At 44.9% G+C, this 144,179-nt stretch overlaps 1 protein-coding gene across 4 annotated transcripts; it reads right to left on the bottom strand.

Annotated features, from left to right (window-relative positions):
- Positions 1-40,334: 40,334 nt before the first annotated feature.
- On the bottom strand, positions 40,335-138,861 carry SLC24A4 (solute carrier family 24 member 4). 4 transcript variants are annotated; one of them, XM_077268001.1, is made up of 17 exons: positions 138,716-138,861; positions 134,074-134,184; positions 90,272-90,348; positions 54,287-54,361; positions 52,198-52,282; positions 50,900-51,003; positions 50,497-50,571; positions 49,910-49,935; positions 46,966-47,019; positions 45,829-45,914; positions 43,835-44,007; positions 42,837-42,990; positions 42,201-42,367; positions 42,007-42,121; positions 41,752-41,864; positions 41,573-41,638; positions 40,335-41,187 (listed from the first exon to the last, which is right to left on the bottom strand). In XM_077268001.1, the coding sequence occupies exons 2-17, from the start codon at positions 134,117-134,119 to the stop codon at positions 41,035-41,037; spliced, it is 1,569 nt and encodes a 522-aa protein (XP_077124116.1). In that variant the 5' UTR covers positions 134,120-134,184; positions 138,716-138,861; the 3' UTR covers positions 40,335-41,034. The 4 variants fall into 4 exon arrangements, with proteins under 4 accessions (XP_077124116.1, XP_077124107.1, XP_077124100.1 ...); XM_077267992.1 differs by having other exon boundaries at positions 45,772-45,914; positions 138,716-138,827; XM_077267985.1 differs by lacking the exon at positions 138,716-138,861 and adding an exon at positions 138,322-138,640.
- Between the last annotated feature and the right edge of the window lie 5,318 nt (positions 138,862-144,179).

Below are 144,179 nucleotides of genomic sequence, written 5' to 3'. Positions count from 1 at the left end.
CGCAGCTTTTTTTTCCCCAGCATGTCACTTCTTTTGTGCGGAACTGCAGCGTTTCTGCACCCATAGACTTGCATTGAGTCGGGCACATCCGCAGAAAAACTGCAGATATAAAAAAGATCTGCAGTTTTGCTGCGGATGTGGGTCCGAGAAACGCTGCAGTTCGAGAGGAGGGAAGTGTGTGGACGGTGACTGTGTGCATGTATCCGTGTGCGGGGCTGTCAGTGTGTACGCGGGACTGTTCGGGTGTGCGCGGGGCTGTCAGTGTGTGTGCGGGACTGTGTGTGGGTGTGTGTGTGCAGGCATCATCCGATGGGACTACAAGTACGCAGCATCCAATCTGCAGCTAATCCAGATTTAATCCGGACAGTGGACGCGCACCCTACACTATCCATACATCTATTAATAGATATATCTATCCATACAGTAGATCTATCTATCCAGATATATCTATAGATAGATGAATAGATAGATGTATGCATCTATAGATCTATCTATATGTAGATCTATCTATCCATCTCATCCATCTATCCAGGGCCGGACTGGGACTAAAATTCAGCCCTGGTATTTGAAGTTACACAGGCCCACTTGCCACATGGTGACTGTATAATATCTTTGTACACTTGTAGGTTACAAGAAGTGAGGGGAGTGTAACACGACTATATAACATATAATCACAGCTGTATCCAGCATTACAGCTCGGTCCTATTTATTGCTTTTCGTTGCAGTACCAAGAAAAGCCGCTACTTTACCTACATAACTGGATCTCGTAGATAATGAAGGGATTGAGACGACCAAAGTCTATGGAACCTCATTCTGATGCTCCATAAACTTTGCCTACAGCCACTTTTGGTTCCGCTGCGCAGCACGAGACCCGGTGACTCTGAAGAGCGGTGACATCAATAACTCAGTAAAGTCACCACTCTTCAGATATTCCGGGTCTAGCGCTGAGCTCGGCAACTGTGAAGAGCGGTATTGTTACTACCGTCACCGCTCTTCAGAGTCGTTGGGTCTCACCAGGTCTGGGCTAGTAGTGGGGGTGTCTGATAGACACCTCTCCATTACTTACACCAGGGATTGATAGCAGCTGACATTATGCAGCTGACATCAACCCTAAAAATCATTACACATACCAGAATAAAATGCTCTGGCAGCTGGGAAAAGCAGTAGAGTTAGCGCTATTCCCAGGCGCCGGGTGCTAACTACAACTGTCATCATCCTTACCTGGTCTCCCTGCGAAGCATTTCTGCTGTATTTACATGCGCTGATCTCAGGCCACTAAACGAGTGTGATCGACAATAGTGAAGTCGTTCGCTTGTTTCCCGGCCTCTTTACACCAACTGAGAAAGAATGAAGGGAACAGAACAATCACAATTAGATCAATCTGTCCCCATACAGTATCAAGTTATCAGCAGCACATCTACAGTTTACACCGGCGATGTGCTGCTGAGAACAAGGATTTCTGTTCCGACATAAACAATCCAATCACTCCATGAATAGGCAGCATTTTGCTTGTTTAGTATAATACACCCCATAGTCCTCTGTCATGATTCTCAATGGCGAGAGAACATAGCCCAGCATATATGAGAACTAGCTCTTGGAAGATGGAAACTATACTGACCATGAACTAAACCTGCCGCACAACTAGAAGTGGCCGGGTAGCATGCCTACGTTTTTTTATCCCTAGATGCCCAGCGCCAGCCGGAGAACTACCTAATCCTAGCAGAGGAAAAGACAGTCCTGGCTCACCTCTAGAGAAATTTTCCCAAAAGGCAGACAGAGGCCCCCACATATATTGGCGGTGATTTTAGATGAAATGACAAACGTAGTATGAAAATAGGTTTAGCAAAATCGAGGTCCGCTTACTAGATAGCATGAAGACAGAAAGGGCACTTTCATGGTCAGCAGAAAACCCTATCAAAACACCATCCAGAAATTACTTTAAGACTCTAGCATTAACTCATAACACCAGAGTGGCAATTTCCGCTCACAAGAGCTTTCCAGACACAGTAACGAAACAGCAGCTGTGAACAGGAACAAAATGCAAAAACACACAAGGACAAAAGTCCAACTTAGCTGGGAGTTGTCTAGTAGCAGGAACATGCACAGAAAGGCTACTGATTACATTGTTGACCGGCAAGAAACTGACAGAGGAGCAAGGTTATATAGCGACTCCCACATCCTGATAGGAGCAGGTGAACAGAGGGGATGATGCACACAAGTTAAATTCCACAAGTGGCCACCGGGGGAGCCCAGAATCCAATTTCACAACAGTACCCCCCCCTCAAGGAGGGGGCACCGAACCCTCACCAGAACCACCAGGGCGATCAGGATGAGCCCTATGAAAGGCACGGACAAGATCGGAGGCATGAACATCAGAGGCAGTGACCCAAGAATTATCCTCCTGACCGTATCCCTTCCATTTGACCAGATACTGGAGTTTCCGTCTGGAAACACGAGAGTCCAAGATCTTTTCCACAACGTACTCCAACTCACCCTCAACCAACACCGGAGCAGGAGGCTCAACGGAAGGCACAGCTGGTACCTCATACCTGCGCAACAATGACCGATGAAAAACATTATGAATCGAAAAGGATGCAGGGAGGTCCAAACGGAAGGACACAGGGTTAAGAATCTCCAATATCTTGTACGGGCCGATGAACCGAGGCTTAAACTTAGGAGAAGAAACCCTCATAGGGACAAAACGAGAAGACAACCACACCAAGTCCCCAACACAAAGCCGAGGACCAACACGACGACGGCGGTTGGCAAAAAGCTGAGTCTTCTCCTGGGACAACTTCAAATTGTCCACCACCTGCCCCCAAATCTGATGCAACCTCTCCACCACAGCATCCACTCCAGGACAATCCGAAGATTCCACTTGACCGGAGGAAAATCGAGGATGAAACCCCGAATTACAGAAAAACGGGGACACCAAGGTGGCAGAGCTGGCCCGATTATTGAGGGCGAACTCCGCCAAAGGCAAAAAAGCAACCCAATCATCCTGATCCGCAGACACAAAACACCTCAAATATGTCTCCAAGGTCTGATTAGTCCGCTCGGTCTGGCCATTAGTCTGAGGATGGAAAGCAGACGAAAAAGACAAATCTATGCCCATCCTAGCACAGAATGCCCGCCAAAATCTAGACACGAATTGGGTCCCTCTGTCAGAAACGATATTCTCCGGAATACCATGCAAACGAACAACATTTTGAAAAAACAGAGGAACCAACTCGGAAGAAGAAGGCAACTTAGGCAAGGGAACCAGATGGACCATCTTAGAGAAACGGTCACACACCACCCAGATGACAGACATCTTCTGAGAAACAGGCAGATCCGAAATAAAATCCATCGAGATGTGCGTCCAAGGCCTCTTCGGGATAGGCAAGGGTAACAACAATCCACTAGCCCGAGAACAACAAGGCTTGGCCCGAGCACAAACGTCACAAGACTGCACAAAGCCTCGCACATCTCGTGACAGGGAAGGCCACCAGAAGGACCTTGCCACCAAATCCCTGGTACCAAAGATTCCAGGATGACCTGCCAACGCAGAAGAATGAACCTCAGAGATGACTCTACTGGTCCAATCATCAGGAACAAACAGTCTACCAGGTGGGCAACGATCAGGTCTATCCGCCTGAAACTCCTGCAAGGCCCGCCGCAGGTCTGGAGAAACGGCAGACAATATCACTCCATCTTTAAGGATACCTGTGGGCTCAGAATTACCAGGGGAGTCAGGCTCAAAACTCCTAGAAAGGGCATCCGCCTTAACATTCTTAGAACCCGGTAGGTAAGACACCACAAAATTAAACCGAGAGAAAAACAACGACCAGCGCGCTTGTCTAGGATTCAGGCGCCTGGCAGACTCAAGGTAAATTAAATTTTTGTGGTCAGTCAATACCACCACCTGATGTCTGGCCCCCTCAAGCCAGTGACGCCACTCCTCAAAAGCCCACTTCATGGCCAAAAGCTCCCGATTCCCAATATCATAATTCCGCTCGGCGGGCGAAAATTTACGGGAAAAAAAAGCACAAGGTCTCATCACGGAGCAGTCGGAACTTCTCTGCGACAACACCGCCCCAGCTCCGATTTCAGAAGCGTCGACCTCAACCTGAAAAGGAAGAGCAACATCAGGCTGACGCAACACTGGGGTGGAAGAAAAGCGGCGCTTGAGCTCCCGAAAGGCCTCCACAGCATCAGGGGACCAATCAGCAACATCAGCACCCTTCTTAGTCAAATCAGTCAATGGTTTTACAACATCAGAAAAACCAGCAATAAATCGACGATAAAAGTTAGCAAAGCCCAAAAATTTCTGAAGACTCTTAAGAGAAGAGGGTTGCGTCCAATCACCAATAGCCTGAACCTTGACAGGATCCATCTCGATGGAAGAGGGGGAAAAAATGTATCCCAAGAAGGAAATCTTCTGAACCCCAAAAACACACTTAGAACCCTTCACACACAAGGAATTAGACCGCAAAACCTGAAAAACCCTCCTGACCTGCTGGACATGAGAGTCCCAGTCATCCGAAAAAATCAGAATATCATCCAGATACACAATCATAAATTTATCCAAATAATCGCGGAAAATGTCATGCATAAAGGACTGGAAGACTGAAGGGGCATTTGAAAGACCAAAAGGCATCACCAAATACTCAAAATGGCCCTCGGGCGTATTAAATGCGGTTTTCCACTCATCCCCCTGCTTGATTCGCACCAAATTATACGCCCCACGGAGATCAATCTTAGAGAACCACTTGGCCCCCTTTATACGAGCAAACAAATCAGTAAGCAGTGGTAACGGATATTGATATTTAACCGTGATTTTATTCAAAAGTCGATAATCAATACACGGCCTCAAAGAGCCGTCTTTCTTAGACACAAAGAAAAAACCGGCTCCTAAGGGAGATGACGAAGGACGAATATGTCCCTTTTCCAAGGACTCCTTTATATATTCTCGCATAGCAGCGTGTTCAGGCACAGACAGATTAAATAAACGACCCTTAGGGTATTTACTACCCGGGATCAAGTCTATGGCACAATCGCACACCCGGTGCGGAGGTAGTGAACCAACCTTGGGTTCTTCAAAAACGTCACGAAAGTCAGACAAGAACTCAGGAATCTCAGAGGGAATAGATGATGAAATGGAAACCAAAGGTACGTCCCCATGAGTTCCTTTACATCCCCAGCTTAACACAGACATAGCTCTCCAGTCGAGGACTGGGTTATGAGATTGCAGCCATGGCAATCCCAGCACCAAAACATCATGTAGATTATACAGCACCAGAAAGCGAATAACCTCCTGGTGATCCGGATTAACACGCATAGTCACTTGTGTCCAGTATTGTGGTTTATTACTAGCCAATGGGGTGGAGTCAATCCCTTTCAGAGGTATCGGAGCCTCCAATGGCTCCAAATCATACCCACAGCGTTTGGCAAAGGACCAATCCATAAGACTCAAGGCAGCGCCAGAGTCGACATAGGCGTCCGCGGTAATAGATGACAAAGAACAAATCAGGGTCACAGATAGAATAAACTTAGACTGTAAAGTGCTAATTGAAACAGACTTGTCAGGCTTCTTAGTACGCTTAAAGCATGCTGATATAACATGAGTTGAATCACCACAATAGAAGCACAACCCATTTTTTCGTCTAAAATTCTGCCGCTCGCTTTTGGACAGAATTCTATCACATTGCATATTTTCTGGCGTTTTCTCAGTAGACACCGCCAAATGGTGCACAGGTTTGCGCTCCCGCAGACGCCTATCGATCTGAATAGCCATCGTCATGGACTCATTCAGACTCGCAGGCACAGGGAACCCCACCATAACATCCTTAATGGCATCAGAGAGACCTTCTCTGAAAATCGCCGCCAGGGCGCACTCATTCCACTGAGTAAGCACAGACCATTTGCGGAATTTTTGGCAGTATATTTCAGCTTCATCTTGCCCCTGAGACAAGGACATCAAGGCCTTTTCCGCCTGAAGCTCTAAATGAGGTTCCTCATAAAGCAACCCCAAGGCCAGAAAAAACGCATCCACATTGAGCAACGCAGGATCCCCTGGTGCCAATGCAAAAGCCCAGTCTTGAGGGTCGCCCCGGAGCAAGGAAATTACAATCCTGACCTGCTGTGCAGGGTCTCCGGCAGAGCGAGACTTCAGGGACAAAAACAATTTGCAATTATTTTTAAAATTTTGAAAGTGAGATCTATTCCCCGAGAAGAATTCAGGCAAAGGAATTCTAGGCTCAGACATAGGTGCATGAACAACAAAATCTTGCAAATTTTGTACCTTTGTGGCGAGATTATTCAAACCTGTAGCTACACTCTGAAGATCCATTTGAAACAGGTGAACACAGAGCCATTCAAGGATTAGAAGGAGAGGAAGAGAGGAAGGCTGCAGTATAGGCAGACTAGCAAGTGATTCAATTAAGAGCACACTCAGAACTAGAGGGAAAAAAAAAAAAAAAAAAAATTGTAGCAGACTTCTTTTTTCTCTCCTTTCTCAGCCAGTAATTTAACCCTTTTTTGGGCCGGTCAAACTGTCATGATTCTCAATGGCGAGAGAACATAGCCCAGCATATATGAGAACTAGCTCTTGGAAGATGGAAACTATACTGACCATGAACTAAACCTGCCGCACAACTAGAAGTGGCCGGGTAGCATGCCTACGTTTTTTTATCCCTAGATGCCCAGCGCCAGCCGGAGAACTACCTAATCCTAGCAGAGGAAAAGACAGTCCTGGCTCACCTCTAGAGAAATTTTCCCAAAAGGCAGACAGAGGCCCCCACATATATTGGCGGTGATTTTAGATGAAATGACAAACGTAGTATGAAAATAGGTTTAGCAAAATCGAGGTCCGCTTACTAGATAGCATGAAGACAGAAAGGGCACTTTCATGGTCAGCAGAAAACCCTATCAAAACACCATCCAGAAATTACTTTAAGACTCTAGCATTAACTCATAACACCAGAGTGGCAATTTCCGCTCACAAGAGCTTTCCAGACACAGTAACGAAACAGCAGCTGTGAACAGGAACAAAATGCAAAAACACACAAGGACAAAAGTCCAACTTAGCTGGGAGTTGTCTAGTAGCAGGAACATGCACAGAAAGGCTACTGATTACATTGTTGACCGGCAAGAAACTGACAGAGGAGCAAGGTTATATAGCGACTCCCACATCCTGATAGGAGCAGGTGAACAGAGGGGATGATGCACACAAGTTAAATTCCACAAGTGGCCACCGGGGGAGCCCAGAATCCAATTTCACAACAGTCCTCCATATAGTATAATGTGCACCTCAGTCCTCCATATAGTAAAATACACTCCTCAGTCCTCCATATAGTATAATACACTCCTCAGTCCTCCATATAGTATAATACACTCCTCAGTACTCCATATAGTATTATACACTCCACATAGTCCTCCATATAGTATAATACACACCTCATAGACCTCCATATATTAAAATACACTGCAATTCCTCCATATAAAATAGCAGATTATATGGCCAACTAACATGGTAACACTTAGTAACTCAGAAATCTGTACCAATAGTCTAAGAAGGACCTAGAGACCCATCATCAAATACATAGTAGCAACACGAAAACAGATGATATAAGGTCAAACAAATATCATAACAAAGATACTTTATTAGTGATTTTTAAAACAAGTGTGAAAGAGGCGATACAAAAAATGACGACATATAGGAAGACATTGTAAAATTAGCAGGAGGCACGTACACAGGAAGTCCACAATGGGTCAAATATCAACCAATACTAATATCAATAGTTTAATCAAATGCCCATAGAATATACTGGTATAATCCAGAAAAAATAAATAAAATGCAAAAATAACAAGAAAAAATGAAAAAAATGAAAGAAATATATGTATATGAAATAATCCATAAAGGTGGAGAAAATAATCTGCAAGCGGTGGCCAGGGAAAATCCCTATAGACCATAGTCATACAGACACCTTAGGCATAGCCATACACAATGTTAGGATACAGATTCGACATATGCCTAATGGTCTACAACATAATAATTAGGCCATAACACTGAATAAACCGCCGCAAATAATACCCACCGCAAAGTGGACTGTAGGTCCTGGGGACGCACCTCCGCCCCAAGGTGCGTCCCCAGGACCTACAGTCCACTTTGCGGTGGGTATTATTTGCGGCGGTTTATTCAGTGTTATGGCCTAATTATTATGTTGTAGACCATTAGGCTTATGTCGAATCTGTATCCTAACATTGTGTATGGCTATGCCTAAGGTGTCTGTATGACTATGGTCTATAGGGATTTTCCCTGGCCACCGCTTGCAGATTATTTTCTCCACCTTTATGGATTATTTCATATACATATATTTCTTTCATTTTTTTCATTTTTTCTTGTTATTTTTGCATTTTATTTATTTTTTCTGGATTATACCAGTATATTCTATGGGCATTTGATTAAACTACTGATATTAGTATTGGTTGATATTTGACCCATTGTGGACTTACATTCCTGTGTACGTGCCTCCTGCTAATTTTACAATGTCTTCCTATATGTCGTCAATTCCTCCATATAGTATAATACACTCCTCAGTCCTCCAAATAGTATAATACATTCCTCAGTCCTCCAAATAGTATAATACATTCCTCATAGTGCTCCATATAGTATAATGCCCCGCCATTGTTATCCATGTAGTACAATTCACTTCCCATAGTATAATGCACCCCATAGTTCTTCATATAGTATAATGTATTCCCCATAGTCCTTGATACAGTATAATGCAGCCCACATATAGTATAATAATGCCACCCCAGAGTATAATGCAGCCACCCCACAGAATATATTGTAGCCCCGAGTATAATGTAACCCCCCAGAGAATATAATGCAGCCCCTTCATATAGTATAATGCAGCCCCTGCATATATAATATATGGTGGCCCCCTCAAAGAGCATAATGCAGCCCCCCATAAAATATAACGTAGCCCCTCCATAGAATATAATACAGCACCCCATAGAATGTAATACAGCCATCCCCCATAGAATGTAATGCAGCCAGCCCCCATAGAATGTAATGCAGCCAGCCCCCCATAGACTGTAATGCAGCCAGCCACACATAGAATGTAATACAGCACAGCCCCCATAGAATGTAGTGCAGCACAGCCCCTATAGAATGTAATGCAGCCAGCCCCCATAGAATGTAATACAGCACAGCCCCCATAGAATGTAATACAGCACAGCCCCCATAGAATGTAATGCCGCACAGCCCCCATAGAATGTAATGCAGCCAGCCCCCATAGAAAGTAATGCAGCCCCCCAATAGCCCCACAATCCAGTTATCACTCAGTGATATATTTAAAAAAAAAAAAAAAAAGACACTCACCTCTCCTCGTGACCAGTGCTGCTCCTGGCTCCGGTCTCAGCAGCTGCAGTCTGCCCGGTCACACAGTAGGTGCGCAATATGACGTCATCGCGCACCTGCAGTGTCAGCGCCAGGCAGAGCGGGGAATGATGGGAGAGGGAGCGTCAGCAGATGCTCTCTCCTCCATCATTGCATTCAACTGTACCGGCGTCATGGATGCCGGTATAGCTGATTGTGGCGGCGCCGGCAGGGGCAGGAGTCATCATCGGCGGGGGGGGGGGGGGGAGTCGGGGGGGGGGAGTTGGCGCTGGCGAGCGGCCCACGACTGCCACCGGCCCTTCTAGCATTTGCCAGAACTGCCCGATGGCTAGTCTGGCCCTGCATCTATCTATCTGTCTATCTGTGTTTGTGTGTAATGGAGTGTGGGTTGGACAAATGTAAAAGAGGATGTTGGACAATAATGACATCACAAATCTTTTTTTTTTGTTCAATAATACATCTTTATTTAGCTTTCAAAAACGCATACAAAAAAGCATTAAAAACGCACAAAAAACACGCAAAAACTCATCAAAAACGCATCAAAACTGCACCAAGAAATTAATCAAAAACGCACAAAAACTGCACCAAAAACGGAATCAAAACCGCGCAAAAACTGCACCAAAAATGCATAAAAACCGCCAAAAAAATGAATAAAAAATGCATCAAAACTGCACCAAAAGCTGAATCAAAAACGCATAAAAACTGCACCAAAAACTGAATCAAAACCGCACAAAAAACTGCACCAAAAACTGCATAAAAACCGCACCAAAAACTGCAGAAAAAAATGAATCTAAACCACGCAAAAACGCATCAAAACTGCACCAAAAGCTGAATCAAACCCGCACCAAAAACAGAATCAAAACCGCACCAAAAACAGAATCAAAACCGCACCAAAAACGGAATCAAAACTGCGCAAAAAACGCACCAAAAACAAATCAAAACCGCCAAAAAGCTGCATCATAAATGCATCAAAACTGCACCAAAAGCTGAATCAAAACCTCACCAAAAAACGCATGAAAATAGCACAAAAACTGCATCAAAACAGTGCAAAAAACGTGCAAAAATGCAGCTGCGTTTTCTGCCAGGAGATGCAGATTTTGTGCAGAAAATTCAGCACCCAAATCTGCAACGTTTGCACACAGCCTAAAACTGACCTGCCGTTATGATTCTCCAGGTCATTACGAGTTCATAGACACCAAACATGTGTAGGTTATTTTTTATCTAAGTGGTGAAAAAAAATTCCAAACTTTGCTAAAAAATAAATAACATAATTGCGCCATTTTCTGTTACCCGTAGCGTCTATATTTTCTGAGATATCAGGTTGGGTGAGGCTACTTTCACACTAGCGTTAACTGCATTCCGTCACAATGCGTCGTTTTGCCGAAAAAACGCATCCTGCAAAAGTGTTTGCAGGATGCGTTTTTTCACCATTGATTAACATGAAGCGACGCATTGTGACGGATTGCCACACGTCGCACCCGTCATGCGACGGATGCGTCGTGCAGTGGCGGACCGTCGGGAGCAAAAAACGCTACATGTAACGTTTTTTGCTCACGACGGTCCGCTTTTTCCGACCGCGCATGCGTGGCCGGAACTCCGCCCCCACCTCCCCGCACCTCACAATGGGGCAGCGGATGCATTTTTCCAGCACATCCGCTGCCCCCGTTGTGCGGCGGAGACTACGCTAGCGTCGGGAACGTCGGCCCGACGCACAGCGACGGGCCGAGCCCGACGCTAGTGTGAAAGTAGCCTGAGGTCTAATTTTTGCACGACGAGCTGACTTTTTTAATGATACCACTTTTGTGCAGATATGTTCTTTTGATCGCCCGTTATTGCGTTATTGCATTTTAATGCAATGTCGCGGCGACAAAAAAACATAATTTTTGCTTTTGATTTTTTTTGCTCGCTACGCCGTTTACCGATCAGGTTAACCCTTTTTATTGAAAACAGCTGACATGTTGCGGCTTTGAAGTGGGCTCACCGCCGGAGCCCACCTCAAAGAGGGGGATACTGCCAGCTGACGTACTATTCCGTCAGCTGGCAGAAAGGGGTTAATGAACAATATGTTTCAGTTAAAAAAAAAATGGCGTGGGCTCCCGCGCAATTTTCTGTGCCGGAGGGGGAAAGCCGACGGCCAGGCCAATATTTGTAGCCTGGGAAGGGGGTAATACCCATTGCCCCTCTCTAGGCTATGAATATCAGCCCGCAGCTGTCTGCGTAGCCTTTACTGGCTAGTAAACTAGGTGGACCCCCCAAAAAATATTTTATAGCCAGAACGGCTACGCAGACAGCTGTGGGCTGATATTCATAGCCTAGAGAGGGGCCATGGATATTAGCCCCCCTCGGCTACAAATACCAGCCCACAGCTGCCCCAGAAATGGCGCATCAGTAAGATGCGCCAATTCCGGCACTTATCCCCTCTCTTCCTACTCCCGAGTAGTGGTGGGATATGGGGTAATAAGGGGTTAATGTCACCTTGCTATTATAAGGTGACATTAAGCCAGGTTAATAATGGAGAGGCGTAAATAAAACGCCTATCCAAACCTATAGTAGTGAAAGGGTTAAAAAAAAAATAGACACAGCCAGAAAAAAGTATTTTAATATTCTTAATTTAACCATACTTACCATACTCGATCGCCTGCAAAAAATTAAAAATAATAAATTGTATACTCCCTGTCCGACACAGTCCAATTAATAAAGTGTCCCACGACGATCTCCCCTATAGAACAGTGACATTGGGTGATGTCACTACTCTACAGGACCTCAAGTGACACACTGACCAGAGACAATGGCTCCTGCAGTGCATCACTGAAGAGGTTACCTGAGTTCACTGGTCTCACTTTATGGAATTGCTGCGTGGGAAATTTCTCACACAGCAGTGCCAGAAGTGAGACTAGGGACTATTTCTCATAGGGGCGTAGGAATACATTGTGGGGAATACATTGTGGAAGGGTCCTGGAGCCCCTGCTGCTCTCCATGGGAGATCATCATGGGACACTCGTTTTAATTGGATATCTGCGGATCAGGGAGTATAGTGTTTGTTTGTTATTTTATTATTTTTAACAGGTGACACTGGCTTCGGGGATCAAAGTGACAAGTGATGGTGAGTATGTACTCTATGCTATATGTACTGTATGTCTATATGTATGTTGTATGTATGTACTTTATGTATGTACTGTGTTATGGACCTGGTGGTTAGGAGCACCCGGAATGACCTGATGAGTAAAGTAGTAATCGGAACAAGCTCTGGGAAAGTGGGAACTCTGCTGACCGCAAACCCTACTCCTATCACACAAACTAGAAATAGCCGTGGAGCGTACCTAACTCTCCTTAGATGCCTCTTCACAGCCTAAGAGCTAACTACCCCTAAAGATAGAAATAGAAGCCTAACCTTGCCTCAGAGAAATTCCCCAAAGGTAAAGGCAGCCCCCCACATATATTGACTGTGAGTTAAGAGGAAAGTCACAAACACAGGAATTAAACAGGTTTTAGCAAAGGAGGCCAGACTTCACTAAAATAGTCAGAGGATAGCAAAGGGAACTTATGCGGTCAGCACAAAAGACTATAAAAAAACACGCAGAGTAAGCAAAAAGACTCCCCACACCGACTCACGGTGTGGAGGTGCCACTCTGCACCCCAGAGCTTCCAGCTAGCAAGGGAATATCATGATAGCAAGCTGGACTGGAAATTAGCAGTACTAAGAAATATATTCAGGAAGCAGTAACAACAAATGAACTAGCAAAGACTTAGCTTCTGCTGGAGTAGACAGGTCCTCAGAGAAGTCCAAGAGAGATCTGAACCAATACTGAAACATTGACAGCTGGCATCAAGTAATGATCTGAGTGGAGTTAAATAGAGAAGCCAGCAAGCAATAAACGAGAGCAGCTGACAAAGCCAACCTCAGTGACCAGCAGTTCCGCTCAAAGCCACCAGAGGGAGCCCAAGAGCAGAACTAACCAAAGTACCATTCATGACCACAGGAGGGAGTCCGAGAACGGAATTCACAACAGTACCCCCCCTTGAGGAGGGGTCACCGAACCCTCACCAGGGCCCCCAGGCCGATCAGGACGAGCCAAATGAAAGGCACGAACTAAATCGGCAGCGTGGACATCGGAGGCAACAACCCAGGAATTATCCTCCTGACCATAGCCCTTCCACTTAACCAGGTACTGAAGCTTCCGTCTCGAAATACGAGAATCCAAAATTTTTTCCACCACATACTCCAACTCCCCCTCAACCAACACCGGAGCAGGAGGATCAACAGAGGGAACCATAGGCGCCACGTACCTCCGCAACAACGACCTATGGAACACATTATGGATGGCAAAAGAAGCTGGAAGGACCAAACGAAATGACACAGGGTTGAGAATTTCAGAAATCTTATAAGGACCAATGAAACGAGGCTTAAACTTAGGAGAAGAAACCTTCATAGGAACATAACGAGAAGACAACCAAACCAAATCCCCAACACGAAGTCGAGGACCAACACAACGACGGCGGTTAGCGAAACGTTGAGCCTTCTCCTGGGACAACGTCAGATTGTCCACTACGTGAGTCCAAATTTGCTGCAACCTGTCCACCACAGAATCCACACCAGGACAGTCAGAAGGCTCAACCTGCCCCGAAGAAAAACGAGGATGAAAACCAGAATTGCAGAAAAAAGGCGAAACCAAAGTAGCCGAACTAGCCCGATTATTAAGGGCGAACTCAGCCAATGGCAAGAAGGTCACCCAATCATCCTGATCAGCAGAAACAAAGCATCTCAGATAGGTTTCCAAAGTCTGGTTGGTTCGTTCGGTTTGGCCATTTGTTTGAGGATGGAAAGCCGAAGAAAAAGACAAATCAATGCCCATCTTAACACAAAAGGACCGCCAAAACCTAGAGACAAACTGGGAACCTCTGTCCGACACAATGTTCTCCGGAATGCCATGCAAACGAACCACATGTTGAAAAAACAATGGCACCAAATCAGAGGAGGAAGGTAATTTAGGCAAGGGTACCAAATGGACCATCTTAGAAAAGCGATCAAAAACCACCCAGATGACAGACATCCTTTGAGAGACAGGAAGATCTGAAATAAAATCCATGGAAACATGCGTCCAAGGCCTCTTCGGGACTGGCAAGGGCAAAAGCAACCCACTGGCACGAGAACAGCAGGGCTTAGCCCGAGCACAAGTCCCACAGGACTGCACAAAAGAACGCACATCCCGTGACAAGGAAGGCCACCAAAAGGACCTAGCCACCAAATCTCTGGTCACAAAAATCCCAGGATGACCAGCCAACACTGAGCAATGAACCTCAGAAATAACTCTGCTAGTCCATCTATCAGGGACAAACAGTTTCTCTGCTGGACAACGGTCAGGTCTATCAGCCTGAAACTCCTGCAGCACCCGCCGCAAATCAGGGGAGATGGCAGACAGAATTACCCCCTCTTTGAGGATACCAGCCGGCTCAGGGACTCCCGGAGAATCAGGCACAAAACTCCTAGAAAGGGCATCCGCCTTCACATTCTTAGAACCTGGAAGGTATGAGACCACAAAATTGAAACGGGAGAAAAACAGCGACCATCGAGCCTGTCTAGGATTCATCCGCTTGGCAGACTCGAGATAAGTCAGATTTTTGTGATCCGTCAAGACCACCACGCGGTGCTTGGCTCCCTCAAGCCAATGTCGCCACTCCTCGAATGCCCACTTCATAGCCAGCAGCTCCCGATTGCCAACATCATAATTACGCTCAGCAGGCGAAAACTTTCTAGAAAAGAAGGCACATGGCTTCATCACAGAGCCATCAGAACTTCTTTGAGACAAAACAGCCCCTGCTCCAATCTCAGAAGCATGAACCTCGACCTGAAAAGGGAGCGAAACATCTGGCTGACGCAACACAGGGGCCGAAGAAAAACGGCGTTTCAGCTCCTGAAAAGCCTCAACGGCCGCAGAGGACCAATTCACCACATCAGCACCTTTCTTTGTCAAATCAGTCAAAGGTTTAACCACACTAGAAAAATTAGCGATGAAGCGACGGTAAAAATTAGCAAAGCCCAGGAATTTCTGGAGGCTCTTCACAGATGTAGGTTGAGTCCAATCATAAATGGCCTGAACTTTAACAGGGTCCATCTCGATAGTGGAAGGGGAAAAATGAAGCCCAAAAAGGAAACCTTCTGAACTCCAAAGAGACATTTAGACCCCTTCACAAACAAGGAATTAGCACGAAGGACCTGGAATACCATTCTGACCTGTTTCACATGAGACTCCCAATCATCCGAAAAGACCAAAATATCATCCAAATATACAATCATGAATCTATCCAGAAAGTTCGGGAGATGTCATGCATAAAGGACTGAAACACAGATGGAGCATTTGAAAGCCCGAATGGCATTACCAGGTACTCAAAATGGCCCTCGGGCATATTAAATGCTGTTTTCCATTCATCGCCCTGTTTAATACGCACAAGGTTATACGCCCCTCGAAGATCTATCTTGGTGAACCAACTAGCCCCCTTAATCCGAGCAAACAAATCAGACAGCAGAGGCAAAGGGTACTGAAATTTGACCGTGATTTTATTGAGAAGGCGGTAATCTATACAGGGTCTCAGAGAACCATCCTTCTTGGCCACAAAAAAGAACCCTGCTCCCAACGGTGATGAAGACGGGCGAATATGCCCTTTCTCCAAGGACTCCTTTATATAACTCCGCATAGCAGCGTGCTCTGGCACAGATAAATTGAAAAGTCGGCCCTTAGGAAACTTACTACCAGGAATCAAATTTACAGCACAATCACAATCCCTATGAGGGGGTAGGACACTGGATTTGGGCTCATCAAATACATCCTGGTAATCCGACAGAAACTCAGGGACTTCAGAAGGAGTGGAAGCAGAAATTGACACCAATGGCACATCGCCATGTACCCCTTGACAACCCCAACTAGACACAGACATTGATTTCCAATCCAATACTGGATTATGAACCTGTAGCCATGGCAAACCCAACACGACCACATCATGCAAATTATGCAACACCAAAAAGCAAATATCTTCCTGATGTGCAGGAGCCATGCACATGGTCAACTGAGTCCAGTACTGAGGTTTATTCTTGGCCAAAGGCGTGGAATCAATTCCCCTTAATGGAATAGGATACTGCAAAGGCTCCAAGAAAAAACCACAGCGCCTGGCAAACTCCAAGTCCATCAAATTCAGGGCAGCGCCTGAATCCACAAATGCCATAACCGAGTAGGATGACAAAGAGCAAATCAGAGTAACAGACAAAAGAAATTTAGGCTGTACAGTACCAATGGTGACAGACCTAGCGAACCGCTTAGTGCGCTTAGGACAATCAGAGATAGCATGAGTGGGGTCACCACAGTAAAAACACAGCCTATTCTGACGTCTGTGTTCTTGCCGTTCAGTTCTGGTCAAAGTTCTATCACATTGCATAAGCTCAGGCCTCTGCTCAGAGGACACCGCCAAATGGTGCACAATTTTGCGCTCACGCAAACGCCGATCAATTTGGATGGCCAAGGACATTGATTCATTCAGACCAGCAGGCATGGGGAATCCCACCATAACATCCTTAAGGGCTTCAGAAAGACCCTTTCTAAAAATTGCTGCCAGGGCACACTCATTCCATTGAGTAAGCACAGACCATTTTCTAAACTTCTGACAATATATCTCCGCTTCATCCTGACCCTGACACAAAGCTAGCAAGATTTTCTCTGCCTGATCCACTGAATTCGGTTCGTCATAAAGCAATCCAAGCGCCAGAAAAAACGCATCTACATTAAGCAATGCAGGATCTCCTGGCGCAAGGGAGAATGCCCAGTCTTGAGGGTCGCCACGCAACAAAGAAATAATAATTTTTACTTGCTGAATGGGGTCACCAGAGGAGCGGGGTCTCAAAGCAAGAAACAGTTTACAATTATTTTTGAAATTCAGAAACTTAGATCTATCCCCAGAAAACAAATCAGGAATTGGAATTCTAGGCTCTAACATCGGATTCTGAACCACATAATCTTGAATGCTTTGTACTCCTGCAGTGAGATGATCCACACAAGAGGACAGACCTTGAATATCCATATCCACACCTGAGTCCTGAACCACCCAGAGATTAAGGGGAAAAGAGAGACAAAACACACTGCAAAGAAAAAAAAATGGGTTCAGAACTTCTCTTATCCCTCTTTTGAGATGCATTAACACTTTGTGGCCAGCTGTACTGTTATGGACCTGGTGGTTAGGAGCACCCGGAATGACCTGATGAGTAAAGTAGTAATCGGAACAAGCTCTGGGAAAGTGGGAACTCTGCTGACCGCAAACCCTACTCCTATCACACAAACTAGAAATAGCCGTGGAGCGTACCTAACTCTCCCTAGCTGCCTCTTCACAGCCTAAGAGCTAACTACCCCTAAAGATAGAAATAGAAGCCTAACCTTGCCTCAGAGAAATTCCCCAAAGGTAAAGGCAGCTCCCCACATATATTGACTGTGAGTTAAGAGGAAAGTCACAAACACAGGAATTAAACAGGTTTTAGCAAAGGAGGCCAGACTTCACTAAAATAGTCAGAGGATAGCAAAGGGAACTTATGCGGTCAGCACAAAAGACTACAAAAAAACACGCAGAGTAAGCAAAAAGACTCCCCACACTGACTCACGGTGTGGAGGTGCCACTCTGCACCCCAGAGCTTCCAGCTAGCAAGGGAATATCATGATAGCAAGCTGGACTGGAAATTAGCAGTACTAAGAAATATATTCAGGAAGCAGTAACAACAAATGAACTAGCAAAGACTTAGCTTCTGCTGGAGTAGACAGGTCCTCAGAGAAGTCCAAGAGAGATCTGAACCAATACTGAAACATTGACAGCTGGCATCAAGTAACGATCTGAGTGGAGTTAAATAGAGAAGCCAGCAAGCAATAAACGAGAGCAGCTGACAAAGCCAACCTCAGTGACCAGCAGTTCCGCTCAAAGCCACCAGAGGGAGCCCAAGAGCAGAACTAACCAAAGTACCATTCATGACCACAGGAGGGAGTCCGAGAACGGAATTCACAACAGTACTGTATGTGGCATGCTGCATGTCGTATCTTGCACGTCGCATGTAACAAGTTGCATGCTGCATGGTGCATGTCGCATATCGCATGTTGTATGTCGTATATCGCATGTTGCACATCGCATGTTGCATGTCACATGTTGCGTGTCGCATATTGCACGTTGCATGTCACATATCACATGTTGCATGTCATATGTTGCATGTCACATGCCGCATGCTGCATGTCGCATTCTGCATGTCACATGTTGCATGTCACATGTCGCATTTCTCATGTTGCATGTCACATATCTCATGTTGCACGTCGCATGTCACATGTTGCATGTCGCATTCTGCATGTTGCACGTCACATGTTGCACGTCGCATGTTGCATGTCGCATGGTGTATGTTGTATGTCTGTATGTATGTTGTATGTACTGTATGTGTGTAATGTATGTATGTTGTATGCACTGTTTATGTGTGTACTTTTTTTTTTACATTCAACACATTAGCCGGATGATGGGACTACTACTGTCCCATCATTGGCTAATGTGTCACTCACTTTCACTGTAGTAGGCATAGCCTGATGGGACTTGTAGTCCCATCGGACGATGCCTGCACACAGAGACACACACACCAATGACCCCCGCCCGCCCAAAGCAGACCCCAGCACGGCCAGCGGACCCACCACACACACCCGCAGACCCCAGGACCGCCCGGCACCCGCAAATCCCAGCACAGCCGCACCGCCCAGCACCCGCACATCTCAACGCCCGCACATCCCGGTGCAGCCGCACCGCCCGGCGCCCGCACATCCCGGCGCAGCCACGCAGACCCCCCGCGCCCGCACATCCCAGCACAGCGTGCACATCCCTGCCTAGCCCCGCCCGCCCCCAGCACAGCCCTGCAGCCCCCAGCGCCACCCACAGCCCAGTCACTCTTGATTAGTGACCGCTGTCTGTGGAGGCTGGGTCACGCCTGCTGCTGACGTCACGTCAATTTCCAGAGTCTGGAAATTTATGTGACGTCGGTGGAAATTAGCGGCGGCTGCAGCCTGGGGATCACGTGACCCGGTCTCAGCCGCCGGCATAGCGCCGCTCACAGGCGAAAACGGCAACAGAAGGTATTTACAAAATTCATTAGGGGCCCGGAGGGATACATTGGGGGGTTAATTGAGAGTAGTGGACAACCCCTTTAATGTTGATGATTATGGCTTACAGCCAATGAAAACCGAAAAGTCATTATCTCCGTAAATTAGAATACTTTATAACATCAGCTTGAAAAATGATTTTAAAATCCGGAATGTTGGCCTACTGAAATGTATGTTCAGTAAATGCCCTCAATACTTGGCCGGGGCTCCTTTTGCATCAATTACTGCATCAATGCGGCATGGCGTGGAGGCGATCAGCCTGTGGCACTGCTGAGGTGTTATGGAAGCCCAGGTTGCTTTGATAGCAGCCTTCAGCTCGTCTGCATTGTTGGGTCTGGTGTCTCTCATCTTCCTCTTTGACAATACCCCATAGATTCTCTAGGGGGTTAAGGTCAGGCGGTTTGCTGGCCAATCAAGCCCAGTGACACTGTTGTTTGTAAACCAGGTATTGGTACTTTTGGCAGTGTGGACAGGTGCCAAGTCCCGCTGGGGAATTACATAATATATGAGTTTAACTTTTTGTATTGAAGAACTGAAATAAATTGACTTTTTGATGATATTCTAATTTTGTGAGAAGCACCTGTACATACATGTACTTAAATGTGTGGTTAAAAGTGAAGAAAAGTTTCAGAGCAGAGGCAGCAGTTTTGTGCTGATACTTTTTGTACAACCGTGGAGATCCTTTGCTTACCCTATTGTATCAGGGTACAGAGCAGAGATTCCCACATTCAGTCCTTGCGGTCCCCAGCAGACTCTGTTTGCAGAATTCCTTAGTATTATAATAATTACTGAGGCATCAGAAGCAGCCCCGGTCACTACTGACATGGACATAAAGTGCAGCACAGATTCACCTCCACTAAAGGCCGAGATCCTGAGATGAGGAACAGAACAGACATTTATAGGACATTTCATACCTTTCCTACATTCTTCAGCACATCCTGCATTGTGCTACTGCACCCAATGTATATATATGATAGGAGTCGGAGTCGCTCCATTTTATACCAACTATACCAAAATGGACACCGACTCTGTCTCCACAGCCTGGATCAGAAATAGCCGTAGGTTCTCTCCCTAGTGCTATACTGAGGAAATCCTGAAAACGTGATCTGCCGCTGCAAGAGGATACGGGACACACTGGTGTAGAGGAATGGGGGCGCTGAAGAATTAACCTCCCATCTACACGGTGTCTATGGGCTTAATCTGCTCATGATAATGTCTCCGGTCTCTCCGATTGCACAATCTATCACATTTACCATCTTGTATCATTCAGGAAATGTAACGAGAACAGGATAAAGAATTGTGAAATAATGAAACTGATTAGATGGCGCTGAACATTCTGCTGCTCCACATTGGGGACTCTAGTGTAAGGTGAGCAGGTATTTTGGGTACATATACACTGCGCTCTCCCATCCACAGGCTTATAGTCTACGGCCACCTAGTATCCATATCACAGTATTATACGGTGTGTAAATAATCCAGCCATCTAGTATCCATATAATAGTACTATACAGTGTGTAAATTATCTCAACACGTTGTATCCATATAACAGTGCTATAGTGTGTAAATATTACCACCACCTAGTATCCATATCACAGTACTATACAGTGTGTCAATAATACCACCACCCAGTATCCATACAGTACTATACAGTATGTAAATAATACCGCCACCTAGTATCCATATCACAGTGCTGTAGTGTGTAAAAAAGCTCACCACCTTGTATCCATACAACAGTGCTATAGTGTGTAAATAATACCGCCACCTAGTATCCATATAACAGTGCTATTCAATAAATACCATCACCCAGTACCCATATAACAATGCTATACAGTGTGTCAATAATACCACCACCCAGTATCCATACAACACAATGATATACCGTAGTGTGTCAATAATACCACCACCCAGTATCCATACAACACAATGATATACCGTAGTATGTAAATAATACCGCCACCTAGTACCCATATCACAGTGCTATACAGTGTGTCAATAATACCACCACCCAGTATCCATACAGTACTATACAGTATTTAAATAATACTGCCACCTATTATCCATATCACAGTGCTGTAGTGTGTAAAAAAGCTCACCACCTTGTATCCATACAACAGTGCTATAGTGTGTAAATAATACCGCCACCTAGTATCCATATAACAGTGCTATTCAATAAATACTGCCACCTAGTACCCATATAACAATGCTATACAGTGTGTCAATAATACCACCACCCAGTATCCATACAACACTGTTATACCGTAGAATGTAAATAATACCGCCACCTAGTATCCATATAAAAGTGCTTTACAGTAAGTAAATACTGTCACCTAGTACCCATATAACAATGCTATACAGTGTGTCAATAATACCACCACCCAGTATCCATACAACACTACTATATAGTATGTAAATAATACTGCCACCTAGTATTCATATAACCATGCTATACATGACGAAGGCAGAAGCCGGAACAAGCATCAGGGTGGGCGCACCCTAGGGACCTGCTGCACGCATCCCAGGTATTTATGTGAGAATTCATTCTATATACCTTTTGCACCTGCAGCGCCCCAGAGTCATGGTCGTTGCAGTACTGATGCTCCGCCGCTAAGGGGGGCTATGGTACGTCCGATGGCACTGAAGGAGTTCACCTGACCAGGTATCACAGACACCAATACACTTCACAGTCTGGCCTCCAGGGGGAGCTAAGGGTGCTATGTATTAGGCCACTCCTCACAATCTGGTAAAACTGGGGGTTAGATAGGAAGTTAGTGAGAAGCTGACTGGGTTGGAACCAGGCAACATCCTGTGGCAGAGGGTGTTGCAAGGGAAGATTCATGGGGTCCCTGTCAGGGGTGGGATCCTGACAGAGGCCTAGCGAACAGAGAGAACGTTACGGGACCGCGCCTGCACTTCATCGCGGTGGTACCCCAAGAAAGGACAAGAAGCGAGGTTTATTGTGCTGAGTGAGAAACGAGATCAACGCAACAAGGAGAAACACCAGTAGGAGTCGTGCTGTAAGACGAGGCAACATCCTACTGAGGCGCGCAGCCGGTGGCCGGAAACGCTGAGGAAGTATTGAGCTCCAGGCCTTACTTCAAACCTACGGCAGGACAGTCAGTTATAGGCGGGCTGTCTCACTCAAATCACCTAAGAAGACATAGGGGGCAACCTTTGGAGAGGGGCGACTCTAGGGTCTCGGAAGAACTTCGAGCCTACCCGTCATACGGGTGCGTCCTAGCCATATCATCTGGGGGACGAAGCAGAACATCATAATCGAGTTGTGAGGGAACTTCAGAAACAGACACAACAGTTGTGGGGACTATCCCGTAAGCACAGCAGGGGAGGACCACAACACACAAGTGCTAGAAGGTAGGCACAGATTTCCACCTGCAAAGGGAACTCTGGAGGTGCCATCGGACTGGCCGGACTCAGGTAGCCTGGTTAACCGTATTCCGGACTGAGGATCCTGAAGCCTTCAGTAAAGAGGTAAAGAGACTGCAACCTGGTGTCCTCGTTATTTACTGCGACCTGCACCGCACCATAACATCCTCACCATACCTCCACCTTCATTGGGCGCCCCTCAGCAGGGTCACGGACCGGGTCTAGCCACCGTGACAACCCCAGAACAGAGACTCAGAGGCCCGGTACCGGGTACCCCTCGGCCCTGCGGCAGTGGGGGCGCTCCACACCTACTAATAAATATTTATTGAATTCAATTGCACCCATTATATGAGTGACCGTGCATAAACTGTTAATCACGTCACTTCCAGCACAGGCACTTTACCTTTTTATTTCCCAGCCTTTTCCCCCCATCTCCTTTGTCCCATATTTTCCTCCATATAACTGCAGATATTTACTATTTAATCTGCTTATATTTACCATATGTATCTTTTCGTGCAGCACTTTACATTTACATTTGATCTACATATGCAGCTTCTTATTAGCAATTTTATGTATACAGTGGGGCAAAAAAGTATTTAGTCAGTCAGCAATAGTGCAAGTTCCACCACTTAAAAAGATGAGAGGCGTCTGTAATTTACATCATAGGTAGACCTCAACTATGGGAGACAAACTGAGAAAAAAAAATCCAGAAAATCACATTGTCTGTTTTTTTATCATTTTATTTGCATTTTATGGTGGAAAATAAGTATTTGGTCAGAAACACAATTTCATCTCAATACTTTGTAATATATCCTTTGTTGGCAATGACAGAGGTCAAACGTTTTCTGTAAGTCTTCACAAGGTTGCCACACACTGTTGTTGGTATTTTGGCCCATTCCTCCATGCAGATCTCCTCTAGAGCAGTGATGTTTTTGGCTTTTCGCTTGGCAACACGGACTTTCAACTCCCTCCTAAGGTTTTCTATAGGGTTGAGATCTGGAGACTGGCTAGGCCACTCCAGGACCTTGAAATGCTTCTTATGAAGCCACTCCTTCGTTGCCCTGGCGGTGTGCTTTGGATCATTGTCATGTTGAAAGACCCAGCCACGTTTCAACTTCAATGCCCTTGCTGATGGAAGGAGGTTTGCACTCAAAATCTCACGATACATGGCCCCATTCATTCTTTCATGTACCCGGATCAGTCGTCCTGGCCCCATTGCAGAGAAACAGCCCCAAAGCATGATGTTTCCACCACCATGCTTTACAGTAGGTATGGTGTTTGATGGATGCAACTCAGTATTCTTTTTCCTCCAAACACGACAAGTTGTGTTTCTACCAAACAGTTCCAGTTTGGTTTCATCAGACCATAGGACATTCTCCCAAAACTCCTCTGGATCATCGAAATGCTCTCTAGCAAACTTCAGACGGGCCCGGACATGTACTGGCTTAAGCAGTGGAACACGTCTGGCACTGCAGGATCTGAGTCCATGGTGGCATAGTGTGTTACTTATGGTAGGCCTTGTTACATTAGTCCCAGCTCTCTGCAGTTCATTCACTAGGTTCCCCCGCGTGGTTCTGGGATTTTTGCTCACCGTTCTTGTGATCATTCGGACCCCACGGGGTGGGATTTTGCGTGGAGCCCCAGATCGAGGGAGATTATCAGTGGTCTTGCATGTCTTCCATTTTCTAATTATTGCTCCCACTGTTGATTTCTTCACTCCAAGCTGGTTGGCTATTGCAGATTCAGTCTTCCCAGCCTGGTGCAGGGCTACAATTTTGTTTCTGGTGTCCTTTGACAGCTCTTTGGTCTTCACCATAGTGGAGTTTGGAGTCAGACTGTTTGAGGGTATGCACAGGTGTCTTTTTATACTGATAACAAGTTTACACAGGTGCCATTACTACAGGTAATGAGTGGAGGAAAGAGGAGACTCTTAAAGAAGAAGTTACTGGTCTGTGAGAGCCAGAAATCTTGATTGTTTGTTTCTGACCAAATACTTATTTTCCACCATAAAATGCAAATAAAATGATAAAAAAACAGACAATGTGATTTTCTGGATTTTTTTTTCTCAGTTTGTCTCCCATAGTTGAGGTCTACCTATGATGTAAATTACAGACTCCTCTCATCTTTTTAAGTGGTGGAACTTGCACTATTGCTGACTGACTAAATACTTTTTTGCCCCACTGTATATGCTGATATCATCAGGCCATATGTTGGCAACTTTGCACATAGGCATTTCACACTTTATATTGTTGCTGCTAGTTATCCTCCCTGCATTGTTTTCTTGTCCTTTGTGGTGTGTCCGTCTTTTGCCTCTGGTGTTTTTCCCCACCTTCACCTCACTTGTGTTGTTGCCTATATAAGACATAAATAAAATATTTTTTAAACGTTATATTTTGGACTTTTGCATTCGGTGTTTTCCTTTGTTTTTCTTTCATATCCTCCAATATGTCCAAATATTTTAGTCCATTGGTTACACATGTGGCATTGATATAATACCTTTTATTCACAATATTTATGACCAGACATTTGATGTGTACGGTACCTTTGTGTGTGAACCATGCTATACATAATCCTGCCACCTAGTAGTGGCACCACTATCACTTAGGGTACCGTCACACATTGAAATTTCCATCGCTACGACGTTACGATTCGTGACGTTCTAGCGATATCCATACGATATCGCAGTGTCTGACACGCTACTGCGATCAGACACCCTGCTGAGAATCGTACGTCGTAGCAGATCGTTTGGAACTTTCTTTCGTCGCTTGATCACCCGCTGACATCGCTGGATCGTTGTGTGTGACAGCGATCCAGCGATGTCTTCGCTTGTAACCAGGGTAAACATCGGGTAACTAAGTGCAGGGCCGCGCTTAGTAACCCGATGTTTACCCTGGTTACAAGCGTAAACGTAAAAAAACAAACCGTACATACTCACCCGTCGGTGTCCTTCAGGTCCCTTGCCGTCTGCTTCCTGCTCTGAGTGCCGGCCGGAAAGTGAGAGCAGAGCGCAGCGCTGCGCTCTGCTCTCACTGTACGGCTGCACTCAGAGCAGGAAGCAGACGGCAAGGGACCTGAAGGACACCGACGGGTGAGTATGTACTGTTTGTTTTTTTACGTTTACGCTGGTAACCAGGGTAAACATCGGGTTACTAAGCGCGGCCCTGCGCTTAGTTACCCGATGTTTACCCTGGTTACCCGGGGACTTCGGCATCGCTCCAGCGCCGTGATTGCAACGTGTGACCGCAGTCTACGACGCTGGAGCGATGATTATACGACGCTGCGACGTCACGAATCGTGCCGTCGCAGCGATGAAAATTTCAATGTGTGACGGTACCCTTAGTTTAATAGTGTCTATATAGTAGTGTAATACTGTGACCAAATGAAATAACTATATAGTGCATAAATAATACCATCACATGAGCCCATATAACAGTAATATTCAGTGACCAAATAGCACTACTATCATATACAGGGAATATACTATACACAGAATACATATAATACCACCATCCAGCGGTCCAATGGCGCTTCTATAAGCCAGTCTCCATCTACTACTATACTGATCCTAAATTCTAGCGCTGTCCACAGACTAAGGGCTCATACTCATTTGTGCGAGAAACGGACGAGTGCAATCCGATAAAAAATCGGATTGCACTCGGACCAATGTTATTCAATGAGTTACATCTCATCTGCGATTTTTTTCTCAGCTGAAAACGGACTGAGAAAAAAATCGCAGAATGCTGCAATTTGCTGCGTGTCTCGGACGAGACTCACCAATGCATGTCAATGGGTGCGAGAAAAAAAATCGCACAGCACTTGGACCATGCGAGTTCTGTCCGATTTTTACGCATCGGTGTTCTTTGAAAAGCCGGTAATTCAGTGCGGTGTACAGTAAAATCCAACTGACAGGTTAGAATAGAATAGATATATACACATAGAATAGGTATATATCTATATACAGGGTGGTCCAAAAGTAGGTGGACAGTATGTGTAATAGGGTTGTGAAGGGGGAGATTTATCAAACATGGTGTAAAGTGAAACTGACTCAGTTGCCCTTAGCAACCAATCAGAACCAAACAGCCTGTTCAGAGTCCAAAGAAGTCCACCAGAAGAGTCTCTTTAGAATTGGGAATTTCACGAGCTTCCATCATGCGAATCCGGAAAGCTTATCGTCCACGTCTAATTATTATTATTATTATTATACATTTTTATAGCGCTATTTATTCCATGGTGCTTCACAAGTGAAAAAGGGGCAAATATAGACAAGTACAATAAACATGAGCAAAAAACAAGGCACAGAGGTACTTAAGAAGGGAGGACCCTGCCCGCAATGGCTCACAGTCTGCAGGGGATGGGTGAGGACACACTAGGAGAGGGTAGAGCTGGTTGTGCCGCGGTTCAGCAGACTAAGGATCACTGCAGGTTGTAGGCTTGTCGGAAGAGGTAGGTCTTCAGGCTCTTTTTGAAGGTTTCGATGGTAGGCGAGAGTCTGATGTTTTTGGGTAGAGAGTTCCAGACTATGGGGGAAGAACGGGAGAAGTCTTAGATGCGGTTGTGGGAAGAAGAGAAGGAGATCTTGAGAGGATCGGAGGTTGCGTGTAGGTAAGTACCGGGAGACCATGTCACAGAAGTATGGAGGAGACAGGTTTTGGATGGCTTTGTATGTCATTGTAAGGGTTTTGAACTGGAGTCTCTGGGCGATAGGAAGCCAGTGAAGGGCTTGGCATAGGGGAGAGGCTGGGGAATAGCGGGGAGACAGGTAGATTAGTCAGGCAGCAGAGTGTAGGATGGATTGGAGTGGTGCTAGAAGGGAAAAGGGCCAACAAGTGCTAAGCATCTCTGGGAACTCCTTCAAGATTGTTGGAAGACCATTCCCGGTAACTACCTCTTGAAGCTCATCAAGAGAATGCCAAGAGCGTGCAAAGCAGTCATCAAAGCAAAAGGTGGCTACTTTGAAGAACCTAGCATATAAGACATATTTTCAGTTGTTTCACACTTTTTTGTTAGGTATATAATTCCACATGTGTTAATTCATAGTTTTGATGCCTTCAGTGTGAATATACAATTTTCATAGTCATGAAAATACAGAAAAATCTTTAAATGAGAAGGTGTGTCCAAACTTTTGCTCTGTACTGTATGTCAGTGAGACACACATTTATATATATATATATATATATATATATATATATATATATATATATATATATATAATCTTTAGATTCCATAGAGAGATAGCAGAATAGCCGATAATTCAATTGATGGCTTTTGCTAAATCCTTACAAATCCGAACCTGACATGACACATGGTTTACACACAGTAAACCATTGCATATCCATTTGATTTTTATATGTCCCTCACTAATAATGTTAGTAGTGTGTGTGTGTGTGTGTGTGTGTGTGTGTGTGTGTGTGTGTGTGTGTGAAATCTTGGAGCTGTAGGGGTTAAATTAAAGGATTAATTCATGGAAAAAACTGGCGTGGGCTCCCACGTAGTTTTCTCTGCCAGAGAGGGAAAGCCAGTGATCGAATGCAGATATTAATAGCCTAGAGAGGGACCATGGTTATTGCCCCCCCCCGACTAAAAACATCTTCCCCCAGCCACACCAGAAAAGGAGCATCTGTAAGATGCGCCTTTTCCTGCACTTAGCCTCTCTCTTTCCACTGCCCTGTAACATTAGCATATGGGGTAAGTCTGAAAGGGTTAAAAATACACACACACACGTTAAGAATAAAGTATTTTAATGAAAGAATGAAACACACAGGTTTTAACATCTTTATTCTACGCTCATTCTAAGGGAAGCCCTCGTTCTCCTGTAAAAAAATCCAAAATAAAAAAGCAACAATATCCCATACCTGTCCGCCGTACAGTCAAGTCCTACGCAATAATCCATCTCAAGGGGTTAAATACATTTACAACCTGGAGCGGTGCTAATGCGACCACTCTCGGCTGTAAACGACTGGGGAATGAATTAAATGCAGGGAGCGGAGCTTCGGTGACTAGTGGTGACGTCACCGAAGCTGCGCCCCCTGGCGGCATGAACTCATATGAACTCTGTAGCGTGGGAAAATATTCAGAAACATTCCCACGCTACAGTTCATATGAGTTCATGCCGCCAGGGGGCGCAGCTTCAGTGACGGCACCACTAGCCACCGAAGCTCCACTCCCTACATTTCTTTCATTCCCCAGTTGTTTACAGCCGGGAGCGGTCGCATTAGCACTACTTGGATTCGCTTGGATTGAGAATACAATAAAGATATTAAAAACTGTGTGTTTCATTATTTCATTAAAATACTTTATTCTTATTGTTTGTGTGTATTTTTAACCCTTTCATACCAGTGGATTAATAATGGATAGGAAATTCCCTTTTGATAAAGCCTACGCAAAACGCGCGTCAGGGGGTGGATCCGGTCCTTCGGCATCATACCACATCACCATGGGTAAGCTATTTGGCTACTAGATACACTGCAAATTTCCCTTCCTTGTATGGGGAAAACTGGTCATTATGATATTCTGAGGGTACTATGCTGGGGATATCCAATGCTTATATTAACATTGTATATGTAGGATTACTGCATTGGATATCAGAGTGAGTTAGTATAATTTGCGGTGGTTTTTACTAGTGCCATTGTGATGTTTCATGTTTATGTTTCTGCCTGGGACTAACCTGTCTCTTACTAGGGTCTCTTGTTTGTTCTATTGCGATAAATTGTGCAATAATATTTGTAATAAAATTTACATTTTTAAAGTATATTTACGTGTATGGAACTCTATTTTATGTTTTTTGATGTGTATTGGGAGTATACACTGACTGTCCGGTTATTGGTTTGGGTTAATATATGAAGCCACTTGGAGGTTATTTGTTATCATATGGGACCCATGTTTTTTTTCTGTGAGTTTGAACATACTACTTTAAGAAATGAAGGTCAGTCAGTCCGAAAAATTGGGAAAACTTTGAAAGTGTCCCCAAATGCAGTGGCAAAAACCATCAAGCGCAACAAAGAAACTGGCTCACATGAGGACCGCCCCAGGAAAGGAAGACCAAGAGTCACCTCTGCTTCTGAGGATAAGTTTATCCGAGTCACCAGCTTAGAAATCGCAGGTTAACAGCAGCTCAGATTAGAGACCAGGTCAATGCCACACAGAGTTCTAGCAGCAGACACATCTCTTCAACAACTGTTAAGAGGAGACTTTGTGCAGCAGGCCTTCATGGTAAAATAGCTGCTAGGAAACCACTGCTAAGGACAGGTAACAAGCAGAATAGACTTGTTTGGGCTAAAGAACACAAGGAATGGACATTAGACCAGTGGAAATCTGTGCTTTGGTCTGATGAGTCCAAATTTGAGATCTTTGGTTCCAACCACCGTGTCTTTGTGCGACGCAGAAAAGGTGAACGGATGGACTCTACATGCCTGGTTCTCACCATGAAGTATGGAGGAGGAGGTGTGATAGTGTGGGCGTGCTTTGTTGGTGACACTGTTGGGGATTTATTCAAAGTTGAAGGCATACTGAACCAGCATGGCTACCACAGCATCTTGCAGTGGCTTGCTATTCCATCCGGTTTGCGTTTAGTTGGACCATCATTTATTTTTCAACAGGACAATGACCCCAAACACACCTCCAGGCTGTGTAAGGGTTATTTGACCAAGAAGGAGAGTGATAGGGTGCTACGCCAGATGACCTGGCCTCCACAGTCACCAGACCTGAACCCAATCGAGATGGTTTGGGGGGAGCTGGACCGCAGAGTGAAGGCAAAAGGGCCAACAAGTGCTAAGCATCTCTGGGAACTCCTTCAAGATTGTTGGAAGACCATTCCCGGTGACTACCTCTTGAAGCTCATCAAGAGAATGCCAAGAGTGTGCAAAGCAGTCATCAAAGCAAAAGGTGGCTACTTTGAAGAACCTAGAATATAAGACATAATTTCAGTTGTTTCACACTTTTTTGTTAAAGGGAACCTGTCACCCCCAAAATTGAAGATGAGCTAAGCTCACCAGCATCAGGGGCTTATCTACAGCATTCTATAATTCTGTAGATAAGCCCCCAATGTATCCTGAAAGATGAGAAAAAGAGGTTAGCTTATACTCACCTGGGGGGGGGGGGGGGGGGCGGTCCGATCTGATGGATGTTGCTGTCCAGTCCGGGGCCTCCTATCTTCATAGGATGACGTCCTCTCCTTGTCTCTCTGGGCCTCTCTGACCTTTCCCGGCGCTTGCGCACTGCAGTACTTTGCTCTGCCCTCAACAGGGCAAGGTACGCCTGCGCCGCAGCGTGAAAACAAGAAGAGGACGTCATCGTAAGAAGAAGGGAGGACCAGAACCGGACCGGGACGCCCATCGGACCGGACCGCAGCACGACCGCCCCTGGATGAGTATAATCTAACCTTTTTTTTCTCATCTTTCAGGATACATTGGGGCTTATCTACAGCATTACAGAATGCTGTAGATAAGCCCCTGATGCCGGTGGGCTTAGCTCATCTTCGATTTTGGGGGTCACAGGTTCCCTTTAAGTATATAATTCCACATGTGTTAATTCATAGTTTTGATGCCTTCAGTGTGAATGTACAATTTTCAGTCATCAAAATACAGAAAAATCTTTAAATGAGAAGGTGTGTCCAAATTTTTGGTCTGTACTGTATGTATATATATATATATATATATATATATATATATATACACCTATACTGTGTGTATATTTCTATTCTATCTATTCTATTGTAACCTGTCAGTGTGATTTTACTGTATGCGCACAGGAATTGCTGGCTTTTCTACCTATCTGTCGGTCTATCTATCTAGCTATCATATAATTTAGTTTTAAAACGATGTGTAAATGTCAGAGAACTGCTGCATGTAAAAGCTTATGCTAAAATCGCATTGCACACGGATTGCATACGGATGTCATACAGATGTTGCGATAAAAAAATCGCATTGACCTCGCATGACACTCGTATAACATTCGCATGACAATCGCATATTTTACCTCCGTTTTTTGTCCATTTTTTTTCTCGCAAATGGGTATGAGCCCTAAATAGCACTATTGTACCGTGTCGATATAATACCTCCATCTGGTATCCATATAACAGTACTATACCATGTATAAGTAACTGCGCCATGCAGTGGCCCAATATCAGTTCTTGAAAATGCTACTTTCCCATTAGTGCTTTTCAATTCTTGAATAATAGTCCTAAATAGTGCCCAAGAAATACTGCTATACACAGCGCTAAATAAAACCTGCATATAGTGTGTGACATGTATAGAGCTCTGATGTGATATTTCTAGGATGGAACATTGTCTGCTGTGTGTCACGATGACCGATGAGCAGTAACTCGACATATTTTGGCCACTGACTGGTATATGGTAAGGCACATGGGTGCGACAACGGGGCGGGTGGAGGACGCTAATTAGGGCAGAACCTCTCATTACATCGTTAGTTAGGGATTTCTTTTTCATCTTATTGACTTTCCTTTTGAAAGAAATAGATCAGACATTTCACATCCACAGTAAAGGCGACTAAAAACCTGAGTGCAGAGTATCCTGTGATTTGGGCACTGTGATAGCGATTATAAGGTGCCAGGAAGGGACTGTAATTGGGCATTATGTGGCAGTATTACTATTATTCGGATGATGGTGCTGCTATAAGGGCACATGTCTGTGGAGTATTGGAGTACTGTATGATATGTGTACACTGTATGGCAGTATTATATAGGCAATGAGCAGAGCACAGTATAGCAGAACTATATAGATGTTATATGCTGTTACCATTATAACACTGCACAGTAGTGTAATTTGTACACTATATGGCGGCATTACATTGGTAATAATTATCTATTTTTACAATGTACTGAGCACAGTATAGCATTGTTATGTGAGCACTATAGGGTAACACTACTTAGGGGTTAATGGCAGTGTCTGTTTGGTCAGAATTAATTGTTAGCAGTAGCAATCGCACTGGGGCGCTGCTACCAGAGGGGATACAAAGACCCCTGTGCCCCCTAACACAACCCTAGTGTTGAGAGGTGGAGACCGAAGCCCTAATATTCATTATTCACTTGCCGTCGTACAGTGGAAAAGCTGCATGTGACATGACCATCCCCAACACGTCAGGTGGAGGCAGCGAGGCCTTTAGGTTTAATAGTCACTGAGGTTTGTTGTGGGTCACAGGTAAAATCTCCAGGAACGCGGCAGCTCCTCGAATTATCTACAGCAAATATGTACAGAAAGTGCTAAACATTCCAGCAAAACGCCGACCGACCGAGGAGACAGCAGGGAAAGCAAGAAACACTCCCCACCCAGAAAGACTGTGCAATCTATTACTCCATGTTATCAGCCATCACTGGGGGGGGCGCAACTGTAGGACAGGTGACTGCAATCTATTACTCCGTTATCATCCATTACTTGGGGAGGAGACTGTAGGACAGGTGCCCCCAATCAGTCACACGCTGCTAGGAGCAGCACCTGTCTTGTGAGCTCCAGCACTTCCAGGAGGAGGCCCAGAGTCTGCCTCTCTTCTCCCCAGGGAGAGGCAGGCTTCCTGGGAGGCCGACATGGCTTCCCAGGCTTCTGTTCCCCGGTCTGTGCCGGCGGGGGACAGAGAACAGCAGCAACCGGCCCAAGAGGGAGTGAGAAGGTCAGGACGGGTGAGGAAAACCATACCCACCTACACGAACCCTGAGACGGCTCATCATCCGCCCAGAGAGGGAGACAGGGGTGCCCCAGGAAGAAGAGCCCAGAAATATCCTGGGGGAAAATGAGCTCCGACGAGTCCACGAGTTCCTTCTCCTCCAGAGTGGTCACCATGCTACGAGAGTATGAGGACGACGGCAAAGCACTGACCGGCCTGAAGGAGGAGCTGCGGGTGGCCCGGATCCTGAACACGGGTGGTGCCTCTAACAAGGAGAGACCCGCTACCTCCCTGAGGTTCAGAGCCCTCAGAGATGAGGTGGTCCGGTTAGTGCTCCTCCGGGAGGGGATTGAGAAAAGTGCAGGTCCCTTCCTGGAGAGGTTTAAGAAATGAAGGGGTTAAATACCTCAGGAGATCCGCCAGTCGGAGTCCTAAGCGAGGAGGAGGACAACAACGTGGCTGTGACTGGAGTCCCACAAGCTGGAACAAGCCGGGAGAGTAAGTCGCAGAGCCGACAACAGGGGAGCGGCCTCCCGGCACGGCAGAGGACTCCGAAAGCACAGGCTGGAGTGTCAGCGGAGGAAGAGGAGGAGAGTGGTCTGCTAAAGGAGATCCGAGAGCTGGAGTCTCCAGTGAACCTGGACCGCTTTTCCTTTGGCGAGGACGAGCCAGCAGAGGAAACCAAGAAGAGGAAGAAGAAGACGAAGGAGACTGCACGGGAGGTGGTGAGTTACAAATATGTATCTATGGCTGATGTTACACCTACCACCTCCTGTGTAAACCCCCCCAAACCTAAAGGCACAGGCTCTGCAGTGGGTCCGGGGCATAGACAAGGTGGGGAGAGGGGGACGTCCGGTGATGCTGCCATCTGTGCGGGGAACAGTGCAGGGGGTAAAGCTGTGGAGGTACTCATGGCGCTGGACATAGGGGACCCCGAGGAGTTTCCCTCCCTGCCCTCTGTGACTAAGCTGGTTATGACCGGGGCCAAGGAGGGCGAGGGGGGATGTCCACGTCATTGCGAAAGGGGGACGGTGTGGGCAGACTCCATCCTTGCTCTCTACGGCTGAGCCGGCCGACGCCGGGGCTGTAGGGAGCAGGTACGAGGAACATGGTGCGGCGAAAGGGGGGCCAGGGCGAGGGGGATGTCCACGCCATTGCGAAAGGGGGACGGTGTGGGCAGACTCCATCCTTGTTCACTACGGCTGAGCCGGCCAACGCCGGGGCTGTGGGGGGCAGGTCCGAGGAACATGGTGCGGCGAAAGGGGGGCGCACTTTTGTGATAGGGGCGCAGTGCGCCTCAACGGAGAAAAGGTACGCGGCTGCAACAGGGGAGCAGCGTGTCCAAAAAGAACAGAAAAAGCAGGAAAAATCATCTGCGGGGAACACTGGGCGCCCTGCTGCGACAGGAGGACAGTGTGCTCCAGCATCCAAGCTTGACAGCGGGATCCCGAGGTCTGTGGGTACAGGGCAGGCGGTGGTGCCCAACAGGCAGCGGGCCCAGAATAATAAAGAGCAAACTGCTGCAGTAGGTGGGCAGGGCGCTCCAGAGACACAACAGAGCACCAATCAAGGGAAAACGGGTGTGGTGCTGCACCCCTCCCCCGGTCCAGCAGGTGTGAGTGTAGAGAAGCCAGACACAAGTGAGGAAGGATTGGATGTGACTGTGGAAGGTGCAGAGAACAGTGGAACAAACGGTGGTGAGAATACTGATAATAAAGTGACAGGAAGTGCGAGTGTGGGACAGGTGAAAGCCGGGACTAATCTCGCAGGTGAAGGGACAAGTAGGGGCAGAGGAGGCAGGGAACCGGTGAGGAGCAGGCTGCCGCCATCCAATATCAGGTGGCAGGAGCAGCGCCATGGGAACAGGGGGCAGGGAGTAATGACCCTAAACTCTGACCCGGGTGCTTCACTTGCAGCTGAGGATCCTAAAGACAGCGAATTGAGCGAGGAAGTCAAGAGACTTGAAAGGGAGGAGCAAAAGGATGCCATGTCTTCCCAGGAACCTTTAACCAGTAACAGTCTGGATGAGGGAGAGGGGGAGTGGTCAGAGCAAAAGAAAAAGGGTTACAGGAAAACAACCAAGGTTAAGAGGGGGTCCGGGCCTCGAGCTTCCTCCTTGGAATGCAACCCCTCTGACTCAATAGCCCTGACCCAGGTGCCATTGGAAGGTTCAGCCGCCCCCCTCTGGTGGATCTCTCTCACCTGTTCCGGGCCCTCCAGGACTCCCCTCCAGAGGGTGGTGACGGGGAGCCGGAGGTTGAGGACAAGGTTGTTGGGGTTCAGGAGGTCGCTAGGTCTTCTTCCCAGGGGGCACATAAAAAGACTAATGGGGGGGACTACCTCAGGACTGCCAGACAAGGGCCAGAGTGTATGTAAAGAGAGAATGGATGAGTCTGTTTATCTTAAGCGTAATGAACACTCATCATTGTTAGAGGAAGAGGGTGAAACTGTTGGGGGAGGGAAGAAAAAGGCTATCTAATTCAATCAATCATGATGGCGGCACCGACCCCGTTGATGCTGGCAACCATTAATGTTGCCAGCATAAAGTCAGAAGCGGCAAGGTACACGGCCTTTCATTTTCTTGGCCAACTTGACGTCGACATTTTGTTTTTGCAGGAGACCAGGTTGACTGACCTATCAACCATGCATAAAGCAAGACGGGAGTGGAAGCATTGGCCCACGTGAACGACATCACCCTCTTTGTTTCTTCACCAGAGGAGGTGATGGTGGTGATGTCAGAAGTAAAGAGCTACTTGGAGGCATCCGGGTTCAAGGTCAACCAGGACAAGTGTGAGAGTCTCTGGCTGTGAGGCGGGGATCCCGCGTTTGATCTCCCGGACACCCTCCCCGAACCCCCAAGAACATGCCAATGTCATAGGCATCGAATTTGGCCAGGATGATTACCCCACGAAAAACTGGGAAGGCAGAATCAAAGGTGTCGCCCAAAGAGTGGACCAATGGAAGGGTTGGTCTTTGACCCTGAGGAAAGGGTTGACCTGTGCAAAGCTTTCCTGCTCCCCTTGGTAATCTACCTGGGCAGCGTCTGTGTCTTGCCAGAGCCTCTCTGGACACGGGTCTACAGTCTGTTCTTCCAGATGCTATGGGAGAATAGACTGAACCTAGTCAAGTGGGAGGTCACTTACCGCACGAGGAGACTAGGGGGGGTTGAATATGGTGAACTCCGTGGTGTTCCTAGTGAACACCTTTTTGAAAGTTAACGTGGAAAACCTCTGGAAAGAGAGGGCTCCTCCGTGTGTATTCACCTGCAAAGGATGGTTTCAGCCTTTCTTCCAGGAATGGGAGACAGGGGGAAGACTGAAGGATCTTCGCACACCGTACGGGCATCTTCCGGCTTATGTTACCCCGGTTCTGAAAATGATGCATCGGTGGGGTCTGGGAATGTGAGAGGTGAGGTCCCTCCCGAGGAAACTCTTCAACATGCGGGTCTTGCTTTCGCATTTACAGAGACTATTGGTCCTCAGGGACTGCCCAAGTCGGGATCTAGAGGTTGGGTTGAGTTTGTTAAATTCTAGCAGGATCCCCAAGAAGTATTTGGGACTTGACTTGGTGTTGCTTACAAGGTAAGCTGTATGTGAGGGACAATTTGCAGTCCAGGAGCTCCGAGGACAGGAACTGTCCCCGTGAGGCTTGTGCTACCATGCTGGAAAGCATAGAGCACTTCCTGCTTCATTGTCCCTTTAATACAGAGGTGTACAACAGGGTGGGCACTTCCATTGGTTGGCCGCGGCTGGCCACTCTGTCCTATGCCGAGTGGGCCTATGGAACGTTCAGAGACCTCGGGAGAAGAGACCGAGCCACTTTATTCTTAGTCAGTGCAGTGATCAGGCTCTTCACGTGGAACGCACGAGTTTTACTTTTGACACAGAGTAAAATCCTCTGTGTAGATGAAGTTTGTAGCAGCATCCTAGGTGCCCTGGTGAAGGTGCGTTCTCTGGAGTGCGAAAGACTGGGTGCCCGGAGGGCGGCCCATCTCTGGAGGGGTTTCTCCTTCGGGGTGCCTTAGTCCGTTAGTACTCCTATATCCTGGTGGTGGGCTGATGTCTTTACACCCTAGGTTTTTGTTTTGTATTTCTGTTCCCTGATATAGAAGGTTTGCAGGCATCGAACTTGAGCCTTGGGTGGTGAGTATGTAGGTTGTGTTCTGTAATGTTGGTTTATGTATATATTGTATATAGTGTATTGTATATATTGTGTATAATAGAGGGTCTTAGTTAGGTTTAGTGGGGGGGATGGGGGGGTTCAACAGCGGTGATAAGAGACTGATCTGGGGCCTGGGGAAAAACTTTGGGGCCTGATCCTAGCTCGGATAATTCCTGAACCTTGTGGCCAAAGCTGGATCAGGGGTGGCGGGATAGTTAGTGTAGGTGTGTGTTTATATATAGTTTAAAAATATATATATCTATAATTTTTTTAAAAATATGGTTAATTGTGTACACTGTATTTTGTTTAGGGCTGTTGTGGGGTGAATGTGGTGGTGTAAGGTGGTGGCTGTAAGGTAAGGCAGTGGGTCCAGTAGGTATTTGTTGTGTTTCGGTGTCTTGTATAATATTCGGTTTACTGTAATGTGTTTATAGTGTATATATTGTATATAGGACGGTGTGAATGTAGTTGGGGTTTTATATAGTAGTGTGAATGAAGCTGGGCTGGGGGTCATTATTATTTTACGGGGGTATTCATGTAGTTATTATTATTTTGTTTTTCGCCTTTTAGTTTGTTTTTTTCTTTTCTTTTATTTGAATTTTTCTTTCCAGTCTATGATTTGTAGGTCATGAACTTTCTCCCTTTTATTTCCGTTTCTGGTTTATTTCTTTGTGAGTTGTGTCTGATTGGAGTTTTGTTCTTATGTTTTGTTCTTTTTTTTTATTTTGTATTGTATCGTATTTGTGTCACATGAAGTATTTTTATATAATAAAAGACCTACAATCTATTACTCCCTGGTATCAGCCATCACTGGTGAGCGGCAACTGGAGGACATAAGAATATAATCTATTACTCTCTGTTATCAGCTATTGCAGGCTGGGAAGAGGCGACGACTGTAGCGTTCACCGATGAGAGGAGTCACCTCTATAGATATATATAGAACTAGTTAAGTCTGGGCCATAAACAAGTTATGAACTACTCACATCGAGGAGGAGTTTACCAGGCAAGTTTAACAAGCGCCTCAGGTCCGGGCAGAACACGACTGTCACAGCTTCGGATTCTCATAACTAGATAGGAGTTTTGAGGCGCAGAGGCGGTGATCAGGGCCTTACACCACAAACAGACACCAGCCAAACATTGACTGCACGAGAGATGGAGGCTCAGAATTAATTTTGGATGGTGACTCCTGAACCTCTGCTCTTCTCTAAGCCTCTACTCATCTTATCTCCAAGCTCCATCTCTGCTTATATTTGGCTCTGCCTTTCCCAATCTACAAGATCTGACTATTTTCATCTCCAAACCCCATTTTTGTTTATCTTCCCATTTCCACTTTGCTCATCTCAGGTTCTGCCTTTTCTCACAGGTTCCACCCATGCTCATTTGAGGCTCTACCTATGTTCATCTCAGCTTCCACCCCTGCTTATCTCGGGCCACCACCTCTGCTCATCTACAAGCCCTCCTCTTCTTATCTCTATGCTCCACCTCTGCTCACAATCAAATTCTGACTCTCTTCATCTACAAACTTTGTCTCTGTTTATCTCTAAGCTTCCCCATTGTGCATCTCAAGCTCCACCTATGCCCATTTTTATCTCATGCCCCACCTCTGTTCATCTCATGCTTCTCCTTAACTCATTTTATACCCCTCCTCAACTCTTCTGAAGTTCCGCTTTAGTCATTTCAAGCTTCATCTCTGCTCATCACATGACACACCTCTGCTCAGTCCAACCCTCATTCATGCTCATAACTATGTCCAGCTATTGCTCATTACAAACTCATCTTATTTTCATGAGGAAGCTCCCTGCCTAATCATCTTCAAGCATCACCTCTACACATCTCCATTCTCCACCTCTAATCAACTCAAGCCCCACCCCTGCTAAACGCAAAGTCTGCCCTGCTCATCTCTAAGCCCCTAATCTTCTTATCTCCAAGCTCCATATTGGCTTCTCTCAACCTCTGTATTTGCTAATCTACCAAGCTCTGACTACTTTTGCCTCAAAACTCTATTTTTGTTTATCTTCACCTACGTTCACTTTCATCTCATGCGCTACCTCTTCTCATTTCAAGCCCCACACATTAACAAATCATGCCACACTTCTCCTCATTTCAAGCCCCACCCATGAATAAATCATGCCACACCTTCTCATATCATGCCCCACCTCTCATTTCAAGCCCCACCCATGAACATTTCAGGCCACACCTCTTCTCATCTCATGCCCCATGTCTGCTTATCTAATTCCTTGCCTCAGGTTATGTTATGCTCCCCCTCAACTCATCTGAAGTTCAACCTTAATCATTTCAAACCCTATCTCTGCTCATCACATATCACGACTCTGCTAATTTGAAGCCCTGCCTCCGTTAATTGCAACCCTCACCCATGCTCATACTGTGACCCACGTCTGCTCATCTCAAGCTCCATCTTATTTTTTTATATAGAAGCTCCCCAACTAACCATTTAAGCATCACCTCAACACATCTCCAATCTCCGCCTCTTATCAACTCTAACCCCACCCCGGCTCACCTGAAGTTCTGCCTCTGCTCAGGTCTAAGTTTGGTCTATCAGAACCTTTCCTTATCTTCATGCTCATCTCCACTTATAACACATTACTGCTGCTGCAGATATGCAGAACATTCTGGAATAACCACAGATAATATATTTGGTATTTGTGCATATAAATAAACATTCCATTTTATAGATATATTTCCTTATCAAATATCGAGCACAATTACAAAGAAGTTCTCAGAAACATTCCTTAAAGTATCCAAATGTGCATTTCTGAAGTTTCCATTAACTTCCTGTCCAATTATAAAATAAAAAAAGATAAAGAAAAAATAAATGTGCTTTCTCCTTGTGGACGGTGGGACATTTCCCGTGAAGTCTTGTATTACCGGATAACTGTGATTTTGCGTGAGCTCTCAGAAGTCATGGAGGTCCATTGGGTTTGCAAATATGTAGAAAGTATCACATAAGAAAAAGATAATTCTGCATGCAATCCACCATGGCGCCGCCAGATACTTATCGGTAATAATACAGCATGGGCAAACAGCGCGCCGATCATTGGAAGGAGAATCCAATCTCGTTGTCTTCAAGCTGACCTGAAGGAAATGTCCTATTTACTTTTATGACATAGAAATCAGCAGCAATATACACTTCTTCGGAAGACGCAACCTCAGCTGGACATGTCGCAGCCGCTTATCTCAGCGCCGGGAAACTTCATCTTTCGGAACTTTCTAGGAATCGCCTTTTCCTGGCTTCCGTGGCCTGGAGAGGAATTTAGGTTTTTCCATAGATGAATCTCGGTCGTAAGGTCAGAAAGGAAGTCTTGTGGTTTTTGGCCATCAGAAGTCATCCTGGCACATTGGCAAGTTGACAAACGTGAAGACGTTGAATTCTATGAGTACAGAGAAACACAGAAAGATGGCGTACAGGCAGAGGACGTAGTACCCAAGCTTCTTGTCCAGCTTCCAGTTATTCACGTGTACTCCAATGACCTGCAACGGGACAAGGTCAGATCATCACTCATCACTGGTGGAGCCTTACTGACCCCTCCAATGCTAAGAGTACATTAAATAATGCCAAAAGGTGGCCCCTGAGACTGACAGAGAGGTCTCGTGATGTTATCAATAGGATTCCACCAATGACATATTTCGAAAGAGGACAGCATTCCCCAAATTCAGATCTCCCCTCTCACATACTTGCACTTGTACAATCACCAGTTATAATTATTGACCAGGTTGGATCAGGTATAAATACTGCAATTTTTCACATTGACCACTAGAGTTCAGCATAGAGCTCTTCAATCAACTAGAAGATCTCATTTTACAGCCTACAGCAAAACTTTCTAATGATGGCCCCAATAATGGTAATTACACTCACAGTGAGGGCCACAGACGCCAGAAGCAGGATGACGGAGTAGACCAATCCTTTGCTGCTAATTTTCACCTATAATAGAAAAGACGAATGACTGGCCTTCAGTTTATCCTGCCAGTGTCAGACCCACCCAGAGCTGCTGGACCCCAGTACTGGTGAAGAGGGGCCACTATCTGACTACTTACAGTAGATCCGTAGTGAATAACCATTGTTTGTAGCCCCCAGGGTACCCCGAGTCCAACCAGGATGTCAAAGACGTTGCTTCCTATGGTATTGGATACGGCCATATCTCCAAGACCTGCGAAAGAGACAAGTCAGACCCCTAATAAATGCCAAGCACTCAGGATCATCAGTATTCCTGATGCCCACAGTAGCTGAACACCTCCCCTCCCCCCTCGTAATGAAGGACAGGTACTAGGAGATAGAGGGGGGCTGCTTACCTTGTCTGGCTACGATCAGGCTGGCCATACAGTCCGGTACGCTGGTGCCGGCTGCCAGGAAGGTTATGCCCATGATGACGTCGGGTATCCCCAGGGTGTATCCGATAACAGTCACCTGAACAGATCAGGAGAGACGTAAACATTTTGTAATCCCCCTCCCATTGTATTCCTGCATGTGGTGACGCGGTACTCACCATCCAGACCATGAGGTAGGAGAAAATGGCGATCCAGACGGTGGAGAGGATGAAGGTCAGCATGAAGAAGTTCTCCCAGCGTGGCTTGCTGCAGTTCGGGACAGTGAAGTACAGCACAAGGATTAACGGCCAGGAAAATGCCCATTTAAACTGGTTGGTGCAGCCACCTGACAAGGAGAGTGCAAGCTCTTCAGTATATGCACGTCCAATCACAGTATTTCACCTATTAGTACAGCACTTTATGCTCCAGAGCTGCGCTTCCTACTAGAATTGTAACCATTCAGCCATTCTAGAGGTTAGGGAGAGCCATCTTTATCATTATTCTAGGCTGTCCTGCCTCCTACTCTCCACATGCTAACCCCATAGCCATAGCTTACTCTTATTGGGGTCTTTTCTTAAAGGGGTACTCCCAAAATTGAAAGTTATTCCTTAAAGGATAGAGCACAACTTCCTGATTGCTGGGACCACAAGAAAGGCTTAAATATTACAGAAGACACTAGTCTACGGAGGTAGGAACGTCCACATGACAGTCCACATAAGCATCTTACAGACCCCTCGCATTTTAATTAGAAGGTGCAATTATAGTAATGATGTGGGACATGATGAGAAGTGATGGGTAAACGTGGCAGTGCTCACTGGGTATGGAAAAGGGCACCAGATAAGTGGTGGCATCGTTGTCTTCCTGGTAATCGTCCTTGTCGCCATGTATAAGACCGTTCTCCAGCAGCTGCTGCTTCCCGTCCAGCGTCAGCGAGCTCATCCCGTTAGTGGACTGCAGGAGTCGCTGCCTCTGAGGGAATATAAGGGGGTCACAAACTTACCAGCGGGAGTTGCCACAAGTTACTATACCACCTATAAGTGTGAAAGGGTTTCCTTCACGAAGCTTTCTGTCCTCTACTGAGCATCATGAGAAGACATATGTATAGCAATTCAGGACAGAAGAGGCTAATATGGGGGTTTCCTTAAAGGGGATGTCCACTTTTACAACCCCCACCAGTCTGGAGGAGCTGCTCCCCAGCCTTGATGATCATGATCACCACCTACAGGCCAGACACGGTATGACATTATTTCAGGTTGTTACAATGTTTGATACAATGTTTCCATCTCAAGGTTTTGTAGAAAAGTTACACAGTTGTATAACATTAAGCAGAAATGATCCCTTTGGTGCAGAAACACATTCCTCCTTCTCCACCCTATCCTGTATCACCTACTGAGAAGAGAAGGGGCAGAGGAAGGAACCAATATTATCAATGGCATTTGGGAAATGGGGCCCAGGAACGTCTCATGGGTGGGGAGTGGGGGCGGCCGGAAATAAATCTGTGATATAATCTCATTGTGCAGAGATTATTGGCGGGGATCATTTTTTCCCTTTATTTGTAACAATGATTAAGGTCGTCTAGATGACAACGAGTATGTTTATTCCATTTTTATTCATGTTTTATATGACGCCATCATGGGTACAATAACTTTTAAACTTTTACGTAAACATGACTGGTGAATAAGTTTTGGGATGCTGGACGTGAATCGTCTTCTTCATTATTACAGCTCTGCTACAACGTGGCAAGGAAAACAATGGCAGGACACTAAGAGTTAATACCACGTCTACACTACTACCCCATCATCCGCACAGATACCTCATTAATTATGAGCCTGCTTGCCATCCGTAGCCTGGTCCTTGGCGGGAACTTGTTGGTGATCATGATGCGTAATCCGGCCTCAGGGAAGCGATACTTGGGGGGGCTGGAGCAGATGATCTCATCCACCATCACCACCGAATTCCTGCTATGATACGGCTGCTCCGCTCTCACTGTAAATACCAATGGAAGGGTTAAAGGGGGATCCCTTCCAACAAGTCGTAGTTATTCCTTATCCGCTGGATAGGGAATAACTTACTGATCGGACGCTGGCGATCCTAGGAACTGTCTAACTGATGCAGTGCCCCTCCACTCCAGTCAGTCGGGGCTCTGCGGGTGGACCCTCAGTGATCAGTAAATCACTCCTACCTTACGGATAGAAAATCATTTTGAGCTACAGGAATACCCCTTTTAAAAAACTATCCCAGTTGGCAGAAGAGCTTGCAATCCATGGTTCCAAATTTCAGGCACCTTTCATTTATTCTGGGTTATCTGTACCTGATGGCCACTTTTACACAACTGAGTATTGGCCATAAGTGACCGGAGGAGGACATCACCTCTTGGGATCTATCCAGTAAAATAATACAACATGTCAATCTTCAGCTGCGGCAGCAGAGAACAGCAACAGACAGCAGCCGCAGCTTCACACGGAGGATGAATTTAATTATCACGTTGTCAGATGACAGAAGAAAACTAAGTTGTCAGATAGTTTTGTGATTCTATGTTATCTTACAAAAAGTGCACATAGAAGCCGCCTTAAAGGGGAAAATCAATGAAGTGATGCAGTTAGTGTGCCGGACATACCTGTGGCACTGAGTAAAGGGATAAGCAGACAGGAGACACAGAGCGACAGAGAGGATGGTGTTAGAGAAGATTTAAAGGGAAACACAAGTGCAAGATAATTCCCACTTCGTTAGTTGTAGTATTAATGAAATAAGAAAGTCCACATATAACGTCAAGGGTTAAATAGAAGACTCACGTTAATAAGACAAATCAGTGTGGACAGAGGGCAATATTCGAATTGAAGGGGGCCGTCCAATAAGTATCATCCATCACCTGTGTATATATATATATATATATATATATATATATATATATATATATATATATATATATATATATATACACACTGAATGAATTTTCTGGGGTCCGGCTGCTGAAACGATCCGTACAAAGTCCTCTGGGCGAGTGGAATGATAGTGAGCATGCTCGAATGCCGCTTCAATCCATCATCCCCATAGAAGGGAATGGAGTGCTGGACAAGCATGCTCACTACCATTCCAATATTTACAGTGTCCCCCAGTCATGTGATCAGCGAGGGTCTCAGCAGTCAGACCCCCTCTGATTATATCCTGTGAATAGATGATAAAGAATCCTTTAAAGTGTCCCTTTAAATAGTAGCACACTAGCACCTGTATATGGCAGTCTAACGCCCCCTGGTGTACGTCTCAAACTGCGCAGACGTTTCCCTAATTGGCGCTCGCAGCGGATCCGCTCGCACAGACCACCAGTGGAGATGCTGTACAGCAGGGGCTGCTGACGCCCACGCTCTACAGAAGTCGACATCAATGCGGACATCTCCTCAAAGCCAGAGGTTCTAACTTTGTCCTCATTACTCACCAACTTGTGAGAGATCCACGCAAGATCAGTTCCTTTTATTTCTATTTTTACGCCCGTTTCTGGGTGTTGGGAAATCAGACAATGTTACTGGGAATGAGAGGGACATAGTGTTAACCCCGTCAGTTCCAGACCATCACAGTGACGTGTGGCGGGGGGTTTTCACAGGTAGGGATTGCCTCTCTTCCGCCCCATTTTCTCTTGTACATGGACAACCTCTTTAATCAGACGTTTCTATCTGCTTTTAGCAATCACTAGGGGGCAATTGTGTCATTATTGGGGTCCGCATGTCTGCGTTTCTCCGGTCTGCTTACCCTTACCTTTCCACAACAGGGGGACTGTGGGGTCATCACACAGCGGATCACAATACACATTACCGTCTTGCAGTTCGCTCCCAATCGTGCAGCCGTTCCCTACGTTCTTGCGTTTCATGGTGAATAAGCGCTGCATTTTCATATTGTATCTGTCGTAAAACAAAAAGGAAGTTACCATCCCCCACTGGAAGGGCCCCAGAAGGACACAGTGATTGGGAGGACTGATGGCCACTGTCCATGGTGTGGTGTCCAGTATCAGATGTCAGAGCTGCCCTCAGTATTCTGCTGATTGGCAATGGAACAGTGGAGACAGTCAGCAAGCTGGTGGACAGAGAGCAGCTGAGCTCCTGCAGGGGCAACATGAGACAACTGTACAGACCCGGGGGCAAATAGAAACCATAGATGGATAATTCTGCAGAACGGAGACATTAGATTATATTACCCGAAGATCTTAATCTGTTACTCATTGAATACAAAGTGTCTAATCTTCAGTAATAACCATGTGATCCCAAACGCAGGCTTCTGATTGGCCAGCACGGATTATCAGTGATTATCCCCTCACACTTTCAGCATCCTCTCCTAATCAGCCGCTGTTAACTCCTTCCTTTCCACTATAGTGGGCCTGGGAGGCAGGAGTCTAGGATCCATGGAAAGTAGGGGCCACAGACCCTTAGTCAAATGTGCATAATATGATACCCCAACTCAACTGTATTGTAGCCATGATAAGGAGTAAGGGGCCCGGACCGCTTTACAGCCACCCTTGTGCAGGACTGATACACTGCAACCATCCGGCATCTGAGCGACCCTTTCACTCTGGGTCACACTGGACAGCTGCTAGTTACTGGTTATACTGGGATCACAATAACTTCACCATGTGTATCCATTGTATGCAAAATTACAGTCCATGCTCTGGTAGAGGATAAAGAAGACCCCAGAAAAAATGAAGCTGCCACTCGAAGGCGCCATATTGGATACATTAAAGAGATAGACCCCAAAAAATCAGGGCATATGATAATAGTGCTGACCAATGGGGTCACGTATCTCCATATAGAAAGGTACCCAGCCCTAAGGTAGTGACCATGGGGGCAGCGACGTTTCTAGACTTTAAGCATCGTTGCCCTGCTGCAAAACTACAACTCCCAACATGCTTAGATACCAAAGACATAAAATATAGTGAAATGAGAAATATGATGCACTTACTTCATAATAAGAATGTAAATCATATACATGATGATGAGAATCAGACTCTCCCACCTGAAAAAGCACAAAAGACAATTTACTTCAAAATGTAATCAACCTATAGGGATTCAACAAGACTGCTGGGACTTGTAGTGATACTCATTAGAAAGCGTTGCTTCTCGATAGCAGTGATGTGCAATCAGTACGTCTTAAGCTGTTGAGAATCTACAACTTCCAGCCCCCAACGCCCCCACAAAAAACAACCTGCGATCCCAAGTTTCCAAAGCTGCAGCACAATGATAGTGTTGTTTTATATTTAGCCACTGGGTGGCGATATTTCATTGCAAATACACGAGCACAAGGTGAAGCGAGGCTTAGATTAAGGCTACTTTCACACTTCCGTTTATTTGGATCCGTCACAATGCGTCGTTTTGGTAAAAAACGCATCCTGCAAATTTGCTCGCAGGATGCGTTTTTTTCCCATAGACTTGTATTGCCGACGGATAGCGACGAATGGCCACATGTTGCATCCGTCATGCACTGGATGCGTCGGGTTTTTGCGGCCCGTCGTCACAGAAAAACGTTCAAGGGAACGTACGTTTCCGTACGTCGCATCCAGTGTTTCACACTGTGCATGCCCAGCAGGAAATATCGCTCTCACGATCTTTCCTGCTCGGCAACGCAGACGGAAATGTGAAAGAAAACACTTCCGTCGGTACGTCGCGCCAATGCTTCGTAATGGCCCCGTACCGACGGAAGTGTGAAAGAAGCCTAAGGGGCAAATGTGTAAAATCTGGAACCTGTAAAATCTATGGTATTATCCATTTTGCAATTTATTAGTTTATTCAATGTGTCTCTATTTAGAGCATAACACTGCAAAGATGACTGACATCTACTGTATGAGCAAAATATCCCCTCTAATTTACATTTACAATGTATCAATTTATTCCTGCTGCTTATATTCTGCTTGCGCAGTCACTATGTACATACAGTACAGACCAAAGGTTTGGATACACCTTCTCATTTAAATATTTTTCTGTATTCTCATGACTATGAAAATTGTAAATTCACACTGAAGGCATCAAAACTATGAATTAACACATGTAGAATTATATACTTAACAAAAAAGTGTGAAACAACTGAAATTATGTCTTATATTCTAGGTTCTTCAAAGTAGCCACCTTTTGCTTTGATGACTGCTTTGCACACTCTTGGCATTCTCTTGGTGAGCTTCAAGAGGTAGTCACCGGGAATGGTTTTCACTTCACAGGTGTGCCCTGTCAGGTTTAATAAGTGGGATTTCTTGCCTTATAAATGGGGTTGGGACCATCAGTTGTGTTGAGCAGAAGTTTGGTGGATACACAGCTGATAGTCCTACTGAATAGACTGTTAGAATTTGTATTATGGCAAGAAGAAACCAGCTAAGTAAAGAAAAGCGAGTGGCCATCGTTACTTTAAGAAATGAAGGTCAGTCAGACTGAAAAATTGGGAAAACTTTGAAAGTGTCCCCAAGTGCAGTGGCAAAAACCATCAAGCGTTACAAAGAAACTGGCTCACATGAGGACCGCCCCAGGAAAGGAAGACCAAGAGTCACCTCTGCTTCTGAGGATAAGTTTACCAGAGTCACCAGCCTCAGAAATCGCAGGTTAACAGCAGCTCAGATTAGAGACCAGGTCAATGCCACACAGAGTTCTAGCAGCAGACACATCTCTACAACATCTGTTAAGAGGAGACTTTGTGCAGCAGGCCTTTATGGTAAAATAGCTGCTAGGAAACCACTGCTAAGGACAGGCAACAAGCAGAAGAGACTTGTTTTGGCTAAAGAACACAAGGAATGGACATTAGACCAGTGGAAATCTGTGCTTTGGTCTGATGAGTCCAAATTTGAGATCTTTGGCTCCAACCACCGTGTCTTTGTGCGACGTAGAAAAGGTGAACGGATGGACTCTACATGCCTGGTTCCCACTGTGAAGCATGGAGGAGGAGGTGTGATGGTGTGGGGGTGCTTTGCTGGTGACACTGTTGGGGATTTATTCAAAGTTGAAGGCTTACTGAACCAGCATGGCTACCACAGCATCGTGCAGCGGCATGCTATTCCAGCCGGTTTAGTTGGACCATCATTTATTTTTCAACAGGACAATGACCCCAAACACACCTCCAGGCTGTGTAAGGGCTATGTGACCAAGAAGGAGAGTGATGGGGTGCTACGCCAGATGACCTGTCCTCAACAGTCACCCGACCTGAACCCAATCGAGACGGTTTGGGGTGAGCTGGACCGCAGAGTGAAGGCAAAAGGGCCAACAAGTGCTAAGCAACTCTGGGAACTCCTTCAAGATTGTTGGAAGACCATTTCCGGTGACTACCTCTTGAAGCTCATCAAGAGAATGCCAAGAGTGTGCAAAGCAGTCATCAAAGCAAAAGGTGGCTACTTTTAAGAACCTAGAATATAAGACATATTTTCAGTTGTTTCACACTTTTTTGTTAAGTATATAATTCCACATGTGTTAATTCATAGTTCTGATGCCTTCAGTGTGAATGTACAATTTTCATAGTCATGAAAATACAGAAACATCTTTAAATGAGAAGGTATGTCCAAACTTTTGGTCTGTACTGTACATTACATGACTTAAGCTGTATTTATTCTGTGTTACATCCTGTATTATATTCCAGAGCTGCGCTCACTATTCTGCTGGTGCAGTCAGTGTACATACATTACATTACTGATCCTGCGTTACCTCCTGTATTATACTCCAGAGCTGCACTCACTATTCTGCTGGTGCAATCACTTTGTACATACATTACATCTACCCTGCTTGTTAATGGTTTACATACAGCAAATGCTGCCATAAAAAAATAACTGACAACATCCAAATCAGTGTTAGAGGTTACAGTAGGCTTTGGGTGGGGGTGTAGGGGGCTGATACACGTTTCTCTTGCAATCAGATACGTTTCGCTCTTTACTCACCAGACAATAACTTCATCGTATATAAACTGGAAGAGATAAAACAAGAACAAATTATAACAAGACTCAATGGAAACCACGGGCAGCCGGACCTTGGAGACGGCATCCTGGGCACAAGGTGCAGCCGTGAGGTTGGGTGCATACAGTACATTACTGGGGATATCACTACAAGCTCATATTGAGGAGGAGGAGGATGGCTGCGGAGTGTGCTCTGTCCTCTCTCACTTCAATAGCAATGAGGGGATTGCACACATACCAATTCCTCAGCATTAAACTTATCTGACCTACTCCCTTTTGGTTGGACCCAGTGTTGCTTTGTATTTTTCTCTGCTGACATAATATGCTGGTGGATTGAGTGGGGGGGGGATGACTGAACCCAATTTTTCTGTTACAGGGGAGCAATTAATCTTGGACAAGTTCCTCCACTGTGGTTGTTAGCAAGGAATGGTGACTGCATACTTCGAGAGGTTTAGACATGAATTATTCATGAGAATGTGTCCTGGATAATATCAAATTCAGCACAATGTGTGCGACAAGCTGCAGAAATATCCCTGAGAATATGAAAAAAAAAGAGAAGAGACGTCACTTACGATTATTAACACTATTATTGCCAAGATGTAATACATGGAGTCCCGGAACAAGGACCACCAGGTCAGGCGCACAACCTGCAGACAGAGGAGGGTTAATAAAAAATTGACCAATAGATAGATAGATAGATAGATGATAAATAATAGATAGATGATAGATAGATAGATAGATAATAGATAGATGATAGATAATAGATAGATGATAGATAGATAGATAGATAGATAGATAGATAGATAGATAGATATGGGATAGATAGATAGATAGATAGATAGATAGATAGATGATAGATTATAGATAGATAGATAGATAGATAGATAGATGATAGATAGATAGATAGATAGATAGATAGATAGATAGATAGATAGATAGATAGATTGATAGATAGATGAGATAGATATTTCTTACCTGTCCAGCAAAAACGCCACAGACTCCAATTATACATAAAATATTAAATACAGCTGAACCTACAATGGTCCCAACGCCGACATCACCGTGGGTGATAAAAACACCTAAGAGAGCAGAGAAATGAATAAAGTTATTTAAAGGCAATATTCTCATCATGTGAACATGTATAGATAATACCCCATGTCCTGTATCAGATGTGACCTCTGCCACCCTCTCTGGGTTATTCCACCATCACTTCACTGTCCTGACCAGCAGGGGGCGCTCTGTTCCCTCCAGTTATGACTTTGTGGCACAGAACGTTCTCTGTGGATTATCTAGAATGTATCAGTGTCGGCTCAGAGATGATTTTAATCAGTTTTCTCGCTTTCTCTGCAGAACTTTCTTGCTATTTTCTCACCCCTGTGGTCATACTGGAAAGTGACGCTCCCAAAAATAACACAAGGAAAGAATATTTTGGAAGGATTCCTTAGGGTGTTCAACCCTGTCCTGTATATCTCAAGTACAGGAGAAATCCTTTAATCTGGCATTTGATGGATTTTCAAATATTCTGAATTACTGGTGTTCATGGAATAATCTAATAAATACCGGATATTTTATCCTGGATTAATGGAATTTTACAAAACCAGTAGAAAATATCATACAATTTGCATAATTTTATGTGATTTCAAATTTGCCAGATTAAAGGAATTTCACAACGCTTAATGTAGAGAGCCTTCAGGACTTGCCGGATTATTAGATTTTCAGTATTATTGGATGATGGATTAAAGGAATTTTATAGTGTAGATTTAGAAAATATTAAATTATTTTTACATAATAAATTGTCAGATTATGAGGAATACAATGCACAGAGGCAAACGACCTCAGGAATGTGCCGGATTATTAGAATTAAACTATACTAAAGAATTTTATAGTGTAGGGTAAGAGACTACTCACTGTTCTGGCTTTTAGAAAATGCCAGATTGTGTGAATACTTCTGTGTGGATGAGAACTCCCATAGATTATCAGAAATTAAAGGATGCTGGATTAATGGAATGTTATAGCGCTGGTTCAGGGGCTAGTCTGGCTTCCTAAAATGTCAGATTATGGGAATTTCACTGCACAGAGATAAAAAACCTTCAGAGTGTGCCGGAATATGAGAAAGTATTAACTACAAAGTGCCGGAATAAAGGAATTTCACTATATATACTGTACATAGAATAAAAACATAGGTGACTACTACCACCATCATCATCATCCTATTTAGTCAATAAGGAAACAATCATGTCCGTGCCTGCGGCATCTGGTAGCTGTGACCTTACCAATGACGGAGGCGAAGAGCTCCGGAGTGGAGCTGCCCGCCGCCATGAAGGTCGCCCCGGCCACATCTTCGCTCAGGTGCAGCTTCTGTAAGAAAGATCTGATTAATCAGACACAATCCGAGCAGATCAGTCTCCTGACACTGAGGCCTCGCCAGGTGCCAGCTGCTAGGAAGACGCTGCCAGTCACAGGTGGCAGAGGCCGTATGTTCCTGGATGAGGCAGCAGTGATTCTGAGATTTCTGCCGAATTCCAAGATCGAATCTTTTACAATTGTAAGCGACATCCAAGGGCAAAAGCGATCTGCCATCTAGTGATCCCCAAAGGTACCCACAGCCACAGTGCCAGGGATTAAAGGGACCCCGCTCCTTATTTCCCTCTCTAGTCAAGGCTAAAAATAAGAAAAATCTGGTATCTGGTTTCCCTTGGTTTCTTCCTTTTTAAAATGAGTGGTATTATCTCTTTACAATACAATAAAAAGCCCTACAACTTTGAATCAGACTTAGGGTATGTGCACACGATGCGGATCCACTGCGGTTTTCACTGCGGATTTTCCTGCGGTTTCTTCTGCGGATTCCTCTGCGGGTTTTCAACTGCACTTTCCTATTGGTGCAGGTTGAAAACCGCTGCGGAATCCGCACAAAGAAGTGACATGGTCCTTCTTTTTTTCCGCAGCGAATCCGCGCGGATTTTTCCGCATCGTGGGCACAGCGGTTTTTGTTTTCCATAGGGTAACATTGTACTGTACACCGCATGGAAAACTGCTGCGGATCCGCAGCAAAAACCGCATCGTGTGCACGAAGCCTTGTTGTCTCACTATTTGCAAGATCTCTGCTGCTTGTCAGTGAATGCCAACATTCCGGCCTAAATTCAGAGTCTAAGCCCTGTTCACACCTGACATTTCTCACAGCTGAGGTTTTTTTAAGTATCCAATCTGAACAATACTCTGTCGGCTAAAAAAAAAAAACATAAAAAAAAAAAAAACAAGTCAGCAGCCGATATCCATCGCCAATGCTTATGGTTTGTTACATTGTATCAGTGCATATAAAACTCAGACTGTATATCTCACAGAGGAATGGATGCAAATGTAACAAATTCTGTAAGTCTGTACAGGGATAATCCCATTCACTGACAGCAAACAGAGGTCTCGACAGCGGTCCCAAATTGAGACAAAAAGGGGAAATTCATCAGATCTTGATCACAAAAAGTCAACACAACTAATTGCGCAACACTTAAGCTACTTTTGGCCTCACTGTGCAGGCGCCCATCATCGGGGTTGGTGCAGTCAAGAGCATCCTGACGGGTCCAGAAAAAGGCAAATTATAGCAGAACTCTACCCCGGCTCCTAGCAGAAGTGGATTTCTGATTCTGGGGCTCGGACCGTCCCACACTGGGGTCGTTATTGACTTTGGCGCACCTTACTCTGTGGGCTTTTCTTCAAGACTGGTGTAAGAAACGCCAAATCTTAAAACAAGCGCAGAACCCACTCTCCAGCATTCTCATCTTCTTGTACATTCCATTGGGATTTTTTTCAGGTGCAGAAGGGTTAATGCTCATTAAACTTTAATACCGTTTCTACGACAACGTTTTCCCGCCTCCGGTTTGTTGCTCCGCTCAGCGCCTTGGTTAGCGCTCGCCATTGTGCCCGTACACTTTTGTTCCTACTTTTCACCGTCACCTCTCATTATCATGTGACGGCGCAGCAACTTCCCGCTGAGATTCTGAGCGGCGGCTAAATCTGTGCGACTTCAAACGTAGGATCTCATCACACAGAGAAATAATGAATGGGAAGCAGCGATGAAATCTGCCACTATCCAGGAATGTTCACACCAGGTGCTGCCTCCTGTGGGATCAGGGGGTGAACTACAAGGACCAGACACTAGATTGATTCATTGCAGCAATGCCCTATGGAAGCTGAATCTACATTGCTCATCTATGTGTCAGTCATCACTGCAGAGGTGGCATTCTATTCATGCATCAGGGAGCTCTGGATGAAGTGCTGGCGATCTGAATTGAAGGGATTTTGGGGGAAGATGCAATTAAGGATGGAGATGATAAAATATGGAGGATGGGGGTCTTAATGTCCACTCACCTCACAGATCTTCTCCAAGGATGGGACAAAGAAGTCATCGCAGACGATCGCCAGGGCATAAAACATGTACAGGGCCTGCGATTAGAGAGAACACACATCAGATGCTTCGTATTGAGGGGATGAATCATACTGGGGCTCACAGCGGAGACATCCATAACACGATCATCACGGCCACACTCGGCTATATACACACAGAAGAGACATCGGATCAAACGCTATTTTCCTGTAGAGAAGACAATATCTGATCCAGAAAATTTACCATCGATCTCCTGAAAAGATCAGTAATGGTGGCCGGAGAGAGAATGGCATTGATTACACCACCAAAGTAATAGTGTAATCCACCAGGAGCCCAGAGACCTGCGACCCCTGCGCCACAGACCGTGGTCCCATCATGGACAAGGGGTGGCAGACACAGCCAGGTGCAAAATCATGTGTATAGGTACACGGCTCAGAGGAGAGTATCACACAGGAGAGGGTTAGATACATGGCCCAGGGGAGAGTATTACAGGAGAGGGTTAGATACACGGCTCAGGAGAGAGTATTACAGGAGAGGGTTAGATACACGGCTCAGGAGAGAGCATTACAGGAGAGGGTTAGATACACGGCTCAGGGAAGAGTATTACAGGAGAGGGTTAGATACACGGCTCAGGGAAGAGTATTACAGGAGAGGGTTAGATACACGGCTCAGGGAAGAGTATTACAGGAGAGGGTTAGATACACGGCTCAGGGAAGAGTATTACAGGAGAGGGTTAGATACACGGCTCAGGGAAGAGTATTACAGGAGAGGGTTAGATACACGGCCCAGGAGAGAGCATTACAGGAGAGGGTTAGATACACGGCTCAGGAGAGAGCATTACAGGAGAGGGTTAGATACACGGCTCAGGGAAGAGTATTACAGGAGAGGGTTAGATATATGCCTCAGTCGAGAGTCACAGGAGAGGTTTAGATACATGGCTCAGTCGAGAGTATCACAGAGGAGGGGGTTAGATACACAGCTCAGAGGAAAGTATCACAAGAGAGAGTTAGATACACGGCTCAATGGAGAATATCACACAGAAGAGAGTTAGATACACAGCTCAGAGGAAAGTATCACGCAGGAGAGGACTAGATATACAACTCAGCAGAGAGTATCACACAGGATAGGATTAGATACACAGCTCAGCAGACTGTATCACACAGGAAATGATTAGATACACAGCTCAGAGGAAAGTATCCTGCAGGACAGGGTTAAATGCACAGCTCAGCTGAAAGTATGACAAAGGACAGGAATAGATACACGGCTCAGCAGAAAGTATCACACAGGATAGGATTAGATACACAGCTCAGCAGACTGTATCACACAGGAAAGGATTAGATACACAGCTCAGAGGAAAGTATCCTGCAGGACAGGGTTAAATGCACAGCTCAGCTGAAAGTATGACAAAGGACAGGAATAGATACATGGCTCAGCAGAAAGTATCACACAGGATAGGATTAGATACACGGCTCAGCAGACGGTATCACACAGGAGAGGATTAGATGCACAGCTCAGCAGACGGTATCACACAGGAGAGGTTTAGATACACAGCTCAGCAGAGAGTATCACATAGGCTAGGATTAGATACACGGCAGAGCAGACAGTATCACATAGGATCAGATTAAATACAGATGCTCAGTAGACAGGCTTAGATACACTGAATTTGCCTACAGTATGGCACATGAAAGTATTAGAAAGGACATAACACGAGGCCCCTATATCAGCTGACCATTATATCTCTGTATCAGTGTAGCTGGAGCACATTATTACTTAAGGATTTAGCTCATTGTCTCTACAGGAGAAATAATCCTGTGAATTTCTTTGCCTGATTGTCGTGAGAATTAACGTGCAATCACCGATGACATCCCACATCTATACATGACACCAGTGTCATCACACATCTATAGAGGACACCAGTAACTTCCCTCATCTATAGAGGACATCGGTGGCATCGCACATCTATAGAGGATGCTTGTGACATCAAACATCTACAGTGAAGGAAATAATTATTTGATACCCTTGCTGATTTTGTAAGTTTGACCACTGACAAAGACATGAACAATCTATAATTTTAAGGGTAGGTTAATTTTAACATTGACATTTTAACAAAAATACAATCCAGAAAATCATATTGTGTAAATTTTATAAATTTATTTGCATTTGGCAGTGAGTAATAAGTATTTGATCCCTCTGGCAAACAAGACTTAATACTTGGTGGCAAAACCCTTGTTGGCAAGCACAGCAGTCAGATGTTTTTTGTAGTTGATGATGATGTTGGCACACATGTCAGGAGGAATTTTGTTCCACTCCTCTTTGTAGATCGTATCTAAATCATTAAGATTTTGATGCTGTTGCTTGGCAACTCGGAGCTTCAACTCCCTCCATAAGTTTTCTATGGGATTAAGGTCTGGAGACTGGCTAGGCCACTCCATGACCTTAATGTGCTTCTTTTTGAGCCACTCCTTTGTTGCCTTGCCTGTATGTTCTGGGTCATTGTTTTGCTGGAAGACCCAGCCACGACCCATTTCTAATGTCCTGGCAGAGGGCAGGAGGTTGTCACTTAGGATTTTACGGTACATGGCTCCATCCATTCTCCCATTGATGCAGTGAAGTAGTCCTGTGCCCTTAGAAGAGAAACACCCTCAAAACATAATGTTTCCACCTCCATGCTTGACAGTGGGGACGGTGTTCCTTGGGTCATAGGTAGAGATGAGCGAATATTTCAATGTTCGGTTCGGATTACGATCGCCAAATTTGCAATATTCGCTGATCAATTAATTGACATCATAGTCAATCATAGTCACCGAACATTACCAAATGCCATTCAGCTCATGAGAGGCAAAAACAAACGCATGCAAAACACCTTATAACAGCCCCAAATGCTGTCAAAACACATCAAACTAGGTAGGAGCAGACACCAGAAAAGTTGCCTCATTTCACCCACAGCACTAATTGTAGCATGGCACTGCAGCAATCAGCCAGGCATGAGATATCGGGGTCTGGGACAGCATTTACAGCTTTCAATTGAACGTTACAGTAAGTCGAGGTGGGTGAGAGATTAGTGTAGGCCTGCTGTGCTGGGAGTCCTGATACCACATGCAACAGCTCAACCTGCTTTCATGCTCAGCCACATTCAGGTGGCACAAATATCATATACATTTCGTAGACTACTATTGTCAGAAAAATCTAAGGATAGTAACACGGAGTCAAGGAAATGGAGGCCTGATGGTCTTGGAGGCCTACTGCTACAGGCAACACACATGAAGGAGACCCAAACAGGACTCTACACATTTACAAAAATTAGTGGCAGACACCACCAAAGTAGCATCAATTGCAATAGAGTAGAACTAGTATAGTGGGGACTGACACCTCTTCCACTACTGCCAACGCAGCAGATGGAGACTGTAATGGGAAAGGTGGTGGAATCACTGTTCCGTATCCCTCTGAAAGCCTGGAAGGGGCGTAACTAAGTGGCCTACCAAATCCCTACTCGGACAAGTGGCAGCAGGTGAAAAATGCGACCCAAGGAGGTACAAAGAGGTGGCACCAGGTGCTACTCCATGGCTGACCTACAGAAGGTGGCAGATGACCCCCTACAGCGCATAAGCTGCTATAGCCCAAAGAAGGAATGAAAAATGCAGGCAGGCACTGTAGAGACTCTGGAACCGCAGGTGCGTGCTGGACCGGGTGTTAGACAGATGGGCACTGGCAGGTGTGATCTGGACCGGCTGATGGACAGAAGAGCACAAACAAGTACAAGCAGACAGGCACAGACAGGTAAGAGCAGACGGGTACAGGGTAGACAAGCAGACAGGTGAACCTGAGGAACCTGACAACTAGCAAGCATGCAAGGCAAACTAACATCGTAGCTCAGGCACCTCCAAATTGGAGAAGCCTTAAATCAAAGGTGTCACCCAGCTATAGGTTGGGAATACCTTAGGTTGATGTGGGCGGGAGCACGCGCGTATGCCCTCTAAGCATAGTTCCCGGTCCTACAACTGAATCTTGTGGGTCAGCGACACATAGCGGGCGAGATGAGGAGGTGGGGTGTGAGTGGGACACACTGAATGTTCTGTCTTAGGTACGAGGAGATCCAACAAAGGGCAAAGTCTGTAATGTCAACAGATAAGACTGTAGTAAAGGTACCGTCATACTTAGAGACGCTGCAGCGATATAGACAACGAGCCGATCGCTGCAGCGTCGCTGTTTAGGTCGCTGTAGAGACGTCAAACACAGCAGCTCCACAACGATGCAGGAGCGATCCTGTGACGTAACGGTGACTCACTTATCGTTCTCACAGGTCGTTAGCTCCATGTAAAACATTGCTGGCATCGTTGCTTTTGCTATCAAACACGACGATACACGCCGACCTGACGACCAAATAAAGTTCTGGACTTCTAGCTCCGACCACCGATATCACAGCGGGATCCAGATCGCTGCTGCGTGTCAAACACAACGAGATCGATAACCAGGACGCTGCAACGTCACGGATCGTTGTCGTTCTCGTTGTAAAGTTGCTGAGTGTGAAGGTACCTTAAGAGGGAATGGTCCTTTATGTCAAAGGCAGATGCCAGGTCCAGGAGAAGGAGGAGGACAAACTCGCATCGCTTTCATTTGGTGGTTAGTAGGTCGTTGGTGACTTTAGTGAGGGCAGTTTCAGTGGAATGGTGCGGTCTGAAGTCAGATTGTAAGAGGTCAAAGAGGGAGCAAGAGGAGAGGTGGGAGGACAGGTCAAAATGGACGTGTTGTTCCAGTAGTTTGGAGGCATAGGGGAGAAAGAGTGGGCTTTTTGAGGATGGGTGTGATTGAGGTATGTTTCAATCAGGATCTAAAGATTCACAGAGTCATCTGCACCTATATCCAAATTTTTTCTCACTTTGATCAATGGCGGGACGAAGTTTTGTCCAAGAATAAACCAAACCCTCGTCAACAGATGTTAACCCTGTTGGGTGAAGATGATCCATTTATGACAAAACTCAGATATTTGAGGCACCTGCGGAGGAGGAGGGTGACTTTTAGGAAAAGGAGTGTGAGAACAGAGAGGATGACGATGAGGTAGTAGATCACTCTTGGTGTAAACCCAGAGGCATGCAGCTGAGTAGCTCAGCAGAGGAAGACGAGGAGGTTACACAGACACAGAGTTATGCAACCACGACAACCAATGCATCATGAGGCCCAACTCTGGCAGTGGACAGAAGCGTTCGCGGTTCTGCAGTTGGCTATCTTGGGTCTTTTTTTTCAGACCAACAAAAATCTAAAAAATCATGTTATCTGTAAACTTTTTTTAAAAACAACCTAGTAGAGTAAAAAAAATGAAATAATTTCGGTAGTACATGCATGACCTGGCACATGCGCGATCAACATGCGTTAATCTGGGACTGTCACCACGCTAAAATGCAGACTAGCGAGTCTCATCAACCACCGTCCACCCCATTGACCGCACCTTCTGATTCTTCCTCCTCCCTCACTGTGGCAAATGTTGTCACACAGGTCTCCGGCCGAAGAACCTCCACTTGTTTACCTCCTACAGTTGGGGTGACTGACAGCCTGTCAGCTGATACAGAATTGGACATGCCTGCTGTTTTCGACTGATCTTGCATAACAAGAACAACCCATCTTTCTCAATCTACTGTAACATCTCCGCCTGCACCTCTCTCACAGTGCAGCAGCTTGTCGTGTTCACCCTACTCCACCCTGTGTCAGCACAGCAGCAAAAGCTTGTTTGTGCAGTTGTGCTCATGTAATAGAGTGCAGGGTTGCGTATGTCACCACGGAACAGACAGACCAACTGTTGAAGGGTATTTATTAACAGGGGTAAAATTCTCCTCGCAGGGAGTAAACAGGGGGTTAATGGAGTCAAACAGTAAACGGTAAACAATTAAGCGGAATTAAAAGGGTTAACGAGTGTTCTGGTAACTTATCAGCCCAGGGAGGTCCTGACTGGAGGGTCCTTATTTCCCAATATGGATACAGTCACCAGCAGGGCTTGAGATCCTGAAGTCTCTTCTGTGTCTCCTGGAAAGTCCGGGGTTAAGCCTCTGCAGCCTGTTCTTCTCAAAGTGAAACTGAAACCAGGAAATAGCACAGCCTCCGTCGCTGCTGCAGGAGCCTCTGTGTACCAGGCTGACAGTCTGTCTGTAATAACGCTGTCACACACACACTGGGCAGTTACTTATCACACTCAGGGATCTCTGCTTGTCACTGCGGTCATCAGGGCAGCACGGTCACAGTCTCTGATTCAGGAGGCTTCCAAATCTACACCCCCACATCCAGCCTTCACTCTGGTGGGTACCTCAGCCTCAGTGCCCTCACGGGGAGCACTACTTTTAGGGGAGCACGGCGCTGCAGCCTGCCCTCTCTTTGGCGCGCTGCCTTCTCTCTGCTCTCCCGCTCTTTTCTGACCACTCCCCTCTCTTTTCCCAGCAGTCACCACGTCCCCTCTGTCCAGGGCAGAAAGTCTTCCCCCCAGCAACCCAGCTGTCTGGCTAAGTGGTTCCAGGCAAGGAGCAGGGAAAGCAACCTCCTTACACTCACGTAAAAGATTCTTTACTCTTACACATGGCAAAGTTAACAGCTTGAAATTCACCATCTTCAATCTACTAATAATAACCTTTATTTATACATTGCAAACACATTCCGCATAGCTTTACAAGTCAGCAGTTCATAAAAAAACAGTAAAAAGATACTAAGTTTAAGATTATCAAATAGGGGGTGGTCGGATGTGCGCTGCTGCGGGTGTTCAGTGGTTCGGGGTGTCTGCTGACATATTGTGAAAGTCCAGAGTGCCCGTACTTACATGGTTTACTATGCGGGAAAATCGCTGCCGGGAGCGGCGTATGCGCAGATGGAGTTCTCGGCACCAAGATCTCGGGAGATGACATCTCAGAAAATAGTGAGCGTACGGCTTATCCACGTCCAGATTACAACACATGGAATATGCGTTTATTGCGCTGTAGGATCACTGCTAACTCCACGATAACCCTACACTCCTCGCTGCCAACAACAATCCTGTTTTTAACCCAATAAATAAATGCAGGCCGATTGGACGCCATTCTTCTCTTGAGGTTCACACCATCAAGATGTTCCATCCCCTCTCCCTCAGAGTAGCAGTCATATACCGGCCCCCAGGCTCACCCACCCACTTCATTGACCACTTTTATGCGTTGCGGCCACACTTCATGTCCTCAGAATTGACAACCCTTATCCTGGGAGACTTCAAAAGCTCCACCTCCCCAACTGCATCCCAGCTTCTATCTCTAGCCAATTATTGTGGCCTCTCACAACTTTCAAACTCTGAGACACACAAAGACTGTAACACCCATGATCTGGACTTTATCTAGGTAGAAGATTGAACTGATCCAGACACTCACCTCTTACCCTTTGTCCCTTATGAAATTAGGAGTATAACCACAACATAGACATTATTGTGAACAGCCTGCGGCCTCCTCAAATGATTTGTCGCCCAATCGTGTCATTGTCTGGACGATAGGGGCCAGCTGAGAAATATTCACTACAAAGATCACAGCGCTTGTTTCTGTATGCCTCTTGGCATGTGATCTCTGTGATTATTGCATGGCCACTCCAATCTGTTGGCCACGGAAATGCAGCCTTTCTGCCTTAAGGATACGGACGGTTTCTGAAAGCTGATGGCCATCGCAGTCCCCCCAGTACCAGTTGCCCAGTCACCATTGTAACAGCGTGTCCGTCCCCCGACCTGTGTCCCTGGACTGCCATATAATCAGGCATGAGTCAACAACCAGTGGGGGAGCGCTCCCCCATGGAAGGGTGGATCCCAGGACACCGAACAATAGACTCATGTGTTGGCTGATTCAGTTGTGAGGTGACTTTTTGAAGGGCTGGGATCTTATGCTGAGGCGAGATCCTGGTGCCAGAGTGTGGAGGGTAAAAAGCTGCCACGTTGGACTGTGTTGTGTTCCTCATCTGCTGGAGCCATTGAATTCACTAAAGGACTATTTCTATTTCCCTGGCGTCGGATTGCTGGGTGGCGCCCCAGGATCTGCTCCCTTTGCGTGGATTCATTGTGGACTACTTACGGACGCTGCAGAACTACTTTCATTTGCGTTATCCCAGTTCCATGTTCCAATAAATCTTGTTGGATTGTCTATCGGCCTGGTGTCTCTTTCTGCTCTGTCGCAAACCCCGTCACAACCATTACTTCTCTAAGAAAGATGTGCCTGCGATACAGCAACAAGTCGCAGACAACATCACCCTTTCCCTGAAAAATTCTATGTCTGCCAGGGTGCATTTCAACAATGACACCTGGACAAGCAAGCATGGACAGGGGAGTTACATGACTGGGTAATGGGTGACTTGGTGGCTGTAGGGGCAGTCAGGGAAGGGGCTGCTCCACAAGTCTTGCAAACTACTAGACAACAGGGGTTGGAGAATTAAACTACTAAACAGCTAGGGTTGTGGAAATAAACTACTCCACACCATAAAATGGATAACTAAACTATAAAGTATATACTTACTCATCGCTGGTCAGAAGGTGCGCATGTCTTTTCAGCAGCCGCTCTGACTTCCGGTCCTGCACAGTAAGGTCCGCTTGCTTTCCACGCGGCGTTCCAGCGCGGTTTGATCGGAAGTTACTTACAGTGGGGCGTGCAGGATGTAACTGACATGCGCCGAATAAACACTGACTACCAATGAGCGCTCGGCACCTTCCTATAAAATAAAGGCATTTCCGTCTAAAACTATCGCCCCCCTTTTTGAAGAAGCATTTGGCGAAACGGTGTCGTCGGGGTGGTGGCACCTACATCTAGATACCTCAATTTCCTGGGCTCTCAGGCACTCTATGTGAGTACAAATATTATACTGATCACTTTTGTTCCATCTGTCGAGGGTAAAATCTCGCCGGCTTTATGCAAGGTAAGGAATAGGAAAGCCCTACTATTTGTTTGCACGTGCATTTAATATGGTAATGGTGGGCGGAATCCTGGCAGCTATTAAAGAGGACGGTTTTAAGTGACATATTTCATGAAACCTTATGAGCCAGAGTCTATTTGGGATTGATTATATACAATATTTGAATTAATATCTCCTTTATTGGTGTGTGCCACTATATGTTAGTTCTGCTTGAATTTTTAAACTGTTTTAATAATTTGAATAAATATTGATTATTTTAGTTCTTTTTGAATGGACCCTCTTTTTTTCCCTATATTACATTCCTTTGGGGGAGGTGTTATTTTCTATGCAATTTGAGGATATATTCTCATATAATTTTTGAAGACCGTGTTTATAAATCCCCAAAGCTTGCAGGGCGTTTGGGGGTGGAGAAATAAACCACTACACACCATCAGATGGATAACTAAAACTACTAGACAACAGGGGTTGGAGAATTAAACTACTAAACAGCTAGGGTTGTGGAAATAAACTACTCCACACCATAAAATGGATAACTAAACTAATAGACAACAGGGGATGGAGAACTAAACAGCTATGATTGCAGAACTAAACAAATTAACACCAGAACATGGAGAACTAAACTAATAGACAACAGGGATTGGAGAACTAAACTACAAAACAGCTTGGGTTAGAGAACTAAACTAGTACACACCAGGGGATGGAGAACTAAAGCATTAGACACCAAAGTGTCACTAGACACCAAGTCTTGGAATTCCCAGGGCTTGTGGAACAAACCTTTGTATGTAACAGTTCCTACAGTGCTTCTGCCTCCTCCACCTCCTCTAGGGCCTCCACCTGCACCCTCAACCTCTACCTTAATTAAACACACGTTCCAACCATGCAGAGAGAACCCATCCCCCACCTCCGTACTGCACAGCCATGGCTCACCATAATCAGGCAGTGTTTACAATAATATGCCTTGGAGATTGCAGTCATACAGATTAAAAGTTGTGGACAGCTATGCATGCGGAGTTTGAGCAATGGCTGTCTACACTCAATCTGGAGCCAGAGAAGGTAGTGTGCAATAACGGTGCAAACCTGGTGGTGGCCCTAATTCAGGCAAACCTTACACACGTACCTTGCATGGCTTGCATCCTGAACCTGATGGTACAGCAATTCCTCTGTCACAGTCCCAGCCTGGATGCGCTGCTGCAGAAAACACTGTCAAGCTGACTTCTACTATTCCACTTCAGTTGGTATAGAGATCTTTCGGACTACCAGTTAACTGGTTGATATGCGATATGACCACACCGTGGAATTAAACTCTGCACATGTTGCAGCAACTGTGGCAGCAGCACTGAGACCTGAATCAGGATGATATTTTTCATAGCCTAGCACAACGAACGTGGTGCAATTCACACTTGTGTACTGGAAACAGATGAAGCATGTTTGCACCCTTCTGTATGTTTTCTTAATGGCTACTAAGATGGTTAGCGGTGAGGATGCCATCATCAGCATCCCTATTACTGTCATCTACATGCTGGAGCTCACTTTAAATAGTAGGTGGTGGTGGTGGCCCTGGGGGAAGAGGAGGAAGCAGAAGAGGATACCTTTAGGTTTAACAATATCTATAAGATCAGGTCTGTCATCTCACAGACGTTTGTCATGAGAGGATCAGAAGGACCATGAAAAGGACGACAAGGTGATGGACGCGCAACAGTTAGGAGATGAAGATAATGATTCCCTCTATGTTGTCCGTGGTTGTCAGTATGGGATGGAGGAATAAAGCTTGAGTGTTATACCACCACCAACACACTGTGGAGTTGGACCTCATGAAAGAGACCAACCCATGTGCGCCTTCTTGCACTACTATCTGCAACATGATTGTTACCCGTATAGTTATGATTCCAAATAGTGCTGACTACTGGGTTGCCAGTGTGCTCTATCCACAATACAAAAGTAAATTTTGCCTGTTGCTTCCCCCCTGGAAAGGGACGCACCCATGCTGCAGTATCAAAACATGCTGGAAGACAATCTTGACAGTGATTTTCCCCAACACAGCAGTGAGGCACACAGTTTGCATCACAGTAATAGCCGTCCAACCACAGAAACGTTCAGTTGTCAATGCAAAAACATTAGCAGTCTTGCAGCGCTGTAGTCCTGTGTTACAACCCCAACAAGGACAGCATCTGCAAAGAGTTTGAATATCCTACCTGTGTTTGCGAGGGTTTACTCCTAGTAATAATTTTTCTACCCACACTACAACGAAATACAGATAGTAAATTTAGATTGTTAGTTCCAATGATGACAGTGCCAGTAATGTCTGTAAAGCGAATGTTGAATTATTGGCGCTATGTAAGTGATTAAACCCCCCAAAATTTTAAGTGATGCTCAACCACATTCAGGTGGCACACATATCAGTTTCATAGATTACTAATGTCAGAGAAATGTAAGGATAGTAACACGGGTAGTTGACTCAAAGACACTGGAGGACTGCCAGTATCGGAGGCCTACTGCTACAGGCAACACACATGAAGGAGACCCAACGCGCAATCTACACATTTACAAAAAATTGTTTGCACACGCCAACAAAGTGACATGAATTTCACCACAGTAGAAATAGTCTAATAGGGACATACAGGTAATAATAATTTTATCTATATAGCGCCAACATATTCCGCAGTGCTTTACAGATTACAGGTCTTCCACTACACCCAACCCAGCAGATGGACACCCAACCAAGAGCGTTCACATTTCCAAAAATTAGCGTCAGACAATAACAAAGTGGCATCAATTTTACCACAGTAGAAATAGCATAATAGGGACCGACAGATCTTTCACTACACCCAACCCAGCTGATGCACACCGAACCGTGAATGTTCACATTTCAAAGTATCAGTGGCCGACACCAACAAGTGGCATCAATTTTACCACAGTAAAAATAGTATAATAGGGACCGACTGGTCTTCCACTACACCTAACCCAGCAGATGGACACCCAAGCAGGACCCCCTTCCTCCACGGCCTCGCTTTTTCCCAGTGATGTTGCTCAGATAGTGTGCTAGGAACACAGTATTCACACTGTGGAGTTGGACCTCATGAAAGAGACCGAACCATGTGCGCCTTCTTGCACTACTATCGGCAACATGATTGTTATCCGTATAGTTACGATTCCAAATAGTGCTGACTACTGGGTTGCCAGTGTGCTCTATCCACAATACAAAAGTAAATTTTGCCTGTTGCTTCCCCCCTGGAAAGGGACGCACCCATGCTGCAGTATCAAAACATGCTGGAAGACAATCTTGACAGTCCTCTCCCCTCTGTATCAGTCTGTCAGTGTAAATTTGTTTACTGTTAACGATATCTATAACCCTGTACGTAACCCCCTTTCTCATGTACAGCACCATGGAATTAATGGTTATTAATGCTATATAAATAAATAAATAATAATAATAATAATAATAATAATAATAATAATATTATAATAAAGGTGACTAAGACAACTAAAGATGTAAGACAGCTGTCTTTAATGCAGGTAATGAGTTGATTAGGAGCGTGTAACTGGTCTGTAGGAGCCAGAACTCTTAATGATTGGTAGGGGATCAAATACTTATTTCTCATTGCAAAATACAAATAAATTTATATAATTTATACAATGTGATTTTCTGGATTTTATTTTTGATATTCTATCTCTCAATGTTAAAATAAACCTACCCTTAAAAATATAGACTGTTCATGTCTTTGTCAGTGGACAAACTTAAAAAATCAGCAAGGGATCAAATAATTATTTCCTACACTGTATAGAAGACACCAGTGACATCCCACATCTATACATGACACTGGTGACATCACACATCAATAGAGGACACCAGTGACATCACGCAGCTAAACATTGCACCGGTGATGTCCCACAGCTATACATGACACTGGTGACCAGGGGTGGATTAAGGGTAGCCAGGGCCCCGGGCTGTTAAGACACTGTGGGCCCCGGGGTCATGTGACGAGGTCATGTAATGGGGTCATGCGACGGGGTCATCATATACCTGAACAAGATTATTCCAGAAAAATAGTTGCTGTGTGAAACTATAACCTGTCAAACATCCATTGATATAGTCAATTTACCCTTCAGTTCAGTATATAGTATACAGTGTATAGTGCCCTCATGAGTATCCATCCTGCCCCATATGATCTCCCCATCAGTCTCCATCGTATTCATCCTGCCCCATGATCCTGCACGATCTGTCTCCAATCCTGCCCCATGTCTTTCATTCTGCCCCATGTCTCCAATCATGCCCCGTATCTACATTCTGCCCATGTCTCCAGTCCTGCCCCCAGTGTCCAGCATCTCTGCCCCCAATGTGTCCAGCATCTCTGCCCCCAATGTGTCCAGCATCTCTGCCCCCAATGTGTCCAGCATCTCTGCCCCCAATGTGTCCAGCATCTCTGCCCCCAATGTGTCCAGCTTATTGCCACCAGTGTGTCCAGCATTCTGCCCCAGTGTGTCCAGCATATTGCCCCCAGTGTGTCCAGCAATCTGCCCCAGTGTGTCCAGCATATTGCCCCCAAAATGCGAAGCGAAGGCTCACAGTCTATAGAGGATGGGTGAGGGTAGAGCTGGTCATGCGGCGGTTCAGCAGACTAAGGATCACTGCAGGGTACATGACAACAATGTACATCCCACATCTATACATGACACCAGTGAAATCCCACATATATACATGACACCAGTGACATCACACATCTATACATGACAACGTTGATCTCACACATCTATACATGCCACCGGCGACATCCCATATCTATACATGACATCAGTGACATCCCACATCTATAGAGGACACCAATGACATCACACATGACACCGGTGACATCACACATCTATACATGACACCAGTGACATCCCACATGTATAGAGAAATATTTAGAATTGAGAGTCCTCAGTGGTTGATACCTTTTAATGGCTAACTGAAAAGATGGTAACAAATTGCAAGCTTTCGAGACTACGCAGGTCTCTTCATCAGGCATAGACTAATACAAATTCTGAAGAATCACATATTTATACACAACACGGCAGAAAGATAATGCAATGGATAAGACAAGTGAGGTGAAGCAGAGCTATCATTATGGGAGAGGGGGATAAACAGTTGTGTCCATAAATATTGGAACAGTTGATAGATAAGAAGTGTGAATGTTTTATTGTCTTCTGATTGGGGTCTGGTTCTGTGTTGTGATGCCCCCACAAGGTCTGAGGAGCAAATTCCTTAATTGATGTAGAAAGACATAAATCCATGTGACACTTTCATTCCTGCAGTGAGAGTGTCAAAGGTCATCATCAGCTTATACTCCCAGACCCTTCTGTGTTTGAAACTACCCTTTAATACAAGTAATCTCATGTCCATGGTGCTGTGATCAGGGAGACAAAAATGTTTTGACACAGGTAGATCTATTCTTTTTTTCTCTTATTGTGTGGCGATGAGAGCGTTCCATGAACAGTTTTAATTAATTTCATCCCACCATCAACTTAACACTCAACTACTCCAGCACTGAAATTAACTTTTTGGACACCATCATTAAGCTGCAGAACAATTAAATAGAAACATCCCTATAGAAGAAGCCAATCGACCGTCCAACATACCTTAAATGGGACGGTTTCCATCCAAAACACATAAAAACTCTATTGTCCACAGCCAAGCCATCAGATACAATCGTATATGTTCCAACCCTATGGATGGGGATGAACGCCTTGGTCACCCTAGAAAGACCTTTTTGAATCAGGGCTACCATCCAAGAACAATTCAAAACCAAATTACAAGAGCAACTAGAATATCAAGGAATCACCTGCTACATTACAAAGCTAAAGAAGAAAATAACCGAGTGCCTCTAGTAGTCACCTACAATCCAAATGTGGAGGTGCTTAAGGGGAGCTGCACGGAAATTACAAGCTTTACTACAAAAAGATGCCCACTTACAATCCATTTTTCCAGATGCCCCACTACTGTGTTTTAGGCAGCCCCCAAATCTAAGAAGTATCATTATCAGAAGCTCCCTGTCCTCTCAAACAGCTGCAGGATCCTTTCCTTGCACCCAGAAAAAATGTAAAACCTGTCAATTTATAATGACCACGGACAAGATAAAGATCCCCAATTCACATCAGGATTTCAAGATCCCAGGTACTTTCAGCTGCATCATATCGAATGTGGTGTACCTAATTATTTGTATTAAATGTCCAACTGGGGGTCTGTATGTAGGGGAGACAGGGCAGAAACTGAGAACAAGGATTAACTCTCATCGCCACACAATAAGAGAAAAAAGAATAGTTGTCTCCCGGATCACAGCACCATGGACATGAGATTACTTGTATTAAAGGGTAATTTCAAATCTCAGAGAGACAGAAGAGTCTGAGAATATAAGCTGATGACGACCTTTGACACTCTCAGTGCAGGAATGAATGTGTCACATGGATTTATGTCTTTCTACATTAATTAAGGAATTTGCTCCTCAGACCTTGTGGGGGCATCACAACACAGAACCAGACCCCAATCAGAGGACAATAAAACATTCACACTCCTTATCTATGAACTGTTCCAATATTTATGGACACAACTGTTTATCCCCCTCTCCCATAATGATAGCTCTGCTTCACCTCACTTGTCTTATCCATTGCATTATCTTTCTGCTCTGTTGTGTATAAATAATAATCTTAATAATAATCTTTATATAACGCTAACATATTCGCTTTATATGCGCATATGCGCTTTACAGTTTGCACACATTATAATCGCTGTCCCCGATAGGGCTCACAATCTAAATTCCAGGAGGAAACCCACGCAAACACGGGGAGAACATACAAACTCCTTGCAGATGTTGTCCTTGCTGGTATTTGAACCCAGGACTCCAGCACTGCAAGGCTGCAGTGCTAACCACTGAGCCACCATGCTGCCCCTATAAATATGTGATTCTTCAGAATTTGTATTAGTCTATTTCTGATGAAGAGGCCTGAGTAGTATTGAAAGCTTGGATTTGCTACCATCTTTTCAGTTAGCCATTAAAAGGAATCAACCACTGAGGATGCTCAATAAATATTTTTCTATCTACTGGCTAACAAGGTACCAAGATATATACCTTTCCTGTATCACATCTATAGAGGACACCAGTGACGTCCCACATCTATACATGACACTGGTGACATCCCACAGCTACAGTGCCTTGTGAAGGTATTCGGCCCCCTGGAACTTTTCAACCATTTCCCACATATCATGCTTCAAACATAAAGATACCAAATGTAAATTTTTGGTGAAGAATCAACAACAAGTGGAACACAATTGTGAAGTTGAATGAAATTTATTGGTTATTTTAAATTTTTGTGGAAATTCAAAAACTGAAAAGTGGGGTGTGCAATATTATTCAGACCCTTTACTTTCAGTTAAGCAAACTCACACCAGAAGTTCATTGTGATCTCTGAATGGTCCAATGTTGTCCTAAATGCCTAATGATGATAAATTTAATCACCTGTGTGTAATCAAGTCACCGTATAAATGCACCTGCTCTGTGATAGTCTCAGGGTTCTGTTTGAAGCACAGAGAGCATCATGAAGACCAAGGAAAACAACAGGCAGGTCAGTGATACTGTTGTGGAGAAGTTTAAAGCCGGATTTAGATACAAAATGATTTCCAAAACTTTAAACTTCCAAGGAGCACTGTGCAAGCGATCATATTGAAATGGAAGGAGTATCATACCACCAGGGCCGGACCGGCCATCGGGCCCTTCTGGCAAATGCCAGAAGGGCCGGTGCCAGTAGTGGGCCGCTGCACGCTGACTCCCCCCCCCCCCAGCGCCACCGCCGCATTCAACTATACCGGCGTCATAGACGCCGGTACAGTTGAATGCAATGATGGAGGAGAGAGCATCTACTGACGCCCCCTCTCCCATCATTCCCCGCTCTGCGGGTGCGCGAGCACTCACTGTGTGCCAGGCAGTACAGCGGCAGCCGCCGAGACAAGAGCAGGGAGCAACGCGGGCACGATGAGAGGTGAGGTGTGTTTTTGTTTTTTTTACTGGACTGTGGGACCATTCTCGGGGGGGGGGGGGGGAGAGGAGAGATGCGGGCTGTGCTATATACTACTATGTGGGCTGTGCTGTATACTGCTACGTGGGCTGTGCTGTATACAGCTATGTGGGCTGTGCTGTATACTGCTGCGTGGGCTGTGCTGTATACTGCTACGTGGGCTGTGCTGTATACTGCTACTTGGGCTGTGCTGTATACTGCTACTTGGGCTGTGCTGTATACTGCTACGTGGACTGTGCTGTATACTGCTACATGGGCTGTGCTGTATACTGCTACGTGGGCTGTGCTGTATACTGCTACGTGGGGTGTGCTGTATACTGCTACGTGGGGTGTGCTGTATACTGCTACGTGGGCTGTGCTGTATACTGCTACGTGGGCTGTGCTGATTTGCCTTCCAACAAGACAATGATCCCAAACATAAAGCAAAATCTACAATGGAATGGTTCACAAATAAATGTATCCAGGTGTTAGAATGGCCAAGTCAAAGTCCAGACCTCAATCCAATCGAGAATCTGTGGAAAGAGCTGAAACCTGCTGTTCACAAACGATCTCCATCAAACCTCACTGAGCTCGAGCTGCTTGCCAAGGAAGAATGGGCAAGAATTTCAGTCTCTCGATGTACAAAACTGATAGAGACATACCCCAAGCGACTTGCTGCTGTAATCGCAGCAAAAGGTGGTGCATCAAAGTATTAAGTTAAAGGGGCCGAATAATATTGCATGCCCCACTTTTCAGTTTTTGAATTTCCACAAAAATTTAAAATAACCAATAAATTTCATTCAACTTCACAATTGTGTTTCACTTGTTGTTGATTCTTCACCAAAAATTTAAATTTGGTATCTTTATGTTTGAAGCATGATATGTGGGAAAAGGTTGAAAAGTTCCAAGGGGCCGAATACTTTCGCAAGGCACTGTATACATGACACCAGTGACATCCCACATTTATACATGATATCGGTGACATCCCACATCTACAGATGACAACAGTGACATCAAACATCTATAGAGGACACTGGTGACATCAAACATCTATAGAGGACACCGGTAACATCCCACATCTAAACATGACACCGGTGATGTCCCACAGCTATACGTGACACTGGTGACATCCCACATCTATAGAGGACATCAGTGACATCCCACATCTATACATCACACCGGTGACATCACACATCTATACATGACAATGTTGATATCACACATCTATACATGACACCGGTGACCTCAAACATCTATAGAAGACACCGTGTCATCCCACATCTATACATGACACCGGTGATATTCCACATCTACAGAGGACACCAGTGACATCACACATCTATAGAGGACACCAGTGACATCCCACATCTATAGAGGAAACTGTTGACGTCACACATCGATAAATGACACCGGTGACATCCCACATCTATAGAGGACATCGGTGACAACACACATTTATACACGACACCAGTGACATTCCACATCTATACATGACACCACTGACATCCCACATCTATACATGATACCGGTGACATTACACATCTATAGAGGATACCAGTGACATCCCACATCTGTAGAGGACACTGTTCACGTCACACATCTATACATGACAGCTATAACATCAACATCAAACATCTATAGAGGACACCAGTGACATCACACATTTATACACGACACTGGTGACATCACACATCTATACATGACACCACTAACATCACACATCTATGCATGACACAGGTGACATCACACATCTTTACATGACACCAGTGACATCCCACATCTATAGAGGATACCAGTGACATCCCACAACTATACATGACACCGGTGACATCCCACAGCTATACACGACACCGGTGACATCCCACATCTATACATGACACACAGGGCCGTATTTAGAGTTTCTGCTGCCCTAGGCACTTTTAGTGCTGCCTCCCCCTTTGGTGAGTATGACACTATCGGCAGTGACTTTGGCAAGAATCGCTGATGTGAAAGTAGCCTTTTGCAGCAGATCCGGCAGTTTTTCTGCATCTGCCGCGTAACGGATCACTTACGGCAACACTGCGTTTGACCTCATTCATTCCCTATAGGATTTGTGGCACTTGCTGTGGTCTGGGAGATGTGGTATCATACCTCTCAACTTTTGAAGGAGGGAAAGAGGTATAAAGTTTGCGGCGCGCGTAGTGCGTCGCGGCAAATTTTAGGCCATGCCTCTGACCACACCCATTTCACAACTAGTCACACCCATATCTACATCCCAACCACACCCATTTAGCACTGCTGATCACACTGTTTCATATACAATAATTATAACACAAAAAAATATGGCCACACAATGCTCCATACTGTATAATGGCCACACATGATGCTCAATACTGTATAATGGCCACACATGATGCTCAATACTGTATAATGGCCACACATTATGCTCAATACTGTATAACGGCCACACATGATGCTCCATACTGTATAATGGCCACACACAGTTCTCCATACTGTATAATGATCCCACATGATGCTCAATACTGTATAATGGCCACACATGATGCTCCATAGTGTATAATGGCCACACATGATGCTCAATACTGTATACTGGTCACACATGATGCTCCATACTGTATAATGGCCACACATGATGCTCCATACTGTATAATGGCCACACATGATGCTCAATAGTGTATAATGGCCATTGGCCACACACGATGCTCCATACTGTATAATGGCCACACATGATGCTCCATACTGTATAATGGCCACACATGATGCTCCATACTGTATAATGGCCACACATGATGCTCAATTTCTGTATAATGGCCATTGGCCACACATGATGTTCAATACTGTATAATGGCCCCACATGATGCTCAATACTGTATAATGGCCACACATGATGCTCCATACTGTATAATGGCCACACATCATGCTCCATACTGTATAATGGCCACACACAGTTCTCCATACTGTATAATGATCCCACATGATGCTCAATACTGTATAATGGCCACACATGATGCTCCATAGTGTATAATGGCCACACATGATGCTCAATACTGTATACTGGTCACACATGATGCTCCATACTGTATAATGGCCACACACGATGCTCCATACTGTATAATGGCCACACATGATGCTCCATACTGTATAATGGCCACACATGATGCTCCATACTGTATAATGGCCACACATGATGCTCAATTTCTGTATAATGGCCATTGGCCACACATGATGTTCAATACTGTATAATGGCCCCACATGATGCTCAATACTGTATAATGGCCACACATGATGCTCCATACTGTATAATGGCCACACATCATGCTCCATACTGTATAATGGCCACACATGATGCTCCATACTGTATAATGGCCACACATGATGCTCAATAGTGTATAATGGCCATTGGCCACACACGATGCTCCATACTGTATAATGGCCACACATGATGCTCTATACTATATAATGGCCACACATGATGCTCCATACTGTATAATGGCCACACATGATGCTCAATTTCTGTATAATGGCCATTGGCCACACATGATGTTCAATACTGTATAATGGCCCCACATGATGCTCAATACTGTATAATGGCCACACATGATGCTCCATACTGTATAATGGCCACACATCATGCTCCATACTGTATAATGGCCACACACAGTTCTCCATACTGTATAATGATCCCACATGATGCTCAATACTGTATAATGGCCACACATGATGCTCCATAGTGTATAATGGCCACACATGATGCTCAATACTGTATACTGGTCACACATGATGCTCCATACTGTATAATGGCCACACACGATGCTCCATACTGTATAATGGCCACACATGATGCTCCATACTGTATAATGGCCACACATGATGCTCCATACTGTATAATGGCCACACATGATGCTCAATTTCTGTATAATGGCCATTGGCCACACATGATGTTCAATACTGTATAATGGCCCCACATGATGCTCAATACTGTATAATGGCCACACATGATGCTCCATACTGTATAATGGCCACACATCATGCTCCATACTGTATAATGGCCACACATGATGCTCCATACTGTATAATGACCCCACATGATGCTCAATACTGTATAATTCCCCCCTTCCATCTTGTGTGCATGGCTCATCTCCTCCCCCATCCTGTGTGCATGGATCATATCCCCTCTCCTGTATGCATGGCTCATATTCACCCCCCTCCTGTATGCATGACTCATATTCCCCCCCTCCTGTATGCATGGCTCATATTCACCCCCCCTCCTGTATGCATGGCTCATATTCCCCCCCTCCTGTATGCATGGCTCATATTCACCCCCCCTCCTGTATACATGGCTCATATTCCCCCCCTTTCTGTATGCATGGCTCATATTCCCCCCTCCTGTATGCATGGCTCATATTCCCCCCCTCCTGTATGCATGGCTCATATTCCCCCCCTCCTCCTCTGTATGAATGGCTCATATTCCCCCCCTCCTGTATGCATGGCTCATATTCACCCCCCCCCTCCTGTATGCATGGCTCATATTCCCCCCCTCCTGTATGCATGGCTCATATTCACCCCCCCTCCTGTATACATGGCTCATATTCCCCCCCTTTCTGTATGCATGGCTCATATTCCCCCCTCCTGTATGCATGGCTCATATTCCCCCCCTCCTGTATGCATGGCTCATATTCCCCCCCTCCTCCTCTGTATGAATGGCTCATATTCCCCCCTCCTGTATACATGGCTCATATTCCCCCCTCCTGTATGCATGGCTCATATTTCCCCCCCCCTGTATGAATGGCTCATATTCCCCCCCCCCCTCCTGTATGCATGGCTCATATTCCCCCCTCCTGTATGCATGGCTCATATTCCCCCCCTCCTGTATGCATGGCTCATATTCCCCCCCTCCTGTATGCATGGCTCATATTCCTCCCCTGTATACATGGCTCATAGTTCCCCCCCACCTGTATGCATGGCTCATATTCCCCCCCTCCTGTATGCATGGCTCATACTCCCCCCCCCTTCTGTATGCATGGCTCATATTCCCCCCCTCCTGTATGCATGGCTCATATTCCCCCCCTCCTGTATGCATGGCTCATCTCTCAAACCCCCCCCCCCCCCCGCTCCCATCTTGCATGGCTCGGCTCCCCGTCGTCCTTCATCCCCCCGTCCCTCATTCTCACCTTTCCCACACCACGCGGCCGCGCCGAACATCCCTCTGGCTCTGTCCCGACTCCAGGAGCAGCAACTTCTTCCTGAGTGAGCGGTCATGTGGTACCGCTCATTAAGGTCATGAATATGCCCATATTCATGACCTTAATGAGCCTTACCACATGACCGCTCACTCAGGACGAGCTGCAGATGCTGAGACCAGGCATCGCTGGAGCAGGGTGAGTATGACGTCTTCAAGGAGGGTGGGTGGGGTCGGTTGGTCGGTCGGTGACCCAGGACTTAAATAAATTAAAAAAAAACCTTGCTCAGGTGCCGCCCCCGCATTGTCCCGCCTTAGGCACGTGCCCTCAAGTGCCTAGTGGCAAATACGGCCCTGATGACACCAGTGACATCCCACATCTAAGCATGATACCGCTGACATCAAACATCTATAGAAGACACCGGTGACATCCCACATCTATACACGACACCGGTGACATCCCACATCTATACATGACACTGGTGACATCCCACATCTATACATGACACCGGTGACATCACACATCTTTACATGACATCGGTGACATCCCACATCTATACATGACACCGGTGACATCCCATATCTATACATGACACCGGTGACATTACACATCTATACATGACATCGGTGACATCCCACATCTATACACGACACCGGTGACATCCCACATCTATACATGACACCGGTGACATCACACATCTTTACATGACATCGGTGACATCCCACATCTATACATGACACCGGTGACATCCCATATCTATACATGACACCGGTGACATCACACATCTATACATGACACCGGTGACATCCCACATCTGTACATGACACCGGTGACATCCCACATCTACAGAGGACACCAGTGACATCACACATCTATACATTGCAATTGGTGACATCACACATCTATAGAAGACACCGGTGACATCCAACATCTATAGATAACACTGTTGAACATCACACATGTATAGATAATATTGATAACATCAAAAATCTATAGATAACACTGATGACATCACATATCTATAGATAACACTGATGACATCATACATCTATAAATAACACTGATGACATCATACATCTATAGATAACACTGATGACATCATACATCAATAGATAATACTGATGACATCAAATATCTGTAGATAAAACTGATGACATTACATATCTGCAGACGATGATGATTCTCATGACTGCAGATTCCTGCAAACAGCGCAGATTATAATTTGTCTGTAATGATATAAGAGCAATTCATCTCACTCCAGTCATTATTCTCACACAGTTTCTCCTTTCAGACTCGGCCGCATTCATCTAAAACATCGAGACGACTCATGAGAATACCAATCGCTCATGATCAACTTTTCAGAGCTGAGCCGTCACCGGGGGATCACGTCTGCATAACAAGTGCAAGTAGTACAATCTCACTCAGCTCTTAAAGTGACAGAACATTAAACTCTTAGACTTTTCCTCTCCTATTCAGTCGGTAAGCACCGGAAAAGCAGGGTGACAAGACACACAGCTTCTAATTCCTAAAAGATACATCTTCCTGCTGCTGTTATACACCTGCCATCTTCTACGGTTGAACGACAAGGCAGAATTACCAGCAGGAGTCTGGAGAGAATGCTTGTTTATAGTCTGTTACCAGAATAATACATTTGTCCTGAACTGTTAGATTGTGAAAGGGTTTTCTAGAGTAAAAACAATTGGAACAAATACTCAGAATCTTTATTAGGTCAGGACAAGAAACTTTTCATCCACTGATTGCAAGCAGAGAGACAGTGGTTGCATGACTGGACACAGATCCATGTTATACAGCATCACCGTTCACCATATTTAACCCTTTTTTTAATAACTGTAATTTTTATTACATTTTATAAAATTTTACAATCAGAAATGAGACAAAACAATCACAAATTGGCTTACAAATTAGAGGGTCAGAAAGAATGGAGTACAATTAGAATGAACTCTCGGAAGACGCTTTTCCCAGTGGCATCAAAACATATTGTGCAATAGAACAGGAAAAGACAGAAAGTCCAACATCAGTTCTAAATGATGCCAAGTTAAGATGACTCCATCCCCATACTCGTATTACAATTTTTATAAAACTACAATATTAAATATGACGAGGCATATAAATAGGTAAGGGAAGGGAAGAAGAAACCTGTTCACAAACCAACATGCTCCTAACTGTTTTTTTGGGGCCCTAAAATAGTCCCAGGGAGCCGAGATGGTCTCAAATCTGTCCAAACTCGCATTCAATAAGACTGTCATGTGCTCCATCCTGCGGATGTTGGCTATTCTATCCAAAACCTTCTGATAAGAGGGGGGAGTAGTCTGTCTCCAATGAAGGACAATCAAACATCTAGCTGCCGTCAAGATCCTGTAAATATCTGATATTAACCCTTAGTTGACGTGCCTTTCTTACAAAGCATCTCCAATTTCGTTGGTTGAGAAACCTTCGATGAGCCATATAGTGAAGATGCCAGGTACTTAAACTGCATGAACTGGAAGAACTCTCTATTAGTTATAGCAAATTTAGATTTTATACCATCAAACGAGAGAACTTCCAATGTGCTTCCATCCACCAAATCTGCAAATCTAAATACCGTATATACTCCAGTATAAGCCGACCTGGGTATAAGCCGACCCCCCTAATTTTGCCACAAAAAAACTAGGAAAACTTAATGACTCAAGTATAAGCCTAGGGTGGAAAATGCAGCAGCTACAGGTAAATTTCAAAAGTAAAAATAGATACCAATAAAAGTAAAATGAATTGAGATATCAGTAGGTTAAGTGTTTTTGAATATCCATATTGAATCAGGAGCCCCATATAAAGCTCCAAATAGTTCATGATGGGTCCCATAAGATGCTCCATACAAAATACGCCCCATATAATGCTCCATAAAGTTAATGATGGGCCCCATAAGATGCTCCATATTAAAATATGCCCCATATAATGCTGCACAAAGGTTAATAAAAGCCCCATAAGATGCTCCATAAAGATATTTGCCCCATATAATGCGGCATAAAAGTAGATTATGGCCCCATAAAATGCAGTTTATGCTGATATTATTAACTGTACAGTATATCTGCTGCTGCAATTAAAAAAAATGACATACCCACCTCTCGTCGCTGCCCGCTGCTCCTCAGCGTCCTCCGCAGTGACTATTCAGACAGAGGGCGGCGTGCACACTAACACGTCATCGCACCCTCTGACCTGAACGTCACAGACATAGAACGTGGAAGACGGAGCCCGGCGGTGGAAAGAGGAGAGGTGAATATCGCGCAATGCCCCGTTATAGTCACCTGCTCCTGGCGCGGTCCCTGCACATCCCTGGTTCTCTGGGCGCTGACAGCTTCTTCCAGCGTTGAGCGGTCACCTGAATGGTCACCCATATGGGAGTGGAGTCGCGTCCATATTCGTTACTGTAATGAGCGGTACCATGTGACCGCTCAACATAGGAAGAAGCTGTCAGCGCCCGGAGAAGCGGGGATGTGCAGGGACCGCGCCAGGAGCAGGTGAGTATGATTAGACAGCTGCCGCTCCCCCTCCGCCTCCGACCCCTGGGAATGACTCGAGTATAAGCCAAGAGGGGTAATTTCAGCCTAAAAAAATGGGCTGAAATTCTCGGCTTATACTCGAGTATATACGGTAATCCTGCCGAAATCCACGGGTGGACCATTGTTGGTTCCAAACTGTTTGATATCTTTTATATACCAGCCTTTGATACCATTGGGGAATTGTGAGAGACTAAACCAAAACGCCTTGCACATGAGAGCCACAGATCTCTCATAAACTGCATAGTGCTCAACAAAGTAAATGGTATCTTAATAGGCTTAGACTACCATAAAAGGGAGTTCGGGTGGATCGGAGCTAACCATATCTTTTCTACCTTTCTATTTCAGTCCAAAAATTGTAAGCCCATAATGAAGCCCATGAGGGAATCCTCCTCAGGTGTGCGGAACAACAATATTTAATTATATATTCGGAACAGACAAGCCCCCTTGTGATCTAGGAGATGTGAGAACTAGGGTTGAGCGACTTTTCCTTTTTTGAGGTCGAGTCGGGTTTCATGAAACCCGACTTTCTCAAAAGTCGAGTCGAGTGAAATCGGCCGATCATCTTGAAAAGTCAGGGTCGGGGATCGGCCGAAACACGAAACCCAATGCAAGTTACTGGAAAATCTCTATATTTTTACTTCAGCGCGATATATGTGAAAAGCCGGTAATTCAATTGCCGGCTTTTAATTTCTCCTGCCTAAACCCGACATGATATGAGACATGGTTTACATACAGTAAACCATGTCATATCCCCCTTTTTTTTGCATATTCCACACTACTAATGTTAGTATTGTGTATGTGCAAAATTTCGGCACTGTAGCTATTAAATTTAAGGGTTAAATCGCGGGAAAAATTGGCGTGGGCTCCCGCGCAATTTTCTCCGCCAGAGTGGTAAAGCCAGTGACTGAGGGCAGATATTAATAGCCTAGAGAGGGGTCCACGGTTATTGGCCCCCCCTGGCTACAAACATCTGCCCCCAGCCACCCCAGAAAAGGCACATTACCTTCATTCCTGGGGTTTTACAGGCACGAGCACAGCTGCATTATAGCAGAGGTCCTGCCTGTAAAATATTTTAACCCCTTGAGATGGATTTACATCGTGGGACGTTACAGATCTACGGATGGTATGTATATTGTTGGTTTATATTTTTCCTTTGTTACAGAACGATGGTCTTCAGGTGGATTACCAGTATAATAAAATATTACAACAACCTGTGTCTTTATTTCATTAAAATACTTTGCAATATTGTGTGTGTGTTTTTTTTAACCCTTTCATACAATTGGATTAATAATGGATAGGTGTCATAATTGACGCCTCTCCATTATTAATCTGGCTTAATGTCACCTTACAATAGCAAGGTGGCATTAACCCTTCATTACCCCATATCCCACCGCTACACGGGAGTGGGAAGAGAGTGGCCAAGTGCCAGAATAGGCGCATCTTCCAGATGTGCCTTTTCTGGGGTGGCTGGGGGCAGATGTTTGTAGCCAGGGAGGGCCAATAACCGTGGACCCCCTCTAGGCTATTAATATCTGCCCTCAGTCACTGGCTTTACCACTCTGGTGGAGAAAATTGCGCGGGAGCCCACGCCAATTTTTTCAGCGATTTAACCCTTAAATTTAATAGCTACAGCGCCGAAATTTTGCACATACACACTATTAACATTAGTAGTGTGGAATATGCAAAAAAAAGGGGGATATGAGATGGTTTACTGTATGTAAACCATGTCTCATATCATGTCGGGTTTAGGCAGGAGAAATGAAAAGCCGGCAATTGAATTACCGGCTTTTCACATATATCGCGCTGAAGTAAATATATATATGTGTCTCAATGACATATATATATATATATATATATATATAAAAAACGAAACCCGACTTTGGAGTGAAGATCGCCGACGGCCGACCCGATCCCACAGTGAGATCGGGTCGGGTTTCACGAAACCTGACTTTCCCAAAAGTCGGCGACTTTTGAAATTGGCCGATCTGTTTCGCTCGACCCTAGTGAGAACACTTTTGGATATTCTATGGTGTCTTTCGTTCCATACGAACTTCATTATAGCAGCTTGAAGAGACCTAAGTTCCCCAAGGGGAACCTTAATGGGGAGAGTCTCAAAATAATAAAGTAGCACAGGCAGCAGGGTCATCTTAACTGAAGTTATCCAGCCAATCCGCGAGAGCGAAAGTGGCATCCACTTAGTCAAAAGCCTCCTCAACTCTCCAAAAAGAGACGGATAGTTACAATTATAGAAATTGTTATAGGAAGAGAACAGATTAACCCCCAAGTATTTAATAGCCTTGGTTTTCCATCTAAATTTAAAGGTTGTCTTTAAATAGTCAAGGATATTAGGGGGAATGTTCAAGGGGTAAGGCCTCTGTTTTAGAGGTACTTAACTTATATCCTGACAGCTGTCCATACTCCTTCAGAGAGACTATGAGGTTGGGGAGTGTTATATGAAGTTTAGTGAGGGTCGGTAAAACGTCATCAGCAAATAATAAAATCTTAAACACCTTATTCTTGACTTCCACCCCTGAGAACTTATGATTTTGACATATAATTGCCGCTAGAGGCTCTATACACATTACGTATAGAAGGGGGGAAAGAGGGCATCTCTGCCTCGTGCCATTAGAGATGAGAAAAGAGGGGGAGACACAAAAGGGCAATTTAATCGAGGCTGATGTGGATCTATACAATCCCTTTAATGCTGTGAAAAAAAGCTCCCGAAATACCAAATGTTTTCACGGTTTCAAACAAGACCAATTAAGTCGGTCAAATGCCTTTTCTGCGTCTAAACTTAAAATAAGAGTTAGCATTTTATTTTTGTTGGACACATCAATCAAATCTATTGCCCTTTTGGTGTTGTACCCTCCATGGAAAAAGAAAAAGCCTACCGGACCCTTACTAATAAGCCGGAGTAGCCACTGATTAAGTCTATTAGCCAACATACGGGTAAAGTTTAATAGGCTATTGGACAATAATTAGAGCTATACAGAGGGTCTTTTCTCGCCTTAGGAATAAGTATCAAGTATGAATGTGACAGGGTATCTGGTATGGGAGAGCCCAGGCTCCATGAATGAATTAAACATTTTAGTCACGTGCGGGATCAGCTCCTCTGCAAAGTTTTATAATAAAGATATGTCAGCCCATCTGGGCCAGGAGACTTTCCCAAAGGCAAGTCTTTCAAGATTTCAGCTTTTTCCTCTTGGGTAACCGGAATATTAAGAGAGTTTATCGCTTCAGGGGCCAGGACTGGTAAATTTAAATTCGATAAATAATTTTTCAATAGGGAGTCTCTTATTTTCATCCGAAGGAAGCATATCCTGGAAATTATTGAATTTACTATAGAAATTATAAAATAAATTAGAAATCTCAAATGTATTGTAGTGTATAGTTCCATCTTCACTTCTTGCTTCGGGATTTGGGGACAAAGCCCTTTCCTTCAATTGCCTTGCCAATAGTGTATGCTCTTTATTGCCCTTTTCATAATATTTTTGCTTTGTGTATAAAAGTAGTTTCTCTACTTTTTGCATAGATAGGTCTTTCAACTTATTTCTAATCTGTACCACCCTCCTCAAAACCTACAGAGACGGAGATGCAGTTAGTTTACGTTCTTCTCTTTTGAGTTGTAAAGAGATTATTATATTCAAGTTTGGCATTTTTTTCAACTTGGAACCCTCTTTAATACAATGACCCCTCATTACTGCTTTATGAGCCTCCCACAGCATTGAAGGAGAAGAAACTGAGCCCTCATTTAGGTGGAAAAAGTCAGACAGAAGCTCAAGCAGAGTTTTTCTAATGTTGAGGTCCTTGACAAGAAATTCATTCAGGCGCCAGTGGCAGGCCCGATTTAATGGTTGAGAAGACTTCTCATTTGAATTGTTGCGTGAGAAAATATTCAGAAAAGTTCCCACGCTACAATTCAAATGAGTTTATGCCACCAGGGGGCGCAGCTTCGGTGATGGCACCACTAGTCACCGAAGCTACGTTACCTTCATTTAATTCATTCCCCAGTGTTTTACAGCCGGGAGCGGCTGCATTAGCAGGCTCCTGGTTGTAACTGTATTTAACCCCTTCAGATGGATTTATGCAGCACCCGCTGCCGCAGGGCCGAGGGGTACCCGGCACCGGGCCTCTGAGTCTCTGCTCTGGGGGTTGTCACGGTGGCTAGGCCCGGTCCGTGACCCTGCTGAGGGGCGCCCAAATAATAGGGTGTGGATGGTGGTGGTAGTGCGGTGCTGTGCCGGTCGCAGTAAATAACGAGGACACCAGGTTGCAGTCTCTTTACCTCTTTACTGAAGGCTTCTGGATCCTCAGTCCGGAATACGGTTAGCCAGGCTGCGCAAGTCCGGCCGGTCCGATGGCACCTCCAGAGTTCCCTTTACAGGTGGAAATCTGTGCCTACCTTCTAGCGCTGGTGTGTTGCGGTCCTCCCCTGCTGTGCTTACGGGATAGTCCCCACAACTGTTGTGTCTGTTTCTCGTGTTCCCTCACAACTGGATTCTGATGTTCTTCTTCGTCCCCCAGATGATATGGCTAGGACGCACCCGTATGACGGGTAGGCTCGGAGCTCTTCCTGGACCCTAGTGTCGCCCTTCTCCTAGTGTGCCCCCCATGTCTTCATAGGTGATTGGTGTGAGACAGCCCGCCTATAGCTGACTGTCCTGCCGTAGGTTTGAAGTATTGCTTGGAGCCTGATACTTCCTCGGCGTTCCGGCCACCGGCTACGTGCCTCAGTAGGATGTTGCCTCGATCTTACAGCACGACTCCCACTGGTATTACTCCTTGTTGCGTTGATCTCGTTTCTCACTCAGCACAATATACCTCGCTTCTTGTCCTTTCTTAGGGTACCGCCGCTATATCGTGCAGGCGCGGTCCCGTAACGTTCTCTCTGTTCGCTAGGCCTCTGTCAGGATCCCACCCCTGACAGGGACCCCTCTGAATCTTCCCCTACAACACCCTCTGCCACAAGGTGTTGCCTGGTTCCAACCCAGTCAGCTTTCTGATCTCACTTCCTATCCAACCCCCAGTTTTACCAGACTGTGAGGAGTGGCCTAATGCATAGTGCCCTTAGCTCCCCCTGGAGGCCAGACTGTGAAATGTATTGGTGTCTGTGATACCTGGTCAGATGAACTCCTTCAGTGCCATCAGACGTACCATAGCCCCCCTTAGTGGCGGAGCAACAGTACTGCAACGACCAGGACTCTGGGGCGCTGCATTTACAGCGTGGTACATGACTGAAAGGCAGACAGGTATGGGATATTGTTGCTTTTTTATTTTCCTTTTTTTACAGGAGAACGAGGGTCTTCAGTTGGATTGAGCGTACAATAAAGATAATAAAACCCTATGTGTTTATTTATTTCATTAAAATACTTTATTCTTAGTGTGTGTGTGTGTGTGTGTGTGTGTGTGTGTGTGTGTGTGTGTGTGTGTGTGTGTGTGTGTGTATTTTTAACCCTTTACTTATATTGGATCAATAATGGATAGGTGTCTTATTGACATCTCTCCATTATTAACCAGGCTTAAAGTCACCTTACAATAGCAAGGTGACATTAACCCCTTATTACCCCATATCCCACCACTACAGGGGAGTGGGGAGAGAGTGGCTAAGTGCCAGAATAGGCGAGTCTTATAGATGTGCCTTCTCTGGGTTGGCTGGGGGCAGATGTTTTTAGCCAGGGGGGCAATAACCATGGTCCCTCTCTAGGCTATTAATATCTGCCCTCACTCACTGGCTTTCCCACTCTGGCGGAGAAAAATACGCGGGAGCCCACGCCAGTTTTTTCCGTGATTTAACCCTTTATTTTAACACATAGAGCTCCAAAATTTTGCACACACAAACTACTAACATTATTAGTGAGGAATATGTAAAAATATAACGGATATGAAATGGCTTACTGTATGTAAACCATGTCTCATATCCTGTCGGGTTCGGTAATGATTTTGCAAAAGCTGACAATTGAACTATCAGCTTTCATGCTATCTAGCTCTGTATTAAATATAAATATATATATATATAGACTGTATATATATGTTTTCACGAATATTTGAGCCCATGGATCCATTATATGTCCATTTTGCAAGCCGGCGAGAAAATCTCGCTGTACGGATGCCATATGGATGACACACGGATACTTTTTGGAGAAAAAAATCGCATCCTCACATTGAATACGGATCACTGATCGGGAACTTTTCTGCGTATCTAGGCCGTAAAAACGGACCGTATTTTTGTACGTTGGATCTGACCCCGGCTTAAGATAAAATATTTCCCCCCCAAAAAAAATCTTTTCTTGTATGTGTACGGTGAGGCGGGGGAAAAAAAAGAGAGTAGGCCCTCTCCTTAGGATTATCTATTCTCCATAAATCAAACACTGAGTTGGCCCTAATCAATTTCCTAAATTCCAACGCTAACCTGACTAGGTTTTGTGGAGGCAGACTGGCCCCCAATGAGTGTCTATCAAAAACCTCTGAAAAAGGGACGTTAAAGTCTCCACCCACTATTAGGGCTGCCGGACGCAATTTCTGAAGTAAGGAGAAAACCTTTTGTAGATAACGGATCCGACCCCTGTTTGGTGCCTAGATATTACATAATATGGTGGGCTTGCCCTTCAGAAGTGCTTCCAAGACAACAAGTCTGCCACCTGGATCGCTATGAGTTTTAGTCACCTGTAGTAGACAATTTGAAAATAACAAAATCGCTACTCTACCCTTTTACTGTCATTGCAAGCAGAGTAGGCCTGGGAAAAAAAGAATTTAGTGCAAACTTGAGGCTATGTGCCCACGTTGCGTTTTTTATGCATTTCTGCCACGTTTTTTGCTGCAGCGGAAACGCTAAAAAACGCTTAAAAAACAAATTCCCATGCAATCTTATGGGATTCCGCAGTTGCTGTGCCCATGCTGCAGATTTTCCCGCTGTGGAATCGCATAGCGGTAAAATCCGCATCATGTTCATTATTTCTGCGGAATCATGGCAATTCAGCCTCCATAGAATTGCATTGAAATCCTCACTTTACACCTGTGGCTATGCCCACCATGCGTAAAGTGAGTGCTTCATGTGCGGATGGTACCCAGGTCTGGAGGAGAGGAGACTCTCCTCCAGGTCCTGGGTACACTATCCCTGTAAAAAAAAGAATTAAAATAAAAAATAGGGATATACTTACCTTCTGATGGCCCCCGGAGTCCTCCCGCCTCTCAGCGGTGCACACGTCGGCTTCCGTTCCCAGGGATGCATTGCGCGAATCACCTGGGATGACGTCGCGGTCACGAGACCGTGACGTCACCAAAGTCCTTCGTGCAAAGCAACCCTGGGAACGGAACGTACCAGGAGCGCTGCTGAGGAGATCGGGGGGGCCATCTGAAGGTGAGAATAACCATATTTTTTATTATTTTTTATTATTTTTAACATTCTATCTTTTACTATTGATGCTGCATAAGCAGCATCAATAGTAAAAAAAAAGTTGGTCACACTTGTCAAGCACTATGCTTGACAAGTGTGACCAACCTGTCAATCACTTTTCCAAGCGATGCTTCAAATCGCTTGTAAAGCGCAAGCATTCTGCAAGCTAAAAATGCTTGCAAAATGCTTAGGTTTTGCAGGAAAAAGGCATTACCCGTGGCAGGGAGTTGCGGAAATGCTGCAGACATTTCTGCAGCATTTCTGCAACGTGGGCACACAGCCTAAATGTGCCTGTATGGTCACACTACCTACGCTTTCTGAGACTTCATCTCCTGCAAGGCAAGACTTCTCTTCCTGGGGGAATTAAGACCCCTTACACTAAAGGTACCGTCACACTAAACGATATCGCTAGCGATCCGTGACGTTGCAGCGCCCTGGATAGCGATATCGTTGTGTTTGACACGCAGCAGCGATCAGGATCCTGCTGTGATATCGCTGGTCGTTGATTAAAGTTCAGAACTTTATTTGGTCGTCAGATCGCCGTGTATCGTTGTGTTTGACAGCAAAAGCAACGATACCAGCGATGTTTTACAATGGTAACCAGGGTAAATATCGGGTTACTAAGCGCAGGGCCGCGCTTAGTAACCCGATGTTTACCCTGGTTACCAGTGTAAAATGTAAAAAAAACAAACAGTACATACTCACCTTCTGATGTCTGTCACACGTCCCTTGCCGTCCGCTTCCCGCACTGACTGACTGCCGGCCGTAAGTGAAAGCACAGCGGTGACGTCACCGCTCTGCTGTTAGGGCCGGCACTCACAGTCAGTGCAGGAAGCGGACGCCGGGGGACGTGAATGTAAGTATGTAGTGTTTGTTTTTTTACATTTTACACTGGTAACCAGGGTAAACATCGGGTTACTAAGTGCGGCCCTGCGCTTAGCAACCCGATGTTTACCCTGGTTACCCAGGGACCTCGGCATCGTTGGTCGCTGGAGAGCGGTCTGTGTGACAGCTCTCCAGCGACCAAACAGCGACGCTGCAGCGATCGGCATCGTTGTCTGTATCGCTGCAGCGTCGCTTAGTGTGACGGTACCTTAAGTGAAATTATAAGACTCATAGTGTAAGCCTAAGGACCAGTGTGTGCAAGTGTCGAGTGCACTACTCACATATGTGAAAGACCCTGGGCCTATTTCCCGTCCAGGACCTCCTAATACATTGAGGAAAAAAGTATTTAGTCAGCCACCAATTGTGCAAGTTCACCCACTTAAAAAGATGAGAGAGTCCTGTAATTGACATCATAGGTAGACCTCAACTATGAGAGTCAATATGAGAAAACGAATCCAGAAAATCACCTTGTCTGATTTGGCAAGATTTATTTTGCAAATTGTGATGGAAAATAAGTATTTGGTCACCTAAAAACATGCAATATTTCTGGCTCTCACAGACCTGTAACTTCTTCCTTAAGAAGCTCCTCTGTCCTCCACTCATTACCTGTAGTAATGGCACCTGTTTGAACTTGTTGTCAGTATAAAAGACACCTGTCCACAACCTCAAACAGTCTGACTCCAAACTCCACTATGGTGAAGACCAAAAAGCTGTCGAAGGACACCAGAAACAAAACTGTAACCCTGCACCAGGCTGGGAAGACTGAATCTGCAATAGGCAAGCAGCTTGATGTGATGAAATCAACTGTGGGAACAATAATATGAAAATGGAAGACATACAAGACCACTGATAATCTCCCTCAATCTGGGGCTCCACGCAAGATCTCACCCCGTGGGGTCAAAATGATCACAAGAACAGTGAGCAAAAATCCCAGAACCACACGGGAGAACCTAGTGAATGACCTGCATAGAGCTGGGACCACCGTAACAAAAGCTACCATCAGTAACACACTACGAGGCCAGGGACTCAGATCCTGCAGTGCCAGACGTGTCCCCCTGCCTAAGCCAGTACATGTCCGGGCCCATCTGAAGTTTGCTAGAGAGCATTTGGATTATCCAGAAGAGTACTGAGAGAATGCCATATTATCTGATGAAACCAAAGTAAAACTGTTTGGTAGACACAAAATTAGTCGTGTTTGGAGGAGACAGAACGCTGAGTTGCATCCAAAGAACACCATGCCTACTGTGAAGCATGGGTGTGGCAACATCATGATTTGGGGCTGTTTCTCTGCAAAGGGACCAGGACGACTGATCCGTGTACATGAAAGAATGAATGGGGTCATGTATCGTGAGATTTTGAGTGCAAACCTCCTTCCATCAGCAAGAGCATTGAAGATGAAACGTGGACAGGTCTTTCAGCATGATAATGATCCCAAGCACACCACCAGGGCAATGAAGGAGTGGCTTCGTAAGAGGCATATGAAGATCTTGAAGTGGCCTAGCGAGTCTCCAGATCTCAACCCCATAGAATACCTTTGGAGGGAGTTGAAAGTCCGTGTTGCCCAGCGACAGGCCCAAAACATCACTGCTCTAGAGGAGATCTGCATGGAGGAATGGGCCAACATACCACCAACAGTGTGTGCCAACCTTGTGAAGAGTTACAGAAAACGTTTGACCTCTGTCATTGCCAACAAAGGATATATAACAAAATATTAAACTTTGTTAATGACCAAATACTTATTTTCCAACATAATTTGCAAAATAAATCTTGCCAAATCAGACAAGGTGATTTTCTGGATTTGTTTTCTCATTTTGACTCTCATAGTTGTGGTCTACCTATGATGTCAATTACAGGCCTCTCTCATCTTTTTAAGTGGGAGAACTTGCACAATTGGTGGCTGACTAAATACTATTTTTCCCCACTGTATATGCCACATTACCTTACTTTCACAGGAGTTCTTCCGCTCCATCTGAACAATCTGAGCTACAACGAAAGGGGATGCTAAACACATTTATCCCTTTTATATGTCTAAGAAGACAAACTTACGCAGAAGATGTGCAGCAGGACGGCTCCTTTCTGACGTTCTTTAATGGTGAAAAGATCATCTGGAAACTCGTTAATTGCTGCAAAGCAAAAAAAAAATTAAATAAAATTACTGATCTGCTGGATAATAACAATAAAGTAAAATAAGTAAAAGAGGATGAAAGTTAAAAAACAACCACAAAAAAACAACAACTTTTTACAGAAGATACAATGTGCAACAAGAAAAAGAAAGTTTAACTATTTTCAGCCTTCAGAGCTGAAATCGTCCAGCATTCCCTTGCTTTTGCCTCTGGTAAGTGTCAATTTTACACCAGAAGTCTTCTACTAGAAAGAGAATGAACTGCCCCTTGCATTACAGGAGTTCATATAAACTGGGAGGTCGACAAACTATCCAATAACAGACAGTAGTGAAGTTCTGAAGAATAATACATCATGTATGATACAGTTTACTGAGCTGATGATAACTAAGCGTTGCTTGCATGATTCTGCCTGCCAAACTATGTATCTAAGCAAATCATATGTGATACAGTCACAGAACAATGCAGCACTACAATCCCCATCAGGTATTGATTGATAATTGGAATAAATACTTTTCATTCCACATTCCCGCAGGTGCAGCGAACATAGTGCAGGAGTCATCTCTGCAGGAGGCAGAGACAAGCCAAGAATTGCCATATTATACGTGTCAGATCTAAAAGGCTGCTGATAGGTAACAAGCTGGAGGGACAGAGCCTCATTACTACAGGAGGCAGCTGCAGAATGACAGATCACAGCAGGAACAACAGAGATTGCAGCTCCTGAGGGACAAGAAATATCCCAACATTACCCGAATCCACACAACCTGCAGACTTTATATATTATGTATAGCCTCAAATATACTGTACCCCAAGTGTCAAGGTCATTATCCTGTACCCCAAGTGTCAGTGTCATTATCCTGTACCCCAAATGTCAGTGTCATTATCCTGTACCCCAAGTGTCAGGGTCATTATCCTGTACCCCAAGTGTCAGTGTCATTATCCTGTACCCCAAATGTCAGTGTCATTATCCTGTACCCCAAGTGTCAGGGTCATTATCCTGTACCCCAAGTGTCAGTGTCATTATCCTGTACCCCAAGTGTCAGTGTCATTATCCTGTACCCCAAGTGTCAGTGTCATTATCCTGTACCCCAAATGTCAGTGTCATTATCCTGTACCCCAAGTGTCAGGGTCATTATCCTGTACCCCAAGTGTCAGTGTCATTATCCTGTACCCCAAGTGTCAGTGTCATTATCCTGTACCCCAAATGTCAGTGTCATTATCCTGTACCCCAAGTGTCAGTGTCATTATCCTGTACCCCAACTGTCAGCGTCATTATCCTGTACCCCAACTGTCAGCGTCATGATCCTAAACCCCAAGTGTCAGTGTCATTATCCTGTACCCCAACTGTCAGCCTCATGATCCTGTACCACAAGTGTCAGCATCCTTATCCTGTACCCCAAGTGTCAGTGACATTATCCTGTACCCCAAGTGTCAGCAGCATTATCCTGTACCCCAACTGTCAGCGACATTATCCTGTACCCCAACTGTCAGCGACATTATCCTGTACCCAAAGTGTCAGCAGCATTATCCTGTACCCCCAGTGTCAGTGTCATTATCCTGTACCCCAAGTGTCAGCGTCATTATCCTGTACCCCAAGTGTCAGCGTCATTATCCTGTACCCCAAGTGTCAGCGTCATTATCCTGTACCCCAAGTGTCAGCGTCATTATCCTGTACCCCAAATGTCAGCGTCATTATCCTGTACCCCAAATGTCAGCGTCATTATCCTGTACCCCAAGTGTCAGCGTCATTATCCTGTACCCCAAATGTCAGCGTCATTATCCTGTACCCCAACTGTCAGCGTCATTATCCTGTACCCCAAGTGTCAGCGTCATTATTCTGTACCCCAAATGTCAGCGTCATTATCCTGTACCCCAAATGTCAGCGTCATTATCCTGTACCCCCAGTGTCAGTATCATTCTCCTATACTTCAACTGTCAGTTTAATTGACGATTATATATTGAAACAAATATTCAGTTTCTGTTATTTTCCCTCTGGATTTGTTCCCAGGTATTGGGGGAGCTGCATCTTACGTAATACTCGTCTTTATGTCTGCCCATTAATGTGTCAATTTCTACAAGTAACAACCCATTTGTGTCAGCAGACACGGCACTATGGCATAATGGAATTTCTTCTCTTTAGTGATGTGACAGTGGCACAGATCCCCCTATGCAGCTCTCTACATCTAAGTCATTTGTCAGCACAGCGTGGACGCCACACAAGACATGGCCGCTGCTCACACTCTCTGATTTCCTGCACCTGCCCTAGATTTTATCTGACAATGTTAGAGTATAAAAGTTTCCTAATAAGCAGCAGATCTAACAGGAAGCCTCATCTCCTGAGCCAAAATATAGAAGACTAAAGTGAAACAGCAGTACAGTGCTCACAGAGAAAGATTCTCATAAGGCAAATATAGCACAGAATTGCAATTTATAAAATTCCCTAACGTTATAATTAAAGGTTACAACCAACTATTACTTCATTATTTTGCACTGATCTTGAGTTACCGCCTATATTATATTCCAGAGCTGCACTCACTATTCTGCTGGTGCAGTCACTGTGTACATACATTACATTACTTATCCTGTACTGATCAGGAGTTACATCCTGTATTATATACTGCAGAGCTGCTCTCACTGGGCACCAGGGCCGGACTGGCCATCGGGCACTTCTGGCAAATGCCAGAAGGGCCGGTGCCAGTAGTGGGCCGCTCGATCCGCCTCCCCCCGCCCCCGCCGTCGCATTCAACTATACCGGCGTATAGACGCCGGTACAGTTGAATGCAATGATGGAGGAGAGAGCATCTACAGACGCTCCCTCTCCCATCATTCCCCGCTCTGCCTCTGACACTGCGGGTGCGCGATGACGTCATATCATCGCGCACCTGCTGTGTCCCGGGCAGACTGCAGCTGCTGAGACAGAAGCAGGAACCAGGAAGCAACATGTTAGGGCATGCTAGGCTATGAGTTGAACTAGATGGACTTAAAGTCTTCCTTCAACTTTAATAACTATGTAACGCGGGGCACGAGGAGAGGTGAGGAGAGTGTATTATACTATATGGAGGACTGTGGGGCACATTATAATATATGGAGGACTATGGGGTGTATTTTAAAATGCTGCATATTCAGATTGTTCTTGCTGGAACAAAAATCATTGTTCTCAGCAGCACATCGCGGGTGTAAACTGTAGATGTGCTGCTGATAACATGATACTGTATGGTGATCTGTTAGTGATCGTTCTGTCCCATCATTCTGTCTTAGACGGTGGAAAGAGGCCGGGAAACAAGCGTTGAACAACTTCCGTATTGTCGATCAAACTCATTTAGCGGCCTGCACTCAGCGCACGTAAATCAACAGAAATGCTTTTGTGTGATGTGCAATATGTTAGCATTTGGGGCCCCATTTTAAACTTTACCTAGGGCCCCACTTTGCCTAAAACCGGCCCTGCCTACAAGTGTACAAAGATATTATACAGTCACCATGTGACAAGTAGGCCTGCGTAACTTCAAATGCCAGGGCTGAATTTTATTCCCAGTCCGGCCCTGCTGGGCACATACATTACTAATCCTGTACTGATCCCGAGTTACCTCCTAAATTATACCCCAGAGCTGCACTCACTATTCTGCTGGTGCAGTCACTGTGTACATATATTACATTACTGATCCTGAGTTACATCCTGTACTATACTCCAGAGCTGCACTCACTATTCTGCTGGTGCAGTCACTCTGTACATATATTACATTACTGATCCTGTACTGATCCTGAGTTACATCCTGTATTATATACTGCAGAGCTGCTCTCACTGGGCACATACATTACATTACTAATCCTGTACTGATCCCGAGTTACCTCCTATATTATATCCCAGAGCTGCACTCACTATTCTGCTGGTGCAGTCACTGTGTACATACATTACTGATCCTGAGTTATCTCCTGTATTATACTCCAGAGCTGCACTCACTATTCTGCTGGTGCAGTCACTGTGTACATACATTACATTACTGACCCTGAGTTACATCCTGTATTATACTCCAGAGCTGCACTCACTATTCTGCTGGTGCAGTCACTGTGTACATACATTACTGATCCTGTACTGATCCTGAGTAACATCATGTATTATATACTGCAGAGCTGCACTCACTATCACTATTCAGCTGCTGCAGTCATACATAATATTACTTATCCTGAACTGATCCCACGTTGATACTGAAGATACAAATCATTCATGCAGATTTACAAGTTTCTCATTTTCCCCCCAGTTTATGATCTAATAACTTTCTCAGAAATCTCTTTCATATTTCATAGAGGTCTCAGGAATTAAAGTCTTCAAGTAATTTCAGACTTTTTGTGTTTAGTTCCACTTCACAAACATTTACTATACATGCAATATATAAAATAGTATGCAAAACTATTACGTAGGTGTAGAAAATTGCTGCAGAGAAAGCTTTCAAACATAGAAAAATTCATTGTTTATTTTTATCATGTTATCCACGTAATTCACTTATACACGGGTAATGGGAATAATAAATCCTAGAACAGAAGCGTGCTAATGGTCCCTGTACAGACTAGACAATCTCTAGCCACATTACTAACAAACACCTTCTTGGACCTGGCTCCCTAAAAGGCCATTGAAGGGTTTCTCGTACCTCCTGAGGAACCAGAGGGCAGGCCGCTTTGCACAGCTAACCAGGATAGGGAAAGTGTCCAGAGGGATACAAGGACCGAGGGTGAGAAAATGTAAAGCACGTGAACAAAGGGGAACAAGAATACTCTCCCATCAACCTAACTGAGGAGAAAGGAAAGGTGCAGAGACGGAAGACAACAAAAACAAAGCAGAAACACAAACAATTTTTGCCTAGCAGGGAAAATCCCTTCACTGAAGGGTTGGAACTGCTTAGGACAATATAATCCCCTTAGAAGTATAGCCAGCAAGGAAATGTAGTGAAGGGAGAATAAAGGTCCAACCCTTTGACACGACAACCAAAACAGGACAATGGGAAACCCCTGAAGAGGAGCAAACCCAGAAAGGAAAAATAAAGGCAATAGAAACCATCAGCAGAAGGACGGGGAAGAAAGGGCAGTAGCTCAGCAGACAGGAGAGCAGACCATAAAGCAAGAGGTCACCGGATCAAATACCCAAACTGAGGCATGGCGTATCAATTAACAAAATACAAGTTGAATGAAAAAAAGAGAAATCTAAATCCTATCAGTATCTGTTGACTGCCCATTGCCTTCAAAACAGCATCAGTTCTTTTAGGTACACTTGTGTGCAATTTTTGAAGGAACTCGGCCAAGGAAACTTAGTGCAGCAGATGTGACACTTCTCATGTTACTTCTCATCGAAATCAAAAGATGTCCAGCAGTGCCATCAACTCAGAGGTGGCAGTGATCAGTGGGACCAGCTACACTGATCTACTGCTTAGAGAAGTCTGGCTAAAAGTCATCTTCATGGAAGAATTGTGGGGAAAAACAAGACCTTCCACATGGAAGCAAGAGCTGGCAGCTCAACTATGCATGTAAATCTAGCAAAATGGGGTTCAGAAAATGGCTTCAGGAGCTCTATGCTGATGAGTCATAATGTAGAATATTTGGATGTAACAGAAGCAGTTTGTTCCCCAGAGGCTGGAGAGCCGCACAATAATGAGGGTCTGCAGGAGTAGTGAGGCACGGTGGATGGTCCTGCAGGTTTGAGGTGACCTTTGAGCAAACGAAGTTGGGAGATTTAGTCCTGATTAATGATCTCCCCAATGCTGAGAAATCCAGGCAGATACTTCCTACTCCTCAGGAGGCGTCTGGCTCCAAATTTATTCAGCAGCCAAACAATGACCCTTAATATGCAGCCAATGTAGGAGTACTGAGGGTGATGATCCGGCCCCACAGAGCCCTCATCTCACATCATCCCGTCTGTCTGGGATCACATGAAGAGACAGAAGGACCCGCACAAGCCTCATACACAGAAGATCTGGGGTCAGGTCTCCACGATATTTGCAGGAAATTCCCTGCAGAGTTTGTTCAAAATCAGCAAAGGATGTGTGCGCATAACGTCATTTTCAGGTGCATTTTACCTGCAACCGGCCTCTAAAAGCACTGAAAAAAAAACCTCTTTCAAGCCACCACTTTCTTTCACAAGAAATAAAGAGACAAAGCTTTGCCACAAAAATAACCCAAGAGACGTCAAAGAGGGACACTTCAAGAATAACACTGCTGACATTTTCCTGAAGTGTCTTCTGCTTCAAAAATGATGACAGGATGCCTGTGTCTAGAAGAAGTGTAAGTGTTTCTAGAAGAAGTGATGGAGGCGACGGGCGGTCACCAGATACTGATGATGGAGGTGAAGGGTGGTCACCAGATACTGATGATGGAGGTGAAGGGCGGTCACCAGATACTGATGATGGAGGTGACGGGCGGTCACCAGATACTGATGATGGAGGTGTCGGGCAGTCACCAGATACTGATGATGGAGGCGACGGGAGGTCACCAGATACGGATGATGGGGACAACTGGCAGTCACCAGATACGGATGATGGAGACGACTGGCGGTCACCAGATACAGATGATGGAGGCAACTGGCGGTCACCAGATATCGATGATGGAGACGACTGGCGGTCACCAGATACGGATGATGGAGACTACTGGCGGTCACCAGATATGGATGATGGAGACGACTGGCGGTCACCAGATATGGATGACGGAGACGACTGGCGGTCACCAGATACGGATGATGGAGGCGACTGGCAGTCACCAGATATGGATGATGGAGGCGACTGGCAGTCACCAGATACGGATGATGGAGACTACTGGAGGTCACCAGATATGGATGATGGAGGCGACTAGCAGTCACCAGATATGGATGATGGAGATGACTGGAGGTCACCAGATACGGATGATGGAGGCGACTGGCGGTCACCAGATATGGATGATGGAGGCGACTGGCGGTCACCAGATATGGATGACGGAGAGGACTGGCGGTCACCAGATATGGATGATGGAGATGACTGGAGGTCACCAGATACGGATGATGGAGGCGACTGGCAGTCACCAGATATGGATGTTGGAGGCGACTGGCAGTCACCAGATATGGATGATGGAGCTGACTGGAGGTCACCAGATACGGATGATGGAGGCAACTGGCGGTCACCAGATACTGATGGGATTTCTTTTTTGTTAATTAACAAAATGCAAAGTGAATTGCTTAAAAAAAAATTAACACTTCTTTGTATGACAGCATCATGCTCTGCAGCATTTTTCCACTCCTGCCTGTATATAACTTGGTGTATATAATACATCAAACTCAATCATCAGAAAATGAAAAGTTCTGCAACTTTCTAATACAAATTGCATTTCAATTCTTCTTTTAATATCTCTTGGAGTCAGTGAATAGACAGAGTCTGCAAACCTGCTGATACCTCATACTTCACAAAGCTGAGGAGTTATTACAATAGCAGACAATACTCTATGAACTAAGGGTATGTGCAGACGTTGCAGATTTTGCTGCGAATCCGTAGCGGATTTGACGCTGCGGATCTGCAGCAGTTCCCTGAATTTACAGTACCATGTAAACCTATGGAAAACAAAATACGCAGTGCACATGCTGCAGAAAAAAATGCGTGGAAACACAGCGTTGTTTATTCCGCAGCATGTCAATTCTTTGTGCGGATTCCGCTGCGGTTTATACCTGCTCCATAATAGGAATCCGCAGGTGTAAAACCGCAGGTGAAATCCGCACAAAATCCGCAAAAAAATTGCGGTAAATCTGTGGTAATTCACCAAAATCAGTCCGGAAAAATCCGCAGAGTAAACCGCAGCGTGTGCACGTGGACTAAGTCTACCATCATCAGGAATCAGTTTCCGGAGATTGGTACAATGTATCAGTGTGGAGTCCAGGGTCTTGTTGTTTGTACAGATGTCAACGAGAATGTTTCCATTCAATAACAGCAAGGAGAGATCTGGAAAGTAGTGGAAAATACAAAATCTATTAGAAAGTTGCAGTTTCTTTGTTCTAAAGAAATCAACAAGGAACTTTTTTTTAAGGAAAAGAAAACAATAGATTTTGTGGTGATATTTTATTTACTTTTCACCGACTGCCTTATAATCAAGAATGTCTAAATCTTCTGCCTATGAAGTCCCATTGATGCTGGATTAAAGACGTTTTGCTGTAATTGTACAGGATTATTGGATGTTTCTCCGGGGTTACGTTCACCACAGGTTGCTTTGATGTTTCAGATAAAATCTAAGATGTCCCACCTAAGATTCTGTCATTGCTCTGTTCCCTGCACCTGCCTCATTCATTTGGATGACATTTATTATTAGTTCCGCAGGGTGCTACACTGTATCAATATTTAAAAAATACTACAATGAAATGTAAACACAAAAAAGTAATTAAAGGGGCAGCCTAGCAGCAGCAAGTCTCCAAGGAAGAGCGGTGCTGAGGGAGAGCAGTAATTAGGGGGATGGATGTGGTTCATGATCAAAGCTCCTCATTCTGGAACATACGAGACATCACAGACCGGCAGCTGCAGCAAGTACAGGAGGAACCTGCCCCCCTTCATCCTCCCAATATCCATCCACCTATTTTTTTCCTTGGATATTTGGGCCGTTCGGATTTATTATTAGACATCATTTTCATCGTCTACTGTAGAAAGCGACATCAAATAGAGAATGATGGCAAACTCCAATGCAGACTCTTCACAAACACAATGGCTCTCATCATTCCCAGAATTCAGTCGCCGTCGCTTCATGGTGAGGGGGCCAGACAATCCTGCCTGTAATCCTTAAGGAGGAATTCTGGACTATCACTCCTATGATTTATCAGCCTCAGCTGCTCCTTTTTCTATATTCTGTGTATATCTCACAAATGTATCACTCCCATCATCCTTGTCCCCAGGCCTCAAAGTCTAATCTCCATATCTAACACACTTTTTTGGAAGTGCATTGAACAGCAAGGTGGATTGCTGCTGAGGGGAAAGAGAAAAAAAAAATTCTTTAAATCTTCAGCTTAGGGTACTGTCACACAGTGGCACTTTGGTCGCTACGACGGTACGATCCGTGACGTTCCAGCGATATCCATACGATATCGCTGTGTCTGACACACAGCAGCGATCAGGGACCCTGCGGAGAATCGTACGTCGTAGCAGATCGTTTGAAACTTTCTTTCGTCGCTGGATCTCCCGCTGTCATCGCTGGATCGTTGTGTGTGACAGCGATCCAGCGATGCGTTCGCTTGTAACCAGGGTAAACATCGGGTTACTAAGCGCAGGGCCACGCTTAGTAACCCGATGTTTACCGTGGTTACCAGCGTAAAAGTAAAAAAAAAAAACCGTACATACTTACATTCCGGTGTCCTTCAGGTCCCTTGCCGTCTGCTTCCCGCTCTGACTGACTGCCGGCCGGAGCAGAGCACAGCGGTGACGTCACCGCTGTGATCTGCTTTCACTTTACGGCGGCACTCAGTCAGAGCGGGAAGCAGACGGCAAGGGACCTGAAGGACACCGGAATGTGAGTATGTACGTTTTTTTTTTACTTTTACGCTGGTAACCACGGTAAACATCGGGTTACTATGCGCGGCCCTGCGCTTAGTAACCCGATGTTTACCCTGGTTACTCGGGACCTCGGCATCGTTGGTCGCTGGAGAGCGGTCTGTGTGACAGCTCTCCAGCGACCACACAACGACTTTCCAACGGTCACGGCCAGGTCGTATCGCTGGTCGTGATCGTTGGAAAGTTGCAGAGTGTGACAGTACCCTTAGCGAGTGTGACCTGAGCGTAAGTGTGACCTGAGCGTAAGTGTGAACGGCGGTAAGTGTGACTTGTGATTCAGGGAGTTTCCAAGGGAGGAATTACTGTCTGTTTTTTATTAATACTTTGTATTTATTTTTATTTAACGCTTCTGTGTGGTGCAATCCCCATTAGGAAATGTGCTCCACTATTGTTAATGCCATCCAGTGCACATCTTGCCACATGTATGCAATCCTTGATCAGCCGGTCGAGGGTGCATACTGCTGTGCGAGATGTGAGCACGTTGAGCATTTGGAAGCCCAGATTCTGGATCTAAATGTGCAGCTGGCAACACTGAGATCCATTGACAATATGGAGAGGAGTCTTCTGCTCACTGAGCAGACGTTCAATGGGATAGATGAGGGGGGGATGGTAGGATGGAGCTGCAGGACAGTGAAGCAGCAAGCTGGGTGACATTCAGAAAGAGGGGTAGAGGGAAGAGTGCCAGGGAGGCTAGTCCTGATCTGGCACACCCCAATAAGTTTGCTAAGTTGGCAGATGAGGGGGGTGCCAGTACAGGGGTAGCACTGCTGCAGCCAGGCATGTCCTCTGAAAGCCAGAGGAGTGACTGCTCCAGTAAGGAGGGAAATAGGAGAGCAGGGCAGGCCAGACAGGTGCTGGTAGTGGGGGACTCAATTATTAGGGGAACAGATAGGGCAATCTGTCACAAAGACAGGGATCGTCGAATGGTGTGCTGCCTACCTGGCGCTCGAGTCTGACACATCGCTGATCGGGTGGACAGATTACTGGGAGGGGCTGGTGAGGACCCAGCGGTCATGGTGCACATTGGCATAAATGACAAAGTGTTTAAACTAGGGTTTGGGGGGGAGGGTATTCAATTTATAAGAGGGGAAGATAGTGCAGATATAGACCTGGGCACAAATAAGGAAGTTGGGGGTGGCGGTGGCATGGGGGGTGGGGTTAGATCAATTAATAATTTAAGAAAGAATAGAGGTGCAGAGAGATACATAAAATGTATGTATACTAATGCCAGAAGCCTCGCCAACAAAATGGACAAATTAGAATTAATGTTGTTGGAGCATAATTATGACATGGTGGGGATATCTGAAACATGGCTGGATGAGAGCCATGACTGGGCTGTTAACTCGCAGGGCTATAGCCTTTTCAGAAATGACCGAACAGATAAGCGAGGGGGTGGGGTGTGTCTGTATGTAAAATCGTCCTTAAAACCCATCCTGCGTGATAATATAGGTGAATCTAATGAAAATGTAGAGTCCCTGTGGGGGGAGATAAGGGGAGGGGGAAAAAATAATAAATTACTGATAGGGGTTTGTTATAAGTCTCCAAAAATAATGGATGCAATGGAAAATATCCTCATCAAGCAAATAGATGAAGCTGCGACTCAAGGAGAAGTCATTATTATGTGGGACTTCAACTACCCTGAAATAGATTGGGGAACAGAAACCTGCAGTTCCAGCAAAGGTAATCGGTTTTTGACAACTATGAGAGACAATTACCTTTTACAACTGGTTCAGGACCCAACAAGAAGGGGGGCACTGCTAGACCTAATATTAACCAACAGGCCAGACCGCATATCAAATATAAGGGTTGGGGGTCACTTGGGGAATAGTGATCACAAAATAATAAGTTTTCATGTATCCTTTAATAAGATGTGTAGTAGAGGGGTGACAAGGACACTAAACTTCAGGAGGGCAAATTTCCAACAGATGAGAGATGATCTTAGTGCAATTAACTGGGACGATATCCTGAGACATAAAAGTACACAAAGAAAATGGGAGATGTTTATTAGCATCCTGGATAGGACCTGTGCACAGTATATACCGTATGGGAATAAACATACTAGAAATAGGAGGAAACCAATATGGCTAAATAGAGCTGTAAGGGGCGCAATAAGTGACAAAAAGAAAGCATTTAGAGAATTAAAGGAAGCAGATAGTGATGAGGCATTAAATAAATACAGAAAGTTAAATAAATTCTGTAAAAAAGCAAATCAAGGCAGCAAAGATTGAGACAGAGAGACTCATTGCCAGAGAGAGTAAAAATAATCCCAAAATATTCTTTAACTATGTAAATAGTAAGAAACTAAATAATGATAGTGTTGGCCCCCTTAAAAATAGTCTGGGGAAAATGGTGGATGAGGATGAGGAAAAAGCCAATATGCTAAATGACTTTTTTTCATCAGTATTTACACAAGAAAATCCCATGGCAGACAATATGATAAGTGATAACAAAAATTCCCCATTAAGTGTCACCCGCTTAGCCCAGCAGGAAGTACATCCGCTTCTAAAAATCACTAATATTGACAAATCTCCGGGCCCGGATGGGATACACCCCCGAGTACTGCAGGAATTAAGTACAGTCATTGATAGACCATTATTTTTAATCTTTAAAGAGTCCATAATAACAGGGTCTGTACCACAGGACTGGCGTATAGCAAATGTGGTGCCAGTATTCAAAAAGGGGACAAAAACTGAACTCGGAAATTATAGGCCAGTAAGCTTAACCTCTACTGTGGGTAAAATCCTGGAGGGTTTTCTAAGGGATGCTATACTGGAGTATCTGAAGAGGAATAACCTCATGACCCAATATCAGCACGGGTTTACTAGGGACCGTTCCTGTCAGAATAATCTCATCAATTTCTATAAAGAGGTAAGTTATGGACTGGACCAAGGGAACCCAGTGGACGTAGTGTATATGGACTTTTCAAAAGCTTTTTATACGGTGCCACACAAAAGGTTGATACATAAAATGAGAATAATGAGGATAGGGGAAAATATGTGTAAGTGGGTTGAGAGCTGGCTCAGGGATAGGAAACAAAGGTTGGCTATTAATGGAGCACACTCGGACTGGGTCGCAGTTAACAGTGGGGTACTACAGGGGTCAGTATTGGGCCCTCTTCTTTTTAACATATTTATTAATGACCTTGTAGGGGGCATACAGAGTGGAATTTCAATATTTGCAGATGACACTAAACTCTGCAGGGTAATCAATACAGAGGAGGACAATTTTATATTACAGGATGATTTATGTAAACTAGAAGCTTTGGCTGAAAAATGGCAAATGAGCTTTAATGGGGATAAATGTAAGGTCATGCACTTAGGTAGAAGTAATAAGATGTATAACTATGTGCTTAATTCTAAAACTCTGGGCAAAACCGTCAATGAAAAAGACCTGGGTGTATGGGTGGATGACAAACTTATATTTAGTGGCCAGTGTCAGGCAGCTGCTACAAAAGCAAATAAAATAATGGGCTGCATTAAAAGAGGCATAGATGCTCATGAGGAGAACATAATTTTACCTCTATACAAGTCACTAGTTCGACCACACTTAGAATACTGTGTACAGTTCTGGTCTCCGGTGTATAAGAAAGACATAGCTGAACTAGAGCGGGTGCAGAGAAGAGCGACCAAGGTTATTAGAGGACTGGGGGGTCTGCAATACCAAGAGAGATTATTACACTTGGGGCTATTTAGTTTTGAAAAACAAAGGCTAAGGGGTGATCTTATTTTAATGTATAAATATATGAGGGGACAGTACAAAGACCTTTCTGATGATCTTTTTAATCATAGACCTGAGACAGGGACAAGGGGGCATCCTCTATGTCTGGAGGAAAGAAGGTTTAAGCATAATAACAGACGCGGATTCTTTACTGTAAGAGCAGTGAGACTATGGAACTCTCTGCCGCATGATGTTGTAATGAGTGATTCATTACTAAAATTTAAGAGGGGACTGGATACCTTTCTGGAAAAGTATAATGTTACAGGGTATATATACTAGATTCCTTGTTAGGGTGTTGATCCAGGGAACTAGTCTGATTGCCGTCTGTGGAGTCGTGAAGGAATTTTTTTCCCCAATGTGGAGCTTACTCTTTGCCACATGTTTTTTTTTTGCCTTTCTCTGGATCAACATGTTAGGGCATGTTAGGTTAGGCTATGGGTTGAACTAGATGGACTTAAAGTCTTCCTTCAACCTTAATAACTACCGTATATACTCGAGTATAAGCCGAGATTTTCAGCCCCTTTTTTGGGCTGAAAGTGACCCTCTCGGCTTATACTCGAGTCAGTGTCGGCGGGGGGTCAGCAGGTGAGGGGGAGCGGTGGCTGTGATATACTTACCTGCTCCTGGCGCTGTCCCTGCATGTCCCATGGTCTCCGGGCAGCGCTTCCTGTGTTCAGCGGTCATGTGGTACCGCTCATTAAAGTAATGAATATGCACGCATATTCATTATTATAATGAGCGGTTCGTGACTGCTGAACACAGGAAGATGCCGCCGGCTCCCGGAGACCATCTGACAGTGAGACGCTGCCAGGGGACCGCGCCTGGAGCAGGTGAGTATATCAGGGGAGGGGGAGCATTGCGCGATAGTCACCTTCCTCGTTCCATCGCTGCGTGCTGCTCTGTCTTCCGTCCTCTGGCTGTGACTGTACAGGTCAGAGGGCGCGATGACGCGATTAGTGTGCGCTCTGCCCTCTGCCTGAACAGTCAGTGCAGAGGATGGAAGACAGAGCAGCGCACAGCGATGGAACGTGGAAGGTAACTATTGCAAGTGCCGGGGGCCTGAGCGAAGAGAGGTGAGTATGTGACTTTTTTTATTTTAATCGCAGCAACAGCAAATGGGGCAAATGTATGGAGCATCTTATGGGGCATATATGAGGAGCATCTTATGGGGCATATATGAGGAGCATCTTATGGGGCATATATGAGGAGCATCTTATGGGGCATAATATGTGGAGCATCTTATGGGGCATATATGAGGAGCATCTTATGGGGCATAAAGTGTGGAGCATCTCATAGGGCCCCTAATGTGTGGAGCATCTTATGGGGCCACAATGTATGGAGCATCGTATGGGGCATAATGTGTGGAGCATCTCATGGGGCCCCTAATGTGTGGAGCATCTCATGGGGCCACAATGTATGGAGCATCGTATGGGGCATAATGTGTGGAGCATCTCATGGGGCCCCTAATGTGTGGAGCAACTCATGGGGCCACAATGTATGGGGCCATAATGTGTGGAGCATCGTATGGGGCCATAATATATGGAGCATCTCATGGGGCCATAATGTGTGGAGCATCTTATGGGGCCATAATGTGTGGAGCATCTTATGGGGCCATCAACCTTTATGCAGCATTGTATGGGGCAAATGTTTCTATGGAGCATCTTATGGGGCCATTATTAACCTTTGTGCAGCATTATATGGGGTATATTTTAATATGGAGCATCTTATGGGGCCATCATGAACTGTATGGAGCATTATATGGGGCTCCTGATTCAACATGGATATTCAAAAACACTTAACCTACTGATGTCTCAATTAATTTTACTTTTATTGGTATCTATTTTTATTTTTGACATTAACCGGTAGCTGCTGCATTTCCCACCCTAGGCTTATACTCGAGTCAATAAGTTTTCCCAGTTTTTTGTGGCAAAATTAGGGGGGTCGGCTTATACTCGGGTCGGCTTATACTCGAGTATATACGGTATGTTACTATGTAATGTAGCACTCCCAGAAGCTAACATTCTTATTTCTATTTCTCTGTGGAATATGATCTACTACTTACGGTACTTCCATTGTTCTTAGGTGCTCTATGAATCACTCCCATCATCCCTGACCCCAGAGGTTCATAATGCAAACTCTATATTTCATCCAATATATCACCCCCAGGATCCTTGTAGCCAAGACAATTCTTATTTCCCTATCACATGCAAACTATTCCCATCATTCTTGTTACTAGGTTCTTACAATGTAATCTCCATATCTTTCACACAATGTATCACTCCTATCATCCCTTTCATCAAGAACCCAGGGCTATTGGGTTATGATGCCCTTGCGCTTGGCTGTTAGAGTCACGGGGGGGGGGGGGGGTCACCCTACTGCGGTACAGTGGGGTGGTGTTCACCCTACTGCGGTACAGTGGGGTGGTGTTCACCCTACTGCGGTACAGTGGGGTGGTGTTCACCCTACTGCGGTACAGTGGGGTGGTGTACACTTTCCAGCCGTTGGTCGTGCCTATGCTTGGTGCATATTCTGGAAACCGCTCTTCGTGTGCACAAAATGTGTGCGGCTGCATTCGCCTGATGGAGGCCCTATAGTCCTCCACCGGGCCGTGACCAAATAAGACATCTGTTCTTCTGATTAGTATGACTATTTGGGGCTTTTGGTTGCAGTTTACCCACCCACATCATGCAGAGCAGGATCTCAGGAGTATTGTGGCAGAGACTCTACCAGTGAATCTAACATCGCCTCAGTACGAGCCACTGAACCGAGGGAGAATGATCATGCTCTCCATTCAACGGCCTCGGGTCCCAGCACATGTAAAATTCATGAAGGTCTCACCAGGGGAAAGTCTTAACTAAGGATTCAAGGTTGCAAACGTAGCACGGCAGACAGTGCCAAGGCGGCAGAGAAAGGTGAACTGCTCTGCACATGCCAGCAGCTCATTAAAGAAAGAAACCCTCCACCAAGCAGGAACATTCTCATCCTTCCCCCAGCCCCAAACACAAAACCCAATGGTGCTGGATACTGTGAGAAGGTTACAGTGTGACATGTAAAAGTTTGGGCACCCCTGGTCAAAATTAAGCAAGTTAAAGATGAAATGATCACTAAAAGGGCTGAACTTGAAGAACACATTTACTCTGTATTTTAGGCAAAAAAAAAAAAAAAAATATATATATATATATTACATGTTAAAAATTACAAATAGAAGAATGGGCAGATGCAAAAGTTTGAGCACCCTGCATGGTTGGTGTCTAGTAGCACCCCCTTTTGAAAGTGTCACAGCTTGTGGTAAACACTTTTTGTAGTCAGACAAGAGTCTTTAAATTCTTGTGTGAGGGATTTTCATCCATTCTTCCTTGGATAATTCCTCCAGTTCCGTGAGATTCCTGGGTCATGTTGCTTCCTCTGCTATTTGAGGTCTAGCCACAGATTTTCAATGATATCCAGATCAGGGGACTGTGAGGGCCATTGTAAAACCTTCAGCTTGCGCCTTTTGAGGTTGTCTATTGTGGATTCTGACGTGTGTTTAGGATCATTATCCAATTGTAGAAGCCATCCTCTTTTCACCTTCAGCTTTTTTACAGATGGTGTTTTTTTCAAGAAAAATGTCAATGAGTCCATTCTTCCCTCTACCAATGAAATGTTCCCACTGTCTGCAGCACAACCCCAATGCATGATTGATCCACCCCCAATGTTTAATGGTTGGCGAGATGTTCTTTTCTTGAAATTCTGTGCCCTTTTTTCTCAACACATACCTTTGATCATTGTGGCCACAGAGTTCTATTCTAACTTAATTGGTCCACAGGACTTGTTTCCAAAAGGCATCAGGCTTGTTTAGATGTTCTTTTGCATATGTCTGACCCTGAATTTTATGGCGAGGATGCAGGAGAGGTTTTCTTCTAATGACTCTTCCACGATGGCCATATTTGTGCAGGTGTCTCTGAAGAGTATAACAATGTACCACAACTCCGGAGTCTGCTAAATCTTTCTGAAGGTCTTTTGCTGTCATGCAGAGGTTCTGATTTGCTTCTCTAGCAATCCTAGGAGAAGCTCTAACCAAAATTTTGTTTGGTCTTCCAGACCTTATCTTGATTTCCACTATTCCTGCTAGCTGCCATTTCTTAATTACATTTCGAACAGAGGAAAGGGCAACTTGAAAACACTTTGATATCTTCTTATAGCATTCTGCTTTGTGGCCTCCACCATTTTTCATTTTCAGAGTGCTAGATAGCTGCTTAGAAGAACCCATGGATGCTGTTTTTTTGGCACAAGGTTAGAGGAGGCTGGGTTTTTATTAGCTGGGAAACCTGTCCTTTCCTAATGATGATCGTGAAGAAGCCATAACCCTAACAGGCGAATGAAGGTCTGAAACCTTGGTCAAAGTTATCTGAGCACGAATCTCCAAGGGTACCCAAATTTCTGCATTTTCCTTTTTGTAATTTTTAAAAAGAAAAAAAAATCAATATTTATATTCTTATTTTGCCTACAATACAAAGGAAATGTGTCACCTGTAACTTTAGGCATTTTAAAGATTATTTAATCTTCAAATTATTTAACTGTTCACAATAACAGTAATTTTTACCATTGATGCCGAAACTTTCTCTTGCCACTGTTGATACGAGATTGTACTGGAACACTGATTCTCATGCACCCCATTGTGTCTGGTGTATAAAGCTTCATTCAGATGTCACTTTTTCTCATACGGTTAGAACTCCTACCTATTGTAAGTCTATGGAGCCGTTCACATGTCCGTGTGTTTTCACAGTCCGAGTTCTTCACAGATTATAGATATGTCCGATTTTGATAAGGGTCATGGACTAAACTCACTAATGCAAGTTTATGGGTCTGTGAAAAAATTGGACACCCATTTATCTTGGGCTGTTTGATAGGAGAAGCTTGAGAAACTGCCTTCAGATATAGAAAATCAAACCCAAACCTTGATAAAACTTGGTTCATTTTTTGCATATGGAAAAAGTCACTGACGTCTTAATGAGCCCTAACATTCAACCCCCTTTTCCTACGTATATAACTTCTGGCTTCATTGTTCCCTGGTGTATAAACAAATCTGACCCTTCACGACCTGGTGTATAATGTTCAGCTCCATTGCCCCCTGTTTATATCATCCAGCCCCTCGCTCCATACGGCCCCTAGCCCCCTACTCCCCTGGTGTATAACCACCCCCCTTTCCCCATGCCATGTGCCCATAGTACCATGAGTCTGAATGGGCGGTGTTGCATTGCTCACTGATACCAGCGCAGTCCTGGTATCAGCACAAACACTGCGTCCCTGCTGGGAGTTTCATGGCCAAGCAGCTGAATGCAGCCATACATCACCAAGCCCAATGCCGAGTGTCGGATGGAGTGGTGTAAAGTCGCCACCACTGGACTCTGGAGGAGACCTGTTCTGTGCAGTGATGGCTCACAATTCTCTATCTGTGTCTGATGGAGGAGTCAGGGTATCAAAGTGCACAAAGCAAAATCCAAAAAGATATGGAAGGGGGAGTTTGGTGGAAGAACATGACCAGCCGCACAGAGCCTAAACCCCATCTTATAATGGAGATATTGAGCCTGGCTTCGCCATCATCAGCGTCTGACCCCACAAATGCTCTTCTGGGTGAAGGGGAAAAAATTTCCACAGACGCCTCTGAAATCTTGGAGAAACCCTTCCCAGATGAGCGGAGCTGCTATATCTGTTAAGGGGGCAACTCAATATTAATGTCTATGGATGTATAATAGGAGGACAGGAAAGATATTCAAACGTAAATATGGATAGATAAATAGAAGCTAGATAGTAGATACATAATAAGAAGATAGATAGAAGCTAGATAATACGATAGATAGATAGATAGATAGATAGATAATAAATTGATAGATAGATAATAGATAAGATAGATGATAGATACATAAGAAGATAGATAGAAGCTAGATGATAGACAGATAATAGATAAGAAGCTAAATAGATAGATAATAGATAGATACTGTGGATAATAGATAGATAATAGATAGATAAAAAGATAGATAATATATAGCTAGATATATATACAGTGCCTACAAGTAGTATTCAACCCCCTGCAGATTTAGCAGGTTTAATAAGATGCAAATAAGTTAGAGCCTTCAAACTTCAAAGAGCAGGATTTATTAACAGATGCATAAATCTTACAAACCAAAAAGTTTTGTTGCTCAGTTAAATTTTTATAAATTTTAAACATAAAAGTGTGGGTCAATTATTATTCAACCCCTAGGTTTAATATTTTGTGGAATAACCTTTGTTTGCAATTACAGCTAATAATCGTCTTTTATAAGACCTGATCAGGCCGGCACAGGTCTCTGGAGTTATCTTGGCCCACTCCTCCATGCAGATCTTCTCCAAGTTATCTAGGTTATTTGGGTGTCTCATGTGGACTTTAATCTTGAGCTCCTTCCACAAGTTTTCAATTGGGTTAAGGTCAGGAGACTGACTAGGCCACTGCAACACCTTGATTTTTTGCCTCTTGAACCAGGCTTTGGTTTTCTTGGCTGTGTGCTTTGGGTCGTTGTCTTGTTGGAAGATGAAATGACGACCCATCTTAAGATCCTTGATGGAGGAGCGGAGGTTCTTGGCCAAAATCTCCAGGTAGGCCGTGCTATCCATCTTCCCATGGATGCGGACCAGATGGCCAGGCCCCTTGGCTGAGAAACAGCCCCACAGCATGATGCTGCCACCACCATGCTTGACTGTAGGGATGGTATTCTTGGGGTCGTATGCAGTGCCATCCAGTCTCCAAACGTCATGTGTGTGGTTGGCACCAAAGATCTCGATCTTGGTCTCATCCGACCAGAGAACCTTGAACCAGTCAGTCTCAGAGTCCTCCAAGTGATCATGAGCAAACTGTAGACGAGCCTTGACATGACGCTTTGAAAGTAAAGGTACCTTACGGGCTCGTCTGGAACGGAGACCATTGCGGTGGAGTACGTTACTTATGGTATTGACTGAAACCAATGTCCCCACTGCCATGAGATCTTCCCGGAGCTCCTTCCTTGTTGTCCTTGGGTTAGCCTTGACTCTTCGGACAAGCCTGGCCTCGGCACGGGAGGAAACTTTCAAAGGCTGTCCAGGCCGTGGAAGGCTAACAGTAGTTCCATAAGCCTTCCACTTCCGGATGATGCTCCCAACAGTGGAGACAGGTAGGCCCAACTCCTTGGAAAGGGTTTTGTACCCCTTGCCAGCCTTGTGACCCTCCACGATCTTGTCTCTGATGGCCTTGGAATGCTCCTTTGTCTTTCCCATGTTGACCATGTATGAGTGCTGTTCACAAGTTTGGGGAGGGTCTTAAATAGTCAGAAAAGGCTGGAAAAAGAGATAATTAATCCAAACATGTGAAGCTCATTGTTCTTTGTGCCTGAACTACTTCTTAATACTTTAGGGGAACCAAACAGAATTCTGGTGGGTTGAGGGGTTGAATAATAAATGACCCTCTGAAAAGACTTTTCACAATTTAAAAAAAAAATAAACAAAGAAATAACATTCTTTTTTGCTGCAGTGCATTTCACACTTCCAGGCTGATCTACAGTCCAAATGTCACAATGCCAAGATAAGAAGATAAATAGATAGAAGCTAGATACTGTATATAATAGATAGATGATAGATAGATAATAGATAATGGATGGACAGATAGATGATAGATAGATAGATAGATAGATAGATAGATAGATAGATAGATAGATAGATAGATAGATAGATAGATAGACCTGCATCTTTATGGTCCAGACATGAGGAGATGGATGATGGAGATGGATGATGGATGGATCTATCAGTAGATCAGATTTCCATCATTGAGGCCACAGGCAGCTGTATACCGGTGCCATGCTCTCTATGGCAGCATCTTGTACGATTCAGGGGTAATTCATTATATTTATCACTATTTTCCACCCCATTAGAGGAAGATGAGAGTATTACGGAGCTTTCATGTCTTGCAAGGATAAACCGCACATATTTCCAACACATGAAATACATAGGAAATTATATAAATAGAGGAGACGCTGCCATATTTCACAGTCTGTAGCAGCCATAACATTAGTGGCCCTGATAGGCACCAGGGGGGTAATGGTACCGATCCTGCAATCCGAAAGTCGAGCAACAAAGGGATAAGTGAAATGTGGGCTATCATGTGGTTACTCTTAAATTTAGGATCTAAAGATTGGAGTATACTAGTGGGGACAAAGCAGCTAACCCAATAATGATCAGGTAAAGGGGAAGAAGAGAGCAGTTGCCAGTCTGAGTGACCGGGTGACTATGGCGGTAACTCCCTGTCCGTGTTTATGGTCAGATCTCCACCGCTGTTTGTACTGTTATACACTGTGTCCCTGATTCATCATACTAATATGGACTTTATTTGCATCTTATCAGGTATGGAATTTGTGCCTTCTTTTATGCTCAGCATTATGGCCGCAGTTTCCCTGCCTTACTAAAGCACGTGTCCAATTTTATTTTTGTTCAAGTAAGGACTAACCTGCAATATTTTAAATGATTATTCAACTTTTTGCACTAAAAAGGAGCAAAAAAGGGAGAAAAGAACAGTAAAAAGAGCATCTTTGATTTTCCACAAATTCAACAATCCTGTGTGCAACAGTGTGAAAAATTTGGCGCAAAAACAGCAACAAATACTACAAGATAGAAAAGAAAAGCCGCTTAAAATAAAAACACAAGCAGTGAACTTGGGTTTTGTATCTTGTCAAAGAACCTAATAAGACCCAGGAGTTGGCGACAGCGGCAGAGTCAATCTGAGATCCACATTATCAAGAGCCCTGCTTCAGACTTACAGCAGGAGTCTGTGCACGCCTTACAGAAGGACAGAGAGAGAGTAAGGAGCGCTGTGTTGAGCTTACCTGCCGGAGTGCAGGACCTGAAACATGTGACCTCCGGGGGAAGGGCAGGAGGCAGAGCCAGACGCCGAGTGGTGGCGGTGACCGGCGGAGCCGGAGAGTAGTCTGAACGTGCCGAAGTCAAGCCGGGAGGTCGATGAAGTACCAAAAAGGGGTGAGACGTAAGCGTGGTCGGGACATAGCAAAAGGTCGGGGAGTCGAAGGTAGCGGTGCAGTACAAACGGGGCAGACAGGAGGAAAGTTAGAGTACCAGAGTAAAGGTCAGAACCAGAAACAGATAATTAGCACAGTCACAAGGAAAAGCACAGAACGAGAAACAGACCGAGTCGTTCACAAGCAAGCAATCAGACTAAACAGTATGTAAGCATACTAGAGGGTCAGACACACAGCCAAGACCGATGTATCACTGACAAGGATCCCCAGGTGAAGGTGGGTAAATATAGCCCTCCCCAAACCAAACGGAGGCTATACAAATTAACCCCGAGAGGACAGTGAAGGAACCCTGTCCACAACCATGACACACATTCAATGATCCGAGATCCCTCTGCTCAGTATCTTATGCCGCCACTCCATAGTGAACAGATTGTTGGAGAAAATGTGCTGTTAAATGGAAGCACATCCACACCATGAGTGCTGGAGACCACCCAACCGGACCCCGGCCAAAACCAGCCATCTGAAGAAAGGCAAAGAACACAAGCTGCAGAAAAGGCATGCATAAGAAGCCAGCAGCTACTGAGATAGCAGGGATAATGAGATAGATAGATAGATAGATAGATAGATAGATAGATAGATAGATAGATAGATAGATAGATAGATAGATAGATACATATATACAGTGGGGGAAATAAGCATTTGATCCCTTGATTATTTTGTAAGTTTGCCCACTGACAAAGACATGAACAGTCTATAATTGTAGGGGTAGGTTAATTTTAACATTGAGAGATAGAATATCAAAAATAAAATCCAGAAAATCACATTGCATAAATTGTATACATTTATTTGCATTTTGCAGTGAGAAATAAGTATTTGTTCCCTTACCAACCACTAAAGGGAACCTGTCACCCCCAAAATGGGATTCTGGAATGTTGTAGATAAGCCCCCGATGTATCCTGAAAGATGAGAAAAAGAGGTCAGATTATACTCACATAGGGGCGGTCCGGCTGCAGTCCAGTCCGATGGGCGTCGCTGTCCGGTCCGGGGCCTCCCATCTTCATAGCATGACGTCCTCTTCTTGTCTTCACTCTGTGGCTCCGGCGCAGGCGTACTTTGCCCTGTTGAGGGCAGCACAAAGTACTGCAGTGCGCAGGCACCGGGAAAGGTCAGAGAGGCCCAACAGGGCAGACAAAGTACGCATGCGCCGGAGCTGCGGCGTGAAGACAAGAAGAGGACGTCATCGTAAGAAGATGGGAGGGCCCGGACCGCGACACCCATCGTATTGGGACCGCCCCTGGGTGAGTATAATCTAACCTCTTTTTCTCACCTTTCAGGATAAATCAGGGGCTTATTTACAGTATTACAGAATGCTGTAGATAAGCCACTGATGGGCTTATCTCACCTTCCATTTTGGGGGTGACAGCTTCCCTTTAAGCGTTCTGGCTCCTACAGACCAGTTAGATGCTTGTAATCAACTTCTTACCTGCATTAAAGACAGCTGTCTTACATAGTCACCTTTATAAAAGACTTCTGTCCACAGACTCAATTAATCAGTCAGACTCTAACCTCTATAACATGGGCAATACCAAAGAGCTTTATAAGGATGCCAGGGACAAGATCATAGATCTGCACAAAGCTGGAATGGGCTACAAAACCATAAGTAAGACGCTGGGTGAGAAAGAGACAAATGTTGGTGCAATAGTAAGAAAATGGAAGAAATACAAAATTACTGTCAATCGACATCGATCTGGGGCACCATGCAAAATCTCACCTCGTGGGATATCCTTGATCATGATGAGGGTGAGAGATCAGCCTAAAACTACACGGGGGAAACTTGTTAATGATCTCAAGGCAGCTGGGACCACAGTCACCAAGAAAACCATTGCTAACACATTACGTCGTAAAGGTTTAATATCCTGCAGTGCCCGCAAGGTCCTCCTGCTCAAGAAGGCACATGTGCAGGCCCGTCTGAAGTTTGCCAATGAACATCTGGATGTTTCTATGAGTGATTGGGAGAAGGGGCTGTGGTCAGATGAGACAAAAATTGAGGTCTTAAGCATGAACTCAACTCGCCGTGTTTGGAGGAAGAGAAAAGCTGCCCATGACCCTAAGAACACCGTCCCCACTGTCAAGCATGGAGGTGGAAACATTAAGTTTTGGGGTTATTTCTCTGCTAAGGGCACAGGACTACTTCAGTGCATCAGTGGTAGAATTTGGATGGAGCCATGTACAGTAAAATCCTGAGTGACAACCTCCTTCCCTCAGCCAGGACATTAAAAATGTGTCGTGGCTGGGTCTTCCAGCAAGACAATGACCCAAAACATATAGCCAAGGCGACAAAGGAGTGTCTCAAAAAGAAGCACATTAAGGTCATGGAGTGGCCTAGCCAGTCTCTAGACCTTAATCCCATAGAAAACTTATGGAGGGAGTTGAAGCTCCGAGTTGCCAAGTGAAAGCCTCAAAATCTTAATGATTTAGAGATGTTCTGCAAAGAGGAGTGGACCAAAAATCCTCCTGATGTGTGCAAACCTCATCATCAACTAAAAAAAATGTCTGACTGCTGTGCTTGCCAACAAGGATTTTGCCACTAAATATTAAGTCTTGTTTGCCAGATGGATCAAATACTTATTTATCACTGCAAAATGCAAATAAATTTATATAATTTATACAATGTGATTTTCAGGATTTTATTTTTGATATTCTATCTCTCAATGTTAAAATAAACCTACCCTTAAAATTATAGACTGTTCATGTCTTTGTCAGTGGGTAAACTTACAAAATCAGCAAGGAATCAAATACTTATTTCCCGATAGATAGATAGATAGATAGATAGATAGATAGATAGATAGATAGATAGATAGAGACAAAATATGGGAAGCAGCACTCCAAAAATTATATAAAGAATAAAGTGGACTTTATTAGGTCCACATGGCGTGGCGACGTTTCGGCTCTCAAGGCTTGATAAAGGCTCTTGAGAGCCGAAACGTCGCTACGCCATGTGGACCTAATAAAGTCCACTTTATTCGTTAAATAAAGTGTTTTCAGCACTTTGAATGTCTTGGTCCTTGGGCCGAACTTGGTCCATGAGTCTATGTGTTAGGCTCTCCATGCATGTGCTGTGACTGTGACACAGCCGCGACACATGCAACTACGGAGCCGGACAGCTGATCAGCCGACACGCTCCAGGTATCCGGGATCCTCTGCAGCTTATTCGGTAAGCACTATAGCTTGCCGAATAAACCTTGACCCGATCAAATTTGCTCATCTCTAATCATAAACGACCATTCACTGGGGGAAGGAGATTTGCAGATGTGCTGAGTTGATCACATTCAACTGTATTTTACAAATATACATATTAATACATTTAAGATGGATAGATACATGGATACACAGAAAGATACACAGATAGATAGATAACAGATAGATGATATATAATAGATAATAGTTAGATAAAGATAGATGATAAATAATAGATAGATAGATAGATAGATAGAGAAAAAAACCTGACCAGTACCTCCTAGGTGTGAACAAGTGCCAGCTGTGATAGCTGCATTATATAGAAAAAGAAAACACAGCAGCAGTCTATAGGAGCCAAAATATATGCAAACACTGAAAACATCAAATCTAAACTGTATTATTATTCAGTAAGATGAACTTAAAAAAAAAAATGAAGGTTCTTAGCGCATAGGTAATAAATAGGTAGATAATAGATATAGATGGAGAAATAGATATAGATTAGATAGATAATAGAAAAGATACATAGATTAGATAGATTGATCTGGGTGTGCTGTATAAGGTTTTCACGAACCCAGAGACTTGCAGTGTTGAGATAGATCTGAGTCACTGATACAAAACACTTGAATGTGTGAACAGACCAATGAACTATAATAACTGTGTTTTTTTCATAAAAACAGACATGCATAAAACACGGAAGTGAAACTCCAATGTCTGAATGAGGCCTTAACCTCTGAACACCTTTTTTTTGCAAACTTGCCACAAATTTGAAAAACACATAATTGTGATTTGCAGCTGAATTTTTGACTATTTTTTGCTCCAGCAAACATCTGTATTATAATCTCCTCCTCCGGAGGTCTCGTTACCTGGAGTCACACACTGCGTAGTCAGATCACACCATGTATCTCCATTAGGGGAGGGGGCTGCTTCCTCTGTGACCACAGATTCTCAGCCTCCGCAGTTCTTGAAGTATGAATCTCACTGTACTGTGTTATGTCGCCACCAAACTCCAGGGAATGAATCAATTACTTGCCCTCATGCTGGCGCCATTCACACGTCCCCTCTCTCTGGATTATCAAATTATAATCTATACCTTGCCAGTCTGATTCCTGTTAGTGATTAACATAGCAGCGGCATCCTAATGAGCAGCCACTGATACATTAACTATCGGCGGCCAGGAATTATTAAATAGATTCTCTGGTTTTATGTCCTTGCATAATGAGATGTTCCACCGCGTCTCACAGCTGAGAGTTTGGTACAATTGCATCCAGTCCATACAATCCTTTGTCAGATAAACACATCTGCAGAAAATCTCTCTGGTGCTGGCAGTTTGATACAATGTATCAGTGCAGGTAAAATGTATCAAGTCTGGAGTTACATGTAATATTTACTTTGTAACTAAGGACAAGCTACTACTCTATGTTATCAGATGTTATCAGTCATTTTAGGTAAAGAATGCAAAACATATGGAATCACATATATAATCCATACAGCCACTGTTATCGATGCAAATATGAAAATGGCAGCAATACATTGGCGAAAACAGAGATTGCCGTGGCACATGCACGGGCACGGGGGTGGCATCTAAGCTGGAAGCAAGTGGCAGTGCAACGCTGGCTAATCCCATAATTGTACATGGCATTATCCATGTCACACGAGCCCAGCTAAGCCGAGGGACTCCTGGTTGACATTTTATCTCAGGAGATGAGACACCAAGAGACAGTAAAAAATAAAGATAAGTGGCGGCGTGGGCATCCCTGAGCGTGGGAGGCAGGGTCTTCTGAAGACTCCTCTAAAGCTTTTAGCATCCAAGTAAGATCAATAGAGGCGGCCATATAAAATATGTGAGTGAGGAAGAAACAGATCAGCAATAAGCTCAAGCCGCTCTGTCTCTGCCAAGTTTGCCATTTTTGGAGGCTGCGCTACGACGTACATTGCTTTAAAGGGCCAGTCCAGGGTTATGTAACTAACGTCTAAGAAAAAGTTCTACAACTTTCCAATATACTTTGTGTTTCAACTTTTCACTATTTTTAAGATCTCTGCTTGCTGTACAGATCTAATATTTTGCACATCTGATTACGTTAGCTACAACTAAATATTCCTCTGTGAACAAAACACATCAGTGACACAAATTTCTCTGCTTTTCTGATGGTTTATTCCAAAGTATCAGTGCAGGTAAAAAGGTCCAGTCTGGGTCCCAGGCTAATTAAGGTGCAGAAGACTCTTTTTAGGGTTTAGTAACAATGTGTCAGTGCAGATAAAATGCATACATCTAAATTCCAGGCTATCTGCAGAAGTCTCTTTTGAAGGTTTTGTTACAAAGTATCAGTTATGGTAAAATGTATCAATCTGGATTCCATGCTTAAGCTCCAAAAGTCTTATTTTTTTCAGGATTTTACAGGTAAAATGTATCAATCTTCAGTTCAGGTGGCAGAAGTCTCTCCAGTCTTGTTACAATGTATCATTTCAGGTTTTAATCTAACAGGCATACTAATGGCACAATTATCCTTCTTTCACTATACAGTAGATGCCCCATCAGGGCTGGCATGGCTAGTGTTTAGTACAGGAAAGACATATCTTGGTACCGTGTTAGCCAGTAGATAGAAAAATATTTAGAATTGAGAGTCCTCAGTGGTTGATACCTTTTAATGGCTAACTGAAAAGATGGTAACAAATTGCAAGCTTTCGAGACTACTCGGGTCTCTTCATCAGGCATAGACTAATACAAATTCTGAAGAATCACATATTTATGCACAAAATAGCACAGAAAAAAACAAACAAAAAAACAAACAAAAAAAAAACAAAAAACCATGGATAAGACAGGTGGCATGAAGCAGAATTACCATGAGTGATTAACAGTTATGTCCATAAATGTTGGGCCAGTTCTTAGATAAGGAATGTTTTATTGTCCTGTGATTAGGGTCTCTGTTGTGATGACCCCTCATAGTCTGAGGGGCAAGTTCCTTAGTTGATGTAAAAAGACATAAATCCATGCGACACATTCATTCCTGCACTGAGAGTGTCAAAGGTCGTCATCAGTTTATATTCCCAGACTCTTCTGTCTCTCTGAGTTTTGAAGTTACCTTTTAAGACAAGTAATTTCATGTCCATAAGGTTATGATTTGGGAGACAAAAATGTATTGCCACAGGTAGATCCATTCTTTTTTCTCTTATTGTATGGCGGTGAGAATTCATTCTTGTTCTAAGCTTTTGCCCGGTCTCCCCCACATACAGACCCCCAGTTGGACATTTAGTACAAATTATTAGGTACACCACATTAGACGTGATGCAGCTGAAAGTACCTGGGATCTTGTAGTCCTGATGTGAATTGGGGATCTTTATCTTGTCCATGGTCATTATAAATGGACAGGTTTTACATTTTTTCTGGGTGCAAGGAAAGGTTCCTGCAGCTGTTGGAGAGGACAGCGAGCTTCTGACAATGATACTTCTTAGATTTGGGGGCTGCCTAAAACACAGTAGTGGGGGGTCTGGAAAATGGATTGTAAGCGGGCATCTTTTTGTAGTAAAGCTTGTAATTTCCGTGCAGCTCCCCTTAGCGCCTCCAGATTTGGATTGTAGGTAACTACTAGAGGCACCCGGTTGTTTTCTTCTTTAGCTTTGTAATGTAGCAGGTGATTCCTTGATATTCTGGTGGCTCTTGTAATCTGGTTTTCAATTGTTCTTGGATGGTAGCCCTGATTCAAAAAGGTCTTTCTGAGGAGATCAAGGTGTTCATCTCTATCCATTGGGTTGAAACATATACGATTGTATCTGATGGCTTGGCTGTAGACAATGGAGTTTTTTATGTGTTTTGGATGGAAACCGTCCCATTTAAGGTATGTTGAACGGTCGATTGGCTTCTGATACAGGGATGTCTCTATTTTATTGTTCTGCAGCTTAATGATGGTGTCCAAAAAGTTAATTTCAGTGCAGGAGTAGTTGAGTGTCAAGTTGATGGTTGGATGAAATTGATTAAACTGTTCATGGAACATCTTTATCTGTGGCTCAGACTCTGTCCAGATGATTAAAATGTCATCAATGTAGCGGTAGTAGACCAGAGGCCTGATGGGACATGAGGACAAAAAGTCGCTTTCAAGCTTGGCCATGAAAAGATTTGCATACTGTGGGGCCATTTTACTTCCCATTGCTGTGCCAGTCTCCTGTACATAGATCTGCTTGTCAAATTCAAAGTAATTGTGGGTGAGGATGAATTATATAAGTTTCACCACAGAATTTGCATCAGTCCCTGTGTTTTCCAGGAAGAATTTGCAGGCATTTAATCCATCCTGGTGTGGGATATTGGAGTACAAAGATTCCACATCCATGGTGGCCAGGATGGATCCTTCTGGTAGAGGACCTATTGCTGATAGTTTATTCAATAGGTCAGTTGTGTTTAGTAGTCAGTCATAGCCTTAAGAAATGAAGGGTATCTTCATCTGAGGATGTTGAGACTTATAGGTAACTGAATTCAACAGGCTTGAAAACTAACTACAATAACAACCCAACAGGCCATAGATTTCTGGCATACATCTGCTTACTGCCAGTGAATAGCAACATTTTGGATTACTCCTGACTATATTTACATGACAGGAGCAGAGGTTGCTACAATGAATCAGATTATTCTTTTGGTGTAAAATAATATATATTGTGGCCCTTCCAACAGGAGTGACAGGTACTGCCCCCTGAGTTCTGAAAGTGGCTGACTATAAGCATACCTCCCAACTTTTCAAGAAGGCAAAGAGGGACAAAGGTTGTGGCGTGTGCAGTGCGTCGCGGGAAATTTAGGCCACACCCCCTGACCAACCCCATTTCACAACTAGTCACACCCATATCCATGCCCCAACCACACCCATTTAGCACTGCTGATCACACTGTTTCATAAACAATAGTTATAAACAGAAAAAAATATGGCCACACAGTGCTCCATACTGTATAATGGCCCCACATGATGCTGCGTACAGTATAACGGCCACACATGATGCTCAACACTGTATAATGGCCCTACATGATGCTCAATAATGTATAATGGCCACACATGATGCTCCATACTGTATAATGGACACAAATGATGCTCAATAGTGTATAATGGCCACACATGATGCTCAATCTCTACTATATACTTGTCTAAGGGTCACTTCCATCTGTCTGTCTGTTACGGATATTCATTGGTCGTGGCCTCTGTCTGTCATGGAAATCCAAGTCGCTGATTGGTCGTGGCAAAACGCCCACGACCAATCAGCGATGGGCACAGGCCGCTCCTTCCTCCCCGCAGTCAGTGCCCGCTCCATAATCCCCTCCAGTCAGCCCTCACACAAAGTTAATGGCAGCGTTAACGGACCGCGCTATGCCGCGGTGTAACGCACTCCGTTAACGCTGCTATTAACCGTGAGTGTCCCCAACTTTTTAATATTGATGCTGCGTATGCAGCATCAATAGTAAAAAGATCTAATGTTACAAATAATAATAATAATAAAAAAAGGTTATTCTCACCCTCCGACGTCGTGGCTGTCCTCGGCAGTGCAAGTGGCAGGTTCCGGTGCCAAGGATGCTATGTGAGAAGGACCTGCCATGACGTCACGGTCATGTGACTGCGACGTCATCACAGGTCCTGCGCTCATACCAACCCTGGGACCGGAAGCTGCTGCGTGCACCGCACACAGGCGCCAGGACTTCAAGGGGCCTTCGGAAGGTGAGTATATGTTTATTTTTTTATTTTAAGTCTTTTTTAACCACGCATATAGTGCCCACATTGCTATATACTACGTAGGCTGTGTTACATAGTGTGTGGGCTCTGTTATATACTACATCTCTGTGCTATATACTATGTAGCTGGGCAATATACAACATGACTGTGCAATATACTACGTGACTGTCCAATATACTACGTGGCTGTGCAATACACTACGTGCTCTGTGTTATATACTACGTAGCTTTGCAATATACTATGTGGCTGTGTCGGTTCTGTCATATACTATGTCGACTGTGCAATATACTACGTGGCTGTGCAATATACTACGTAGCTATGCAATATACTACGTGACTATGTTATATACTACGTGGCTCTGCTATATACTACGTGGCTGACCAATATACTACATAGCTGTGCAATACACTACGTGACTGTGTTATATACTACGTGGCTCTACAATATACTACATAGCTATGCAATATACTACGTGCCTCTACAATATACTACATGGCTATGTTATATACTACGTGGCTCTACTATATACTACGTGACTGACCAATATACTACATACCTGTGCAATCCACTACGTGGCTATGTTATATACTACGTAGCTGTCAGGACTCTTAACATTTTTTATTACCTTTTTGTGCATTACTGCCCTTTTCCAAGATGGCGTCTTTGGTCTCATGTGCACTGTGTCTTCCTGCTATAAAACTCCACCCCAGCCTTCAGTCTGTGCTAGAGTATTCTGCCTTGCATCCAGCTCCTGACCTCTGATTACTCCCTGGCTATATACCTGCTCCTGTGAACCTGTGGGGTTATCCTGCTACTCTGCTCTGAGTTCCTGCTGCATACTCCAGTTCCAGTAATCCTCCTTCATCTGCTGCTCGTGTTTGCTTCCATCTGCATTTGCTGGACATGTAAGCTGTTTCTGCTCTGCAAGAACCTGAGACTATTACCCAGACCTCCCTGGTTGAGCTAAGATATTATTTGAACTGCCTTATAAGCATATCTATCTGTGTTGTTGACTAAGCAAGGACTTATTCGTGTCAAGTATCCTCAAGAATAATTGTGCTTCATAGACTTTCTGCGTGATTGCATTTTTCTCTGAAGCTTCCTATAGACTGCTGAGCTGCATTTGATATTTGCACCAAGTGTTGTGGACTTGAGTTTCTCTCTGCACCTGTTTGAATCACCGTCTGATAATATAGACTTTACCACTTATAAAACTGTGTCCTGTAGTTGTCTTGTTCCACGCAAAGAGTCTCCTAAGTTATCCCCTATAATTATTACAGTAGCTCTGCTATATAGTACGTACGCTGTGTTACATACTACGTAGCTCTGTTATATACTACGTCGGTTGTGTTATATACGTCACTGTGCAATATAGTACGTAGCCTGTGCTATATAGTACCTACATATTCTAGAATACCCGATACGTTAGAATCGGGCCACCATCTAGTACTGTATAATGGCCCCACATGATGCTCAATACTGTATAATGGCCACACAAGATGCTCAATGCTGCATAATGGCCACACATGATGCTCAATGCTGTATAATGGCCACACAAGATGCTCAATGCTGCATAATGGCCACACATGATGCTCAATGCTGTACAATGGCCACACATGATGCTCAATGCTGTATAATGGCCCCACATGATGCTCAATACTGTATAATGGCCACACAGTGCTCCATACTGTATAAAGGCCACACATGATGCTCCTTACTGTATAATGGCCACACATAATGCTCCATACTGTATAATGGCCACACAGTGCTCCAAGCTGTATAATGGCCCCACATGATGATGCATAAAGTATAATGGCCACACATGATGCAGCATAAAGTATAATGGGCCCACATGATGCTTCATACAGTATAATGGCCACACATGTTGCTCCATACTGTATAACGGCCACACAGTGCTTCATACTGTATAATGGCCCCACATGATGCTACATACAGTATAATGGCCCCACATGATGCTGCATACAGTATAATGGCTTCACATGATGCTGCGTACAGTATAATGGCCCCAAATAATGCTGGGTAAAGTATAATGGTCCCACATGATGCTGCATACAGTATAATGGCCACACATAGTTACCCCACCTCCATCATTGCCCTCACACCCCCATCATTGCCTCACACACACATACACACACACACACACACACACACACACACAGACACCTCTCACCGTTCTCCCTCGCAGCAGCCGGCAGCTTCCTCTCCTGCGGTGCTGAATGATGTCATCCAGCCATGCCGCTGACCGCTCACATCACTGCAGCTCTGGTACACCACTGATAAAGACCTCTCTATGTCTCCTGTGCCAGTCAGTGTCGGAACGATCGCGCGAGCAGCTTAAAGCAGCGGTACATTTGGTCTGAGGTGATGCGGGAAAAAGTAAGATCCTGGCCAGGACAGCGGGACACAGCCTCAAAATCGGGACTGTCCCACTGGATTTGGGACGGTTGGGAGTTATGCATTATATCCCGTATGTAAAATACTAACATCACTGGACCCCCCACATTCCACATCCAGAGGAACCACGGCGGCTTTTGTTGAATGAGTGTAAAATCTGTATGGAATCTGAGACATTATAGGGTAATGAAGGGACAACGGGTGCGGCTCATTACCGCGTGACGGGGGAGGAGGATGTTTACATTCATTGGATACATTGTAGAAAAATGGGAAATTTCATGACATGAAGAAACAAACTGAAAAAAATAAATAAAACAACAAAGAAAAACTGAATGTCTAATTTCTTAGCAACAAAACATGTGGGTGCGGAGTGAGAGTGGGCTAATGTCCTATAATATGTATATTAATGAGAAGATGGAAAAGATGGGAAATAGTAGGAAGCGTCCCGATGTGACGAACGCATGACACATTGAAGAGCCATTACCCAAAGTGTCGAAGAGTGAAGACGTAAAAAGAGAATCCGTTATCAGTTATCAAGCATCCACACTCATGACTCCTATAACTCTATGCCAAGGCCTCTGAGTTATACCAGTCAGTTAGTGCCCCCATAACATGCGACCCACAGTCAGTGCCTCCATAACGTGTAACCCATAGTCAGTGCCTCCATAACATGCGACCCATAGTCAGTGCCTCCATAACATGCGACCCATAGTCAGTGCCTCAATAATGTGTGACCCATAGTCAGTGCCTCCATAACGTGTGACCCATAGTCAGTGACTCCATAACATGCGATGCATAGTCAGTGCCTCCATAACATGAGACTCATAGTCAGTGCCTCTATAACATGAGACTCATAGTCAGTGCCTCCATAACATGTGACCCATAGTCAGTGCCTCCATAACATGTGACCCATAGTCAGTGCCTCCATAATGTGTGACCCATAGTCAGTGCCTCCATAACATGCGACCCATAGTCAGTGCCTCAATAATGTGTGACCCATAGTCAGTGCCTCTATAACGTGTGACCTACAGTCAGTGACTCCATAACATGCGACCCATAGTCAGTGCCTCCATAACATGCGACCCACAGTCAGTGCCTCCATAACATGCGACGCATAGTCAGTGCCTCTATAACATGAGACTCATAGTTAGTTCCTCTATAACATGCGACCCAGTCAGTGCCTCCATAACGTGTAACCCATAGTCAGTGCCTCCATAACATGCGACCCATAGTCAGTGCCTCCATAACATGCGACCCATAGTCAGTGCCTCAATAATGTGTGACCCATAGTCAGTGCCTCAATAATGTGTGACCCATAGTCAGTGCCTCCATAACATGCGACCCAGTCAGTGCCTCCTTTAATGTGTGACCCATAGTCAGTGCCTCCATAACATGTGACCCATAGTCAGTGCCTCCATAATGTGTGACCCATAGTCAGTGCCTCCATAACATGCGACCAATAGTCAGTGCCTCCATAACATGCGACCCATAGTCAGTGCCTCCATAACATGCGACCCAGTCAGTGCCTCCTTTAATGTGTGACCCATAGTCAGTGCCTCCATAACATGTGACCCATAGTCAGTGCCTCCATAATGTGTGACCCATAGTCAGTGCCTCCATAACATGCGACCCATAGTCAGTGCCTCCATAACATGCGACCCATAGTCAGTGCCTCAATAATGTGTGACCCATAGTCAGTGCCTCAATAATGTGTGACCCATAGTCAGTGCCTCCATAACATGCGACCCAGTCAGTGCCTCCTTTAATGTGTGACCCATAGTCAGTGCCTCCATAACATGTGACCCATAGTCAGTGCCTCCATAATGTGTGACCCATAGTCAGTGCCTCCATAACATGCGACCAATAGTCAGTGCCTCCATAACATGCGACCCATAGTCAGTGCCTCCATAACATGCGACCCAGTCAGTGCCTCCTTTAATGTGTGACCCATAGTCAGTGCCTCCATAACATGTGACCCATAGTCAGTGCCTCCATAATGTGTGACCCATAGTCAGTGCCTCCATAACATGCGACCCATAGTCAGTGCCTCCATAACATGAGACTCAGTCAGTGCCTCTAAACCATGAGACTCATAGTTAGTGCCTCCATTAAATGAGACCCATAGTCAGTGCCTCTATAACATGCGACCCATAGTCAGTGCCTTCTTAACATGCGACCCATAGTCAGCGCCTCTATAACATGTCAGTCATAGACAGTGCCTTTATAACATGTCAGCTATAATCAGTGCCTCCATACCATGTCAGCTATAGTCAATACCACCATAACATATCAGCCATAGCCAGTGCCTCCATAACATGGTCAGCCAGTCAGTGCCTCCAAAACATGGTCAGCCATAGTCTGTGCCTCCAAAACATGTCAGCCATAGTCAGTGCTTCCATAACAGGGTCAGCCATAGTCAGTGCCTCCAAAACATGGTCAGCCATAGTCAGTGCCTCTGTAACATGTCAGCCATAGTCAGTGCCTCCATAACATTTCAGCCATAGTCCGTGCCTCAATAACACGATCAGCCATAGTTAGTGCCACCTTTACATGGTCAGCCAGTCTGTGCCTCCTTAAGACGATCAGCCATAGTCAGTGCCTCCATAACATGGTCAGCCATAGTCAGTACCTCCATAACAGGTCAGCGCCTCCATAATATCTCAGCCATAGTCAGTGCCCCATAAAATGTCAGCCATAGTCAGTGTCTCCATACCATGTCAGCCATAGTCAGCACCTCCATAACATGTCAGCTATAGTCAGTGCCTCCATAACATGTCAGCCAGTCAGTGCCCCCATAATATGTCAGCTATAGTCAGTGCCGTCATAACATGCCAGCCCTAATCAGTGCTTTCATAAGATGTCGGCGCCTCCATAACATGTCAGCCATAGTCAGTGCCTCTATAACATGGTCAGCCATAGTCACTGCCTTCATAACATGTCTACCATAGTCACTGCCTCCCTAACATGTCAGCCATAGTCAGTGCCCCATAACACGGCAGCCATAGTCAGTGCCCAGTAACATGTCGTCCATAGTCAGTGCCTCCACAACATGCCAGCCATTATCAGTGCCTCCATAACATGTCAGCCATAGTCAGTGCTTCCATAACCATGTCAGCGCCTCCATAGCATATCAGCCAGTCAGTGCCTCCATACCATGTCAGCCATAGTCAGTCCCTCCATAACATGTCAGCCATAGTCAGTCCCTCCATAACATGTCAGCTATAGTCAGTGCACCCATAACAAGTCAGCCATATTCAGTGCCTCCATAACATGTCAGCCAAAGTCAGCGCCTCCATAACATGTCAGCCATAGTCAGCGTCTCCATACCATGTCAGCCATAGTCAGTGCATCCATAACAAGTCAGCCATAGTTAGTGCCTCCATAACATGGTCAGCCATAGTCAGTGCCTCCATAACATGGTCAGCCATAGTCAGTGCCTCTGTAACATGGTCAGTCATAGCTAGTGCCTCCATAGCATGGTCAGCCATAGTAAGCGTCTCCATACCATGTCAGCCATACTCAGTGCCTCCATAAGATATCAGGCATAGTCAGTGCCTCTGTAACATGGTCAGCCATGGCCAGTGCCACCATAGCATGGTCAGCCATAGTCAGTGCCTCCATAAAATGTCAGCCATAGTCACAGCCTCCATAACATGTCAGCCATAGTTAGTGCCTCCATAACATGTCAGCCACAGTCAGTGCCTCCATAACATGTGAGCTATAGTCAGTGCTTTCATAAGATGTCGGCGCCTCCATAACATGTCAGCTATAATCAGTGCCTCCATAACATGTCAGCCATAGTCAGTGCCTCCATAACATGGTCAGCCATAGTCAGTGCCTCCAAAAAATGGTCAGCCATAGTCAGTGCCTCTGTAACATGTCAGCCATATTCAGCACCTCCATAACATTTCAGACAATATTCAGTGCCTCAATAACACGGTCAGCCATAGTCAGTGCCACCTTTACATGGTCACCCATAGTCCGTGCCTCCATAACATGTCAGCCATAGTCAGTGCCTCCATAACATGTCAGTCATAGACAGTGCCTCTGTAACATGTCAGCCATAGTCAGTGCCCCGTAACATGTCAGCCATAGTCAGTGCATCCACAACGTCAGCCATTGTCAGTGCCTCCATAACATGTCAGCCATAGTCAGTGCTTCCATAACATGTCAGCCATAGTCAGTGCTTCCATAACATGTCAGCCATAGTCAGTGCTTCCATAACCATGTCAGCGCCTAATAACCATGTCAGCGCCTCCATTGCATATCAGCCATAGTCAGTGCCTCCATAAAATGTCAGCCATAGTCACTGCCTCCATAACATGTCAGCCATATTTAGTGCCTCCATAGCAGGTCAGCCATAGTTAGTGCCTCCATAACATGTCAGCCATAGTCAGTGCCTCCATAAGATATCAGCTATAGTCAGTGCTTCCGTAACCATGTCAACGCCTCCATAACATGCCAGCCATAGTCAGTGATTTCATAAGATGTCGGCACCTCCATAACATGTCAGCTATAATTAGTGCCTCCATAACATGTCAGCCATAATCAGTGCCTCCATAACATGGTCAGCCATAGTCAGTGCCTACAAAACATGGTCAGCCATAGTCGGTGCCTCTGTAACATGTCAGCCATAGTCAGTGACTCTCTAACATGTCAGCCATAATCAGTGCCTCAATAACACGGTCAGTCAGAGTCAGTGCCACCTTTACATGGTCAGCCATAGTCCAAGCCTCCTTAAGACGATCAGCTATAGTCAGTGCCTCTATAACATGGTCAGCCATAGTCAGTGCCTCCATAACATGTCAGTCATAGACAGTGCCTTTATAACATGTCAGCCATAATCAGTGTCTCCATAATATCTCAGCCATAGTCAGTACCTCCATAACATTTCAGCTATAGTCAGTGCCTCAATAACACGGTCAGCCAGAGTCCGTGCCACCTTTACATGGTCAGCCATAGTCTGTGCCTCCTTAAGACGATCAGCTATAGTCAGTGCCTCCATAACATGGTCAGCCATAGTCAGTGCCTCCATAACATGTCAGTCATAGACAGTGCTTTTATAACATGTCAGCCATAAGCCATAATCAGTGCCTCCATAACATGTCAGCGCCTCCATAATATCTCAGCCATAGTCAGTACCTCCATAACATTTCAGCTATAGTCAGTGCCTCAATAACACGGTCAGCCAGTCAGTGCCACCTTTACATGGTCAGTCAGTCAGTGCCTCTTTAAGACGCTCAGCCATAGTCAGTGCCTCCATAACATGGTCAGCCATAGACAGTGCCTCTATAACATAGTCAGCCATAGTCAGTGCCTTCATAACATGTCAGTCATAGACAGTGCCTTTATAACATGTCAGCCTTAGTCAGCACCTCCATAACATGTCAGCCAGTCAGTGCCCCCACAACATGTCAGCTATAGTCAGTGCCTCAATAACATGTCATCCATAGTCAGTGCCCCGTAACATGTCATCCATAGTCAGTGCATCCACAACATGTCAGTCATAATCAGTGCCTCCTTAACATGTCAGCCATAGTCAGTGCCTCTATAACATGTCAGTCATAGACAGTGCCTTTATAACATTTCAGCCATAATCAGTGCCTCCATAAGATGTCGGCGCCTCCATAACATGTCAGTCATAGTCAGTGCCTCCTTAACATGTCAGCCATAGTCAGTGCCTCCATAACATGTCAGTCATAGACAGTGCCTTTATAACATGTCAGCCATAATCAGTGCCTCCATAAGATGTCGGCGCCTCCATAACATGTCAGCCATAGTCAGTGCCTCCTTAACATGTCAGCCATAGTCAGTGCCTCCTTAACATGTCAGCCATAGTCAGTGCCTCCTTAACATGTCAGCCATAGTCAGTGCCTCCATAACATGTCAGTCATAGACAGTGCCTTTATAACATGTCAGCCATAATCAGTGCCTCCATAAGATGTCGGCGCCTCCATAACATGTCAGCCATAGTCAGTGCCTCTGTAACATGGTCAGCCATAGTCACTGCCTTCATAACATGTCTGACACAGTCACTGCCTCCATAATATGTCAACCATAGTCAGTGCCCCGTAACATGTCATCCATAGTCAGTGCATCCACAACATGTCAGCCATTGTCAGTGCCTCCATAACATGTCAGCCATAGTCAATGCTTCCATAACCATGTCAGCGCCTAATAACCATGTCAACGCCTCCATTGCATATCAGCCAGTCAGAGCCTCCATAACATGTCAGCCATAGTCAGTGCCTAAATAACATATCAGCCATAGTCAGTGCCTAAATAACGTATCAGCCATAGTCAGTGCCTAAATAACATATCAGCCATAGTCAGTGTTTCCATAACTTGTCAGCACCTCCATAACCATGTCAACGCCTCCATAACATGTCACCCATAGTCAATGCCTCTGTAACATGTCAGCCATAGTCAGTGCTCCTGTAACATGTCAGCCATAGTCAGCGTCTCCATAAAATGTCAGCCATAGTCAGTACCTCATGTGAGGCAGTGACAGGGGTCATATGCAAGGGTTGCTATGTGTCCCCCAGGATGCGCAAAGAAGCATATTGAGGCCGCAGGAGTGCATTGCAGTCACAGGCATAGCTGTGATTACAATGCAAAATTAAAGTGAGTATTGGTCTTGGGCAAGCTATGTGTTCAAGGCAGATTTAGGAAAACCTGCCATGGCCTTTTATTTTGAAATGGACTACAGGAAGGTAGTGGGGCGGTTTGTTTCCTCCCCGGCCCAGGTTTTCCATATGGCCTTCGGCCACAAGCGTGCAGAGCAGAAGGCTCTGCCATAGCCTCAGTCTGTGTGAAACAACACCGAGCCAAAAGGCCTGTCACCCTCAGCGGTGCAGTCACCAACGGCAACCAGTCCCAGACTATCTTGTTTCCCGGCTGTAATCTGGAGGATAACCTTTTACTTTGTGAGTACGCTGAACATTAAAGACAATTTTGTTTTGGAACTTTCCTGTGGTCACTGCCTGCATATCACACTACACCAACCATGCTGCACGCCACTACACTCCATAACATGTCAGCCATAGTTAGCGCCTCCATACTATGGCCAGCCATAGTCAGTTCCTCCATAACACGTGAGCCAGTCAGTGCCTCCTTAACATGGTCAGCCATACTCAGTGCATCCGTAACATGTCAGCTATAGTCAGTGCCTCCAAAACATGGTCAGCCACAGTCAGTGCCTCCATAACATGGTCAGCCACAGTCAGTGCCTCCATAACATGGTCAGCCACAGTCAGTGCCTCCATAACATGGTCAGCCACAGTCAGTGCCTCTGTAACATGTCAGCCATAGTCAGCGTCTCCATAACATGGTCAGCCATAGTCAGTGCCTTTATAACATGCCAGCCATAGTCAGTACCTCCGTAACATGTCAGCCATAGCCAGGGAATCTGTAACATGTCAGCCATAGTCAGGGCCTCTGCAATATGACAGCCATAGTCAGCGTTTTCATAATATGGTCAGCCACAGTAAGGGCCTCCATAACATGGTCAGCCACAGTCAGGGCCCCTGTAACATGTCAGCCATAGTCAGTGCCTCCATAATATGTCAGCCATAGCTATTGCCTCCGTAACATGTCAGCCATAGTCAGGGCCTCTGTAACATGTCAGCCATAGTCAGGGCCTCTGTAACATGTCAGCCATAGTCAGTACTTCCATAACATGTCAGCCACAGTCAGGGCCTCTGCAACATGTCAGCCATAGTCAGTGCCTCTGAAACATGTCAGCCATAGCTAGTGCCTCTGTATAACATGGTCAACCATAGTCAGTGCTTCTGTAACATGTCAGTTCCCTCGTAACATGTCATCCATAGTCAATACCTCCATAACATGTCATCCATAGCCATTGCCTCCATAACATGTCAGCCAGTAGGTGCCCCCATAACATGTCAGCCATAGTCAGTGCCTCCATAACATGTCAGCCATAGTCCGTGCCTCTGTATTATGTCAGTCATAGTCAGTGCTTCCGTAACAATGCTAGTAGAGGCAATTGAATCTCTCAGAATTCAGTTGGGGCAGATTCACTTGAATTTGCAGTGAGATGGACGGATACTGCTCTGATTGGCTATGTGTACTCTCACCTTCCTCATCTGTTCTTACGCTGCTATTGCCACGCCCCAGTCTTTCTTTCTTTCTTTCTTTCTTCGCTCTATTCTGGCACTAAGGCCAGTCACTGATCTCAGACTGATCTTGTGGTCACCTTAGGGGCATCACACAGCGTCATATATGTTGCACCCCATGTGACTGCACAGGGTCAATCACAAGCCTCAGATTGGCCTCAGCTTGAGATTGGAGCAATGAACGATTGTGGAGCTGCAGAAGAGGCGTAATAAGAGGTAATAAAAGGGAGAATAAGGGTTTTATTTTTTAATTTAAACCAAAAGAAACCAACCTCTATCCATAGCTAGCCACAGAGCCATCATACAGGGCCAATCAAAGTGCCTCCATCCAGAGCCCACCACAGAGCCCCCATAAACAACCCCCATAAATAAGCCCTATCCATAGCTAGCCACAGAGCCATCATACAGGGCCAATCAAAGTGCCTCCATCTGGAGCCCACCACAGAGCCCAGTACAGAGCCCCCATAAAGAACCAATATCCATAGCTAGCCACAGAGACATCATACAGGGCCAATCAAAGTGCCTCCATCCAGAGCCCACCACAGAGCCCCCATAAACAACCTCTATCCATAGCTAGCCACAGAGCCATCATACAGGGCCAATCCGGAGCCCACCACAGAGCCCCCATAAACAACCTCTATCCATAGCTAGCCACAGAGCCATCATACAGGGCCAATCCGGAGCCCACCACAGAGCCCCCATAAACAACCCCTATCCATAGCTAGCCACAGAGCCATCATACAGGGCCAATCCGGAGCCCACCACAGAGCCCAGTACAGAGCCCCCATAAACAACCCCTATTCATAGCTAGCCACACAGCCATCATACATGACCAATCAAAGAGCCCCCACCCGGAGCCAGCCACAGAGCCCCAATCCGGAGCCCACCACAGAGCCCCCATCTGGAGCCCGCCACAGAGCCCCCATCCAGAGACCGCCACAGAGCCCTCATCCGGAGCCCACCACAAGAGCTGACACTGTCTCCATCCAGTCTGACTTCTCCTGCCATCTTGGCATTATCTCCATTGGTATTTACTCTATCTTCTATAAGGGATTATTCCTGTAGACACTGGCATTATTTACATGGCTATATAAGTGTGTCATTAGAACGTCATTTATTGATACCTGTTTAGAATAGGGTTATGTTATCACTATGGGATACAACTCTCTTGACTACATTATACCATTTTTCACTATACAGATTTATTTAATGATTTAACCATGGTAGGCTTTGAATATCTGTCTATGCTGCTAATTATGGAGTTTTATTCCTGTCTAATTTTGTGATTGATTGTGATATGCCTATATGCATTGGGCTATTCATTGTTCTTTATGACTAATTTGATACACTATACTGGGAAGTCACGTGACTATCTTAAATAAACGTCCCACTTTTGTTTAGTCTGTTATTCTCCTATCTATATAGCAGTTAATTATTTACAATACCGGATGCTATAGTGTCCCCCTGACTGGGCACTCTGCGATATTTAATTTATTATTCTCCAATAAAGAATGAGTAAATGTTATCCAATGGTTCTCTTCTTTACTCTGGACAATTAATCTTTGTCCGAGTATTTGAAAATAACATTGAGGCACCATTAATGTAGAATCTGGACACCTTTTGATAATTTTTTATCTGAGAGGATGGCAGCATGATTTCTAGATTTATTCCTTTGCAATGTATATTTTATGACCCCACTCTCCACTGGTAGCAGAAGAGAGATTACATAACTCCGCTGCTGGCATCTAACATTTATAGAAGATCTCCACTGAACATAATTATACTCTGGTCACATCCAAAACAAATTCTGCGTTTTTTTCATGTGTCTGTGGTTAATATGCAGCTTTATGGTTGTATGATTGCCCACTACTTGAATTTCGGATGCAGCTTTGGATGTGACTGGAGCACTCAATTATTATAGCAGTTATTATTTATACATCTGTTATAAATAATTTAACTGTTATCTTGCAATCTACCTGGCTCGGTGCAGTTCTTTTCAACAGTTGCATTGCCTGACGCCATAAGTTTACGATTCCTCCATGTAATGGCGTTCCCTGTCGTATGGTCTCTTGAAGACTTTCCCCGTCCTGCAGTGAGAAGAAAAATCTTATGAAAGTCTTGCCTTATTTGTGTTACCTTTTCTATATAACATCAACATTGTGAAATCATCCAAATCCAGTTTATAAGCAGGAGCCCTTCACCCCCTCTATCCTCACCCCCAATACTCGCTGCGTTATGTAAAAGTACAACATTACTGTTTCTATTAATGGCGGTTAATCTGGCTCTTATATAATGAGGGTTAATGAGATGGTGTTGGCAGACCCGGAATATGTTACTGCAGATTTTTTTTTTGTTTTTTAGGAAAAAATTAGGATTTAAGGATTAGGGGGGATTAGCTTGTTCACAATGTCACTGACTCTGAGGAATAGAAAACTGTGCTAATTCCTGGAGTCAGCTCTTTCCAGCTTTGTGAGCAGCCGCTTGTTGTACTTTTAATGCCTCACAGTTAATCTGTAGTTTATTGGTTGGTATCGCTGTTTTTTGGGGGGATATGTGGGGTACATTGTTGTTCTGCCTTCCCAGACGCAGTATCTTCCATGAGAGAGGGGTAGCATGCCATTAACAAGTTCTCCATATCATTGGTGCTTGGATATAACCCTTGAAATCAGAGGAACCTACTGAGTCTGAGCTTCAGGCTGACTTTTTTTCTGTATTGATTACATTATTACAAACCCTGAAAATGAGTGAAAGCAAAATAACTTGATTCGTCATTAACGATTTACTAAAGTCATTTTTTTTTTGCAACTTTTTAACAGTAGGGCAGAGAAAAGTGCACCTGCGTGGCCGGCGATGCTACTGCACAGACACAAGACTGCCCATCGGACCAGCCCAGCCTCAGTTAAATACACTGTGGGACAAATTCAAATGGTGTTTTTGAGATGTAAAGGCGGATCAGGAGGTAATCATGTGTGAAATGCATAAAAACAGCAGAAAGATACATTGTATCTGCACAGATAAAATTAATCAAATTATCAGGAAAGAGCTAATTCTGTGGACTCCAGACAGATGCATTTCACAAGCACTGATGCACTGTTTCATAATTGTAAGATTGAAAGAAGACGAAGTCCATGGAGTTCAGCCTATAACTTCACACGAAGAACCAGAGAAAGGCGAACACCTCATCTGGTGGGTACTAATTAGCAGCTAGTCATTCAGTGATCAGACCAGCTCCCCTGATTAGCGAGGTCTGCAGATGTCTTTACCTTGCAGAGGATTGCCTGTGCTTTTACATAGCAACAACCTCGCAACTATGTGAAGCAGAACTAGGCCAAGACTGATTTTCAGATTTCAGTCACTGACAGTAAGCATAGTTGTTGAAAACGGACTTTATGACCCACTTACTCACTATTAGAAGGTTTCAGAACATTTCATTATATAAGTAGAGTGTGATTTATTTATTTTTTTTACATAAGACTGGACTGGCCCTTTAAGCCATGATTCAATTTATTCTTAACAAGAACTGGGCCAAGAAGTCACGCAACGCATAACACATAGCGCTGAGTCACATGACATTTACCAATTTTTAATTAAGAGAAATGAACACATGGTTCTTGATTAAAAAAAAATCTCAAAGGGATGAGAAGAAAGCGAAGCGCCGCAGCAGCTCCACCATTAGGCTCACTGATCTGTTACTGGGAAAGCGTGGTTAGGTTATGGCTACTGTGACAACTACCGAGTTACCTAGACACCTGGACAGCACATCTGTCTTGTGACATAGTAATGTATTTCTTACAAAGGGTTCGTGCACACGATCGATTTTCACGGATGAGTGCCTATCATATTCTATGGGGCAGTGCACGTTTGTTTGTTTTTCCTCGAACCGAGTTGTCCGCAAGAAAAAAATTAGAGACATGTCCAATTTTGAGCCAAGTGTCGGATCATAATTGGTCTATGGACCCGTGAAAAAAATCGGACTGCAGTTGGTTGACATTCGAGTGCGGTCTGATTTTCATGGACAGAATGGAGAAGGTGGAGAAATTTTTTTCCTCTCCACTTCACTCTGATCAGAATAATTGGACCATTTTTCCACAGATGTCGAGAAAACGGTAGTGTGACCTTACTCTTAGGCTGCCGTCACACTAGCAGCACAAACCAGGAGTGGAACAAATAGAGGAAAAGTATAACAGAAACATATGCACCACTTCTGTATTTATCACCTACCCCTGGTTTTGGTTTATAAATACTGATGTAAAATACTGACCAAATACTGCTAGTGTGACCGCAGCCTTAGGCAGATTTAAAGGTCGGGTGTCTGGGAAAGCAGGGTAGTAACTTTTTTTGACAGTTGTATTAGTAGCCAATTTACCTTTTCCACAGGGACGGACACAGACAGAAGATGGCCCCGGTGAAAGAACAGTACATGGGCCCTTTGTCTGAGACAGAAGTTATTTGTTGGTTTGAAGAGGAAAGTGGCCCCCACAGCCCTGGGCCCCTGTGCGATAGAACAAGTTACACCAATTGTACGCCGTCCCTGCTTTCCCCGATATAACTAAGGAATTGCTAAAGAACAGTTAGAAAACACTGTCAGTCTATTTAGCCTTTTTCTAAAATATCCGTTTTGGGGAAAGCTGGATGAGGGAATCCGTAATGGCAAAACCTCTGACTTTTGAATTATTATATTAGTTGTTTATTTACTTAGTTTGATTTTCATACACATGGGAAAGCTGAGTAATAACCAACCAAAAGTTTTAAAAGGCACAACCTACAATGTTCCTCTTGTAAACACATCAGAATTAAACAGATTTAAACCAGGTCTTACAAATGACTCAGAACATAAGACATTACTGATGGAGGAGGTACGCCGCGTCTCCGGTGACTTTTAAATCAGTCAAGAATGAAAAGTGAAAATTGTAAAATCGGTTTTGTGCTATAGAGTGAATACGCCATTTGCCCCGTAAGCATCCACTACTTGGAAGAAATGGCAGCCGCTTGCTCAGGTTGATTCAGATTGCTACAAATTGATTCTTCTTTGAGTTTATTTTAGAAACAAAGCCTCAAGGTTAATCCAGCCTTGTGTGGGGCGGGAGGGCCGAGCCGTGACTTTAAACGTAGCATTACTCAGATGACAATCTCCTTTACGTAACCCAAAGGTCAAACGGCAGCCATTATACGGTGACCTCTGATGACTTAAAACCATCTGACATGTGACAATGTAACAAACCTCGAACTGTCCGACAACGTCAGACATTTTGCTTCTGGGAAATCTTGTCGACAACCTATTATGGCCACTATTTTAGTTCCCCAAAGGGTTGTCGATTGGGTTTCCCAAAGTTCAGGAAAACTGGTTGTCCAGGTCACATCATATTGTCTGACATTTACAAATCTAATGTAACCTACAAGGTGACTCAAGGATTTCTATTTATTTATTTGTATATTTTTATTTTTTGTTCGGTTGTTTATTGTACACAAACATTGGGGCATTGCATAGCAACAGAGGCTGTGGTTGCTGGGTGACAACTGTCACCCACATTCAGATGAAGGGTACGTTGGCACTAGTTAGGTCCTATCTGCCAAAAAAAAAAAAAGAATGAACATAAAGAACAGAACACAGAGCAGGATAATAGAAAACTGGGGGCAGCTCCCAAATTCATCTGACCAATCCAGGATTCCGCCATAGACATAATTCTACTAAAATAACTGAAAAACAATTGTGAATTAATCAAAATTATTAAAAAAAAAGACAGATATGTCTGTGATCATGACATAATCAATGGTTCTCTAGGGCGATCAGATCCCTTTGGGGTTTCCCAGAGATTTGTGTTATTGGAAATCTGACACTACTTTGTCAGATCACAGAGATCTCCGCGTGGTACCAAAGGGATCGGTCTCTAGAGACACCTTTCTATCAAGATCACAGACTCACATTCTTATCATGCAGGAGCCACTTTCCCAATGGGATCTGGCTGATGAGATTTCCCCAGTCTGGAAGAATTTACTACTAACTGGACATTACTCATGCCAACCATATACATGGTAATAACATGTAGGTGCAGAAGATGACCTGTGCTGTGTCTGGTGGGGGTGGTGGTCTGTGCCACCTAGTCCGCCATCTGTCACCAGAGCCCAGCACAGGACACACACAATATCTTTATCCTGGGAGGGGAGACCCCGGCATGCATTCCCCCCAGCAGCCAGCCCCCGGGGACCCCACACGGGGCACTCACCTGGTCCCTGCAGAACGCCCGCCAGGCTCCACACAGCGAACAGGAGGCAGCAGATGAAGGCGCCCTGCTGGAGCATCCTCTCCCTCCTCTTCCTCCTGCCCATTCTCAGGAGCTGGGTCCCGGCTTGGCTGCAGGTCCACCTTCCCCACCCCGTCATGTCCCCGGCTGCTGCTGCTGCAGGGTATGGGGGGCACAGTGCGGATGAGACCCCCTAAGCGCTGCGCAATGCTGGGCACAAGGTGCAGCACAGGGTCCCACACAGCATGGCAGCCCAGCACCGGGGACTGACTGCTCCTCAGCCTGCTCTCCTGCACACACTGATCCCAGGCTGGGAGGGAGCCCTCTCCTCCTCCTCCTCACCCTCCCTCCCTGCCAGTCACTGGAGGAAACTTACCTTGCCACCCTGCAGTCACATGGAGCACAGCACCCCCTACCTGATGCCCTGATCTGGAGAGCTGCGGTGGGGAAGGGGTTAAAGGCTAAATGAAATAATAGGGACCCTGTCAGCAGGTGATGGATGTAATGATAACTTTTATGTACAGATCTGATGTGTCAGGGAGAAATCCTGCAAAGAGCACTGGGGGGAGGGGGTCAGTACTCTATGGACACGCCCCTAGTGCACTTTCAGTCTGATTTGCATATGGTTTCTACACTAGATTTCTCATGAGTGGGTACGTGGGATCTATAGGGTATCATTTTATTGGGGGACAGGCGCCTTTATGTAAAATTGTACTGACAGGTTCCTTATAAAGAAACAGTGTATTTATGTGGACCTTCAGAGTTACTGGGGGGCTGATAACGGGTAGATGGGAAAAGATTCAGTTTGGAGTGCTGCTATAGAGCTGTATAGAAGAACAATTTGGAGACCTTATTTGAGGTGACCCCTAGATATCCTAGGACTGACAATATTAGGGGGTACAGACCCCAGGCCTTGCTACATGAGGGGCCACAAATGAGGACAGCACTACTACATATCTGATGAATAGGAGTGGGACCACAGTATGGCCGCCACTATGGAAGAAACCCCTGAGCAGAATATATATTAGTAGTAGATGGAGGCCCGATGCGGTAATGTCACGATGGGGGCAGGCTTTGCAGGGTTGAGAATCTCTCCTCCCCATGTGCTCACCCACCTATCCACTCTCTCTTTCCCCATGTGCTGACTTCTCCCGTCTGTGCTCTCTTCGTTGACCTGTGTACCCCATGTGCTATCTCCCTTGTCTTCTGTCTCTCTCTGTCCTGTGCTGTGTTCTCCCCTCAAGTGCTGTCCCGTTTGAGCTGTCTCCCCCCTGTGCTCTGTCTCTCTCACCCCTATGCACTTTCTTTCTCCCCCATCTGCTGTCTTCTCCTCTCATGTCATCTCTTCTTTGACCTGTTTACCTCATGTGCTCTCCCCCTTGTCTGCTCTCTCTCTCTCTCCACCACTGTGCTGTCTTCTTCCCTCATGTGTCAAAGATGGCGGAGGTCAGTGAATCATTCGGCTGATCCCAGTGGAGGCGTGTTTGCGATGGCATTCTGCCTGTTCACAGCAAGAGGCTGTGAACAGGCATATACAGTGTGTGTGTGTCGTGTGTAGGGCGTATACAGTGTGTGTGTGGTGCGTACGGCATATATAGTGTGTGTGTGTGTGTGTGTGTGGTGCGACGGTGTTCCGCTGGTGGTACCGCGCAAGAGGCTGGTACCACCAGCAGTTTCCATAATGAGACACCCAACACTTGGGTGTCCCAAAATGGCGATCGGTGAACTTCCGCCTCTTGGAATTCTGGGATCCGGACACATCTGGACGGAACAGGCTGTGAAAACATTACAAGATAAGTATATATTAAGATTTTCCAATATGGATTAGTTTTAAAGGGGTGCACTGCTTTCCTGACACCCCTACTTCAGGATTAGCAGTGGTCTTCCCTACTATATGCCAAGGTACTGGTAGCCCATGTCCAAGTGTACAAATGACCAGAATGTTCTCTATGAGTCCAAGGAGCTCCAGGGTGGACAGGGGAGAAGATGGGCAGCCTCATGAAGACCTTCAGGTATTAGCAAGCTCCGCCCCTGCAAAGATTATTGGCTGAGGGGAGGAGTTCTGATTTATAGCCAATCAATTTGAAGAGTTGTTGTTTACTTGCTCTATGATTGGCTAAAATTCCCCATCATCATTGGTTATATCAACTTGAGCCTCACCAGTGAGGGAATTATAAAGGAGAATTAGGGGTCAGAGAACTGAATCTAGTAATGTACCGTATTCCTGCTAATGGTGTGATTATATACCACAGCCAATCTAACAAAAAATCAGAGCTGTAGTGTAAAGCACTGGGAGCACAACGAGCAGCCGGTGCCTATAATGAGACAAACGGGTTTAAAGGGGTTGTCCGGAGAAAAACATACTGTACACTACCGATCCACCAGTGGCGACACAGACGGAAAAGGGCCCCTGTGCAAGAAAAGTATATGAGCTTTTTGCTGTTCAATAGTTCTATGACAGAAGCTGCATTGGAGCTGGATGTGGCCCCCTCACCTCTCAGGCCCCTGCACAGGTGACACCAATGATATGACCACCCCTGGTATCCACCTACTATGCCAATCACTTGGAGTATCTAAGCTAAAAAGCAGCCAAGGACGCAGATTTGGCCAAGTTTCTCTATTTACTTTTATGTGAATTCCAAAAATTGGGACACAATATATATTACATCATCTGTACTAGTAGAATGTGAGTCCTCAAGGACAGGGTCCTCTCCCCTCTGTACCAGTCTGTCACTGTAAGTTTGTTTACTGTAAACATTATCTATAGCCCTGTATGTAACCCCTTCTCATGTACAGCACCATGGAATTAATGGCGCTATAGAAATAATAATAATAATACTCTTGAGTGTTATCACTGTGTCATCTGTGGTATTACATAGGACTGCAGGTGACATCTACTACATTATCTGGACTCAGAGAGTTATCACTGTGTTATCTATGGTGTTACATAGGACTGCAGGTGACATTACTACTATATCTGGACTCAGAGAGGTATCACTGTGTTATCTATGGTGTTACATAGGACTGCAGGTGACATCTACTAAATTTTCTGTACTCGGAGAGTTATCACTGTGTTATCTATGGTGTTACATAGGACTGCAGGTGACATTACTACTATATCTGGACTCAGAGAGGTATCACTGTGTTATCTATGGTGCTACATAACACTGCAGGTGACATCTACTAAATTTTCTGTACTCAGTTATCACTGTTATCTGTGGTTACATAGGACTGCAGGTGACATCTACTAAATTTTCTGTGCTCAGGGAGTTATCACTGTGTTATCTGTGGTGTTACATAGGACTGCATATGACATCTACAATATCTGTACTCAGAGAGTTATCACTTTGTTATCTGTAGTATTACATAGGACTGCAGGTGACAGCTACTACATTATCTGTACTCAAAGAGTTATCACTGTTATCTGTGGTGTTACATAGGACTGCGGGTGCCATCTACTACATTATCTGTACTCAGAGAATTATCACTATTATCTGTGGTGTTACATAGGACTGCATGTGACATCCAGTATAGTGAGTTATCACTGTGTTATCTGTGGTGTTACATAGGACTGCATGTGACATCTACGACATTTTCTGGAATCAGATAGTTATCACTTTCTGTGGTACATAGGACTGCATCTGACATCCACTACAGTGAGTTATCACTGTGTTACCTGTGGTGTTACATAGGACTGCATGTGACATCTATGACATTTTCTGGAATCAGATAGTTATCACTGTGTCTGTGTTGTTACATAGGACTGCATCTGACATCCACTATAGCGAGTTATCACTTTGTTATCTATGGTATTACATAGGACTGCATCTGACATCCACTAGCGTGTTATCAATATGTTATCTGTGGTGCTACATAGGACTGCATCTGACATCCACTATAGCGAGTTATCACTTTGTTATCTGTGGTGTTACATAGGACTGCATCTGACATCCACTACAGTGAGTTATCACTGAGTTATCTGTGGTGTTACATAGGACTGCATGTGACATCTACGACATTTTCTGGAATCAGATATTACTGTTTCTGTGGTGTTACATAGGACTGCATCTGACATCCACTATAGCGAGTTATCACTGTGTTATCTGTGGTGTTACATAGGACTGCATCTGACATGCACTGTAGTGAGTTATCACTGTGTTATCTGTGGTGTTACATAGGACTGCATGTGACGTCTACGACATTTTCTGTAATCAGATAGTTATCACTGTTTCTGTGGTGTTACATAGGACTGCATCTGACATCCACTACAGTGAGTTATCACTGTGTTATCTGTGGCTTTACATAGGGCTGCATCTGACATCCACTATAGCGTGTTATCACTGTGTTATCTGTGGTGTTACATAGGGCTGCATCTGACATCCACTATAGCGTGTTATCACTGTGTTATCTGTGGTGTTACATAGGAAAACAGGTAACTTATGAGACATACACATTTGGCTCTGCTACATCGGTTGATAACCTTAAATATATGCCATCGCAGGATGACGCCGTATTCTTTTTTTTCATTTCTCAGAGTTTGTTTCTTCTTTAATACTTTCCTTGTGATTTCCACAAGACGATGGAATGAGTGGAAACTGTTCACATGCTGCCGGAGAGGCTGAGACATTGTCACGTCCAACAACTGGCCGATTGTTCACCCCATCCGGGCTCCAGTGTTACATATTATGGTTAATCCTACCTTCACTGCATCACGTAAGGAGATGGAGCTCTACCCTGCAGCAGTGGTGTGACCGCCACATACTGACTAAAAATATGTGCCCCCCCACGGAGACCGCACCCATGTCTACCTCCTGACATTCTGCAGATCATTACACCACTGGCTTTGCTAGAGATCTATAGGTCATTGTTTGCTGCCTTTACGTAGTAGTACATCCTGCAGACTATCGCACTGCAGCGTTTTGCAGAACATTGCTGATTCCATCTCCCGCCTCTGATGGATATGTTTCAGCAGACTCTTTCTTCCGCCCACCCCCTGCCAGCTGTACTAATAAATTGTGAATATAATTATTGATTGCTGTAGCGTTCTGCAGAGCGTCGCTCTGAACCTTATCACCTGCGGATATTTATAAATCCTCATACCAGCCAATTACCGTGCACCATTAAGGCTGCCGTCACACTAGCAGTATTTGGTCAGTATTTTACCCCAGTATTTGTAAGCCAAAACCAGGAGTGGAACAATTAGAGGAAAAGTATAATAGAAACATATGCACCACTTCTGAATTTATCACCCACTCCTGGTTTTGGCTTACAAATACTGATGTAAAATACTGACCAAATACTGCTAGTGTGACGGCAGCCTAATAATAACAAAGATCGTTCTGCTCCATTCACTTACACATCATAGACCCCTAAAATGGAAAAAAAGACCCTGGAATTATTAATTCCTGCATGACTGAGGCAGCCATAAACCCAGAATGGTGCAATCATCTGCAGACTCACATTCTCACAGTCTGAGGCCGGTTTCACACGTCAGTGTCTCCGGTACGTGAGGTGACAGTTTCCTCACGTACCGGAGACACTGACACACGTAGACACATTAAAATCAATGCATCTGTTCAGGCCCTGCGCTTAGTAACCCGATGTTTACCCTGGTTACCCGGGGACTTCGGCATCGTTGGTCGCTGGAGAGCTGTCTGTGTGACAGCTCTCCAGCGACCACACAACGACGAAACAGCGACACTGCAGCGATCGGCATCGTTGTTGATATCGCTGCAGCGTCGCTTAATGTGACGGTACCTGTAGTCACCGGGAATGGTCTTCCAACAATCTTGAAGGAGTTCCCAGAGATGCTTAGCACTTGTTGACCCTTTTGCCTTCAC

This window comes from Ranitomeya variabilis, chromosome 1 (assembly GCF_051348905.1).
Source record: "Ranitomeya variabilis isolate aRanVar5 chromosome 1, aRanVar5.hap1, whole genome shotgun sequence".
NCBI lineage: Eukaryota > Metazoa > Chordata > Amphibia > Anura > Dendrobatidae > Ranitomeya > Ranitomeya variabilis.
This window is presented reverse-complemented; position numbering and strand designations above follow the sequence as displayed.

What these genes read in the sequence shown, in the direction of transcription:
- SLC24A4 (XM_077267980.1), bottom strand. Translation starts at nt 138,478, where the DNA reads ATGACGGGGTGGGGAAGGTGGACCTGCAGCCAAGCCGGGACCCAGCTC. An exon ending in CCTTGGAGAAGATCTGTGAG is followed by an intron (nt 52,283 to 54,286) that starts GTGAGTGGACAT and finishes TCTTTCTTACAG; the next exon opens with AAGCTGCACCTGAGCGAAGA. An exon ending in GTGGCGTTTTTGCTGGACAG is followed by an intron (nt 50,572 to 50,899) that starts GTAAGAAATATC and finishes CTCTGTCTGCAG; the next exon opens with GTTGTGCGCCTGACCTGGTG.